The following is a 119,610-nucleotide window of genomic DNA, read 5'->3' on the forward strand; positions in this document are numbered from 1 at the left end:
TGTTGAGCTCATGACCTGCTTGTGGGTCCCTGGTCGACAGCTGGTTGGCCACCGTGTGAACAGAATGCTGGACTAGATGGACCCTCGGTCTGATCCAGCAGGGCTCTTCTGACGTTCTTATGAGGACGACTAGGGCTGTCTCCTGACTAAAGGAAACTGAGTGAATTAATCCTAGAAGCTTTAGCCAATCGATCACAATCTGCGTACTTTTTTGTACTGGGGAAAACACCATTGTTCTAAGGCCGGGGTGGGGAACCTCTTTCCACCCGCGGGCCAAATTCCATGCTGGGCAAGCTCTCGGGGGCCGCATTCCTGTGGTGAGCAGGGCTAAAGGCCTTCAAGAATGGGGTGGGCACCAAATGGTTGGTGGTTGGGGGAAGGTGGTGGGAGCTTCTGGGAAACCTCGAAGGGCCGGATTTGATCTCCGGGCCTGCAATTCTGCACCCCTGACTTAGACCAACACATTGACCCTGTTCACACATAATGCAAAGCCGTGAAGGTTAGGGAATTTCCGCCAACCACGGTGGCTTAGCGTGTCGTGTGGGGGGAGAAAACCATGTTCCTCATGATTAGTGAGCCGCGCCGGCTAACCACCCCCCTGCAACAAGGTTAAGGGGCCCCGGGGTGACTTACTGTGTGTTGTGACTTACCCTCCCCCCCATGCATGTCTGAATAGCTGGACGTCATTTTTGAGGGTCTATTTGACCAGGAACAGCTGCATATACATTTGCAAAGGAGGAATAAAATAAAGCACTGAACAGCCATTTAGATAAAATTGTGGATCGTGGGGCAGAAGGGAGGGCGCGTCTATAGACCTCTGGCAGGAACTGCCAGTCATGCAGGTGGATGTTGCAATACCACAATAGCCCCTCTGCAGAGCTGCTTAATTCCTCATGCTGCGTTCCCAGCCACCGCCAGGTTTCCTGTTATTCTGCCTCAACAAACCATGTCTGTTTGGTTCCTTCTTGACTGGAGTTCTAAGACTTCTCGACACCCGTGTTTGTTTATTCAGTGCCTGAAACTTGCTATCAATTCTCTCCATTGTTCCGCTTAAAAATGCAAATGGTGGGATGCCAATGCAACATGACTAAAGGCCCAAACGTCGTTTCTTTATGGCTGCTTGCCAGATGCGAAGGACTGCAAGCCAAAAAGCCATGTCCGCTGTTCCTGCAGATGTGCAGGTTGTCGTCGCTCGCGCATTTGCGCCAAAGCATCTAAATGTCCACATGGGGAAGTTACAGACGCAGAGGAGGGAGACGGAGGCAGGAGTAATCAGAGGAAGAGTGCGCATTTATTTCAGTTATACATACTCAGATTTGGTTACAGCAGGGTATGGGAACTAAGCAGAGTTGGTGCCAAGGGTCGGCGCGACTGGGCACCTGCCATGGGCCCACACCCCAGCGGGGGCACAGTGACAAGAGCCCCCTGGACTTGCTCCTCCTCTTTGATGGGATGATTTGGTAATGATGCCTCCTATTAGAAAGGCAATTAGCGGAGAAAAAACGAAAAGGCACAGCAGAATGAGTGCTTACCAGTCTCCATGCACGCAGGCTATCTTCGGACAATACCGGAGACCATACCCTTCTTCAGTGAAGACAAAGACAGAAATTTTACTCACAAATATTCTTGCATATGCAATGCAGGTAGAGCATAGAGTTTGTTTAGCCATTGTGTGCTCCCTTACACTGGCAGGAGGAGAGAGCAAACACACATGCTCTCAGCAAAAGGAAGAAACCACAGGAAACCACACTGTAGACTGTAGAGATCCTAAGGCTAGCTGTGGTCAAAATTCCCATCAGCTAATTTCAACGCTGCCCCCTTCCAGAAACTCGCAGGCAAGGTCGCAATATTCCCAGTGCTCTTCACCCTTGCAGCCTGCTAGCTCTGGCCAGACAGTGGAGGTGGTGGGAAGGAGGAGTAGCAGATGCTGCGGCCACCTTGCTCCCTGGCTCTCTGCCTGTTAGTCAAGCAAGTGGCAGCTGTGAGGAGGAGGAGGAGGAGAGCAGCTTGGGACCATGGTGGTGAGGAGGCGGACTCCGTGAGGGAGGAGGGGCCCATTGGGGGTGTCTTGCCCAAGGGCCCCCCAAAACCTGGTGCTGGAACCAAGGGGGCATGGCAAAAACCTTCATGGGAAAGGTATATCCCATGAGCCAGGAAGTGAATTCCTACTGAATGGGATGAATAATATCGAATGTGGGTTTTTTGTAGGGCTGTGCATGGACCCCCGATCTGACTCGGAGGCTGCTTCGGGGCTTCTGAGGCGGGTCCGATTTGGCTTGGGCTGATTCGGCAGCCCCCGACTCGCTTTGGCCTATGAAACCAAAACAGGATTCAGACATCCGAATCCCGCTTCGCCTCCTCCAACACGCTGCCCAGCCCCCAGCGCCTTAGCTGGGCCCTTGTTCCGTGGTGGGGCCCGCCACCACCGGGGGAGCCGCCGAAGGAGCCGCCGGTGCTGGGGTCATCAGGGGAGCCACCGCCACCGCCAGCTCCTAGGCCCTCTGGAATGCGCGCCGGCCGCCGTCTTGTTGTTCTGGAGGGGGGAGCCATTTTTGAAAAGGCTACTGCCTGTATTTCCAGAAATAAGGGAGCAGACTTGGAGAGCTCCCTAAGGAGCAGCACCTTGGAGAGCTGCTTTAGAGTTCTGACTGGTTCTGGCTGAAGCCCAGAGTGGATTCGCTGCCCCGCTGACATCAGAGCCACCAGCTTCCACTGGTGGGGGGACCATGACCAGTTAAGAACATATCAAGAGAACCCCTCCTGGCTCAGTCTGAGGGGACTCAAGTCCAGCCTCCTGGGTTGGCAGTGGCCAGCCAAATATTTCTCAGAAGGAGGGCAGGAAGCGATCCCGCATTCTCTGTCAGGGGCTCCTTTGAGGCAAGACTTCTTTGGCGCTGTCCCCCTGCCTTAGTCACAGAATTTTACCCAGGGTCCAGACATCGTCGTAGATAGGCTTGGGTGAATCTGCTGGTTTCACTTCCTCTTCCATTCAAATGTTTTAAACCTCAAGTTCTTTCTCTCCTGAAAATGAAGAACTTTAGGATTTTAGTACATTCTTATAAAAAAAAAATGAAATGAAATTCTCACCCAGCTGCACTGGCCAAGTTCAGTCAATACAGCGACTCCCAGCACGGAAAGGACCATGAGGTACCTGCCTGCCATATTGCTATTAAAGATGAGGAGCTGGTCAGAAAAAAAGAGGTGGCAACCCTAATTCAGTGTTAGCACAGTTGAATACACAGGGATACAGACCCAGACTTTGAAGAGCTCAGCATTCAAAGCTCTGGGCCTGGATGGACAAATCTGTCCCTTTCAGTTTCTCCCGCATTTGATTTTTTTAAAAATTCAAAGTTTGTTTTGTCCCCAATACAGGGAACATTGCGAATTTGGGTAAATTCTTAACAAAATAGAACTGAAACAAAATTTGCGGCCATCCCTACTCGTAGCCTATGTTTTCCCACCGCTTCTTCGCTAGGAGCCCCCCATCTGGAAACACAAACCTGGGGTTTCTATTCAGCTGCCATGACCAATCCTGTTGAATTTCTGCCTGTTGTGCCAGTTTTAGCTTTACTAGGAAGTGTGTGTGTGTATCTATCTGGCAATCCTGTTTGAGAAGGAAGGAAATGAGACACAAGCAGTTACTGCTTGCCTCAGTGCATAAAATGCTCTGGCCAGTCCAGAATTAGACACCAAATTGCACAAGCAATCCTGTGATTTACTATAATATTTTGCAACTCCCATTGTAAGATCTGACCAGACATTAATGTGTACGATCATTATTGTGTTTCTCCAGAATGTGTCTCCAGAAGAGAAGCACTGATCAAATCAATATTCATCTGAATTTTTTAACTGAATTTTCCAAGTAACAACAAACAGCAACAAATCCAAATACTCCACATGTGAGTCAATTTCTTTACAGTCTTTCTGATCATGCAGGCTCTTTATCTGGTACAAGCAAGATTATCTGAAAAAGTTATCTCTCATCACCCTAATAGATCACGTCATAGAATTCCGTGTGTCTTAGGAGGTTGTCGTATATTCTTCTCAATATTCATGAATTCAATAAATGGATATCAGATTCTATTAAAACTGTCGATTTCTACTTGGCCTCTTTATACCTGAAGATGTTTGGTAAGTTTCTCCATTAGTGCAAGGTCCCAAATTTTCTGTTTCCATATGATAAGAGAAAGTTCATTTGGTGATTTCCTATTAGCAGCTATGACCAGAGTAGTAAAGAACTGGCAGAAGAACTCTCAGAATCGCTGTCTATTCTCTTTGAGAAATCACAGAGGACAGGGGAAGTGCCAGATGACTGGAGGAGGGCTAATGTTGCCCCTATCTTCAAAAAGGGTCAAAAGGAGGAACCTGGGAACTACAGACCAGTCAGTCTGACATCAATCCCAGGGAAAATTCTGGAGCAGATCATAAAGCAATCCATCTGGAAGCACCTTGACAACAATGCCGTGATTACTCGAAGCCAACATGGATTTGTCAAGAACAAGTCCCGCCAGACGAATCTGATCTCATTTTTTGATCAAGTCACCTCCCTTGTAGACCGTGGGAATGCTGTGGACATAATGTACCTCGATTTCAGCAAAGCTTTCGACAAAGTGCCCCATGATCTCCTGATGAGCAAACTAGCTCAAAGTGGGCTAGATGAAACAACGATCCGGTGGATCCACAGTTGGCTACAGAATCGGACTCAAAGAGTGCTTATCAATGGGACCTTCTCAAGCTGGGGAGAGGTAATGAGTGGGGTACCGCAGGGCTCAGTCCTGGGCCCAGTGCTCTTCAACATTTTTATGAATGACTTGGAGGAGGAGGTGCAGGGAATGCTGATCAAATAAATGTGCAGATGACACAAAATTGGGCGGGATAGCTAATACTTTGGAAGACAGAAGCAAAATTCAAAGTGATCTGGATAGACTGGAGCACTGGGCAGAAAACAACAGAATGACATTTAATAGGGATAAATGCCAAGTTCTGCACCTAGGAAAAAGAAACCAAATGCACAGTGACAAGATGGGGGATACGTGGCTCAGCAACACGAGAAGCAAGAAGGATCTTGGAATTGTTGTCGATCACAAGCTGAATATGAGCCAACAATGTGATCAGTGACCTGTAGCTGCCCTGATCGGACAGTAGCAGAATGAAAATAGTGAACTTAAAAGGGGTTTGCAGAGTTGACAAAACTTGGAGCCAGAAGGAACTGGAGGGGGGGGGTGTTGCACAGGGGAGGGGTCTGGAAGAGGAGACGAGGTGAACGTCTTGGGGTTCCAGTAAATACTCCCTGAAATAACCTTGGTTCCGGTACTGTAGTGGTGCCAGAGTTCTCAGGGATGCAGCATCAGCACTTTCTTATTAGCACCTGCCACCCCGCCCAGCCTCAGGCTTCCGGTCCCTCTGAGCTTAGCTGCAATGCTCACGGTTGCTGGGTGAAGCGAATTTTCCCAGCGGCACTATACTGTTCCCTGTTGTAATGCAAAGTATTTAGGGGTGTCTTGCTTCGAAATGGGGAATTAAGACCCGCTAGCTTTACAAAAGACTGGCTCCTAGCACATGAAAACTCCTAGAACTGGTTTGACAATATGGATCAACACAGCTATCTGGATTTTTGGTCTCTCCTTGGGAGTGCAGCTATTTATTAGTGATATTTCTTAGTAATACTGATACACCTCTTAATATAATACAGTCCTGAAGTGCTTACGGGCACTGCCATGATGAGCGCCTGCATTTCCAAATTGACCGCTAGATTGCTGCTTCGTTCCATATTGTATGGAAGCATCTGCTTTCCCCACCTATGGGACGTGTGTATCACGTATCTTCAGTAAGGCGTACAAAGTTAAAATGACGTCAAGGGGAAGTGAAGCAAACACAGCCCAACGCCATAAGCAATTAGGTGTCGTTACCACACAGGCTTCAAAAAGCTCCATATTTCCCTGGCCAGTAACTTCCAGGACCGGCCTACTGTGCTATTCCATTGTCAAAGCTGTGCCCAGGACTGACCAGCAGTGGACTGGGTCTCTTTTCCACCGACCCATCAGAGGACCAGTCCTCCCTGCTTTATTATGGTGCCTGTTAGGTTGCTATTGAGTCATCATTCTTCGGTAACTATCTCCTGTTATTTTTGTAGATGTGTGGGGAAATGTGTCTCCTCTTTTCCCTTTTGTGGCCTGGATTTCTGTTCCTGAGTACACGGTCTGAGTAATTGGGTTTAACACTTACACCACGGGTGGGCAACTTGTGGCCCTACAAATGTGCTTGGACTGCAACTTCCATCATCAAACACTATTGATGGGAATTGTGGTCCAACAACATCTGGGGCGGGGCATAAATTGCCCATCCTGTGATGTGAGGGTTAACCCAATTACTCACACCGTGTACCCAGGAACACTCTTGTTTTATACCAGGGGTATAGAACCTCAGGCCCTGGGGCCAATTCCCTCCCTCCCCAGTTCCTCAGATGGCCACACCCCTTCTGCTGGCTCCACCCATTACCCCAGCTCCTGGACATTTGCTAACTTCCGGCTTTTGCACAGCCCCCCCCCCTTCTAAAACGCTGAAATGCCTCTTAGTTAGTGGCGGTGAGAGCTTGAAGCTACACTGTGCTGATACGATTGGTGGTTTGGGACACACCCCTTTTGCCTTTGGCCCCACCCACTTTGCCTTTGGCCCCACCCACCACTAGAACGCAGCCTCCAAGAGTTTCTCTGAAATGGAATTCTGCCCTTGTGCTGAAAGTGGCTCTTCCCCCCTGGCTTTCACTCACCGGTGGCAGTGCCCACCCTCGAACACCCTGGCACCTGGCTGAGGGGCGGAGCCACCTGAGTTCAGGGAGGAGCCCAGCACAAGACTGGGGGTGGAGCCAGTAGGCAGAAGCCAATTGTTTGGGGCGGAACCTAGCATAATGTCTGACTAGCTGTAGTCCAAGGGTAGCTTTCCAGATGTTGGTGGACTACAACTCCCGTCATCCCTGACCATTGGCCTGCTGCATGAGGCTGATGGGACCTGAAGCCCAGCAACATCTGGAGGGCTACAGGTTCCCCACCCCTGCTAAAAACCTAAGCAGCCTTGGGCCTTGCTATTATGGCAAATGGCCTGAAGGGAAGAGGGGAAAAGGCATCCGTGTTTTTTTTTTTCCTGGGCATTTGGCCATCCTAGCTGGGTCCTCTTGTTGGACCTCCTAGCTACAACCGAAGCGTTGGCTGGGGCAGGTGGCCTGGTCCTGACCTCCTGTAGTTCTAGCGTTCTTCCTCGTCTCGGAACATCAGGTTAGGAATTTCGGCACCAAACAGAGTCTCCTGCCAATGCAAAAAAAACAACCAGACAGAACCATGGCTTCTACACTCTAATTTGGACTGTCTTTTTGACAAGGTGGCCAAGAAATCAGGAACCAGCTACTCTCCTATAACAAAAGAAAAACACACCAGCAGGAGGGCCATCCTTTCACATTTAATTTGATTTAGATTTTTAACCTGTCTCTCTCCAGGGGTGCAGATCCCAAGGCCTTCCTGTCCTATCCCAAGGCCGCCTGGGGCCAAATCCAGGCCACCAACTGGGGTCTTAAACTGGCCCTCCAGATTGGGAGCTGTAGCCAGGTGGGCACAAAGTGAGGGAAGGCTGTTGGAAACCCTGGATTTTAGTATTTATTTATTTCATAGATTTATCTACTGCTGAACCTATTTTAAAGAATAATTCCAAGCAGTTTACAAGAACATTAAATACATTACAGCGTGTTGTGATATACTTTAAAATGCATAAGAATTGCTCAAATATTTATATAAAACGTTAAAACCAGTAGAGCACCATAATGACAAGTGAACACCCATAATGGGCAGCAGACTCACTCAGGGAAGGCCTGGGTAAAGAAATGGGTCTTTGAGAGGCAGTGTGGTGTAGTGGCGAGAGGGTTGGACTGGGAGCCAGGAGATCCGGGTTCTAGTCCTCACTCGGCCATGGAAGCTCACTGGGTGACTTTGGGCCAGTCACAGACTCTCAGCCCAACCTACCTCAAAGAGTTGTTGTTGTGAGGTTAAAATGGAAAGGAGGACGATTAGGTTCGCTGCCTTGAATTCCTTAAGGAGAAAAAAAGGCAGGATATAAATGTAATTAAATAAATAAACACAGTTGGCGCCTCCGGAATACTTTAAGCATGGGTTTCATTGACAATGTGCTCAGATCTCTTAATCTCCTCCTCCCGTTCCCACACAGCTAGTCCCCTCTCCCTCTTTCAGCTGTCCCCCCCCGCAATGCAATTGCTGATCCATTCGCCCTTCAACTCCCCCCTCGCCTAACCTCTCCCACTCCAAGTGAGTCCCCTCCCTTTCAAGCACAAACCCCAAATATGGTTCATTATAGCACCTTTCTCAACAACCTGAGATCAGGTCCTGGAAGAATGTCTGGTACTGGAAACACTCCAAGATCAGAACGTACCTCTTAAATAAAGGAATGAACAATTTTGGAAAAAGGCCTTGCCTGCAACCAGACTCTTCCTTTGCTTGCATTGGGGAGGAAAGGAAAAGGCAGAGAAAGTGGGTTTTGGCTGAGAAGATTTCGAGAAAAAGCCCGTCTGCAGAGCGTGACCTTGGGTGAAGAGATTGCTCTTGGCTGCTACAGACCCCTTCTCACTTCTGAGCTGGTTTTGCAGTTGCAGACCTCACTGTTTCCTCATGAAACTGGGCTCGTGAGCTTGCCGTGCATAAAATATTTCTTCCCCTAGGTGTGCAGACGGAAGGGATGTACACAGTTTCTTAAATCTGTTCCATCTGCGTTTCATGGATTGGCAGGCATCTTTCATCCCGTCGTCTACTCATTGATAGAATTGGATGTTTTACCAGAATTTCATTCTACTTGCACTAATTCTCATTAGCGATAATTCGCATTTGTGCAAGTGCACATTAGTGCTAATGCAAATTAGCGCAACTTCCCCCCCCCCGACTGAAAAACTGGTCTTGCAAGTCCGTATTTGCAAGTCCGCAAACAGCACCCCCATTAGGCCCCTGCCCGGTCCCATTGCCCCCTTTCCACCCGACAAGCACTTACTTGTTTCCACTGGCGATGGGGGCAGCAGCAGAATGGCATCTTTAAACAGAGCCAAGCTCACCTTTGGTTTTAGCCCATCAGCACCAGGCAAGGCTCCTGTGCCTCCATCTTTAACCTCCCCAAACACAAAGTGTGATATGACACTGAGGGCAGAGGCAGAGGGCGGGCAGGTTGCCAGAAACAGCAGTGAGGCGGGCGGGCACTCTGTTGCCCTCCCAGTCCACCGCCTGAGACAAGAGGCCCTCTGTGCCCCATGGGAGGGTCAGCCCTGTCACAAGCGAGGATGACATATACATCTGCAGAAAGACCCTGATGTGGGCCTCAGTTGTACATTGACAGAGGAAGCATGCCTCCCACCAGGGTTTGTTGGTTGGTTGGTTGATTTCTTTATTTAATTTACAGCATTTTAACCCCACGCTTCCGCCAAAGAGGCTCCCAGATTCAAAGAGCCCCTGCTCCTCAGGCTTAATTCATATTAAGTTTAAAACAGTCCTTGTTCTCCAGCTGACAATTTAAACAACACGACACAAAAGGAAAGGGAACTGGGAGGGAGGAGGAAAAAGTGAGCAAAACTCGGGCACCAGTTCTCAGTTTCAAAGTTCTTCTAGGTATTCTTTCTGGCAACGAGGGTGAAGCAAGCTCCCTGCAGCTGCTACTTCTCTGGCTGCTGGATGAGGTCAGGGTCTGCAGTTCCGGGGAACAGTCAGGTGGAGCCGTGTGGTTTATCTGGCAAGTAAGGGATTGCCAGCTGGCCAGCAAAGCAACAGCCTGGCCTGCTTCGATGCCTTTAACGGCAGCTTGATCAGCAAAAATTGGCAGGTGGAGTGTCTCGCAGATCAGTGATATTGCCTGCTCGTGTCTGCAGATCACGCAGCTGTTAAAGGCATGGCTGCAGAGGCCAGTGGAAAAGTTGGCAACCCCAGCCCCCAGCCCCTGTTAGCACAAATGGCTCTTATCAGAAAAAGAGCCGGACTAGCCAGAGCCTTTGTGGGAGCAGCCCCCAGTACATTGTCAGGCCAGGGGTTTTGTTCCTGAAAAGATGTCGGAGGCAGCTTCTGGGACGGCCACAGAAAACGCGGGGTTGCCAACTTTTCTTTCCCTGCCAAGGCTACCACTGTGCCTTTAACAAAAGTGGTGCAGGCCAAACATTAGCAGGTAAAGCCTTTCCTGCCATGGAGTCAAAGTAATGGGAATAGCTTCACCTGTGGAACTTCTGCCTGTCACACAGCTGTTAATGGCACAGAAGTCCTGCTCCACAGATGGGGTGGAGGACATCCCAAAAGCAAGATTTTGGGTGCTGGCAGTTGTTAACATGAGAGGTGCTGGGGGGGACTCAAGTCTGCCTGGAATTCATATCCTGGAAGCCCTGATCCTTCTCCCTGTAGGTGTGGGGTCAGCGGTAGCGGAAATGTCCTTGACATAGGCTGAGAGTCATGCTTCGCCTTTGATCGCTTTGCGTTTCCCAGGGCTGAGCTTTTGGCTTTGAAAGAAGGTTCTGGGGCTAAGCACAAACCTTCGGAGGGCTTGCAAGTGTCAGCCAAGCACATGCTTCCCCCAGGGGAATCTCTTGTTATCTCTGATCTGTGACCAGACATAACAAAGGGAGTCCTCAGCATGCTGCTCATCCTCCACTGGCAAGGGAAGCGGCACGCAGGAGAATCCCCTTGTTATCTCCGATCACAAATGGGAGATAACAAGGCGGAATTCCTCTCTCTATCACCGTCCCAATTGCCCAGCCAGGGGGCACAGGGGCCGTGGAAGGTGCCCAACCTTCAGCTGGCCGGAATGGGAACCTTCATGAACTAGATGATGCCCCTGGGTCAGAGGTGCCCCACCCCTGTTCCATGGGGCTCAGATGACCCACACCCATTTAAAGAGCTCATGTGGGGGAATCACGGGCCACATGGGCTAGCCTAGCCCCGCTCCCACTGCTATGCTTAGACGCCACTCCACACATCCCTTCTGCGCATTGGGAACACATTGGGAGGGGCTATATGTGCATGGAGCACTCCCAGACGAAAGGGGGAGCCCTCTCCTAATCAGGGTCCCCCATTTGGAGGAACGCCACATATGCCCATCGGTCCACACATAGACCCCTTCCCATGCTGGGCTGAACAACCCATGGAGGGATGCATGCACTGGTGGCACAGCGGTGGTAGCCTTTACGGGCCACAGTCCCTCTCAGCGTCTCTGGGTGTGTGTTTTTAACCCCATTTATTTGTGCCATTTTGGTCGCTCCTAATAAAGGTGTTGCCCAGCTGTGCACAGTTTGGCTTCCTTTGCTTTTTATATTTCTGGGCTGAACTGTGGCAACAAATGCCTTGACAGTCAGAGCCAAATGCAAGTTGGGGACAGGCCGTAGCTCAGTGGCAGAGCGCTTGCTTGGCATGCGAAAGGTCGCAGGCTCAATCCCCCGCGTCTCCAGGAAGGGCTAGATAAGAATCCTGCCCGAAACTTTGGAGAGCCACTGCCGGTCGGTATCAACAATACTGGGCTTTCTTCATGCGGAGCTTTAATCCTGCGATTGAGAGGGCTCCTTCACGGATGTTTGCGGGCTCTTGACACCGTGATTGTCCAGGGCGTCTCCTGCACAAAATGCCCTCTGTTCCGTTTTTAAATAGATCGCAGAGAAGGAGCTATCAAATTACCCCGTTGTGTTCCGCTTCAGTTTCCTCCGTGGAAAGAGGAAACGCGGCAAGAAGAGGAGTGGGATCAATGAAAGATAACGGAAGACTCAAATACGGGGAGAAGGAGGGAGGAAAGGAAGCAGGTGAAAAAGGGAGTCGTGATCCTGCATGTAAAATGGAAGCAGAAAGCCCCATTTTAAATGCAGGATTTCAGGCTGGTGTAGAGATGCCCCCCGGCCTACATAGACTAATGACTCACTATAAAGCAATTTCCTATGTTCCTGTGTTTGAGGCTGGTGATGCCAGGCACACATTGTGGAAGAAGCACAGGGCATCAGCAAGGCCTCCCCACCAGCATGGCAGAATTTTGGCGCTTTGACTCACTCTGTCCCAACTGACAGTTTAAAAGCTGCCTCGTGTGTGTGTGTGTGGGGGGGGGGGTGCTTAGCAACAACACGTTTTAATGGGAACTGAGTTCTTACGCATTTTGTGGGTATTGTTGATGATGAAGAATGCCCTGGCCCCTTTCCTTGAGCATACCTTTCGTTTCTCAAAAACAGAGGGAGTGGACTTCAAGCCACTGTGCCCTGGGAATTGGATGGCCTGTTCTACATTCCCAGAAATGGGAGGAGAGGGTGCCAACTGGCCAGGAGGAAGAAACAACAACCTCAAACCGGCCTGTCCTGCTTAGGTTTTGTGCTTTAAAGGGCAGCTCCATGTGCCAAAAGGAGCCACTGAAGCTTTTTATGGCATGCAAATAAAAACATAATGATCCTCTAATGACTGCAGGTCAAATAGTTGATCCAATTGCATCTAAAGGGGGTGATTCTGAAGCTGGCAGCCCTAATGGGAGGGACTGAATTTGCTTGCTTCCTGGCACATATGTCATGTGCTCTGGACATGCCCAGAGACACCCTCATCTTTTATTATTCTTTGGCAGGTCTCTCAGGCAGGCAAGAGGCTGAGAATTGTCTCAGGCTAAGCCCTAGTGAATTTCACAGAAGTTTTCTGACGGATCAAAAATGCTCAGTGTACAATTTGGAATTTGGAGTTGAAAAGCTGGAATATTTCAGTGCTGTTGGGTTTTAACACTACCCAGCTGTTGGGACTGGTGGAACTGTGCAATCCACAGAATTTGCTCTCAAGCCCCATCAACTCATCCTCTCCAGCATTAATAAGATTGCCACCTTGTTCCCAGAAAGGCTCCCTGTTCCCTGAAAGGGCCCACACAGATGGGATTAGGAAGAAGAGCTTGCAAAGCTGAATATGAGCCAACAACGTGATGTGGCTGCAAAAAAGGCAAATGCTATTTTGGGCTGTGTTAATAGAACTATAGCTTCCAAATCCCGGGAAGTACTAGTTCCCCTCTACTCAGCACTGGTTAGGCCTCATCTGGAGTACTGTGTCCAGTTCTGGGCACCACACTTGAAGAAGGATGCAGACAAACTGGAGAGGGTTCAGAGGAGGGCAACAAAGATGATCAGGGGACTGGAAACAAAGCCCTATGAAGAGAGACTGAGAGAACTGGGCATGTTTAGCCTTGAGAAGAGAAGACTGAGGGGAGACATGATGGCGCTCTTCAAGCCCTTGAAAGGTTGTCCCAGAGAGGAAGGCCAGGATCTCTTCTCCATCATCCCAGAGTGCAGGACACGGAATCATGGGCTCAAGTGACAGGAAGCCAGATTCCGGCTGAACATCAGGAGAAACTTCCTGACTGTTGGAGCAATACGACAATGGAACCCTTGACCTAGGGAGGCGGTGGGCTCTCCCGCACTGGAAGCACTCAAGACGAGGCTGGACAGCCATCTGCCAGGGATGCTCTGACTTGGATTCCTGCACTGAGCAGGGGGTTGGACTCAGTGGTCTTATAGGCCCCTTCCAACCCTACTATCCTATGACTCTATGATGTCAAGGGTTGACACCTCTCTAGCGCTTAATCTCTAGGAAAAGCTGCTGGGGCTTGAGTCTGTCTCTGTGATCTAGGAGCCCCCTTGATGTGTGGAGACTATTCTATTCCGACTGTGCTGAGAGAAATGAACTTTATGCCTTCTCAGCTCCCATCGGTCCTTTCTCCACCAGATCTAGAGTCACAGAGGCCTGTAGCAAGTCTCCACATATCAAGGGGGCGCCTAGACCATAAAGACGGACTCAAGGCCCAGCAGCTTTTCCTAGAGATTAAGCGCTAGAGAGATGTCAGCCCGTGATGTCTGTGGCAAGCTCTTCTTGATGCCGTCAGTGTGGGCCCTTTCAGGGAAAAGGGGGCCTTTCCCGCAAAACAGCCGACAATGTTATTCATCCCGGAGGCTGCGCAACGTGTTGCCCTGCGTGGCTCCTAGCAGTGAACCTGGCAACGGTCCCGGGTGCCAGCATCCCAGAGGCGTCTGCTGCAGCTGAGAACAGGCTTTGGAGAGAGAGATGCTGCCACCAGCAGCTGGGAAGGAGGAGCATTGCGGCAATGTGCTTGCTTTCAGGCTGGGCGAGGATGTGTCCAGCACTCCACCAGCCAGAAGGGCCCAGAAGCAGTGGCAAAGGGCAAGAATCCGCAAGCTCCCGCCCGCCGCAAATCAGGGGGCTGGACTCGATGGCCTTGTGGGCCCCTTCCAGCCCTACTATTCTATGAAATGCCCACCCAGAGAGAGAGAGAGAGTGGCGGCTGATGCGGGCATCAGGGAGGCAGGCGCAAACTCCATTTGACGCCTGCAGTCACAAGGCTGCTGTGATTTAAGTGGGAGTTTAAAATGCAAAACTGCACATGCTCAAGAGTGGTTTTGTTATTCTTCGTTGTTCTTCTTCTAACCTGTCAGGAACGTAGAAGCGGTTGGAAAGCACGGGACGGGGGACGGGGGACGGGGTTCGCGGGGCGTCCTGGCACCGAGCGAAGCCTGCCCAGCTGCGCCTTGAGAAATTGAGCAACGCCGAGCAGCTGTCCCTTTAAGAAGAAGCCCCGCCCTCTTTTTACCGGGTTTAAAGAGAAAGGGGAAAAATCGCCGTTCTCGCTCGCCCGGCAGTTTCGCTTGTCTCGAAGCTGCGGCCGGGGTCGCGGAGGCGATGGGGGCGCTTTGCTGGAAATGGGAATGATCACCGAGGACTAGAAGGCTGCGCCGCTCTTTTGCGCTTCGGAGCTGCGTACGCGGAATAAAGAGAGCTCCCCCTCTCCCGCAGCCGCCCGTTTGCAGGTCCGGAGGACGCCCAAGGTAAATGGATCTTCCCCGCCTCCCTCTTCCAAACTTGCAACTCGAGGGACGCTGTGTGCTCCCTGTCCAAAGTTTAGAAGGCCGCTTGGAAATGAGAGCGTGTCATTGGCCGCTGGCGAGGTGTTGGTCGCTATGTGACGGGATGGACTCGTGTGCATGTAAATACACACACTCGCACACGCCACCAGCATGGATAAATATGAATGGGTGTGTGTGTGTGTGTGTGTGTGTGTGTATGTATAAGTTATATTAGGTTCATAGTCCGTCTTCGTCTCTCTCTCTGTGTATGTGTATATAATGGCGTAATAAAAGGGATTGCCTCTTTGACGGCTTGCTTTGAACGAGGGCTCAGTGCCTTTGAGCATGTTCAGAGTGCCTTTCACCCTCCACAGGGTAACTGCAGCCAGGCTTCACGTTCTGGGATCGTGGGAAAGGGCTTTGAGCGACCGAATACTACGGTTGGCATCCTCACCTCCCTTCATTTCCTATAGACGTTCCGAGAGCTCCCATTGCTTTCAATGGGTATTCTTGTCCTTGGTTTTAATGTATCCCTCTGCACGGTGGTGGTGGCTGTAGGCGTTTTCCAACTGTGTTGAGGACTATTGCCTGTGTGGAAACTGACACGATAAAACGCTTCACTCATTTGCAGTGTTTGAGACAGTGTATAGCAGTCTGTATATCTGTATTTTAGAAGGGTTTTTTTTTTTTTTTTTTAGCGTTGGAAGGGCTTTTCCTAGATATCGCGCCTTCCAGCAGGGTCGAGTCTGCTGCGGCAAAACCAGCAAGGACACATGGTGCCTTTGTTCAAGACTAACCGATTGATCCTTTTGTTAGAGAATGTTTGACTTCACAAGCGAAAAGGTAGGCTCTTGTGACACCTTAAAGGCTAACAGATTTTTTTATGGCATAACGTGCTTTCATGCACGACAGCCCGCTTCCTCAGACTGATGAAGTGCGCTGTAGTCCCTGAAAGCTTATGCCGCAATACATTTGTTAGCCTTTAAGGGCCCACAAGACTTCTTGTTTTTGCTTCCGCGGGCTAACAGGGTGGCAAACTGTGGCCATTTGTGTATAGTATGGCATGACATTCTTTTCCAGGGTGAATTCAGGAGGGACAGCTCTGAGGATCCAAGTTTAGGTTATCTCAGCAGCCCTTAAAACCAGTCTCTGGTGAAGAGGCTGAGCTGTGAATCACAAAGTCTCCAGTTCAAATTTTGCCTCTTCCATGAAATTATTTAGTGCAATGTGGAGACAGTATTATTACGCTACCTTACAAGGTGGTTGATGAGCACTTTCTTCCAATTTAGTGGCTGGCTACCCTTTATGTGGAAACTTACACACGAAAACATTTCACTAATTTACAGATTGAAAAACTGTTGTTCGTGTTATGTGCCTTTGGTCACTGAGGACAATCTATTTCATGACAGCATAGGCCTTAATTCTGTGCAGGGCAAAACCCAGCAGCCCGCTCCTAATAATAGTTTTGAAGTTCTGGAATGTGTACTATAATAGGTCCTCTGAGTATGTGCAGAGTGCCATTCCCTCAGTATACAGATGATCCAAAACCCACCCCCTCACATCTGAAAATAGGAAGAGGTGATTCCAAGGCAGAGACCAAATATGTGCCCTAGCAGCTCTCGTCATTAACATCTGACTAGTTTCTTATTTACCAGCTGCATAACAGGCAGGAATTCAACAGGCAAAACTCTCCCTTCTGAATTTCTTCCTGACATGCTGCCAGGGGGAAATGGTGCCAGTATTACTGTTGAGTGATGTCTAAATCTGAGCAAAGAACAAAAGGAGTTATATGGCATTTCAAAAGGCTAATAAATCTGTTCAGCTTTATGATTTAAAGCTGATTTAAGATTTAAAACCCCTCTTTTAGGGGTTTTGCTGGGATAGACTAGTAAGACTACCTCTATGGAATACAGAGATGGCGGCATGGATCTTTCCCTGTGACAGAGGAATCTGCACTTCTGTTATGTATGTATACATTAATTTATATATCTCTGGGGGGTTTCCTCCCCTGCCCCAGAGGTATGCTGTGGGTGCATGCAGATACATAGAAGGAAAGGTAAACTTCTGAGCCTGGCAGGGCATGGGAATCACTTGAACTGCAGCTCCCTGGACCTTGGCTCCAGGACCTGTTAGCCAGGCCAGGCCTCAGTCCTAGAATTTGAGAAGTAATAGAATGCACAAGTTGGATCTGCAACAGAATGCTGCAGTGTGGAGTGTTCCTGACAGCCATGCCCTTTTAAAGGATATTCCATTCTTTCTAAAGATTGGGGGGGGGGGTATTTCTGCAACCTTTGGGGTCCCCCTGCTGCCTGGAGCCTGCTAATACTGCCCTCTGTGTGTGTGGACAGTGCTGTTTTGGCTACATAAGGATTCTCGCTCCAAGAACTGAGTTTGCAAATGAATTCCTTGAGCATGTACAGAGGGTACATTCTAGGGAACCCACAGACCTGAGATTAGGGGGGAAAGTTTTCAGGTGCAGTGGGTGTACTCCTTGCACCTCTCTTTTGACACTCTTGCAGGCTGCCCTGTCTCAATGGAGCTCAGGGGAGTATACCTGGGATTTACTCCATTTTATCTTCACAACAACCCTGTGAAGGATATATGGAGTTGAGAGAGAACGTGTCTTCCCTGCCTAAGGCCACATAGCCATCTTCATGGTCGAGCCGGGGTTTGAACCTCCTAGGCTCACACGCTGCCTGCTGATACGACACTGTCTCTCTTAATTTTGGAACTAAGTGATTACTTTTAGAAATTAACCACTGGCATATTTGGGTAGAATTCTGCTGCTCCTGGGCCTTCTCTGCTTCTAATCTGATTTCCTTGGCCTCCAAATTCTCACCCTAACGCTCCTCATCTGAATATCCGGTTTGCTTCATTCTACTGCTCAGTATGTGTTATGAATGTCTGTTTGTGTGAGCAGAATGCCAGGACGGTGAGAGCAAACGGAAGCCATGGGATGCATTTTCCAAGCCAAAAATGTATTAAAGTGTAACATGAGGGGAAATGAGCATTGGCCAGCAACTAACCAAATATTTGGGTTGTTTTTTCTTGTTTTTAAAACCAGCAATGGGGTGGGGGGTGAAGTCACAGTAGCGATCAAAACATATACCATTTTTATGTGACATTTATGCCTCCAGGCGTAATCCTTTCTTCCTGGCTGTTATCGCAAATACTCAGAATTGTAAATTTGTGTGCTTTGCTGTTTTATATCATTCGAAAAGTAGACTGAGGAAGAAAGCTCAAATAAATTAAAAAAAATAACATCAGCCTTTTGAATTAAAAAAAAAAAGTTGGTTATTAAGCGACCTTTCAAAAACCAATAATCTGGTTTAAAAGTGACATGGGAGTACAACAGATGCAAAAATGAAGTCTGCACTCAAAATCTTTTAAAACTGAATGCAGGACTCTCTGTCAAACACTGCTTAAATACAAATGTTGTCCTGAGAGCTGTTCGCTGCAAGATGTACATAAACCAGAGGCGAAGAATATCCGACTCTTTTTTAGATCGGCCATTATAAATAGGACAACATAGATTGTGTATATTTTAATATCCATGTAAAATACATTAAAATGATATTTTATAAATGTGTGCCAGACTCTTGTCAACTGAACAGCATGGACATCGACTTTCCATGTCATAGAGAAACATCGTTGTGACCAACCCTTGCTTCTGGTAAATTCGAGTCAATCTCGACATGATGCAGGACATCCATGAGTTAGAAACACGAGTGGATCAGGGCCACAATTAAGCGGGAAGGGTTAACACCCCCCATGCTGTTCCCCAATTTAAATCACTGCCCCGAAGCTACGACTAGCTGTGAAGGGCAAGGAGATGGGTACAATGTGGGTGCCTGCATTCTTTTTCATTTCTGCACCTAATTTACACATGGTGTCATAAAACAGGGCAGATGTTTTTCTTCCTCTCTTATAATAGTAGAACTCCCCATAAAATGAATCTGCAGCATTGGAGGCTGGTGGCCCTGATGTCAGAGGGGCTGTGAATCTGCTCTGGGTTTCAGTTGGAACCAGTCAGAACTCTAAAGGAGCTCTCCGAGGTGCTTGCACGACTGACTGGTTCTGACTGAAACCTGGAGCAGATTCAACGCCCCACTGACATCGGAGCCACCAGCCTCCACTGATCAGCAGTAGGTTTCAGATCAGTCAACATAATGTGCTTATTTATTTATTTACAGTATTTTTACCCCTCTCTTCAGCCAAAAAAGGGTCCCAGAGCAATTTACACAGACTAATAATGAGACACCCCCTGCCCTCAGGTGCACAATCTAAAAGACGCGACGCAAAAGGAAAAGACACTGGGAGGGACGAGGGCGTGGGCAAGCAAAACTCAGCCACCAGCTTCAAAGTTTTTATGGGTGCTCTTTCTGGCAGGGAAGAGCAAAGCAAGCTCCCTGCAGCTGTTCCCCCTCTGGCTGAGGAAGGCCTACAGGGCGCAAATCTGCATATGCTCATTTCTATCTTATATATGCACATTTAGAAAGAACTGCTAGGATTTACGTCAGTTTCACAGCAGGCAAAGCCGGCCAGTTAATTTCCCATCCAGATCATGTATTTTACATTCTTCAGTTAATTTGCACCTGGCCCAAACAGAGAATGCTTCCCCCCCCTTTAAGCTTAATTGCTATGCAGGGGAAGATTGGGGGGGGTCTTGCAAGATATGGGGAGGGGGGAGTTAACCCTTCCCTCCCCAGCTGCAATCCCCCTCAGGAATGGCCCCCTGCACAGCAATTAAGCTGAGGAAAATAACCCTCTTCTTAGCCCTCAGGATCTGGGGCCCTGGGAAATAATTGAGGACTGGGGCCCCGTCAGTCCTGCCCAGGCAACGCCCCAGTTTATATTTATTTTAATGTATGGAATTTGCTGCCGAAGGATGTGTCAGTGACAGCAGTTACCTTGGATGGTTTTCAAGGGCGATTGGACAGATTCTTGCAGGAGGAGGCATCCAAGTGGTTACTGGCCATGATAGTTCAGTGCAGCCTTCTCAGCCCGGAACCCTCCAGCTGTCTTAGACTACAGTTCCCATCATCTCCAGCCCATGGGGCAACAGCAGGAGAGGGCTGTTTCCTTCACCCCCTGCATGTGGGCTTCTCAGAGGCATCTATCTGTCCACTGTTGGAAGCAGGATAGTGGGGGGAGGACTCTTGGTTTGATCCAGGGGAGGAAAAGGGCGAGGCGGGGAATTCATCACCTTGGCAGCTCATTGCTCAGGAGTGATGAATGATTCTTGGCCACACCTACTGCAAACAGGCTCTTTTAAGGGTCACATCCCTATCAGCATCTCTAAGCAAACAGTAGTGGTTAAACTTCACCAGCTGGTGAGACCTGTGTTCAAAAGTACCTCCCTTGAGGCTCTATAAAAGGGGGTGAGGCCTTCCACTTCTCCCGAACTGCAGAGGAATGACCTCATTCCCATAAGGAGTGTTTCTATGGCACTCAAATGGAGTCTTGTGTCCAGCGTGCGAAAGTGCAGAGCACAAAAGACAGTTTCAAGGTTAATGGGTTTTAAAACGGTGTGCGACCGTTTCGCTGGTTACAGATCTGCGTAACAACAAATAAGGTGCTGTTTTGGAGGCACTTGCCATGTCTGTGCAACTCAGTATCTGCCGATCTAGATTGCAAAAGGGCCTCTGCGTTCTATACATCTTTTCTATAAACTTTCTATAAACATTTCATAAGGATTCATTCGCAGAGCCATGCCTGCTCAGGGTCCTGTCGTTCTGTGCAGACACCTGTGTGTTGCATTGCAGATTTACTTCCACTTCTTTCTTTTATGACAAAGTAGTCTTGTTTTCTATGGAAGAAAAGCATATAAGGAAATTAATACTAATAAGTAGTGGGCTCTCCTGCACTGGAGGCATTCAAGACGAGGCTGGACAGCCATCTGTCAGGGATGCTCTGACTTGGATTCCTGCATTGAACACGGGGTTGGACTCGATGGTCTTGTAGGCCCCTTACAACCCTACTATTCTATGATTCTATAATACGATCGTAGCAGTCAGGCACCCCTCCACTGTGCCTGGCTACATCTCCGGCTAAGAGCCCTCCTCTATCCCCCCCACCAACTGTCAGTGCTGAGGATGTCAAAGGAAGCAGCAGCCCTTCCACCCTCTCTATGGCCTGCTGAACTTTGCAAGGAAGAATCTAGTGCCTAAGTTTTGCTTTTCTTCCTCCTCCCTCCCAGTCCCCTTCCCTTTTGTGTCGTGTCTTTTAGACTGTAAGCTTGCAGGCAGATACTTTCTTATTTCTTATCTTTGTAAGCTGCCTTGGAAGCCTTTTTGGCTAAAGGGCGGGATAAAGATGCCATAAATGAATAACAAATAAATGATAATTACCTTCTTCCCTTCCTGCAATGAATAGAAGCGGACTCATTATGGGGCAAGGCATCATTAATTCCCCAGCTGCACTCAAAAGGAAGGAAAACTCAGGGTGGAAACTGGAAGCTGGAAGCTTTTAATTAGTATTGCAAGGGATATTTGCTGAACAGGACTTACTTGTGAGTAAACATGATAGAAGCACCCTGGCCATGGGGAAGGGCATTGCTAGATAATACAGCACTATTTTAGATGCTACATGGGACCATTGCATTAATTCTGCTTCCAGCTAACTGTAGTAAAGCCTGAATAGTGTCAAAGGGTTCAGGAATGGAAGCAAACGTGGGGTGCAACCCTAAACACACTTTAAAGTTTCACTGCCTGCTCATCTGAGGGCAACTTTTGCCAGCAACAGGCGACTAACAGGAGTAATTTTAATGTGGTGGGGTGGGGAGATATTATTGTCATGATTCACTATGTGAGAACCATTCCTTCTTGCTTCCAGTAAAAGTGCTTGTTTTTGTCCTTTTCCCCCCCAATCCAGGACTGTTGTCCTGAGTCAGCATGGAGGATTTAGAAGACCTGCAAATACCGTCTACACAGATTTCTCCACCTGTCACTTGACATTCACCCCGGGAAACTGGCATCCTTCTGCTCTCAGTATGTATGTCCCTGTGTTTCTTGGCGCATTTCTTTATTTAATTTATGTCCTGCCTTTCCTCCAAGGAACTCAGGCACTATACATTGTCCTTCCTCCCATTCTGTCCTTCCTCCCATTTTATCCTCACGACAACCCTGTGAGGTGGGCTAAGCTGCAAGCCTACCAAGGTCACTGGTCCAAGGTCACCGAGCGAGCTTCACGGCCGAGTAGGGATTTGAACTTTGCGCTCCCAAGTCCTCATCCGAAACTCTAACCATTGCACCCCGCTGGCTCTAAATCTGGGGAGAGGGATTGCCCAGAGATGCCAATAGTTCTCTCAAACAGCAGGTGAGGATATTTAGCCTTTGTCTGAGCCATGGCACTTCAGAAATGACAGCATGCCCCTCCGTGCCAAAAGTACTCTTTTTATTATTCTTAATTGAATTTGATTTGACTGAATTAATTCTCTGCAAGGAGAAGTGGATGGTCAAGAGAGGAAGCTAGGTGAGAACCCTTCCGTCTGACATGCTGGGCGTCTTTGTACAGGGATCGTGTGAGCAGCTGCTTGTAGTCTGAGGTTGTTCACAGTCCAGATATACCTCCTGTTTGTGAGAATCGGGCCCAAGTGACTACTGTTCTGGCGAACAATGAAGTGAGCCTCTGTTCTAAGGGCCAAACTAGAAGCCGAGATGTGTGGGGTGTTGTTGTTGTTGTATTTTTGCTCCGCCCCCTTTGCCTGTGGCCCCGCCCACCACTGGAATGCTGCCCCCAAGATCTCCAGCTTTGAGGGGGCCATTGGCAAAGCCCCCTGCAGTGCTGCCCCCTCCACTAGGGGGCAGCACTGGTCTGATTGAGACCAGTGAGAGCACACTGAGAGCCAGTGTGGTGTAATGGTTAGAGCATTGGACTGGGACTCGGGAGATCTGGGTTCTAGTCCCCACTCGGCCATGGAAGCTCACTGGGTGACTTTGGGCCAGTCACAGACTCTCAGCCCAACCCACCTCACAGGGTTGTTGTTGTGAGGATAAAATGGAGAGGAGGAGGATAATGTAAGCCACCTTGGGTTCCTTGCAAAAGGAAAATTGCAAGAGGGGTATAAATGCAATAAATGCATGCATGCATGCGGTCCATAAGCTGCCATTTTGATTTCTCACAGTACCCCTGGCATAGCAGCGGCGACAGAGGGCTTCCTTTTGTAGTTCAAACCACTGCTCTTCTTCAGGCTTCCTTCCTTCAGCAAAGCCTTTCTGTACCCGCATGATGGAACCCCTATGCACTGTAAACTATTCCCGGGGAACGCCCTTGGGTGTACAGTCGGGGCCAAACCAAACACACGTTTGGTTTCCATTTGTCTGTCCCATTCATGTTCTGAAAAGGTGTCCTCCTTTGGGTTGTTTTTACATGGGAAAAGGTTCTGCAGGTGAGGGGAGTGAAACCTTTCGGCCGCCTCCCCCGTTTTACCACGCTCCTGACCGTTTTCGCCAGCCACCCTCTCACTTTTGGTATTGGGGCTGGACTGGTAGAAAAGTGCTTAATGTGACGGAGCAGGAGGAGATAAGGTGGGGAAAGGGTTCGCTCCCCTCACTCGTGCATCTCTTCTGACGTTAAAAGCAGATTCCCCAACCAGACACTGGCCGGCCTCTACCATAAGGCAGAGTGAGGCAGTTGCCTCAGGTGACAGACGCTGGGAGGCGGCAGCAAGGTGTTGGAGCGGTGACCTTTGCGCCATGCCCAGCGCCCCCTAAGCTAGCCCGCTGCCTTCAGGTGCAGTGGGGAACGCCGGCCCATCCCCAGCATTGAAGAGGGCTTTGGCTATTGGGCAGTATAGAAATGAAATGATAAATAAATGCTCTTCAAGTCCTTGAAAGGTTGTCACAGAGAAGAAGGCCAGGATCTCTTCTCGATCATCCCAGAGTGCAGGACACAGAATCATGGGCTCCAGTTACAGGAAGCCAGATTCCGGCTGAACGTCAGGAGAAACCTCTGGACTGTTAGAGCAATACAACAGTGGAACCAATTCCCTGGGGAGGTGGTGGGCTCTCCCACACTGGAGGCACTCAAGAATTTGAAGCCCACTGCAGTACAGGATTGTTTGGTTTTAAATCTGACTCATGAATAGCCAGACAGCCACTAGTAGACCGAAACAAATATTTCATGTACTGCGATCAAACAAACTGGAGCTCGACATTACATAGCATTATGTAGGAGTGCTGCTTGCTCCATTCAGTTAAGGATTGATCAATTTTGCTTGTTAGCCACAAGAATTTTCATAATTTATTTCTCCCCCCTCCCCCTGAAAAATGATTGTGCTGGCTATATAGAAGAGGGGAACTTTCCTGGGCAACTTACTGTCTTGGTTTTTGTCTTCCTTCCCTGCTAAGGTTGACAGTAAAGATGTGAAGTGGAATGGATCTGCCCCCACTTGCCGCCCCATGGCTAGTTGTGTGTTCGGTGTTCCTGAGTCTAGCCGAACAGTCTGAGGTGTCACTTTGTCAGATCTCCTTCAACAAGAAAGCCATTTGTCGAGGTCAGAACCTGGTTCGAGTCCCTCTGGATCTCCCCAGCACTCTGGAGTTATTGGACCTCTCTTACAACAAGATCGAACAGATCACCCCAGGAGATTTCTCAGCCTTGACCCAGCTGAAAGGCCTAGATCTGGGTTACAATAGAATCTTTTCTATTGCGAGTGATTCCTTCGCCTCAAACATCCTTTTGGAACAACTAAGTCTCTTCAACAATTCGCTGAGGGAGATCCCTTCGCAGGCATTGAAACCACTGAAAAACCTGAAGCTGTTATCAATCTCTAACAACCTTTATCCCCGCTCAGTGTTGGATGGAGTGTTCAGCACTTTGACGAATCTTGAAGACCTCTCCTTGGGGGGCCCCGTCATCTACACAGTGGGCAGCCAGGACTTCCTTCCTCTGGAAAAGATCCCACTGAAGAAGTTTTCCCTGAAAACGGCCTCCAGTTTGATGGAGTATCAAAAAGGGGCCTTCTCTAAACTCAACACTACAGCCTTCTGGTGTGACATCGCACTAGACAAAACTGCAGAGGCCTTGCTGCTTATGCTTCAGGACTTGTCGGGGAAGCCAATGCAGTATCTCCGTTTCCGTAACCTCTTTGAGTTCATGTACTACACCGATACCATGGACCTCTTCTCTGGCTTGGCTGAAGTAGAGACAAAAGAGCTAGTCTTCTACAGGGGAAAGTTCAACGAGAACTTGTTGCGCCTGGTCCTGCTGAATGTTGAGAAGTCCCGTATTCAGGACCTCTCCTTCATAGCCATTGATTTTGCACGGTCCCCCCAGTGGAAGCCCCCGGAAGCTGGCATTGCCAACCTGACCCTCCGCAACTTGGTGCTGAAGGACATTAGCAATCCAGACATCCTGCGTTTTGACTGGACCTTCACATGGTTCGCCGGTGTGACTTACCTCTCCATCCTCAATGTGAACTTTAACTTTGTGCCCTGTGATGCCTGGGGCGAGATGAGGAACGTGGTGGCTCTGAACATTTCCAACAACCGCCTGATCGATAGCTACATCTTCAACGAGGGCTGCCTATACCAGGACATCATGCCCAAACTGGAACAGCTCAACCTTAGCTATAATGCGTTAACCCTCCTGAGAACAGTGTCCAGGTTGACTTCCAACTGGCCCCAACTCTCTCAGTTAGATGTGAGCCACAACCAAATTGGGCGATTGAATGAATGGCCATGTACTTGGAGTCCCAGTCTTGTTTGGTTGGCCTTGGCTAACAATGCAGTTACTATGGAGATCTTCAAGTGCCTTCCCACCACATTGCACTTCCTGGACTTGTCCTACTCTCAGCTGGAACGGCTTGATATGAAGTACTTTGAGGTTGCTGTTGACCTCCGAGAATTGCTGCTGAGTGGGAACAAGATCAAGTTCATTCCTACAGAGTGGAGTTGCCCAAACCTGAGGGTCTTGAAAGTGGACAGCAACTCCTTTGGAGTCATCAGCAAAGGTTCCTTTGTCAACATGCCGCATCTTGCCCAGCTGAAAGCAGGGAACAACCCTTACCACTGTGTCTGTGACCTCTATAGCTTCCTTCAAGAGACCATGAGGAATGGCAAGTTGATGCTGCTGGACTGGCCCAGTGGGTGGACATGTTACCACCCAGAACCTCTGCTGGACACGTCTGTGGCTGCTTATGCTCCCAGGGTGACAGAGTGTGACATCACGGTGGTGGTGGCCATTGCGGTCACCATCACAGCCACAGTGGTGATAGTCTGTGTGGTTTTGTGTTGGAGGTTTGACGTTCCTTGGTATCTCAGAGCTACCTTCCATATTGTTCGGTCCAAATACCGGGCTAGCCGCTCCCAGCCGGCACGGCAGTTTGCTTATCATGCCTTCATCTCCTATAGCTCTGCTGATGCCGAGTGGGTGAGGCGAGAACTCCTCCAGAGGCTGGAGGCTTCGAGCCCACCGTACCGCGTGTGCATTCATGAGCGTGACTTCACGCCAGGACGGTGGATCATCGACAACATAATCGAGAACATGGAGAACAGCTGCAAGGTCATCTTTGTCCTCTCGCGCAGTTTTGTCGACAGCGATTGGTGCAATTATGAGCTCTACTTTGCCCACCAGCGGGCGGTGGGCCTGGATTTTGAAGACGTGGTGCTGGTGGTGAAGGAAGCCATTGACCTGCAGGCATTGCCCAACAAGTTTTGCAAGTTGCGGAAGATGTTAAGTACGAAGACGTATTTGGAGTGGCCTTCAGAACCTGGTCGGCAAGCCTTCTTCTGGGTCCAGTTGACCTCTGTTCTGGGAAAGGCCGAGACGGTCAATACAGACCCAAAGAACGCTTCACCTAACACAGATCGCATGTTGGATGGAGTGCCTGACGATCATTTTCAGATGGACAATCTAGACGGAGAAAACACCGTTGTGGAGACCCCGGACAGTTAGGCAAGGTTTGATCTAAGCTCAGCAACGCATTCAGTATTCATTGCCTGTTCCAGAAACTTTCAAGTTGGATCAGTAATGTGCCTGTGTGGTACAGGATGCCATTTTGGAGGAGGACAGATGAAACACAGGAGTTTACCTTAGACCAGGTCATCCAGTCCAGTACTATCTGCTCCAGGGGTACAGAACCACTTTCAGCTCAGGGCTCAAATTCCATTTCAGAGAAGCTCTTGTGGCCCGCCTTCCAGTGGTGGGTGGGGGCAAAGGGGGTGGAGCCTAAATACAACCCCTCCTCCTGGATATTTTAGCTTCAAGCTCTTACTGCTAGCCATGAAGCATTAGGAGAGACATTTCAGCCTTGTAGAAGGGGGGGGGGGAATGCAAAGCCAAGAGACAACCAAATGAACAGTGGGTGGAGGGATGTGGGTGGGGCCAGGAGAAGGGGGCGTGGCCTTATGGAGGGCCAGATTTGGCCTGAGGTTCTGCACCATGGTCAACTCTGACTGGCAACACCTGTGCAGGGTCTCAGGCAAAGGTCTCTCTCCTCCTGATACCCTTTTTTAAACTGGAGATGCTGCCAGTGTTTTGGAGCTCAGACCTCACCTCTTCCTTGTATTTAGGTTCTTGGGCAAGTTACTTTTCTTTTAGTCTCATCAGTTTCGCTTCTGGGAAACGCGTCTTTTGTGACCAGCCACGCCAACCCCGGCAGCCGGTTTTGTGAATGAGCGCTTCCCCCGGGGGGCCATTTTGTGAAAGCGCCCACACCATCCTCTCAAAATTCCAAATGTGCCCACTGACCAAAAAGGTTGGAGACTCTTGCTTTGGAGAATCCGCTGCAGGACATGAGTGCAAGATGTCTTTCCCAGCAGCTGCTGGACAGAAGCATACTGTTCCAAATGGAACGTACAGCAACTGGAAATGTACAGCATATTGCTGACTTGTAAAGTAAAAACTGTATGAAGTAAGAGTTCCTTTATCCTGTTGTCTCTGCATTGAATGCTTTGGGGAGTTGAGAGGGGGGTGTATATTGCGGAGGGGGGGGGAGGGGGGAGGTCCAGCCAGCTTGCAGGGCGCAGAGAGGTGGTCTCTGCAAGTGGCAGGTTTGGGAGGTTGTTATTAAAAGGCTTCCATTGCCAGGGGACCACAAGTTGTACTCCTTCACACACCCACACACCCACAACTCCAAAGGGTCTTGGGTCCTTCCTGGTATATGCAGAGGGGAGTATGCGGGGTGTGCACGCCGTGTGTGTCTGTAGTTCCCACCCTGCGGCCCTCCTATCCATTGATAGAACTAGGGACCTGAACTGGAACCTGAAACATAGCAGGTAGAAGGTACTGCTGTTAACCAAACAAAAGCAGAACGTAACACCCCACCATCTGAACCTTGTCCTTCATTGGGTTTTCCAAGCGATGAAGATCTTAAACAAAAAGACGTATTTGCCCCAAATCTCAATCTCTCTCTCTCCCCCCACACACACACACCACTGTATAATGTATGTTATACTAGGAAGGAAGGCCTTGTTCAGACCATGTTAGCTGGGCGCGATCTGAGTAAGGATTAAATTGGGGGGACACTTTGGAAAGCCAGCTTTTATGTTCTGCAGTGCTTAGAGGCAGAAGTGTCCCTGGGGTGAGATCCAGGCCTCTAAGCAGCCATGCATCTTCAAGTCTGAAACGCTGGTGCCAGCTCCAGGTTTTGGAGGGCCCTTGGGCAAGACACCCTCAATATGCCCCTAAGTGAGTCCACCTTTCACCGCCATGGTCCCCGCTGCTCTCGCTACTCCTCTTCCTCCTCATGGCTGCTACGTGCTTGCTTGGCAGGCAGACAGCCAGGGAGCAAGGAGGCCGCGGCATCCCCTGCCCCTCTTCCTCACCACCGCCGCGGTCTGGGCCAGAGCAAGAGGCGGGGGAACAAGCAGGTCGCAGCGGGGAACAGGAGCAGCAAGTCCAGCGGGCTCTTGTCAGTGGGCCCCTGCTGGGGTGTGGGCCCTTGGCGGGTGCCCAGTCATGCCTACCCATGCCTACTCTTGACGCTGGCCCTGTGCAGAAACTGGAAATGCTGAATATCTTGGCATTCTGCATGTCAGGAAGATATTCTATTAGAGAGATGGAGTCGGGGGCAGGAGGGGAGGGGGAGAATGCAAGTCTAGTAGCAGCAAGTGCCCAGGAGATGGCAGCGCTGGATAACATGGAAGATTTAACCAAGTCCAATCAAAGCTATGGTTTTCCCAGTAGCAACGCATGGCTGTGAGAGCTGGACTATAAGGAAGGCTGAGTGCCGAAGAATCGATGCTTTCGAACTGTGGTGCTGGAGAAGACTCTTACGAGTCCCCTGGACTGCACGGAGGTCCAATCAGTCCATCCTAAAGGAAATCAACCCTGAGTGCTCATTGGAAGGACAGATACTGAAGCTGAAGCTCAAATATTTTGGCCACCTAATGCAAAGAGAAAACTCCCTGGAAAAGACCCTGATGCTGGGAAAGACTGAAGGCAAAAGGAGAAGGGGACAGCAGAGGATGAGATGGCTAGATAGCATCACCGATGCAATGAACATGAACTTGAGCACGCTCCAGGAGAGAGCGCAGGACAGGAAGGCCCGGCGTGCTATGGTCCGTGGGGTCACGAAGAGTCGGACACGACTGAACGACTGAACAACAACAACAGCAACTTTGAAAGAATCCAAAAGTTAATTTTACCTGGAGGGAAGAGGCAGAGAGATGCAGATTTGATTTCTCTGTGAAGGATGGGCACCTTTTTCAGCCCTGAGGGCCACATATGGAGCTGGGTTGCGGGGTGTACACACACACACACACACACACACACACACACGATGCGTTTCCAGGGAGAGCGGGAGGCTAAAGTATCCCCCTTGTCCCACACTGCGATCTTGGCTGCATCGGAGTGCTGCAGAGGGCATGCAAGGATGACTGTCGCTGTGGTGTCTTTTTCCCCAGTTCAATTGGGCTCTGCACAGCCAGCCAAACAGCTGTCTGGGTAGTCAGAAGCACCACTGGGCTAATGAAGAGGGCATGCGGCAAGAGTGATCCCCACACACCCTTGTGTTCGCTTTGCTGCCTTGGCCTGGGATGGCAGCACCACGGGCCCCTGTGGCTCAGTCCTCCCCTGGGGGCCACCCCTGTGCTCAATATGATTTACCCTAGAAGATACACATCTGTATTCCAACTGCAGATACATGCATACCCCAGGGGAATTTGGATCACACCCTTGGTTTAGTTCCTTTCTTCAAAATGCAGCCGCTCTGGAACTCAGGAAGTGATCATCGGACCATTAGCTACATTATAATAGGAGAATACACTATGGCATTCCTCTAACAAATACTTTAATCTGTAAGAAACTGAAAATAAGCAAGATCAATAACCAACATGTCTTTCCATAATTGGGACAGAGACAAGATCACTGGCTGCAAAATGTCATCCTCCAGCGTGGTCCAGCAAGCCAGTGCGGTGTACTGGTTAGAGTGCTGGCAGACACAGGAGACCTGGGTTCCATTCCCCACTCTTCCATGAACTTCACTGGGTTACGGACTCTCAGCCTGACCTACCTCACAGGGTTGCTGTGAGGATAAAGTGGAGAGGAGGAGGACCATGTAAGACACCTCGAGCTCCTTGCAAGAAGAAAAAGGCGGGATATAAATGTAATAATAAATAACGAATCTGTCAATTTCAGTTGGACAGGGTTACCAACGATGTGAAAGCCTTTGCATACGCACACTTTTCCCTTTTCAGACACCCACACTCAATGTGCAGCTGGGGGCGGAGCGAGTGGTGGGCGGAGCATGCTGATACCTCCCTCTTGTTTCTCACTGGCCCTGAGTTGGCTCCAGTCCTGTCGGCACGCAGTATCTGAGTTTGATCTTAGAAGGAACAATGACTCCATCACCCTCCTCTCTGCCACACCCAGAAGTTTTACTTCCACAAAACATGCCAAAAATACAATCCAGGGGCCTGCCGCACCCATATCCACCCACTGATCTTCTCCCTTTTGCTTGTGCTGCACCTCACGTCATGGCTATTTTCATCGTTTGGGAGGCAGAAACCCAGGGTGTTCTGCCCACCCTTAGCTGTAGCTGCCCTGCAAGTAGTGAAGTGTCAGCCACCCCATCATGCCTTGGTTCTTACAGGTGTGTACACGGCCTTTATTGTTCTTAATCTCTGTCATTTTATATCTCCCCCCACCCTGCAAATGAGACACTGAGCAGGCCTTCCACAGTGCTGCAACACCATGCTCAACCTGTTGGAGTTCTGCTGGTCAGGCAGCTTTGAAAAGCACAGATCCTTTGTGTGTGTGTGTGTGTGTGTGTGTGTGTGTGTGTGTGTGAGAGAGAGAGAGAGAGAGAGAGAGAGAGTGCATGCATGCATGCATGCATGCATGCATATATAACTCTAATTTTCTGAACTCCAATACCAGTAAATGCTCAGAAGATGGCAGTGATGCATAACATAGAAGTTCGGTCCACTCCAAGACTCCAAGGCAGCAACTGGAAAACATCAAAACCTCACTTTAGTGTTCACATTTGGGGACACAGGGATGGGTTGGAGGGTATGTATTTGATTTCTGTAAAATAATCTGAGCTACACACGCAACTCCGCCCTGGGGAATTGGAACCTCTTCTTCAGACTTTAAGGAAACAGGATCCACAGCCTGCCCTCAAACGTTTAGTCAAATAGGTTTTGCAAAATGCAGCCATGTCTAGAGAGGAGCAAAGACCCTGATGCTGGGAAAGACTGAAGGCAAATGGAGAAGGGGACGGCAGAGGATGAGATGGCATCACCGATGCAATGAATATGGACTTGAGCACGCTCCGGGAGAGAGCGCAGGACAGGAAGGCCTGGCGTGCTAGGGTCCATGGGGTCACGAAGAGTCGGACACGACTCAACGACTGAACAACAGCAACTAGAGAGGAGCAGGGAAAAGGAATCAGAGCACTAAAGGAGAATTGTTCGTTAGTGTCTCTAAAAAAAAAAATGGTGGTCCCGTACCTGTCAGTAGAGCAGTGAAACGGGGCCATTGCAGACAGGGTTGGGGAGTTTCTACACATTTGAGGGAACTCCCCAGTTTATGCATAAAATATTAGTCTGTAAACTGAAAAAATAAAAGAACCAACAGCTGAACAAGGACGGAGCATGGTAGTCGCCCTTCATGGAAAGTCACAAAGCAGTTGAGATACTGCTGAAGGGTGTGTGTCTGGGGAAAACAGGGAAATTATCCTGAATAAACGTGTTGGTCTTTAAAGTACCACAAGGCTCTTTCTTCTTTTTAAATCAATACACATTGCCATTTAAAATGGAGAGAGCAGCATAAGGTAATTAAGTTAGATAATCTAAAATGACTTCACTGCATTGCTGATGAAGGGGGCAGAGACCCTAACAGCTTAAACTAACCTAGAATAGGTGGTGTAAATGGAGTTTGGGATGTGCATCCCAAACCCACCCAGAAAAAAAAGGACTTTGAATGCCGCTTAGGCTTCCAGTCCTCATTGTCATTGCTGCTGAGGAAAAGACTTTAAAATCCTCTGATCTTAAAAATGCCTGGCCCTTCTAGCCAGGGATGCATGTAATATATGCTTACGTGACCCTAGCAGGCAAGTGTGACATTTGGTATAGGCCTCAGAATTTGGCAGCCTGAGATTTTTAAAATAAAGCAAGTCTCTAGCCCTTTTGGCTATGAAGAGATGGTTGTAATGCTGGAGGCAGCCCCTGATGGAATCTGAAAAGCCAGATGATTCTGAGCAGGATTTGCACGAATTATGCGAAAGAAGCAAATATATTGCATGCTTCCTTGACTGGAAGAGTTTACACAGGCTGCGGAATCCAGCTTTTTGCAGTACATATTTTAAATATTATTTATTATGTATTTATTTTCACCAGAGCCTTGCGTGTGGCTTATTTGGGGCATGTCTGAGTCATCGCCATGGCCTTTGGGGGCTGACTAGTCACTGCCTAGTCACCGCCAGGACTGTTTCCTCAGCAGGCCTCTGTGCCAGCCCCAGCGGCTGCGACCCAGATGGCTCTCGTCCTTCGGACATGTGTCAGGACAGCTCAAGTTCCACCCGGAGGTGCTTGAAAGGTGGCGGCCTTCGACTGACGCCGGCTGAAGGCCCAAACAGCGGCAACATTACATGCACCACTGCAGTCATTGAACTTCTAAATCACAGCTGGGGGGAGGATCAGTAGGGTGTCCATGTCTCCCACTTTACAGAGGACAGTCCTCTATTTGAAGGTGTCCTCTGTTTGATGGACTATATAGTACAAGTCTGGTTTGACATCAAAGGACCGTGAGGGAAAGCAGAGCAGGGCCTTGAAGTTGCCCCATAGCAGTTAGCAGCGCCTGGGCAGCAGACTGAACAGACAGGTACGCAGGTCACCTGGTCACAGTCTGCCCCACTGGGGCGAGATGTATCACATTTCTGTTCAAATTATAAGTGTTTCTAATTTTGCATCTACACATATAAACCAGCAGATGCAAAATTTGCGCAAATCTGTGCCTTCTTTTGTCTTCTTTTTTTGGTGGCATCTAAGCGTTCACCCTAAACGTCGGGCAACGGCATTTGTTCGCCCCTGGTTACTGAGGCCTCTTCCTTCCTGCTCGTACAGGTCCACCTTCTGTTGGTGTTGGAGCATATGGTGGCAGGCAACCTTTTGGGGCCAGGGGCACATTTGACAATTTGTGGAACTCTCCTGGGCACCATCACAAAATGGCTGCCATGGGAGGCGTGGCAAAGGACAAGGAACTTGCCCCAAAGCCTGAGTACAAGGGAGAAGTGAAGTATGTGAAGTAACAAAATTTAAAGTGATCTGGATAGACTGGAGCGCTGGGCAGAAAACAACAGAATGACATTTAATAGGGATAAATGCCAAGTTCTGCACCTAGGAAAAAGAAACCAAATGCACAGTTACAAGATGGGGGATACGTGGCTCAACAGCACTACGAGCGAGAAGGAACTTGGAATTGTTGTCGATCACAAGCTGAAGATGAGCCAACAATGTGATGTGGCTGCAAAAAAGGCCAATGCTCTTTGGGGCTGCATTAATAGAAGCATAGCTTCCAAATCCCGGGAAGTACTAGTTCCCCTCTACTCAGCACTGGTTAGGCCTCATCTGGAGTACTGTGTCCAGTTCTGGGCACAACACTTGAAGAAGGATGCAGACAAACCAGAGAGGGTTCAGAGGAGGGCAACAAAGATGATCAGGGGACTGGAAACAAAGCCCTGTGAGGAGAGACTGAGAGAACTGGGCATGTTTAGCCTTGAGAAGAGAAGACTGAGGGGAGATAGGACAGCGCTCTTCAAGTACTTGAAAGGTTGTCACAGAGAAGAAGGCCAGGATCTCTTCTTGATCATCCCAGAGTGCAGGACACGGAAGAATGGGCTCAAGTTACAGGAAGCCGGATTCCGGCTGAACATCAGGAGAAACGTCCTGACTGTTAGAGCAATACGACAATGGAACCCATTCCCTAGGGCGGTGGTGGGCTCTCCCACACTGGAGGCGTTCAAGACGAGGCTGGACAGCCACCTGTCGGGGATGCTCTGACTTGGATTCCTGCACTGAGAGGAGGTTGGACTTGATGGCCTTGTAGGCCCCTTCCAGCCCTGCTATTCTATGATTCTGTGATATGCAACACGCTAAACAATTTCTTTTAACTCACAGTTTTCTGCACCAACAGGAACCTATTTCGCAGCAATCCCATCATCATGCCCCTGATGCAAGCTTTTGAACAACATCAAACATTGGGTGGTTACTTCCTGTGTTATTTTGCTTGTCTCCAGAACTAGAGACTTCCACCTTCTCTTTCTTTTCCTCATTGCCAAACTTTGGGACATGAGCAGCTGCCTTATCAGACCCTTGGTCCATCTAGCCCAAGTGCTGTTGACTCCGACTGGCAGCGGCTCTCCAGGCATTCAGCCAGGATTCTTTCCTACTCCTACTTGGAGATGCCAGGGACTGAACCTGGGACCTTTTGCACGCGAAGGAGGGGCTGTACCACTGAGCTACGGTCCCTCCTTTACTGGGCTTACCAAGCTAGATGGACCGCTCGTTTGACTCAATATACGGATATACGGTATAAGACCCGTCATACCAGGGGCACGGAGCCTCAGGCCTGGGAGCTAGATTCAGCCCCCTGGGTTCCCTAGAAGACCCTGCCCCTCCGGCTGGCCCCACCCGCTTTCCCCCAACTGCCAATTGTTTGGTGATTTCCTGGATTTTGCACATCCCCTCCCTCTAAAAAGCTGAAATGCCTCTCCTAAAGCTTAGGTACTGGCATAAAGTGCTGTAAGCTACACTATGCTGGTGTTTGGGGGTTGTTGGTCCTGCCCCTTTTGCCACTGGCCCCACACGCCAATGGAATGCAGCCCCCGAGAGCTTTTGCAAAGTGGAATTTCGGCCCTCGGGCTGAAAGAGGCTAACAGATTGCCAGCTTACCAAGTAGCAAGGTTTTCTACCATAGTTTTGCTTTGTTTGTATTACAGAAAAACGTGGTATGATTTATTTTTTGCTGCCATGTGTGGTAGCGTTTGGGGGCCTTAGCAAGTGCTAAGGCCTCCCCACGTGTGACCTTTGGGGTCATCAGTACTGAGCCTAAGGCAGCTTTGGATGTTCACATTCCTGGTAAAACGCATGAGCTCAGTACCAGGAGCCGATAAGTACAATGGCATCCAGAGTTGGTGCGTCAGTCCCTCGTGCCTGCTGGATCTGCTGCTGCTGCCCTTGCTACTGCTATCACTCAGCTCGCTGCGTGAGCACATAGTGAGAGGAGCACAGCGGTATAGCGGAACAAGGGCGCATAGGGACGCAGCACCATGACTTTTTGATCAGAGCATCTCTATACCAGCCTAAAATCCCACATTTTACATGGGGATTTCTGCTTCTGTTTTAAATGCAGGATCACGACAGATTCCTTTTACATGCGCTTCCTTCCCCACCTTTCCCCCGCTCCTTTTCCCCCTTATCTGAGTCTTCAATGTGTTTCATTACACAGCCGCTAGGTGGCGCTGTGGTCTAGCTCCTCTTCTTGCCAGTTTTCCTCTTATCACAAGGAAACTCAAGCGCTGTAATTTGATAGCTCATTATTTCCGATCTTTTAAAAAACGGAATAAAGGTCATTTAGTGCGGGAGATGCACTGGAGGTTGACAACGTCATCTATAGGACCCGCAAACTTCCGTGAGTGAGCAATCTCACTAGCAGGACAAAAGCTCTGTGTGAAGAAGCCCTTCATCTGCCACCCCACCCATATCATAATTCCCTCTGAACTTAACTGCAATCGTAGAATCATAGAATGGTAGGGTTGGAAGGGGCCTATAAGATCCCCATAAGAATCTTCACAATAGCCAGGAAAAATGGATTTTCCCAGCAACAATATATCCTTGTGAGCTTACCCTGTTGCAATGCAAAGCATTTTAGGACGGCTTGGTCTGGAATGGGCAGTTAAGACTGATTTGCTTTGCAAAAGACCTGCTAGAAAGAAATGGATTGTTGATATGGATTAACACAGCTGCCTGCATTTTTGGACTCTGTTTGGAATGGATGTGTGTCTGCCCATCACCGCCATTTTTGGACTTTTCTTGGCAGTGTGGCTATGGTGACTGTCCCCGTGAGCACCTGCGCTTCAAAATTAACCACTGCATCACTGGAGGAATGTGGAGAAGGAGCAGTAACTTTGTCACGCCTTATCCTTCGGTGGTGTGGATTGAGCCCAGAAGAAGAAGGAAGTGAAAGGTGTGGGGGGGGGGGCGTACCCAGGGAGGGGAGCCCACTGAAAGCACTTTGCATAAGAGCCCCCCAGAACCTGGAAATGGCACTGACTGCCCCTCATTTGGATGTCAAAGGGTTCCGAAGAAAAATAGGACTCCGTTTTCTCTCCTGCTCTGCAGCAAAGACTGGCTCGGTTTTCAAGTCCTCTCCCTGTTCCATTGTGCTGACAAAAGAGTCCCTAATTCAGGGTTTCAGTTGCACAAGGCTTCAACTCGCTTTCCACGCAAACCTTGTAATTTTTTACCACAAAGGAATTTGCAGCTCTAGGGCAGCAGCAAAGTTTCCCAGCAAAACAAAACAAAAGGCACAAACGTTTTAAAATTGAAAGGATGCTCTCTTTTTTAACGAGTAAACGTTAGTAATTTAGCATGGGAGGATGCAGGCTTTGGAACTGTGCAGAGCGTTTCTGCCTGATGAAGACTTCTGTGTTACTCAGAAGCTTGCATACTCCCGGCCCAAAGGAAAATGGCCCAGTAAACAATGCCCATTGTTAACTGTTCAGGATTTCTGCCTTGCTTTCTAACATGCTGCCCTTATACCTGTGTTTCATATGCGTCACAGAACCCACTAAGTATAAAAAGTGGAAAGAAAGCATATAACTCTGATTCCCTTGCAGAGCCATGAAAGGCTGCTTGTGTGGGTTGGCCAGCTTTGGAGTTCAACAACAGCTCCTTCTGACCTCTCCTTCCGGGGAGAATTGCCTGGAACTTGGATGATGACATCAACTGCCGGGAGTCAAGAAAAGATGTCCAAAGTCCTCCAACACCTCACTAGTTTGTATTGCACCTTTGTGTGGGTTTCAGTTGTACGCTACTTTGGGACATAATCTGGCTGAACAGTGGAAATAATGACTTAATAATATTACTTCAATGCCCGTGAAGCCCCAAGGACGTTGGGGCTGAAGTCAGAAGACTTTGATCTGGAAGGCGTATCCCCTGGTTCTCACCACTGTTTAGGGAAAGGTTGTGGGTATTCAGAGGTGATGGTACTTACACTTATATCCTGCCTTCTTAACTCCAAGGAACTCAAGGTGGCTTACATGACCCTCCTCCTCTCCATTTTATCCTCTTTTATCCTCCTTTTATCCTCATTTATCCTGTGAGGCAGGTGAGGCTGAGAGTCAGTGACTGGCCCAAAGTCACCCAGTGAGCTTCCATGGCTGAGTGGGGACTAGAACCCGGGCCTCCTGAGTCCCAGTACAACGCTCTAACCATTACACCACACTGGCTTTCAATGTGGGGGAAGTTGCACTCTGCATATGTTCAGAGGCGAACTCATCTTTAATATTACATTACATGTTCCAGGGCTGGATCTTGACTCAAAATTAGGCCTAGGAAAACATCAGAGAACTAAGAACATAAGAAGAGGGTCCATCTAGTCCAGCATTCTGTTCACACAGCGGCCAAACAGCTGTTGACCAGGAACCCACAAGCAGGGCATGAGCGCAGCAGCACCCTCCCGCCCATGTTCCCCAGCAACTGGTGCATATAGGCTCACTGCCGCTGGTACTGGAGGTAGCACAGAGCCATCAAGACTAGTGGCCATTGATAGCCTTTTCCTCCAGGAATTTGTCCAACCCCCTTTGAAAGCCACCCAAACTGGTGGCCATCACTACTTCCTGTGGTAGCGAATTCCATAGTTGACTATGCGCTGTGTGAAGAAGTCCTTCCTTTGATCTGGATCTCCCACCCATCAGCTTCATAGGATGACCCCGGGTTCTAGTATTTTGAGAGAGGGAGACAAATGTCTCCCTGTCCACATTCTCCTCACCAGGCATAATTTTGTAAGTGTAACCTCTATCATGTCTCCCCTGACCCTCCTTTTTTCCAAGCGAAACAATCCCAGCTGTTTGAACCTGTTTAGACTTGTTGGTTATTAATAATATTAACAATTCATCAGTTTGTTTATTTATAAAATGGGAAGTGTAATGCAAGCTCAAGTCTGCGAGATATCTGCCTTCTATCCTGGAATCCCAGAACCTGCTGTGATTATTCAGTAGTGAGTGAATGGCACTCTGCGTATGGTCAGAGAGGGTTAAAACTTTAAGATATCAGCTGGTGAATCTTGCTATCTTGTTCCTGAAGTTTTTCAACACCACAGTTCACCCTCGAAATATGAGCAATTTTCTCTACATTTGCTAGTTTATAATTTGGGATGCTTTCCTCTTTGCTATTTTGGCATCTTACAAAAACAATCTGTATCTTTTTTCCTCTTGTTTTTTAACAAGTTGTATCCACGTGACGGAGGAAGGAGGGGGGCGGGAAAGACCAAACTTCTAATTTATTTTTAGCAGCCAATCAGAACTTTTTCCAAGATGAAGGAGGGAAAAAAAACACTTGGTGGTGAATAAGAGACCAGCAGAAGACAGTGTAACCTTTGAGGCTGCTAGCGCTGGAAGCAACGTACAGCTGCTGGCGCCTGTGCCATGTCCGAATGGACTTGCGCCTCTCTCGGGACGTCCCTTGGATGTGGATTCTGACTGGTGTGATGGGTTTACACAGCTCCTGCTGCTGCCTGGGCCACCTCCTGCTGATGTTTCTGCTGCTACCCGGTATGTTTATTTCATACCTAAGTCCATTTTATAAGAGGGAAAGGCTAGACCGTTACTAAAGGATGGCTCTTGAAGAGGGGAGAGAACAAGGCAGAACCCCATCAGGAGGTAAGGGGCAGGCGGGGTTTGTTGGATGGCATTCAGGGCATTGCAGTGGGAGACAAGCAGAGCCAACCCAAAGGAGCTACGATTAGCCAGGGATAGATTGTGCTGTGATAAACTGATTGTCCATCTGTTTCAAGGGAAAATTCCTAGCCCTGGCCTTCGACGTAGCTGCAGTGATGTAGCCTCTCTGCAAATTGGGGCTAACCATTGTTGGAAATAATACTTTACCATTATCGTGAATCTTAGTGTGAATTATCATCATCATCAAGTGTATTACCTATCTGCTAGATCAGCTTTCCCCAAGCTGGTTCCCTCCAGTTGTGTTGGACTATAGCTCCCAGCATCCCCCAGCCAGCCATGCTGGCTGGGGATACTAGGAGTTGTAGTCCAACACATCTGGAGGGAACCAGGTTGGGGAAAGCTGTGCTAGATGGACCTTTGGTCTGAAGCAGCAGGGCTCTTCCCATCTTCGTATGCTGGCCTACCTTACAACAGGGCATCTCTACACCAGCCTAAAATCCTGCATTTAAAACGGGGCTTTCTGCTTCCATTTTAAATGCAGGATCACAACGACTCCCTTTTTCACCTGCTTCCTTTTCCCCCTCCCCTTTCCCCCTCCTTCTCCCCGTATCTGAGTCTTCCATTATCCTTCATTGATCTCGCTTCTCTTTTCACGGAGGAAACTGAAGCGGAACACAAGGGGGTAATTTGATAGCTCATTATCTGGGATCTATTTTAAAACGGAACAGAGGGCGTTTATTGCAGGAGACGCCTTGAATGATCACGGCGTCATGTAAAGAACCCGGAAACTTCCGTGAAGGAGCAATCTCAATCGCAGGATAAAAGCTCAGTGTAAGGATTATAGCAAGATAATACAAGACAGTACTTTCAATATTTGGAAGAGGCTTAAAGTTTTAATAACCCTTGGGTTTCTTTGTTTTGTTTTAGCCCTTATTATTAACTCCTGTTCTCATAAAGTGTTATTGTTGATGTTTATTAATTTACATTTTTTTTATAAAAGCTTGTTGTATGAGTAAGGGGTTGGAAGTCATTCTTTTAAATATTGCTGATTTTGTCTCTTTGCTGCCTTGAGTTCCTTCGTGGGGAAGTAGGTGGGATATAAGATATAAAAATAAATAAAGAGAGCTTCAGCTATTGGGCGGTATAGCAGTGAAATAAATAAACAAACAAACAAACAAATAAATAAATAAAGTGCAAGGCACTTGAAAGCATATGATGTGGTGACCTTGCTGAAGCTAAGCAAGCCTGGGTCTAGTCTCATTTGCTGGAGGGGAGACTGGAGGGCCCTATACGTATGTTCCTTTGAGTTCCACCATGGAAGAAGCCTGTGTGATGCAAATGCAATAAGCAAAGTACATAAGAACATCTGGAGAGCCCTGCTGGATCAGACCAAGGGTCCATCTAGTCCAGCATTCTGTTCACACAGTGGCCGGCCAGCTGTCGACCAGGAACCCACAAGCAGGGCACGAGTGCAACAGCGCCCTCCCGCCCCTGTTCCCCAGCAACTGGGGTACATAGGCTCACTGCCGCTGGTACTGGAGGTAGCACAGAGCCATCAAAACTGGGAGCCCTAATAGCCTTCTCCTCCGGGAATTTGTCCAACCCTCTTTTAAAGCCATCCAGATCGGTGGCCATCACTACATCCTGCGGTAGCGAATGCCATAGTTTGACTGTGTGCTGTGTGAAGAAATCCTTCCCTTTATCTGTCCTGACTCTCCCACCCATCAGCTTCACAGGATGACCCCGGGTTCTAGCATTTTGAGAGAGGGAGAAAAATGTCTCCCTCTCCACATTCTCCCCACCAGGCATCATTTTGTAGATCTCAATCATGTCTCCCCTTTTTTCAAAGCTAAACAATCCCAGCTGTTGTAACCTTCCTTTGATCTGTCCTGATGTTTTGTTAGAGACTAGCAAACGGAACCGGCTTCGCACGGGTGCGAATAGCCCATACACTGATACCGTGAAGGCTGCAGGCAAACTTGCACAGCTGTTAGAGGTGGACGCATTGTGCCCTCCCTGCCTGAGAAAAGCCATGCCTGCTGACACTCCCAGGCATTGCCCCTGCCAAGTGCATCCCTGTAGCCCCTCAGCGGAGGGGGTTGCCCTCTCCATTCCCCTGAGGGGGGCTGCCCCACAGTAGTGGGAGGGGACGGGCCTACAGCTGTGTCCTTCGGCCTACTAATCATCCCTAACCAGCACATAGCTTTGTAGTCCATACAGTTTGAAACAAGGGAAGTCTCCCCTAGTTACTGAAGATTTTGCTGCAGGCTTCAAGCACGTGGACACATTGGACACACTAATTAATGCATTTTAAAAACAAAATAACACCCAGGCACACACCCCTAGGATCCCCTTAATATGTATGCCATGTTCCAGTTGCCTAGTTTTCACAGTCTTAGAGCTATGGCAGTGACGGACAGACAGGCATCCTCTTTTCTTATTATAAATTGAGTTCCTGAGATCCTTGGGCTAGGAACACAGTGGTGCAGGTTTGTATCCGGTTTAAATTTGCCGTGCTGTGTATCATTCCCCCTCTTCCAGCCCTTAAGTTCTGTCTTGAGCCAAATCCTGACCTGCCTTAAGAATATAGCTTTGCCGTTACATCAAGAGCGTCCAAGCTAAGAGTTCTACATCCACCATCTCGTTCTTACTACAATACTGCAGCATCAGTCTGTGGCATGGGAGGTCTGCAAATGGAGGTGCCGGTGCTGGGAGACAGTCACGACAGAGGCAAGATCTGTCATTATCATGACATGGGCGGGACTGTCACTCAGTGGCAGAGCACATGCTTGGTACGCAGAAGGTCCCGGGTTCAATCCCCAGCATCTCCAGGTAGGGCTAGGAAAATTCGTTCCTGGAGAGCTGCTGCTGCCAGTCAGCATCGACAACACTGGGCGAGATGGGCCAAGGGTCTGTCTTGGTATAAGGCGGCTTCCTCTGTTCCTCGCATCCAAACCAGGAACAGGTGGCCATCTTGGTCATGACTCATGAACATCTCGTTCATGGCTCAGTCTCAGGCCTCCACAAACCAGTTCCTCTCCTGGTGTCTCATCATCTGGATTTTTCCAGCTTCTCCACATCTCTCTCTTTCTCCACACACACACACACACACACACACACACCTCTTTTTAAACGTAACGTGGCATGTTACCGTTCCAAAGTGCAGCATAAAAAGTCACCAATTTAATCTGGAATTTACTCACCCGAATAGAAAAAAACCTGGAGAGAGATTAACCATGAACAGAGATCGGCCAGATAACATGCTGGCCAGCAGTCCGCCAGATGGGAGTCAGATGTACCTGCTTTTCTGTTTCTAAGGGTTGAGGTCCTCTCTCTCTCTGACTGGTTGTAATGAGATCTTCAGCAGTTCCTGTCACTTTCACTTTCATTGTGGGTTTCCTGAACTAGGGGAGGGCAGGAGTCTCTGGGTGATTTGCAGTAGATCCACAAGGATTTCTGACTTCTAGTTCTTTAATAATAGCAGCAACAAAAGGACCCCCTGCCCAAATTAAACTGCTCAAATGAAGATAGTTTGGGGTAACCAGGAGTGGATTTCTGTGGGGAACGACTGGGAGCTTCGTTCAGCTCAGCAAAGGAAATTCCTGGGCTCAGAATTATTTTCATTCAGCTCTTTTGCACCTGGCTGTGTTTGGGGGATCTGGGGTTCTAGTCAAAAACAAAGTAGTTTTTGCAAGACTGGAATGTGCCCGCCCCTGTCCTAAACAATGTTGTTTCCAATTAAGGTAAGCTTTGTAAGAGCTGAGCATGCTAAATGGAAGCAAAATGCCAATGAAAACAGTTCATTTTGCTAAACCTCAGCTGCTTGGATAGCTCAGATCAAACTCCTTGCAGGCACCTTGCATGGTTCGAGGCTATAGCAGCTCCCTGGTGGCTGTGCTAAGCAGGTGTCTGAATTTGGACTTACAGTGCAGAATAATTAATTCTGTAAATACTGAAAGCTAAGCAGAGTCACACAAATTAGTGTGTTGCTTAAAGACTACATTTGCAGCCTTTCGGCATGAGGCATTTACTGTGCGCTCAGTGTAGTTTGCAGGTGCTTTACACGACATCGTTATTCTCCAGGGCCTCTCCCGTTCTTTGCAACCATTTCCGCGGCTTTTTTTGATTGAGGAAAGTCTAGGGGCTTTTCTACATGAGGCTTCTAACCCACCACTTTACCAGGGCTTCTGCTTCCAGATTCTTTATGGGGTTAAGATCAGATCCTTTACACATGTTTTTTTCTGGGGGGTTTCTTTCTCTGCCTTTCTATATGTTCCATTACACAAGCACTAGGTGGCGCTGTGGTATAGTGGATTGGCGCAACTACACTAGGGTTTCATTCCGCCATTTCCAGATAATACGGACATTTCTTGGGCCTTGTGGCTGGGGGGAATTGTTTTATATCTTTCCTCTTTGGGGGCTTACAAACATTGGCAGGCTGGTGACTAATAGTCAGTATTAGCTTTTGTTTATTAAATTGGATGTTATCTAAAATTTTGTCAGTAACTCAAAAGGGTATGTATATTGAAATGTGGATAATATGCAAATTTCTTAAAACCTGATCAACTGGTTAATCGGTTAAAAGGCAGATGATAAAGCAACTGAAAATTCCTAAATTAATTGGTTGACTGTGTGAGAAAAACATCTCAGGGTGTGTGTGTGTGTGGTGTATGTGTTGGTGTGCTTACTTACCATTCATAAGGTACCTTTTGAGAGTCCAAAGTTTATATGTTGGGGCTGTCCGCACATAACTGCAGCAAATCGTGGGTTAATTAAGCCAAGAATTGATATGGTGTGTGCCAGGCATGTTCTTCACCCTTTTTGAATATTCAGCCCCTGATTAGGGGCTGCTATGTGATGTCTGAACCGGGACACTATATATTAATCATGGGTTAAACAACCCACAGTTAACCTAACTAATTGTTGAATATTCAAAATGGCCACGGAATGTGCCCAGTACGCATTAATTAATCCATGAGTTGCCGCCGTTACATGCAAACCAGGGCATTATCTCAGTGATCCTTAGGAGCCGCTTCCTAAGGTAGGAAATTACTATTATCTCTGTAATAATACCACCAGTGTGGTGTTGTGGTTAGAGTGTTGGACTGGGGCTGAGGAGACCTGGGTTCAAGTCCCCACTTGGCCATGAAGCCCACTGGGTGACTTTGGGCCAGTCACTGACTCTCAGCCTAACCTCCCTCACAGGGTTGTTGTGAGGATAAAATGGAGAGGAGGAGGGCCGTGTGTGCCCCTTGGGCTCCTTGGAGGAAAAGGAAGGATGTAAATGCCACAAACAAGTAAATACTGTCTTGCACATTGCAGGCCTGGGGGCGGATAATGGCTGAAGCAGAAAGAATAACAATTTGCCTGAGGCCATCTAATGAATTCATGTCAGAGGCAAGATTGCAATGAAGTAAAGCTTCCCGTGCATAGAAGGTGCCCAATTGTGCCTACCCGTGATGTTGGCCCTGCAGCCGCTACAGAACATAGCTCCGGCTGTCCATGTCGAGTTTTGATTCAAGCCTTCCCTGACCTCCATCGCTAAGATCTGTTTTTCCTTTCTCCCTCCTACGCCGTACTCTTTTTCTGTATTGGCCATTGCTCCGTTCAATCTGGCCCGCTCCCAGCTTGCTGTTTGCTTGTCTTGTTGATGGATATTCCAGGCCTTCCCTGGACAGCTAGAAACACCCCATAATCATTTAACAGTCTTGGAGCTTTCAGCACATGGAAGTAACTTTGGCTTTATTTTTTCCCCCGTTTACATTTGGGGCTTAATTTGAGCCCGGTGGGACACCAGAGCTTAGCCCCCAAACCCGTTTACGGTGCCAGCGCCCAACTCTGGAAATTTGTGAAGCAAAACAAGTATGCATTTGATCATGCACAGAGTTCTTCTCTGTCACCAATGAGAGAGTGGTGGAGGTGGTTTCACTGCTTTGTAAACACCCTCGCTTTCTGCTCTGGAGAGGAGAACTCGGGAAAAACCTGATTGTGAAGGATTTAAAGATGGCAGAGCTGAAATGGGAACGATATGGCTGTTTCGGCTGATGCCTGTGCCATCACAATTCCACTACCCCCTCCCAGTTCCCGTATCAGTTTTGCAAGCCTTTATAATCTGCTTTTAACTTATTTTATTTTGTAAGGTGCTCTGACTACATTTTGTAGGAAAGCCTGGTAAAAGTGCTAAAAAACAAAGTAAAATTAAAACTAAAGTATAAAATGTTTGCATTACAGAACAAACCTAAGGCACATAGCAGTGTGAGCTTGCTGTCTGATTACTGTGTAAAGGCCTACACGCTTTGTGGATTCTGGGATTTGGCAAAATAATTTTAATACTCTTTAAGCAACAGGATGACAAGTGGGTCTATCTTTATCAGAGTTAATTCTTAGAAGATGGTTTCTTTTGTCTTTTATTTATTTATATGTGTGTGTGTGTGTGTATAATACACACTATAAACAATATAACATTCATACAAAAAACAATCATCTACATTATCTAACATTCCTGCAAAGTATCATTCTAAAGATGTAGCTGGTATGTTATTAAACAGGTAAAAAAGCAAAATAATTAAACAGATTGTCAAAAAATGTATGTATGTATGTATTTCATTTGTATACCGCCCAATAGTCAAAGCTCTCTGGGTGGTTCACAAAATTAAAACCACAAAAAATACAACAGAAAATACAATATAAAAGGTAATAGATTAAAACTACAGAATAAAAATACAACCAGAGTAAAACTTAGCAGCACATATTTAAAATCTGCAATAGCGGATTTAAGACAGCAGAGCTAAAAAACTGGAATGCTAAAATGCTAAAACTGTTTGGGAAAACAAGGGGAAAATTGATAAACCGCCTGTTGATCAGACTATAACAAGGAAAAACTTTCATATCTGTGAATATCCAACTTGTATCAAGCCCTCATAAAGACAATAAAAGGGTGCCAGGCATTGGAAAAACAGGCAGTCTTTTGTCTACCGTTTCTTAAACGGACATACTCAGTTATTAGTCATCTCTGCAACCTTCCAAACTTTACACAACCATTCTTTCAACGTGACGATAACATTACTCCTCCAGTTTCTGGCAACCAAAGTCCTAACAGCAAACAATAGATTCTGAACGATCTCTTTATGGATGGGATCTCTTTGTTCATCTAGATAACAGAGCAAGACAGTTAGAAGGTCACAGGATATAAAAACATGTATCATTATTGATATTGCACATACAGCCTTTTCCCCAGAATAATTAATTAAAGGGCATTCCCACCAAATATGCATAAAATTAGCTTTGTCATTTCTGCATTGCCACCACCTGTCTTGGCAGTGCCCATAAATACGACTCAATCCATTAGGTGTCTGATAGTATCCATATAGTATTTTATAATGATTAGAAGATGGTTTCCTAATACAAAGATCTCTGGAAAGTCTGAGTGCACATGCAAGCCAATGTCCCAGGGCATGCGGGCACCTCTAAACACCTTTGTATGTTTCATGCTAAGGTTTGTATGGGATTTGTATGTACATGCAACTGAACACCCTTACAAGCTTCCTCTTCCACAGCTGGGAACCCTGTATTATCTGGGTTCCAGATTCAGGGGAGTTTGCAAGCCCGTTTGGCTGACCACACTTAATCTCTTTCAGGCCTTCATGCTCAGCACACAACTGATCTACACTGGGAGCCTTGAGCCTTTTTCAGCCTGAGGGCTGAATTCCATTTCAGATCAGCTTTCAACAGCCACATTCCAGTGGCAAAAGAGGAACCGCCAAAGCCCAGCACATTTTAGCTTAAAGGTCTCGTTGCCAGCCTTGGGAGAGGCATTTCAACCTTTGTTGAACAGCTCATCAACTGTCCATTCTAGGATGGGGAGAAAATTGGCAGTCAGGGGAGGGGGGCATGGCCTTCTGGGAAACCAGGAGGGCTGGATTGGGACCCCAGGTGGGCTGGATGTGGCCCCCAGGCCTGATCTACACCCACTCTCACCCCTGCCGTGCTTACCTTTAATCCTTGCGTGTGCAGGCTGAACACCTGCATCAGGCGTTTGTCTCTCCCCAACGAGAACATACAGATCACCGTTCTGACACCAGCCAGGTATAACTAAGTCCAGTGCCACCTAGTGCCTAAGCATTATCATGACACTATCCACAGGCATGCCCCGTGAAAAGGAAAGGGGGGAGCGGGCAACATGGCAGGTACACGAACTCATTTCTTTTCAGATGGGGATGAAAAGTAGGGGGGGAGGGACTTGTGGACTGGAAGAACTGAAACCGAAAAGAAAGCAAAGCGCAATATACAATTGCGATTATTTCATTTATTTAAAGTAATTTTTTAGCTGCTGCTCAGGGTTACACCGTCACAAAGCGCCATCCCAACTACAGCACGATCAGATACATAACCATCCCTACAGTAACATGCATGCAGAATATTTTGCAAACACGGGTTTGAACTGCCCACCAATCATCCACCCTGGTTCTTAGCTGTTGATATCGAGATTCTTTCAGTATTTCAGGACAACGGCAGAGTGCCTCGGATCTGCCCTCTTTAATTGGCGTTTCCTAAAATACGCTTGCGGGCTAAACTTCCTTCGCCAGCTTTTCTGTGCTTGTGCTGGCAATGGCTCCGTCTGCCACGGGGAAAATAAGCAGCTTTGATTGTTTGTGTGTGACCTCTGAGAAGCAAAAAAGGAACTGAGAGTTTATATTTAGGAACAATCCCACTGCTTCAGAGAGAATCTTTACCAAATGTTTGGGATTTATGAGGAGAAAGAGACGGGGGGGGGGGACCAACACACAAAAATATTAGAGTATTGTTCAGTGATGTTGAAGTCCCCACATGCATACGTACTCACACATGCTACCACGAAAGTGTGTGTGTGTGTATGTGTGTGTGAATAGCATCATTAATTTATGGCGTGCTTTAATTAATTAATTAATTAATTTTAATTCATTTATGCAGGCAGTGTGGTGTTGTGTGGTTAGAGTGTTGGACTGGGAGTCGGGAGACCCAGGTTCTAGTCCCCACTCAGCCATGAAGCTCACTGGGTGACTTTGGGCCAGTCACTGACTCAGCCTAACCTACCTCATTGGGCTGTTGTAAGGATAAAATGGAGAGGAGGACTACGTAAGCCATCTTGGGTTCCATGCAAGACGATGTAAATGTAACAAATAAGTAAAATTAATAAACATGCTGCCACAGTGGGCTTTTCTACATTACATTTTTAACCCTCACCTTTAGCGAAGCTTCTGCTTCTAGATTCTTTGCAGGATTAAGATCGGTCCCTTCACATGTGTGTTTTTTTCCCGGGGTGGTGGTGGTGTCTTTCACTGCCTTTCTATATGTTGCATGATACAACCACTAGGTGGTGCTGTGGTATAGTGGAATTGTGCAATTACATGAGGACTTTATAGCGCGATTCAGGAAAAATACTTTCTGTGTTAGGGAAAAAAACTGCAATGATGGTCGCAAAGCATGGAAGAGGCCCTGGAGGATGATGGCATTGTGTAAAGGGCCCACAAACTACCATGAATTAGCAATCACAAGTGCACAGTAAAAGCCTCATGTCGAAAGGCTCAACACGTGATGATATGGCCAATGGCTTATATGGCAAAAGGATGCTGGCTGGGGGATACTGGGAGTTGTAGTCCAACACATCTGGAGGGCACCAGGTTGGGAAAACTATTATATAAAGTACCCATCGTGGACAGGTTTCTCAGCATCTAGTAACCATAATAGTGAAGAATGGAGCTTCCATGTCAGATGCAGTCTGTATCTGAATTCCAGTTGCTGGGAGCGGCGGCGGGGTGGGGCTATTTCTGGAATTCTTGGATGCATCTGATTGGCCAGTGTGTTGGCAGGCCCAAACCAAGACATTTTGCTGCCTAAGGTGTAGAAGATTCTCAACTTCCTCACCTCCAGTTCCATGTACAGAAGCTGACTGGACTGGCTGTTGGGCTCCTTCACACCAGGCTCTGATCCTCCGATGGAGATTGCTCCTTCTTCACGGAAGTTTGCAGGCTCTTTACATGATGCAGTGATAATTCAAGGCGTCTCCTGCAATAAACGCCCTCTGTTCTGTTCCTGTTGACTCTTCAATACTGGCAATGGAACAACATCCTCCACCACACTTGAGGGCAGCTGCCTAGCTTAGGGAACTGAGATGGGTGGTCCAAGAGTATCCTGGAGAAGGGGGATGGAGGAAGAGACACATAGATATAAAAAAAGAGAGAGAGAGAACCCTCCCATTGTCTGAATAGGTAATTTTGTAGTTCACACCAAGAAGCTATTTTTAAATGGCTTCAGAGATAGAAGGGAGAAATGCCTAAAGAAATCAATGGAGAAATCCAAGATTTTAATGTATCCATTGAACACCCGTCTCCCCCCCCCCAAAAAAAAACCAGGCCAGTGAAACTTGAGTATGCTCAGTAGGCATGGAATGTTGATAGACTGTTGAGGTGGGTGGGTGGCTAGAAAATTGAGGGAGAGAAGTAAGAATGAACTGGAGGGCTGGAACCTTGAACAAAAGCACTCCATACTGCAACATTTTGTTGCAGGGCAGGGCCCCACTTGTATTATCTAATATTCGTAGCTGTTCCTTTAAAGAAGGGCTATGATCAGAGATGGGGTGTGTGTGTGATGCTAAATAGGCATAGCTAATGGAGGAGAAGAAGAACTTCGCTGGACCAAGATCAATATGCATGCACTATTTTATTTGTCTTGGTAGCATCAGTGATTGCACAGGATGCGGAGGCATAACCTTCAAGCTGTGTGGTGAAGTGGCTTGGAGCAGCCAACCTATCTCAGCCCAGCTTTCAACGTGGGAGGGGGGAATCTGTATGTCCCCCACTTACATCGAAGGTTTTGGCTATTTTCCCCCATTAGTTGAAGTATACTGTGCAGGCACCGGGCTTTGCTTTCCAGCTTGAGTGGATGTCCGTTAGAACGTTGGCACATTCGATATAAGTGAAAAGCCACAATTATTTACATATGAAATATAAATGTCCAGCTACACCCCTCCGTCATTGCTTCGCTCGTTTTCCTCCGGTGTTTGGAATCTGGAGCACAGGCAGACAGAGGCGTTATTGTGCGCGGGGCATGGCTACACCCTTTCCTTACACATCTGCGTGCAAGCCAGGAAACACTTTGCTCCTTTCTGCTGCGCTCTGCCAGATTCAGAGCTGTCGTTGGGAAGGCCGGATGCTTATGATCTCCATTTGGAAAGGTCTCCTCTCAGACACCAATGATGAGTCTGAAGTTCCCACTGTTTCTGAAAAATGAAATCCCGGCTGCTCCTGGCAGAGACGCTGGGACTATTTTCATCTTTCTTTAGCACCAGCAGAGCGCTAGGCGCTGTACTCATTTCCACAGGGAGAGCGCTTCATACAATTTTTATTAAGCACTTCCAAAATCCAATTATATAGATTAGATAAAACAAGGATGGGGAACCTCCTGCCCGGGTGCCAAATCTGGCCCTCCTAAAGTCCGAATCGGGCTTCAATACGGGCAGTGCTTAAGGGCGCAATTCTATCCGGATAGGTGGTAGCCTCCAAACTCGGAAGCGACTGCCTATCCAAGGCAGGGCAGGGGCAGCGCAGAGGGGATCTTCTACGTGCTTCAGCCGCCCTGCATTTGCAACTAGACAGCCAAAAATTGGAACCCTTTATAGTTGGGGTCTCCAATGTGATGTCCATGACATGGACGCTTTTCTTGGTGCCTGCCAAGCCCTCCAGATTTTTATTCTGTTTTAAAGATTTGTATCATCATCGTCATCATTAACTGGGAGGCTGGCATGCTGCAAAACGAAGCATCCGGCCTTTCTGGTGAATAACTTTAGGTCCAGAGACATTCTTAAAACATTAAAATAGTGGGTGGCTGTTTTGGTGTGGTACGCGTGTACGTATTTATGATTCTCTGAGCATCACCATTTACCTTCTGTGAAACTGGCATTTTGTTGTGCTTTATATTTATTTATGTATTCATTTATGTATTTATTGCATTTATATCCTGCCTTATTTCCTCCAAGGAACTCGTACATAATCCTCCTCCTCTCCGTGTTATCCTCACAACAACAACCCTGTGGGGTAGGTTGGGCTGAGAGTCTGTGACTGGCCCAAAGTCACCCAGTGAGCTTCCGTGGTCGAGTGAGGACTAGAACCCGGATCTCCCGACTCCCAGTCCAACACTCTTGCCACTGGACGACACTGGCTCTTTGTAGGGGCAAATATGTGATTTTGCAGAGGCTATCTCTGCCTCGTACGCAGTTTCTCAGCCAGGTTACTTATCTCTGAGACTCATCAGTTTGCTTTCTGTGAAATGGATCTTGGAGCAAAAAACGGTGGGTTCAAAAGTTTGGTTTTGTATTTCGGAGCTCCAACCCCCCCCCCCCCGCCTTATACTTGGGTTTCTGGGCAAGATCCTTTTCTTTCAGTCTCATCAGTTTGCCTTCAGAGAAATGAGCGTTTTGTGACCGTCCACGCCCTCCATGGCAGCCATTTTCTGAGAGTGCCTACGACACTGTCAAAATTCCAGATGTGTCCACCAACCCACAAAGTTTGGGAGCCCCTGCTTTACACGAACATGTTTTCCTGGATTGGATCAAAAGGGTCCATCAAAAGCCCAGCAACCTACTTCCAACAGTGAGCGCCAGGTGCCTCTGGAAAGGTCACAAGCACAGAGCATTGAGACAGAAACCTCCCCCTGCTATTTGTTATTCAGGGTTTGGCTGGCTGTGAGCCACTGAGCTTCCAGGGTTAATCCCCACAACAGACTACAGGTAGGAGATTACGTTTAAATGCCCCTTTGGGTTGGAATAGAAGAAACATTCCGGCCAGATCAGGCCCAGAGTCTGAGTACTGCAGCATTTTCCTTCCCACCCTGGACAACCAGAAGGCTTCAGGGAGTAATCTTGAATAGGGCAATCTTCCCCGACCTGATGCCCTCCAGACGTGTTGGACTACAACTCCCATAATCCTCCAACTAGTATAGCACCAGCCCCTCCCCTGCCACTGCCCCCCAGTCAGTTTTTTGTTTTGTTTTTAGCTATTGGTCATTATCAGACTCCAAGACTAAGAGAGTTGTGATGCAGGCACCTAAGCAACTAAAACCAATCCGTAAAAATAAGGCTTCAAAAGATAAAACCGGGCAGTAAAATGAGGCTTCGTTCAACATCTGTAATTACAGGACGTTACATCCCCACTTGTAATGTAACTTCAGTTACATTTGTAACACTTGTAACTTCAGTTTTGTAAAGGCGAAACTGAAGTCCTCTGGCCACATCATGAGAAGACAGGACACCCTGGAGAAGATGCTGATGCTAGGGAAAGGGGAAGGCAAGAGGAAGAGGGGCCGGCCAAGGGCAAGATGGACGGATGATATTCTGGAGGTGACGGGCTCGACCTTGGGGGAGCTGGGGGTGGCGATGGCCGACAGGAAGCTCCGACGTGGGCTGGTCCATGAAGTCACGAAGGGTTGGAAGCGACTGACCGAATGGACAACAACAAACATCCCCACTTAATAAAATCCAGTGGTGATTTGGCTAACGCCCTTAAAAATGTGGCAGCTTTACTGGTTATCCTGCAGTGATTATTTAAAGGGGGAAAAACTGCCTTAAGACCAATTAGCACTTTTCTTTAAAATTCAAGATACACTACTCCCCCTGGCCCGCCTCCCCTCAGAAATCAAGCCATTGCCTTTACTAACATCAGATGTATGTAGGGGATGGTTTGGGTTTACAGTGGTGCACCGATGTAGTTTTAGAATCTGGGCTTAATGGTGTTCTGGAGGGTCCATTTTGATGGCCGTGTGTAATCCTTCAGTTGTGAAGTGCACATCTCTCTTTGCCCCCTCCCACCATTCCATGCTTAACAGCTGCTTGTACATTTCTGATAAGCTAGAACAACACCACTGTTTGTGAGCTCTGTTTTTTTCCCCTCAAAAAAACAGCCACCTCTGAGCATGTACAGTTTTGCATTTGGGACTCACATTATAGTACCATCATGCCTACAGGAATAAAATGGCCTTTGCTTCTGCTGCTCTCATCACTTGCTGCTCTCTAGGTTGGCTTGGGGGTGCTCTGGGCTTTGGCCCAAAGTCTAGCCTTAGCTCCCCTTCATGGATCACTGCCTTGTTGTGGCGAAGGGGCTTGCGTAACTCAGTGAAGCCATAAGCTATGCCGTGCAGGGCCACCCAAGACGGACAGGTCATGGCAGAGAGTTCTGACAAAATGTGGTCCACTGGAGAAGGAAATGGCAACCCACTCCAGTATTCTTGCCAAGAAAACCCCATGGAACGTATCACAAGGCTAAAAGAGATGACGCCGGAAGATGAGCCCCTCAGGTCGGAAGGTGTCCAATATGCTACTGGGGAAGAGCAGAGGGTATTTCCAAGTAGCGCCAGAAAGAGTGAAGCGGCTGGGCCAAACCCGAAAGGACACTCAGCTGTGGATGTGTCTGGCGGTGAAAAGAAAATCCGATGCTGTAAAGAACAATATTGTTTAGGAACCTGGAATGTCAGATCAATGAATCAAGGTAAGCTGGAGGTGGTCAAACATGAGATGGCAAGATTGAACATCGACATCTTGGGAATCAGCGAACTAAAATGGACAGGCATGGGCGAATTTAATTCAGGTGACCATCATATCTACTATTGTGGGCAAGAATCCCTTAGAAGAAATGGAGTAGCACTCATAGTCAACAAAAGGGTGGGAAAAGCAGTACTGGGGTACAATCTGAAAAATGATAGAATGATCTCAGTACGAATCCAAGGCAAACCATTCAACATCACAGTAATTCAAGTCTATGCCCCAACCACTGATGCCGAAGAAGCTGAGGTTGATCGGTTCTATGAAGACCTACAACACCTTCTAGAACTAACACCAAAAAAAGATGTCCTCTTCATCATAGGGGATTGGAATGCTAAAGTAGGAAGTCAAGAAATCACCGGGATAACAGGCAGGCATGGCCTTGGTGTACAAAATGAAGCAGGACAAAAGCTAATAGAGTTTTGCCAAGAGAACATGCTGATCATAGCAAACACTCTTTTCCAACAGCACAAGAGGCGACTCTACACATGGACGTCACCAGATGGTCAATATCGAAATCAGATTGATTATGTCCTTTGCAGCCAAAGATGGAGAAGCTCCATACAGTCAGTAAAAACAAGACCTGGAGCTGACTGTGGCTCAGATCATGAGCTGCTTCTTGCAAAATTTCGGCTTAAATTGAAGAACGTCGGGAAAACCACTAAACCGTTCAGGTATGACCTAAATCATATCCCTGATGAATATACAGTGGAGGTGAGGAATAGATTTCAGGGATTAGACCTGATAGACAGAGTGCCTGAGGAACTATGGACGGAGGTCCGTAACATTGTTCAGGAGGCAGCAACTCAATCCATCCCAAAGAAAAAGAAATGCAAGAAAGCCAAGTGGCTGTCTGATGAGGCTTTACAAGTAGCTCACGAAAGAAGGGAAGCGAAAAGCAAGGGAGAAAGGGGAAGATATACCCAACTGAATGCAGAGTTCCAGAGAATAGCAAGGAGAGACAAGAAGGCCTTCTTCAATGAACAGTGCAAAGAAATCGAGGAAAACAATAGAATGGGAAAGAGTAGAGATCTCTTCAAGAAAATTGGAGATCTCAAGGGAATGTTTTGTGCAAAGACGGGCATGATAAAGGACAAAGAAGGCAGGGACCTAACAGAAGCAGATGAGATTAAGAAGAGGTGGCAAGAATACACAGAAGAACTATACAGGAAAGATTTGAATGTCCCTGATAGCCATGAGAGTGCGGTCACTGAACTTGAGCCGGACATCCTCGAGAGTGAAGTCAAGTGGGCCTTAGGAAGCATTAGTAACAACAAAGCTAGCGGAGATGACAGTATTCCAGCCGAGCTATTTAAAATCCTAAAAGATGATGCTGTTAAAGTGCTTCATTCAATATGCCAACAAATCTGGAACACTCAACAGTGGCCACAAGACTGGAAAAGGTCAGTTTACATTCCAATTCCAAAGAAGGGCAACGCCAAAGAGTGTTCAAACTACCGCACAATTGCGCTCATTTCACATGCCAGCAAGGTGATGCTCAAAATCCTACAAGCTAGGCTTCAGCAGTATGCGAACCGAGAACTACCGGAAGTACAAGCTGGGTTTAGAAGAGGCAGAGGAACAAGAGATCAAATCGCCAACATTTGCTGCATCATGGAGAAAGCAAGAGAATTCCAGAAAAACGTCTATTTCTGCTTCATTGACTATGCTAAAGCCTTTGATTGTGTGGATCACAACAAACTGTGGCAAATTCTTAAAGTGATGGGAGTACCAGACCACCTTACCTGTCTCCTGAGAAACCTGTACGAGGGTCAAGAAGCAACAGTAAGAACCAGAGATGGAACAACCGATTGGTTCAAAATTGGGAAAGGAGTACGACAAGGCTGCATATTGTTGCCCTGCTTATTTAACTTATATGCAGAGTACATCATGAGAAATGCCGGGTTGGATGAATCAGAGGTCGGAATTAAGATTGCTGGGAGAATTATCAATAACCTCCGATATGCAGACGATACCACCCTAATGGCAGAAAGCGAAGAGGATCTCAAGAGCCTCTTGTTGAGGGTGAAAGAGGAGAGTGCAAAAGCTGGTTTGAAACTCAACATTAAAAAAACTAAGATCATGGCATCTGGCCCTATCACTTCCTGGCATATAGAAGGGGAAGAAATGGAAGCAGTGACAGATTTTACTTTCTTGGGCTCCAAGATCACCGCAGACGGTGACTGTAGCCATGAAATTAAAAGACGCTTGCTCCTTGGGAGGAAAGCTATGGCCAACCTAGACAGCATAGTAAGAAGCAGAGACATCACCTTGCCGAGAAAGGTCCGTCTAATCAAAGCTATGGTTTTCCCAGTAGTAATGTATGGCTGTGAGAGCTGGACTATAAGGAAGTCTGAGCGCCGAAGAATTGATGCTTTCAAACTGTGGTGCTGGAGAAGACTCTTACGAGTCCCCTGGACTGCAAGGAGGTCAAATCAGTCCATCCTAAAGGAAATCAACCCTGACTGCTTATTGGAAGGACAGATAATGAAGCTGAAGCTGAAATATTTTGGCCACCTAATGCGAAGAGAAAACTCCCTGGAAAAGACCCTGATGCTGGGAAAGACTGAAGGCAAAAGGAGAAGGGGACGGCAGAGGATGAGATGGCTAGATAGCATCACGGATGCAATGAATATGAACTTGAGCACGCTCCGGGAGAGAGCGCAGGACAGGAAGGCCTGGCGTGCTATGGTCCATGGGGTCACGAAGAGTCGGACACGACTGAACGACTGAACAACAACAACAACTAGCCTTAGCTTCACCATTGTACTTTTACTTAATAGCAAGGGCAAAAGCGAGGCACTTTGCACGTGACCAGGAACACTGTCCTGTGTATCCTTCATATGTTTCAGAGCTACACCCTGACCTTGGAAATAGATTCCGAGGCTCAGCTTCAGCCTTCTCGTGAGAACTACCTGCAGGTGGAGGAATTTCAACAGGGAAGGCTTTTTGAGCCCACCAGATGGGTAAACAAAGTTTTTGTGGAGCCAAGATGAACTCTCCATCCAAACTTCAAAAGCCAGTCCATGCTAGCTCCTGGCTTGCCTTTCCCTCCGGAGTACATTAGCTGAGCGGATGGACGTGGGATTTCTGGTAACTTGAAGCAGATTGAATCGGTCAGGAATGTAGGATTGGATTGAAATTTGGTGTCAGTGGGAGCTCTGTGACGGCAGAGGGAGGGAGGCTGTTTTAGCAGCTGCAAGCATCACGTTGTTCTTCTTGACCAAAGAGGCCTCCCCCAACACACACAGACCCAGCGACATGGCCTTGAACTCAAGACAGCTGCAAGGCAGAAAGAGTCCAGCGGGAAGTCTGTGTGTGAAATGGTGATCCAGAGACCCTGTTCCACATGTAGAAACAAGTTTCTGTCCACTCAGCAGCTTGTGATGGTTTGTTTATTGATTGTTTATACTGAGTACATCACATGCCAAAGAGAAATACAGGCACACGCGTGCGCGTACACAGACAGGTCTCTGCCTGAGGAGCTTACAGTTCCAACGTCAATAACGAGAGAGGCGAAGATAACCACGCCGCACATGCCATTTTAAGACTGTGACTCTGCAGGCTGCATGACTTCAGGGTCAAGTCTGCAGTCAGGGGGAAGCAACACGGAGTTCAAGGGAGCTGGCTCCCGGGTGACTATGCACACAATGGTAGCCGTCCCCCATGAACTTAATGGTGCAATTTCATTAGTGACTCCTTTGTCGGTTTTTGGATGTCTTGTGTTTTATTATGGAGTTTTTAACCAGAACGTTAACTTATTCTTCTTCCAGTCTAAATCATAGGAAAATGATAGATAGATAGATAGATAGATAGATAGATAGATAGATATTATTATTAGTATTTTATTTATTTATTTATTTATATCCCGCCTTTTCCCCAATACTGGGACTAAAGGCAGCTTTACAACATTAAAACTTATACAGTTAAAACCTATAAATAGAAATAGAAATACAAGTGTACAAAAGTTAAAAATATAATTAAATCATCAATATCAAAATTGTAAAAATATCAAAACATTAAAAGACAACAAGAAAAATAGATAGATAGATGATAGATAGATAGATAGATAGATAGATAGATAGATAGATAGATAGGGCACATGTCTTCAGGTCTATCATGATGAGCTCCTACACTTCAGTATTTACCACTACATCACTGATCATCATCAAAAACAGCTCTCCCTTTCTCTCTCTCTCTCTTTCTCTGCAGGGTTCGGCTCTCCATTTAATATTGATGTGAAAAGACCTCAGATCTTCCGCGGCCCACAGGAAGCACAGTTTGGATATAAAGTCCTGCAGTACACAGCCCAAGGTCAGAAATGGTAAGTCGGTACCAGTAAATGTGACCAGTGACAACAACTCATTTGTGGGGGATGAAACAGATCTGATCTTTTCCCTATGGTTTGATTTGATCTTTTCTCTTTGGAGGCAAGAGCTTGAAATCACTGCATCTGACTCTCAAAGAAATTTGTTCAGTTGTCCAGAAAATTGCAGGAATATTTCTCCTTCAAAGCCTGCAGCACTCGATTTCCTGCTGTACGGATGCACGTACATTGGAACTGGAGTCAAAGAACATTCACGCCACCATGAGCCTCTTTTTAATGGATGTCTGCGTGGCCCCTAAATGTGGGGACCTGGTATCAGAAGACTAAAGTACACAGTTGTAGGATTCTTTTTCCCAAAAGGGTTGAATGTATGTGTGGGGGTCAGTGGGTGGGTGGGGAGAGGGGGATGTAGGAAAAGCACCATAGGGAGGGGCTGTAGCTTAGGAGTAGAGCCCCTGCATTGCATGCAGAAATTTCCAGGTTTGATCCCCAGCATCTCCAGGTAGGGCTAAAAAAGAATCTGGCCTGAAACCCTGGAGAGCCGCTGCTGCCAGTCAGTGTTGACAATACTGGGCTAGATGGACCCGGGGACTGACTCAGTCTGAGGCAGCTTCCTGTGTTCCTGTGAGACGCTGGAATCATGAGCACAGGAATATTGGAGGGGGGGTGCTTTCCCCCTCAAATCATTTTCCCCACTCAAAATCACCCCCTTCCCAAATTGGGGGTGCTTGAGGAATAGCTCCTTTAGAGTTCTGACTGGTTCTTCTTCGAGTGGTCATCTATGCATTTCACACATGGGCTCTGTGCCCGTGCAGAGCCTTGATTCTGGAAACCTGCATAGCTGAGGATCGTTTTGGCAGGAACCCTCCCCCACTGTTCTACTGCGCATGTCCTGACGGGTTCCCGCCTGTCACCTCCGTTCCTTGAGACCGGTCAACTGGGCCTCGTAACCAAGAAGATAAACCTCAAACTTCACTACCAACATCAACAGCGACATCGATACCGAAGCCGGGACGGTGGGTGGGTTGTGTGAATGCACAGATGCCCGGTCGAAGAACTACAGGCAAGCAACCTGCCTTTCTGACTGAAACCCGGAGCAGATTCGCCACCCCACTGACATCGGAAGCCCACCCCAGCCGAGGGCTGTTTCCACGAGCGATTTGCTCTGAGCTGGCTGCGTGTTGAGGTCGTTAGGGACAGATAACGTCGTGGCCATCCAGCAGCCGCCCCAGAGCTTGTGAGGGAGAACCCAGATGTCCTGAGACTGCTTAAAGTGTGATTCTTTTCCTCAAGTTGGGTTCTCCCCGGTTTAGTAGTTCTGTGCCCGCATTGACCCCGGGTATGCTAGCCCTGCCCAGGCCTTTCACTGTGACCCAGGGGTGTTTCCTGCCTCCTGTCCCTGTAATTCCCAGCACAACCAACTAGTGTCTACTCAGAAGTAAAACCCATTGTCCTCTGCCAAATGCGCGCATAGGAAGGAAGTACTTAGAATCCTAGAATAGTAGGGTTGGAAGGGGCTTACAAGACCACTGAGTCCAACCCCCTGCTCAGTGCGGGACTCTAAGTCAAAGCATCCCCGACAGGTGGCTGTCCAGCCTCGTCTTGATGCCTCCAGTGTGGGAGAGCCCGCCACCTCCCTAGGGAACGGGTTCCAGCCCCCCACCCCCCCGGTTACAGGGATCAAGCGCAGCAATGCTTTAGGAAGCTTGGGACTCCTCGTGAGGCTTGTCTGCCAAATGTGCACATAAGAATTAAGTACTTCCCCTCTCCAAGCCTGGGGGAGGAGGGGAGCTCTCTCATTGGTAGAGCAGCCCCTGCCATTCACATGACACATACTTCACACACACACACACACACACCCGCCCCGGAAATATATTGTATGTAGCGACTTAAAATGGGGCGATGCACACCCTCGTGGAGCCCTGCCCGGACCAAAACCGGCTCCTAGAAAAATGCAGGTAAGCTACTCCTCCCTTCTCCTTCCGTTGTCATGGAAACACCGCCTTGGTGCTGTCCAGATGTGCTAGATCACAACTCCCATTATCCCCATCCAGCACCCAGTCCAGCATATCTGGCGGGCACAAGGTTGGGGGCAGCTGCTGCTCCTCCTGCCCCCCCCCCCGAATTCCCTGGTTGCTCTTCCGGGGTGCAGGGGCAGGGGAAACACTGGGAAAGAATTCAAATATCCCAAGTCCCAATGTAGCCGCGCAAAGTAGCGCCCTGGCCCAGGTCCGGCGCGGCTTGCTTCCTTTTCCTTTCTCCTTTCTTAAGGGGCCGCCTGGCTTCAGTCCCGCCTGTTTGGATCAGCAAAGGACTTCTGAGCGGTCTCTTTGATTTCCCCAGTGGAACGTCAGTGGATTTTATTTTAAAAAATTAAAAGCACAGAAGGGAACTCTTGGCAGCACGTGTGTGGCTGACTGCTGCTTGAGAATAATTCACAGATGGAGGCAAACGTCTGTGTGCCAGATATCCAAATATTACGTTGGGAACCTGGGGTAGTCCAGGAACTGGATCCAAAGTTCATTTGGATACAGGAAACGCAGTCCCAGTAGGTGCTGGTGGGTGTTTGGAGCAAAGGTTTGGGCCGCTCTCCCATGGTGGCACACAGCCACCTGGAACACGTTGTGGGAAATGGCTTCACCACATGTCTGGCCACCTTGGGTTTACACAAGGCTAGTGGGCAGCGGGGGGAAATGGGATGCGTAATGGGATTATGAACAGGAATGGGATTAAGAACATAAAAACAGCCCCGCTGTCCAGCACTCTGTTCGCACAGTGGCCAACCAGATGCCCACGGGAAACCCACAAGCAGGACAGGAGTGCAACAGCACCCTCCCGCCCATCATCCCAGGCAACTGGTGCGCATAGGCAGACTGCCTCTGATACTGGAGGTAGCACAGAGCCATCAGGACTAGCAGCCATTGTCAGGGACTCCTGGGCTCTTGGTCTGAAACTGGGACCTCGTGTAGTTTCAGCGACCTGCCCTTGGGGTTTCCGGCTGAGCAGAATGCCCGTGTGCCTTTAACAAGCACTCAAGTTGCCAAAATCAGCAGGTAAAGCGTTTGATCGCTTGGAGGTAACACTCACGTGCTGATACCTATCTCTCAAGCTGCCGTTGAAAGCACAATGGCAGCGTCCAGTTGAAAGGCTGCAGGAGTTCAAAGGTCAGCAGTACAGGACCAGTCCGAAAGACACCTCAGGGAAGGCGGACAGATGTTCCAGCAGCTAGCAAATTCCAGCTGAAAACGTACATCGCCAGAGCTTCCAGCGCTCCATCCAAGGCTCAGCTACAGGTCACCAGCCCTTTGGCAGGACTTTCACTCATGAGTAGGACCTTTGCCCCAGGTAGGATTTTACTCATGAGGAGCCTGGTTGTTTCGGGCTCTGAAGCGCATGCTTCGCCTCTGAGCAGCCTCTGCCTGCATCTGCTGGCGCTGGTGCTGTTTCAGGCTGGGCGGTTGATCCACCCCTCCTCTGACACCGTGGGTGAGGCGCCTTCCTCGGGGCCCCCGCCCTCAGGGCCCGCCACTGTTGAAGGGCCCTGTGTAGCTTCCCCACAGATGCCAGCATCAGGGGGTCCCATGTGGTCCTCAGGCACTCCAGTCTCAGGCTCTTCACCTGAAGACCTGTCTTGACCTGGGTCTAGGTCAGGCATGACAAGAACAGAATACTTCCCCCAAATACCATTCCTCCTGTCTCATAAGATATTTTCATCGAGTTATCCGAACAAAGGAGGAATCTGGGCACTAATGAGGAATCCAGGCGTGTTTCAGATGAAAAGCAGGTCTCAGTAGGGGTGGGGAGAGACGGCGTCATTTGTGGGTGGATTAAAAAAAACTGACATGGGAACCAGATCGTGCTGTTCAGAGGTTTTGTCCGCCTTCTGTTTTTACTCCTAATGGATTGTCAAAAAGCAAAGATGGGACCTGTCTCTACTAGAAACTTAAACTAGTTTAAGGATCACCTCATTCTTCCATGGAACTCTGGGAAATGTAGTTCTGGGATGCGGAGGCTTCACATCTCTATGAAACCATTCTCAGCACTTTACAGTTTCCATGGTTGGGCGGGGCAGGATAGTTTCTTTATTTTAATTTATTTATTTTAAATATGTATGTACTGCTGCCCATTTTAAAAATCCCAAAGCAACAAATTAATTTACATCGAACTCTAAAACAATAGATCAGAATAAAAGCACAACGATATTAAGACAAGCTAATGGTTGGGGAAAGCCCTGGTAAGTAAGTACGTTTTTAATAATTGTTGAAAGCACATGATTGTTGGTGCCTGATGTACTGCAGAAGGGAGGTAATTCCAGGGGTGGGGGCCACCACAGACAAGGCTGCTTGCCATGTTTCTGCCAGATGTGGCATAGACAGCATGATCATACTGCCTAATGGGTTTATATAGCAGGAGCCGATCTTTCAGGTAACCTGGTCCTAAGTTATTTAGAGCTGTAAAAGATAATAATAATAATACCTCAGACCTTGCTCAGTAGCAAACTGGCAGCCAGTTTAGATAGTTAAAAGGAACAAACCCAATATACATTTTTAGCATAGATAAATTCTATGATGTAGACTAACTTTGATAGGTATGTACAGAAATAACGTTGTCTGTAAAGAAGGCTTAGGGGTATTGTTCTGCCCCGGAGGGGCCCCAACGTAGTTCACATTCGAAGGAATGACGGTGCAGGTGCTGTTGAGGAACTGGCTTCAGCATGAGGGAAAAGGGTGGCAATGTGTCAGAGACGCATTGCCTCCACACCCTAAGCCAAGAACTGGGTTACCCAGAGCCAGTTCTTGGTTTGGGGATGGTGCCACAGCCAGTAACCTGTCGGGCACAGCTCCTTGTTCTTTCTCCAGTGACAGTGCCAACTCCAGGTTTTGGAGGGCCCTGGGGCAAGGCCCCCTCCTCTCTCAGTGAGTCCCCCTTCTCACCACCATCGTCCCCAGCTGCTCTTGCCTCACAATTTCTTTCTCATCACTAATACCCCTTGCTTGTAGGCCGGGGCATCTGCCGCTCCTCCTCCTCACCACCACTGTTGCCTGGGCCGGAGCGAGAGGCAGGGGAACAAGCAGGTTGCAGTGGGGAACAGGAGGAGCAAGTCCAGGGGACTCTTGTCAGTGGGCCCCTGCTGGGCTGTGGGGCCTTGGCAGGTGCCCAACCATGCCGACCCTTGGCGCTGGCCTTGCAGTGGTGTTCAGAAGCATTGTGGAGAGAAGAGAAAGAGATGATAATTGGAAGGAGAACAACAGAGCGGGAAGGGGGGAAAGGGAAAGGGAGGCGGAAAGGAGGGTAGGAGATTTGAGTGGAAGGGGTTCTCCCTTTTCCCCTCGCCCTCCCCTCTTCTTCATAAACATCTACAATTATTCAGTTTTTAGCCAACATTGCACTTCATCAGTTGTGAATGAAGTGCAATGTTACATCAAAAAATCAAAATGTTACATCAAAAAATTACATCAGGCACCAACAATCATGTCCTTTCAACATTGCACTTCATTAGTACAGCCATTTTTAAATTGCAAACTACTCCTTGAAATGTTTTGGTCTTTCCCTTCACGACAGCCCTGAGCACTCTGCTTCCCATTTTATAGACAGAAAGCTGAAGTTGAGGGAGATAGCAGCTTGTTCAATAGGGTTATCATGTCTCTCCGCCACCCGCCACCTTCTTCCCCTTTCTGGTGGAGTTCCTAAGCCTGAGTTAAAAGAACTACAGGAGGGGCACACATTAAACAGTTGGAGCCTTTCCTGCCCTGGAGATGCAGTGACTGGGGACCCTATGTTGTTTTCTGCCTTTTCTATCACTATTAAAAGCACAGGAGCTATGCCAGAAAAAAAGTTAGCTCTCATCACTGTTAACCAAGGCCACATGTTGAGTGGAGAGTGAAGACTTGAACCCAGGGCTTTTAATTCCAAGTTCGGCTTCCTCCGTACGGGATCAGACTTTCTCTGTAAAATTATATTAGAGTACTCTGGAAAATACTATAAATAAACTGGTGTAGTTTAATCTTACTAGGACTTTATAACGCACGTGCTTCTCTCAATAGGATGCTGGTGGGAGCCCCGTGGGACGGGACAGCAGATGACCGAAAAGGCGACGTTTACAAGTGCATTGTGGGAGAGAGAAACAATTCAACATGCGCCAAAGTCAACATTGGTGGGTAATGAAGGCCATGTTCTAGAACTTGCAGATTCAGAACCCGGGGTATCTCTGAAGACCGGTTGCTGAGGGGAGGGTGTGTTGCCCTCATGTCCAAACAGCTGGCCTGAGCCATTTTCCCAACTAATTTGGGTCCATGCTCAGCTCTAGAGCCTATTTTGTAAAACGGAAGCTCAATTATGTAAATAATAGAAAAAGTGCTCCTAAGCATGTGCAAAGCATTGTTCTCATATGGATGCAGACACATAATCTTCTTCGTGCAGTTCAGACTGTGTGACTTCAGCTCTGGCACATTGCTTTTTCACAAATTAAAGGTGCAATCCTATGCATATTTGGACAGAAAAAGGTCCGACAACTACAGCATGGCTGGCTGGGGAATGCTGGGAGTTGTGGGACTTTTTTCTGTTTAAACATGCATAGGATTCGTCCTTAAGCCTCTGATGCTTTGCACTGGAGTTTCCTGATGCACAAATTGCCATATCCAACAAAGGTCTATGTCTACAGTGTTTTGCTGCCTCTGTTGTGGCTAGATCTTTCGTGGAGCTTTGCCTGTGGCATTTTTGCTTGTCAGGCTCTTGTTAAAGGTGCAGGAGCCATGCCAAGGGAAAAGCTCTCATTGCTACATTGCTTGGTCCCTTTCTCTGCATGTGGCATACCAACAGCCTGGATTGCAGGGGCTGACCGGGGTGCATGAGTGTGTGAATTTGTGTGTGTTTGCTGCAGTGGGGCTGGCCTCTCCCTACCAAGTGGAGGGCAGGGAGAGCATTGCTCAGATTATGCGGAAATCTTAGACCTTTTTGAGTTGGAAGATGTATTTGAGGTCATCTAGTCCACCCCCTACTCAGTGCAGGATCTACAGTGCAGAATGCAACACAGCAGCCAAGTCAGAAGGCTGACCAGCCCAGCTTAAATACCTCCAGTGGAGGAAAGTCCACCACCTCCTATTCCACTGTTGGACAGCCCTTACCATGCTGGCTGGGGGATGCTGGGAAATGTAGTCCAACACCTCTGGAGGACACTAGAGTGGAGAAGGCTACAAAAGCTTGTTGGACTTATGCGGTTCTGGGACTATTATATTCCTTAAGAATTCATGTATTCCCCTGCAACTTGCAGGAACAGAATTCCTGGATATGGGATGGGGACGGGAGGCACGTTTCAGCATACAGGTGCGCATAACAAAGCAGCACTGAAGAGGGTTTAAGTTTCAGGGCAGGCCCATCCCTAGCCATGCACTGCCAAGGCTCACATTTTTGTGTTTTTCTCTTCTGCCATCACCACCTCCTCCTCCTCCTCCTTACCCTTCCTCTTTTCTTCTCCCCCCCCTCCACTGTGAACTAAAATTAGGTGACATGGCTCTACGGAACAACTCCAAGCAAATAAAAAATATGCATTTTGGAATGACGCTTGTGGCCAACAAAGATGACGGGTTTGTGGTGAGCAATTTTTGTGGTATATTTAAATTAACACACACACAACGCACGCGCGCACGCACACACACACACACACACACACACATCTATAAAAAGCTAACCGTGCTGCAGCTATTTCAATGGAAGCCAAGTAAACCTTAAGGCATAACTGTACCAACCCACTTGCCATGTTTCACATCCTGGAACTGACGCTCAGCTCTATGAAGTCTTGCTGTGCAAGCTGGAGAAAGGGAGACAGGCTTTTATACGGCCCGCCAGCTGAAGAGGAAATAGAGATGGTCTGCCTGCCTGCCTGTCTAAGGCAGGTAGATTCACAGACATCTGGGACATCATTGTATATGACATTGTATCTCAGTCAAGGCTGGTCCTATTGCGTCTGTGCAATGCTTCACAGTTCTGAATTCATGCTGGGCAGAGGGCTCTTCAAACTGGCTGTGCAAAAAGGTTGTGTCATTCTTAGCAAAGAAAACTCTGGCCCTGGCCCAGAAATGCCTAGAATAGTTCATTTACTATGAAAGAAAGAAGTGTACACATCCTCGAAACAGGATGCAAGATGTATATTGAAAAGACACATCGAGGGGGGGGGAATGGTTTTAATGCTAGTGTTGCCATTCCACTGTGTCTCCGTCCCCCACCCAAGCATGGCTTCTGTGTCTTTAGAAACTGTGCAGCAGGACTAAAATCAACAGGCAAGGCTTTCCATAGCATGGAAGTCAGGGGCCACAATTCAGGTTTCAGTAGCAGTATGGAGGAGATTCACCAAAAAGGTGCTCTGGAATGTGCTTCAATTGTTACTCTTTTTTTAGAAAAATGCAGTGCATTTTAAGAGTACTTGTTGCCGTTTCTCTTTTAATATCTCATCATAGTTATAGTCAATTTTATCAACAGAGGAAAAACAGCCAGCCCTTTTCATTACTATTAAGCAAAGGGATTCCTTGTGTGGGGGCGCTGAGGTGGAAAACAGGAGTGGGCAACCCTGCGGAGCAATCACACGGCGTGTCAAATGTGTCACAGAGGTAGAAACCGCTCCACAGGCTTCCTATCCTAAGTGGTGCTCCGTTGGAAAGGCAGAGAGAGGGAAAGCTCTGCCCGTTAGATTTCTGCCAGCCATGCAGCTGGCAAAGACTCAAGAGGAGACGTGCCGGGAAACAAAGGTGGTGGCCCTCTTTAATGGAAGTCTGCCTGCCATGGTTACAGCTGCAGACTCCGAGAGCGACTCTTGGAAGACCCTGAAGGCTGGGGACGGTGGCACTCGGAAGAGCCTCCTTCCTTCCCCAAACAGCTGGGCAGAGAGACGGTGACCTATTTAGGCCAGCTTGACTGGGCGTTCCCTGCAAGCCAAGGCCGTTCGCTGCTGCCTGGCATTTTTGTGGCAAGCCCATGTTTACTCAGGAAACCCACGTGAGCATCTGCATGCAAATGGCCTGTGGGTAGCGAGGCCAAGAGGGAAACTGCCCTGGCTGGGGCATCCTGTCAAAGCAGTCAATGCACATTTGGGGAAGCTGCCGTGACTGTCTGACAGGCACGACGAGGGCTCTGCAAATGTGACCGACACATATATGTTCAAAGTTCTGCACTGGGGGGAATGGAATTCTAAAGCCTGTATGAATTGCATGTGCTCCAGCTGTTCCTCTTTGTCGGGAGAGACGTTATTTTCTGTCCCCTGTCCCTGATAAAGGGGACAGAAAATGGGCCCACCAGGGGCAGGGGCAGGTTGCCTCTGATTGCTGTTGCCCTCAGGTCCCGCATGTGGGTTTCCAAGGGGCATCCGGCTTGCTGCCGTGGGAAACAGGATGCTGGACGAGGTGGTCTGACCCAGCAGGACTCTTCTTAGCTAGGACAGTTAGAAATCGAACCTCTAGGCACAGAGGCAGTCTCCTTCTGAACCAGCCTCGGGGAGTCCGTTGGTGCCGATGAAGGTGTGTGTGGGGGGTTCTTCAGCCCCCACACCGTGTGTGCGTGTGTGTGAATTTAAAGAAACAAAGTGGCTGGATGGGAAGGTTTAAATAAGGTCTTCACATAACTGCAGTTACAAGGGAGAGCTCCCACCAGGTATTTTTCCAGCGTGGACAGGCTGGTTTTCATGTTTGTTTCTCTCCTTTCGGCAGGCGTGTGCCCCTCTGTGGTCCCAGGAATGTGGCACGTCCATGTTTAGCACCGGGATTTGCACCAGCGTAGATGAGAACTTCCGGCCGACGGAAAACATCGCCCCGACGGCTCAGAGTAGGCTTGGTCTCCTGCAGCGTGTCCGATTTCCAAAATGACGAGCCTGGGGGTGCCTCTGCTGGAAGCCCTCCTCTCTGCTCCCAAGAGCATTGGAGGTCGTTGTACTGACCCAGTATAGAAGGAAGCGGCGCTCTGCACCTATTCAGAGGGACTCTTGCTTTCCGAGGTTTCAGGGGCTGAGACACACGTTTAAAAAGGCTGAGCTCTGCCGAGGCCTGACTCACACGAAGTCCCCTTCTGTTTCCAGGGGCGGTTCTGGGATCAGGGGGCCTCTCAGCAGGGTGTCTGTAGGTGGGCTTCCCTGCTAGAGACTGCCTGTGGCGGCTGCTGAGAGGCAGGTGGGGGCGGTGCTGCCATTCCTTCTCCTCCAAAGGTTGGCGATGGGCCCTGCTGGGACCTCATCAGATGCCCAGCAATGCTGACCGCCCTTATACCAGTCATGTCTGCTTCGTAGTTGTTGCAATTCAGGGCCTGGCCTGAGGTGCTGGCCTTTCAGCCTCCTCCTTCTCTGAGGGAACTTCTAAACCCTCAGGGCCAGAATAAGGAGGGCAGGCTGATTCCTGCTTGGCATGGTGGGAGCTTTTGCTCTCCCCCTGCTCCTGTGTGCCCACCAGGCCCCACCCTTCAAATGGCAGGCTCTGCCCCCTAACCCTCCAGGGGCCACCCTCTGCCTCTACCAGCCCCATCCCACCGGCCTCACCCCTTGATCCATGACAGCCTTCCCCAACCCAGTGCTCTCCAGACTACAACTCCCATCATCTCGAGCCAGCATGGCCAATGGCCAACACATGGGAGGGCACCAGGTTGGGCAAGCCCGATCTGATCCTTGGCTCTGCACTCTCTCTCTGCACTCAGGTATTGCATCTGTAGCTGCTGTGCACAAGACCTTGGTGGAGGGACCTTGGCAGCCCCTGCTTTTATTTATGTATTTATTTACAATATTTATATACCGCTCCAGATCAAAGATTTCCAAGTGGTGAACAACAAGATAAAATAATAAAATGCCATAATTAAAACAATTAAAACAACCAGATTCTGAACTTAATAAACTGCGGCTGGTCACTCAAGGAAGGCTTCCCAAAATAACAATGTCTTCAGGAGGTGCCAAAAGCAACACAACCCTGGCACCTGCCTGACCTCCAAAGGCAGGGAGTTTCACAGGAAGGGGGCCACCACACTGAAGGCTCTTTTCCGGGTGGGCTCCAGCCGGGCTGTGGGTCCATGAGGAACCACCAGAAACATGCCCTCTGATGACCTCAGTGAAAGGGAAGGTTGGTAAAGAAGGCGGCGCTCTCTCAGGTATCCTAGTCCCAAGTTGTTTAGGGCTTTATACATGAGTACGAATACCTTAAACCTGGCCTGGTAGTGAAAAGGCAGCCAGTGCAGTTCCCTCCACGAAGGAGTTGAATGCTGAAAAGGGGCAGCTCCCGACAACAGCCGAGCTACTGCATTCTGCACCAGCTCCAGCTTCCGGACCAGCCTCAAGGGCAGCCCCACACAGAGTGCATTGCAGTAATCCAGTCTTCACATGCAGAAGGTTCCAGGTTCCGCAACATCTCCAGTGAACAGGATTTGGGGTAGCAGGTGAATAAGAACAACCTTTCTCTGCCTGAGATCCTGGGGAGTTGCTGCCTGTCAGAGCAGACCATCCGTCCGGGGTCTACAACGTGGTGCCCATGGGCACCAATGTGCCTGCAAACTCTCTCTCTTGGCCCCTGCCTGGCTCCTTGCCCCTCCTGACTTTTATTTTATTTTATTATATATATATATATATATATATATATATGTGTGTGTGTGTGTGTGTGTGTGTGTGTGTGTGTATATATATATATATATATAAAAATAAATGAACTGGGCAGCTGGCATGCTGCAAAGCAAAGTGCTGCCCTCCAGCACCATCCTGATTTGGGTTCAAAAGAGTGGTTTGGTGCTTTGGGGTTCAGACCCCCTAGCTCTGCCTCCTATATCAGTTCTTGAGCGAGTGGCTTCTCTTTCAGTCTCACCATTTGCCTTCTAGGAGAGTGTTTTGTGACTGGCCATTTTAAGAATGGTGAAACACCCCCCCCATGGCAGCCATTTTGTGTGTGGGCCCTTGACACACTTAAAATTCCAAATGTGCTCACCATCCCCAAAAGGCTGGCAACCCCTGCCATACTTAGCTAGAAGGGCAAATGGCCTGGCTTGGTTTGTTAGGCAGCTTTCTGTGTTCGAGGCATGTGTTTTAGCAAACTGAGAAGCGGCCAGGACTGTGAGCATTTAGGTCCCCAAAGCGTTAAGCTTAGACGGAGTCCTCCTTCAACCTACAGGACCTTGCCTCATGACGGCCCAGGACTTAACGCAATTATTCCACATGAGGTCTGACTAACGCTCTGGAAAGCAATACTAGGACTTCAGGGACATATCATGTGCCACTGAGTTTATTCCATATTTGCACTGAGGTAGCAGGCCTGTGCCTGTGCTTCAGACTGCAAGGGGAGGTTCGCAGAAGGGTGCCAGTTTTGTGTCTTCTTACTGCATTTTTCAGTAGCAATAGTGCTTTATCAGGACGGTCTAAGGGCATCTCTACACCAGCCTAAAATCCTGCATTTAAAATGGGCCTTTCTGCTTCCGTTTTACATGCAGGATCACAACGGCTCCCTTTTTCACGCGCTTCCTTTCCCCTCTCCCCTTTCCCCCTCCTTCTCCCCGCATCTGAGTCTTCCACTGTTCCATTGATCTCTTCTTGCCGCTTTCCCTCTTTTCACGGAGGGAACTCAAGCGGAACACAACAGGGTAATTTGATGGCTCATGATCCGCGAACTATTTAAAAACGGAACAAAGGGCATTTAGTGCAGGAGGCGCCCTGGATGATCACGGCGTCATGTAAAGCGCCCTCAAACTTCCATGAAGGAGCGGTCTCCATTGCAGGATAAAAGCGCCGTGTGAAGGTACCCCTAGAAGGTCTGCATTGATAGCCAGCTGTTTTCCAGGCACAATTCAGGGATGCTCTGACTTGGATTCCTGCATAGAAACTTGCATAGGATTGCGCCCTTAATGTTTTTACTGTTATAATGTTCTTGTTTTATTGTTTAAAATTGTTGCACACAACTCTGGTGGCTTTTTAGTAGATAAGGTGGTATATTGATGATGATAATAATATAATAGGGCTCCACCTGCCAGACCTAGGTCTTTAGAGGAAGACATATTTGCCGCTAGCTGTCCCCTCCCCACAGAACATCTCCCTTTGCTTTTGCCTAACTTTCTGCTTTTTCAACTTTATGCAGGATGTTCAACCTACATGGACATCGTAATTGTTCTGGATGGCTCCAACAGCATTTATCCTTGGTATGAGGTGCAGAACTTTCTTAGCAACATCCTCAGCAAATTTTTCATCGATCCAGAGCAGATCCAAGTGAGTTTGATTTTAAAATCAATCAGTCTGTCAGCATTTTACATAGCAAAATCACTGTGGAAAAGCCTGTGTTGTTGAGATCCTGCATTTAAAACAGAAGCAGAAAGCCCCGTTTTAAATGCGGGATTTCAGGCTGGTGTAGAGAATGCTGCACTAGGTGGGCTCTTGGGGCATCTATACACCAGCCTAAAATGCTGCATTTAAAACGGGGCTTTCTGCTTCTGTTTTAAATGCAGGATCACGACGACTCCCTTTGTCACCCACTTCCTTTCCCCCTCCTTCTCCTCGTATCTGAGTCTTCCATTATCATTCACTGATCTCACTCCTCCTCTTGCCGCTTTTCCTCTTTTCACGGAGGGAACTCAAGCAGAACACAAGGGGGTAATTTGATAGCTCATGATCTGCGATCTGTTTAAAAATGGAACAGACGGCATTTAGTGCAGGAGATGCCCTGGAGGGTCACGGCCTCATGTAAAAAGCCTGCAAACTTCCACGAAGGAGCGATCTCAATCGCAGGATAAAAGCTCTGCGCGAAGAAAGCCTGGGTCTGATCCAGTAGGGCTCTTCTGATGGTCTTATGTTCTTAGCAGACAAGAGGGTGCAAAAGATCCATTTACGCTGAGCATGTGTTACATTCCAAGAGGCAGGTAAATAATTTAAGGCAACGTGTAGGAGAATGCTAGGAGTTGTTGTCCGAAACGTCTGGTGGGCACCAGGTTGGGGAGGGCTGGGTGTACAGAGTGGTTGATTTCAAATGGGGGTAAAGGCTGAGAGCCACCCAGGAGATTGCCGCAAGAGCTTGCAGGGCTCCTTCACCACATCCCCTGGACACGTTGGCCGAGAAAATGCTGAGGGACTGTCTCGCTGGAACATTGCCCTGACTCACAGGATGCCTCCAGAGGGCCGGCTCCTAACACCACCGGTCAGCCAACATGGAGCAGCTGTTTTGGCTTTTCCTCTGTAATGGATTTTTTGGGTGGAAAGAAAAAAGATGGAAGAAGCACTGGGAAAAGACAGGAGGGTTGCAAGTGGAAGACGTCGTCGTCAAGAGCCCTGTAACCGCATCATAAAAACTACCATGATAAACAAGAATTGTTGTGTCAGGGCTGTGGAGAGGGAGCTGGGCCTGAGCCGTTGTTGTTGTTGTCGTCGTCATCATTAGTACTATTGGTTAAGACGCTGAATTGCAGACCGGAAGGTCGGCAGGTCAGCAGTTCGAGACCCGAGTGCCGCGTGACGGAGTGAGCTCCCGTCTTCAGTCCCAGCTCCTGCCAACCTAGCAGTTCGAAAGCAAGACATTGCAAGTAGATAAATAGGTACCGCCTCGGCGGGAAAGGTAACAGCGTTCCGTGCACCTCGGTGTTCAGTCATGCCGGCCACATGACCACGGAAGCGTCTTCGGACAGCGCTGGCTCTTCGGCTTAGAAACGGGGATGAGCACCGCACCCTAGAGTCGGACATGACTGGCTGGGGACACCTTTACCTTTACCTTTTTAGCATTATTATACTTGTTAGTATAGCATTATTAATATCATGGTGTATTAGTATAGTTGGCGTTACCACATCTAACCATTACTAGGCACTGCACAAAGATTAAGCAGACAACAACGTCATTGCTCACAGGCTTGATGCGAAAGGAAAAAGGGACAGGGAGAGAAGAATTCTCTTAACTCAGGCACTAATTCTTCATAGTTAGATAGGTGTTACAGTGACCATGTGGAACAGCCACTGAAGGGGACCGTTCTGGGAGAAGGTTGCTACAAAGCAGATCTTGCTTTTGACCCCAGCCCCTCCTTTCCCGGCCTATTAATGAGTGCAGGAGTATGGCTGGGCTGTTTCCCCAGCTCCTTTGCCTGTCCCAGGGCAGAGGCGCAAGACATTTAAAATCCCTCCCTGTCAAAAACAGGGAGCTTGAAGAAAACAAGGAGAGGTGTGGGTGGGTTGGGGGGGCAAATCCGGTTTTCTGTAGCCTCATTGTGAGTGGTGGAGGGACTCTCGGCTGAGTCAGCATGTGTGAATGTGAGATCCTTCTCCGAGGCTAAAAAAGCGTTGGCAGGAAGCGGAGAGGGTGGCATTTTCCCAAATGAAATACACCTTTCACTATTGCTCCTATTGCTCGTTAAGCCTCTGGTGGCAGGAAGCCCCCTCCTCACCCACGTAGAGCCCTCCAGTAGTGCATACTCAAGATAAAATAATTCAGAATAATGTCATGCTTCACATTTAAATAGCAGCACAGTGCACGGGAGCAAAGGCCTTCACAGATAATGTTCTTTTCTTTTCTTTTTCTTCCCCCTTCTTCTTTTTTATGATTTGCTTTGTTTTGTTGAAATTTACAATAAAAAATCAATTAAAAAGACAATACTAAACTAGATGGACTCATGACTCGATGGCCTTGCAGGCCCCTTCCAACCCTACTATTCTATGATTCTATGATTCTATGACCTGACTCCATCTAAGACTCCATCTTCCCATGTCTCAGTTTGCATACTTTTCTCCGTGTAGGTTGGAGTCTTGCAGTACAGCGAGGTGGCAGTCCATGAATGGACTCTCAAGGACTACCAAACAGCAGAACAAGTCATCGAAGCAGCCAAAAACATTAGCCGACAGGAGGGGCTAGAAACACGGACTGCTTCTGCAATCCACAAAGCCTGGTAGGTGTGTCTTGAGGGTGGGGGGTGGGGAACAGAAGGGCAGTAGTCCGGCTCATGCACGAACACATCGTGGGGTTATCTGGGTCTGAGATGGTGGACAAGCAGATGGACATCTGTCCATCCATCTGGAGTTGGCCAAGGATATTTTGATGCCTAAGGTGGGAAATCCAATGGGAAGTCCCTTTAAAAAATTCCTGTTAAAATTCCCTTGTTTTTTTAACTTCCCTTAAAAATTCCCTTAAAAATTCCCTTTAATTTTTTTAAAAGATTACTTTTATTGAGTTTTACATAACACTTATAATATTAGCAATGACTCTATAGAGAATATCACAATTTTGCAACTAGCAAAAGAGAAAGATTATGCAAGAAATTTAAGTACAGTTAAGAGGAATCACAGGAGGTTCAATATATGAATAACTTTATATTTATCCACAAAAGTTCACCAGGGATTTAGGGTTGCTTTGTTTTGTTTTAGAATTTTAAAATATTTTTATTATATATCTAGAAAACAAAAAGAAGGAAAAAAACAAAACAAACCCCAAAGAAAATGTAAGAACGAAGCCCCCCTGAGAACAGTCCCCTAACAACTGGTGCACAATGGATTGTTACTTAGTAATACAGTTAATAATAATAATAATAATAATAATAATAATAATAATATTAACAACAACAACAACAACAATAATTGTGCTGTATACTTTTGTTTAGTTGTTACAATGTCCAGATGCTCAGGTCAGAAGGTGGGCGGGTAGCTGTAATGATCTAAGGGTACAATCTGGGGGGTGCTGGGAGTTCTAGGGCTTTTCTCTGCCTAAACATGCATAGGACTGCACCCTAAATATATCTTTCCCTATCTCTCTTGAGGACCTTGTTTATTAATATAATCAATACATGTATACCAAATTGTATGGAAGGTGTCTGATTCTTTTTGTTGCCTTCGTACCCTTCCCTGTTTATCCAGTGGGAAATCCTAATCATTATTAATGAACTGGGAGAGGTGCAGTATGCTAAGATGTTCTCCTGAGCAAGCCCCATTGGAATGAATGGAAACTGTACCAGCACATTATTGTGCTCTCGCACTGCTCCCCCATTCATTTCAATGGGACTTGCACTGGGGAACATCCTGGCAGCTTGTCCTCTGTGAACCAGATCTCTTGCCGGCCCTGCCATCACCCAAGCTCTTGCCGCACAGCCAGGCCGCCTCTGCTGGAGAAGCAGGCAAACATCTTGCCAAGTGGTCTCCTCTGCTCCCCGTTTCCGATTTCTCTCTTCAGCACAGAGGCCTTCAGTCCAGAAAGAGGTGGGAGAGTGGGAGCCACCAAGCTCATGATCGTGGTGACCGACGGGGAGTCCCACGATGGCGAAGAACTCTCCGACGCCCTGGAAGAGTGTGAGGAACGGAATGTGACGCGCTACGCCATTGCAGTGAGTGCGCTGGCCCCTGGAGTCCTCTGCATGTTGCGGTTTGTGCGTGTGCATGCATGTGTGTTCATGAGAGAGAGCTGGGTTCATACAACACGCTAACCCACATTCAGTGGTTGGGTGCGGGTTGTTGTTGTACAGTGGGTTATCGTGTTGTCTGAAGGCAGTGAGTTTTCCGCAGGGTGGCTTGTTAACCATGCAGTGTGGCTTATTTTTCTCGAACATGCCACCTTGAGAACCCATTGTTTGTTGTTAGGTTGTTCAGGATGGTTAACAAGCCACCCTGCGGAAAATGCGCTGTGTTCAGACATCATGATAATCTATGGTTCAACAACAACCCACACTCAACCACGGAGCGTGAATTAGCGTGTTGTGTGAATGCAGCCTGTGTGCGCACGGGTAAACACGGATGTAATATAAAAAAGAAAATTCAAAGATAGTTCTTCAGCCACGATTTGAGCTCAGCTACCTTCCACTTTTACGATTTCCATAACGGATGATCAAGGCTTTATTACAGATAGCGGAATCTGATTAATTTGTGTGTGAAGGCGTTTAAAATTTATTATCTATACTAAAGGTGCAATCCTATGCATGTTTAGACAGAAAGAAGTTCTATAACTCCCAGAATTCCCCAGCCAGCAATTTATTGTTAGCAACATTGTAAACTTTTTAAAGTTGAAAGGCAGTATTAAAAACACTTAAATCAATTAAATTAAATAATTTTGTTGTTGTTCAGTCGTTAAGTTGTGTCCGACTCTTCGTGACCCCATGGACCATAGCACGCCAGGCCTTCCTGTCCTCCGCTCTCTCCCGGAGTGTGCTCAAGTCCATATCCATTGCATCGGTGATGCTATCTAACCATCTCATCCACTGCCGTCCCCTTCTCCTTTTGCCTTCAGTCTTTCCCAGCATCAGGGTCTTTTCCAGAGAGTTTTCTCTTCGCATTAGGTGGCCAAAATATTTCAGCTTCAGCTTCAGTATCTGTCCTTCCAATGAGCAGTCAGGGCTGATTTCCTTTAGGATGGACTGATTTGACCTCCTTGCAGTCCAGGGGACTCGTAAGAGTCTTCTCCAGCACCACAGTTCGAAAGCATCAATTCTTCGGCGCTCAGCCTTCCTTATAGTCCAGCTCTCACAGCCATACGTTGCTACTGGGAAAACCATAGCTTTGATTATGCGGACCTTTGTCGGCAAGGTGATGTCTCTGCTTCTTACTATGCTGTCTAGGTTGGCCATAGCTTTCCTCCCAAGGAGCAAGCGTCTTTTAATTTCATGGCTACAGTCACCGTCTGCAGTGATCTTGGAGCCCAAGAAAATAAAGTCTGTCACTGCTTCCATTTCTTCCCCTTCTATATGCCAGGAAGTGATGGGGCCAGATGCCATGATCTTCATTTTTTTAATGTTGAGTTTCAAAGCAGCTTTTGCACTCTCCTCTTTCACCCTCAACAAGAGGCTCTTTAGCTCCTCTTCGCTTTCTGCCGCTAGGGTGGTATCGTCTGCATATCTGAGGTTGTTGATAATTCTCCCGGCAATCTTAATTCCGACCTGTGATTCATACAACCTGGCGTTTCTCATGATGTACTCTGCATATAAGTTAAATAAGCAGGGCGACAATATACAGCCTTGTCGTACTCCTTTCCCAATTTAAATAAAATAATAAATATGTGTTAATTCAATTATGCCTTGTGGTGCAAAAGTTGACATTCAATTGCCTTATAGCAGATGTTCATCAACAACTTCGTTAAAAGGTATTCCTCAAAGCTGATTGGTAAAAGCAAAGATCTCACAATATCCCAAATTGCAGCAGGGCAGATTATTTTCTCAGTCTTTTTCTGCATTTCAGCCTTGTTCAGAATTGAGATACGAATTGCGTACTTTTCAATTTTGGAGGGTAAATAACACAAAGCTGGTTTGCAATTCATGTGATCTGTGTGTGTTGCTTGAGCCAGTTCCTGTTGGTAGAAGATTCCAGTGAAAGAGAGGTCTGCACCTTCCTTCCTTCCTTCCTTCCTTCCTTCCTTCCTTCCTTTCTGTATAAGGTTCCCAGTGGTAGGAAATTCTAGCTGGAGAAATATCTATCTAGAAGACATTATAACGTACAAAGAGATTTTGTGGTAATGTTGAGGCCTCTGTAGTGATTGGTTGAGCTGCTGTAGTGTCACAGAAGGGCCAGGCAGGCAGCCGTGTGGCTGGCTGCCGTTGGCTGAGCTTCAGGAATTCTGGGGAGGCTAGGGCAGGCAGAAGGGTCTAGGTAAGGAGTGGGAGAAAGAAGCAGGGCTCTAGGAATATACTCTGGAAACCTCAGACTATGGGGAAGCTCAGGCCCAGGGTGCCAATCCAACTAGCCAGAGGCCCCAGTCCTGTTCCCCAGGCACCATGCCCCCTTTCCCTGGCCCCACTGACTGTTTCGTGCTTTCCCAGCTTTTGTGCAGTCCCCCCTGCCCCCCAATCTGAAAGGTTGAGATGCCTCTCTGAATGCTTAGTTACTGGCAGTAAAAGCTTTAAGTTGCTATAAGCTGTTATTTGTGAAGGTGTTTTGTTTTGGTTTTTTTTAATTTTGGGCCACCACCACCCACCACCACCCTCGAGAGTTTCCCCACAATTGGATTTGGCTTTTGGGCTGGAAGAGGCTCCTCACTCCTGGAGCAGGATATAACAGGGCTTGAGAAACAGGAGGTCCCAGGAATGGAGAAGTGGAAGAGGGAGCAGTCTAGGTAAGTGGGGAAAGGAGTCAGTGAAAGAGAGGACCCTCAGGGTGGAGAATAACCCGGGGAAAGAACAGGTACAGAAAAGAGGAAGACATGCCCTGGAGCCATAGTGGTGGGAGAGGCTGAAACTGATGTATTGATCTGAGATACGTGGCCAGGCCTATGGCCTGAGACCCCCTCTATTTTCCCCTTGCTGTTCCTCCACCACTACCTGTATTTATCCACACATGCATCATAAAGTTCTGAGGCAGGTTGCGAAGGGTCGCAACGAGCGCTCCCCAAATCTTGTACGGCTTTTCTTCCCTCAGGTGTTGGGGCACTACATTCGACGGCAGAAAGATCCCAACTCTTTCATCAATGAAATTAAATACATCGCCAGCGACCCTGACGAGAAGTATTTCTTCAACGTGACTGACGAGGCAGCCCTGAACGATATTGTGGATGCTTTGGGGGACAGGATATTTAGCCTCGAAGGTACTGGAAGGGTGGGACTGTTCATGCCGGGGTGGGGAGGAGGGAGGGTACCGCAAGAGCAGAGCCACTGTGATTTATGAAGGTCAAACAAAACTGGGAGTATGAGAAGGACTTGGCAGCTGTCTAATGGCTCCCATTACAATTTCCTGGCTGTCCTACATTTATGTACGTATGTATTTACAGTATTTTTGCCCCGCTCCTCAGCCAAAAATTAATGCAGCTTTTGGGCTGCATTAATAGAAGCATCGCTTCCAAATCCCGGGAAGTACTAGTTCCCCTCTACTCAGCACTGGTCAGGCCTCATCTGGAGTACTGTGTCCAGTTCTGGGCACCACACTTTAAGAAGGATGCAGACAAGCTGGAGAGGGTTCAGAGCAGGGCAGCGAAGGTGATCAGGGGACTGGAAACAAAGCCCTGTGAGGAGAGACTGAGAGAACTGGGCCTGTTTAGCCTTGAGAGGAGAAGACTGAGGGGAGACATGATGGCGCTCTTCAAGTCCTTGAAAGGTTGTCCCAGAGAGGAAGGCCAGGATCTCTTCTCGATCATCCCAGAGTGCAGGACACAGAATAATGGGCTCAAGCTACAGGAAGCCAGATTCCGGCTGAACATCAGGAAAAACGTCCTGACTGTTAGAGCAATACGACAGTGGAACCGAGTACCTGGGGAGGTGGTGGGCTCTCCCACACTGGAGGTGCTCAAGACGAGGCTGGACAGCCATCTGTCAGGGATGCTCTGACTCTGATTCCTGCATTGAGCAGGGGGTTGGACTCGATGGCCTTGTAGGCCCCTTCCAACCCTACTATTCTATGATTCTATGAAAAAGGCTCCCCGAGCGGTTTGCCCAGATTAATACTGAGACAGTCCCTGCCCTCAGTCTTACAATCTAAAAGACACGACACGAAAAGGATTGGGAGGGAGGAGGAAAAAAGCCAAAGAGAGGCACTAGAAAAACTTCATAAACACCAAACCATGTCTAGATATGTGTGGGGCACATGGCCAGGGCTGGTAGGGGGGCTTGGCACAGTGCCCTCGAGTTGGCCTCTCCTATGCCAGTAGCCCTGCTGCCCCCCCCACACACACACACACTCCCAGCAGTGTGGGATCTCCTCCAACTGAGCACTCGTTGGCTATCATTTTAATTTCCCACAATGCCCTCGAGCAACACCACATTGGGGGCTTTGGCGAGAATTAAGATGGCCGCCACTTGGTGCCAAATGCTGGGGGGGATTATGGGGGGCGGGCAGAGCAGGTGTCACCAGGCCCTGCCAGGGTACTGGGCCCCCAGCAAATGTCTGAAGACCCCGTGTGGTGATTCTGGATGTGGCAGGGCAGGCGTGGCGAGTGCTTCGTGGCTGCTTTTCTACAGAATATACCTGACGTGATGTCCAAAGATTAACAGGTTGCTACTTCCCTTCTCCCCATTCCTGCCAGGGACCCGCGAGTATAGCTCTTTTGAGCTGGAAATGTCACAGATCGGCTTCTCCACACACCTTCTCGAGGTAAGAAGATGGCTTGGGAGGAAAAGGCTGTCTGGCCTCTTGGTCTGGGCATGTGCCCATCAGGGAAGGTGGCTTGAAGGCTGGGCGAAGGGCAAAGGCAGATGGGTTCTATCTGCCTTTGCAGCCTTCCCCAAACTCGTGCTCACCAGATGTGTTGGACCATTTTTTATTTTATTGATTTACATTATTTGTATACCGCTCCATATCTAAAAGAGCCTTGTGTGGCGCAGAATGGTGGGCGGCTGTATAGCTACCGAAGCTCTCCCCACGACCTGAGTTCGATCCCAGCGGAAGCTGGGTCTTGGGTAGCCGGCTCAGGTCGACTCAGCCCTCCATCCTTCCGGGTCGGTAAAATGAGGACCCAGCTTGCTGGGGGAAAGGTAGTCACGCCTGGGGAAAGCCATGGCAAACCACCCCGCTACAGTCTGCCATGAAAACGCCAGCGCAAGCGGCGCCCCTCTAGGAGTCAGCAATGACCCGGTGCTTGCACAGGAGGAACCTGCCTGCCTGCCATATCTAAAACAGATTTCGGGGTGGCGAACATAAAAGGTAAAATAGTAAAAGGATAAAAAGATTAGAACACCATATTAAAATTATGCGTTTTAGAAACAGAATACCAATAAAACCGTGGCTGGTCAGTTAAGGAATGCCTCCTGGAACAGTGCTGGACTACAACTCCCATCATCCCCAGACTGCATGCACCAGCTTGGGGAAGGCTCCTCTAGTGAAGCCAAGCAATGGATCGCTGGGTGGGGCTGTGCAGAGGGAGGGGCAGGACTCTACAGCCGGGAGCTTGCTGAGGTCTCCGTTGTTCCGATTGACTTAGAAGGGGACAAAGCAAATGACCTAAAATCTGGGACGGAGCCCAAACCCCGGAGTCCCCGCGGACGGGGGCTCCCCCGTACCCTCAGTGGAGCTCCTGAGTGCATCCTGTTACTTGCTCCCATATAAGTGTTTTAATTCATTTTTAAGATATGTTTTAGCCCATCTCTCAGTCTCAAGTCTACTGAGGCAGCTTAGCAACATTTTTGAAACACTCGGCGTATTGAAGGGATAGCTTGGCCACAGTGGTACAGGCACATGTAACCTCAAGGCTGGACTACTGCAATGCGCTCTCTGTGGGGCTGCCCTGGAGGCCGGTCCAGCAGCTGCAGCTAGTGCAGAATGCTGCAGCTCGGCTGTTGTCGGGAGCTGCCCCTTTCAGCGTGCAACTCCTTTGCTGAGGGAACTGCATGGGCTGCCGCTTCGCTACCGGGCCAGGTTTAATTTTCTGTTACTGGTTTATAAGTAAACGACTTGCGGAAGAGGATATTTGAGAGATCCCCCTCTCCCTTACCAGCCTGCCCTGACACTGAGGTCGTCGGATGATGCGCTCCGGTGGTTTTGCATGGACCTGTGCTCTGCTTGGAGTCCACTCGGAGTAGAGCCTTCAGCATACTGGCTTTCTCCCTGTGGAACTCTCTGCCTGTTGATGTCAGACCGGTGCCAGCTTTGCTTTGTTTGGGGCATCAGCCAAAAACCATCTGACAGAACAGCAAGGATTCCTTACTTCGCGTGCTGCTTGCCTTCCTTGCTAGCCATGGTGCCTTGGCCAGGACCAAATGTTGCCAGGGGACCTGGCCCAAGCCCCTGATGCCCGGGACATCACCGTGTCTCCCAGAAGTCAGTTGGCCCGTGGAGACCTGGCTGGAGGGGCAGTTGGCCCCCTCCCTGAAACTACTTCCCCCACCCAAGGCTTGGGCAAGTCATGAACCCTCAAACTAACCTACCTGACAGGATTCTTGTGAAGATAAAATGGGGGGCGGGGGGAGGTGACTATGTATGCCACCTTGAGCTTACTGGCAGAATGATGGGATATAACTGCAAGGAGTGAATGTATAAAGGCAGCTCAGGTCCCATCCTTCCAAGAACAGTTGCAGTGATGAGAACATGTATCTGTGGAAGTATCCGTTTGTCACTTCGTGGTGAGACTTCCCTGTAAAAACGAGTAAGTCGTTGAATAAATGCCACCTTTCGTTTTTAAGTGTTACGTTAGCAGGGGAAGCTTTTGAGCGTTCCTTTGCGTTGCGGACGGCTGTCGTTGCTTGTTTCCTGGCAGGATGGAATCCTCTTTGGCATGGTGGGGGCCTACGACTGGGACGGGGCTGTGCTGAAGGAGAGCAGGATGGGCCGGATCATCCCGCCGCGGGAAGCCTTTGAGAGGGAGTTCCCCCTGAAGCTGAAAAACCACGCTGCCTATCTGGGTAAGGCAGGCAGGCAGGAACGCAGCTCTGTCTTGCGCAGCGCCTTCCCCAAACTGGTGCCCATTGAGTGACTGCCATCATGCTCAGCCAGCAGGGCCAACAGCCTCCCGTTGGGGAGTATGCAGGGTGGCCGAAGGACCTGGCACGCTGCTCCCCCGCCCCCAATTGGGAGGCCGAGCGGCGCACTCAGGTCAGATCCCCACTGTTATCTCCAGTCAAAGTTAATAGCGGGGATTCCTCTCCCTGCTGGTCCTAAAGGGCAGGGACATGGGGGAGGGGCCTCTCCTGAGGCCCCATGGGCCAGATGGGCCCGCCAAATTGACCTGTGGGCCAGAGGTTCCCCATTCCTGATAGAATGGATGGGCTATCATCAGTTCATATATAGTCATGGAAAATCATGGTCTTACATTGACCACAGGTGTCTTGCAAAACCTGTTGTTCATTTATTAATATTATTTGCATATTAATTTTGTTTACCGGGTTAAGCACTTCCATAGTTCTTAGCATCGTTGGTTTTTCTTTTTCCTTACTCCAACCTTGTGAGGTAGGTCAATATTTGTTCCCATTTTACAGAAAGGAGAACTGAGGCTGAGGGTTGAAGTGACTTGCCCAAGACTAACCAGTGAGTCCAGGACATGGCAGGCTTGCGTTCTTTCTCCTCTTTATTCTCTCTTTCCCTTTTTCTTTCCCAGGCTACACAGTCTCCTCAATCAAACTCAGGAACGGGAGGGGGCTGTATGTGGCGGGTGCCCCCCGCTTCGGGCACAAGGGGAAAGTGATTCTCTTTGAGATGAACAGCGGCGGCAGCGTAACCATCTCCCAGGCCCTGACTGGGGACCAGGTGAGAGACGAGGCGGCGGTGACAACCGTGGCTCATTTCTGGAGTTCCAGGCCGTTTTTAAGAGCGATATCCAAGCTTCTGGAAACACTGTTCCCCACTGCCAAATACGTAGAGAGTGGAAAAGCAGCCTTCACGAGCCTAGGGGCACTCTCTCTTTTATGGACTATCGCCTGTTGGTTGGGGAGTGGAGATTTAAATTAGGAAATGGGCAAGTGGGGGGAAAGGCTAACCTCTCCCCTCACTGCCGCAATCCTGATCCGATTCAGACCCCCTGACAGTTATTCGTTTTTTTCTCAAAGTACAGAGAAGGTCCTAACTATGGATCTCTGGTGTCACATCTTGTCTATCCCTTAGATTCATGAGTATTTCAGGGCCTAACTAGATGTTACAGGAGAACTGTGGCTGCATTTCCCAATAGTTTTGTTCTGACTTTAGTGCAGCCTGGAGGGGAGAGGGGCGGCCGCCCCTCTTATCTGAGCAATGGTGCTCGGGGGGGGGGGGGCAATATCCTGCAGGTGCTGATTTGCTAATTGAAATTGTCAACCCCAACCCCGCTCTTATCTCTGCAGTAGCAAATGCAGCTACCAATCACGGATTTCCTGTCTGGTGTAGTTTCGCTCCCAACTTTTGTGTGCCCATCATCTTAGGTGCAAGGGATGCATTTGAAAATAGGGACAGGAAAATAGGAATCTCTGTATTTCCAGCCGGTGTCACTTTTCGCCTAAGCCCCCGACCCCGTCCCGTTCTGTTGTTTCCACATCAGTCTGCAAATTAATCCTCTGAAATTATGCATTTAAATATGTAGTAAAAGTATGCATTTGTGTGTTTAAATGTGTACTTGTTTTCTCAAGATGCATATTTAAATGTGTACTTGTTTTCTCAAGATGCATATTTAAATGTGTACTTGTTTTCTCAAGATGCATATTTAAATGTGTACTTGTTTTCTCAAGATGCATATTTAAATGTGTACTTGTTTTCTCAAGATGCATATTTAAATGCCTGTTTTAGATGTTTAAACTGCCAAGAACTACACCACAATGTTCGGAGCAGTGCTAAATCTGGCAGCTGGCTAAGTTCTGATTTGCACTTTAGCCCAAGCTGTGCGGGTTGGGTTATTTCCTACCAGAATTCACAAAGCTTGAACGCCGCAAGCCATCTGTATTTGAGAACAGGCAACCGTATCGTTAACCTTGTGTGGATCCACGTTTTCTCCTCCTTCTGGAAAATTGTCTTTTGTACCGCAACTGCCTCTCTCTGAGTTTGCATCCAGATGTCAGGGGGGGTCCTTTTTGTGCCAGCATGCCCCTGCCAGCCACGCTGGCTGAGGGGTGCTGGGAGTTGTAAGACTTTTGTGAACCGCCCAGAGAGCTTCGGCTATTGGGCGGTATAGAAATGAAGTAAATAAATAAAAATAAATAAATAAATAAATATTTTTCTGTCTAAACTTGCATAGGACTGCAGCCTTAAGAAACATATGCGAAATAAGGACCTTCGTGTGAGTTGTGTCCAGCACGGAGGGACTTGTGCAGTTTGGACACAGGTTGTGTCTCCTTTTGCAGATTGGTTCCTACTTTGGCAGTGAAGTGTGCCCCGTTGATGTGAACGGGGATGGGATCACAGACGTCCTGCTGGTGGCTGCTCCCATGTACCTGGGCCCTCAGAACAAAGAGACAGGCCGCGTTTACATCTACAGAGTGGGCCAGGTGAGTGCATTTGAGCAGGCAATCCCCCCCCCCACTGCTCCTAAAAAAAGGGGAAGAGGGGTTACAAGAAGAGGGGAAGGGGTATTATTTTACCGTGGCCGATTCTTGATGTGACTTCTGTTACTGCCTTTGTTGTTATTGCTGGTTTTATTGTTGGCTTTTATTGTTGTTTTTATGTTTTTAGCGCTTCTAATATTGTTACTGTTTTTACGTATTTTATTGCGGTGAGCAAAAATGGTTCCATATAGTTGAGCCACCTGTTTACTGCAGCAGGCAGCCAGGTGCTCTGATGGAAAGCCTTTTAGCTCTTTTAGCTGTTTTAAATTTGTTACTGTATTTTAAGCATTGCTGCTAGGTTTTTTGCTGGTTGTACTTTGATACTGTGGTTTTAATGCTTTTATATTTCATATTGATTTTATGCTGGGGTTTTAATTTTTGTGAACCGCCTAGAGAACTTCAGTGATTGGGTGGTATAGAAATGTAATAAATAAATAAATAAATAAATAAAGGAAGGCCAGAGAAGCACTGGGTATTCTGAAGGAGACTTCCTCTAGAATATCCGTCTAAAAATAATTGCTTTGCTGGATTGGATGAAATGCCCATCTTGCTCAACCTGGTAGTCCAAAACATCTGCAACTCCCAGCATGCCCAACCATTGAGCATGTTGGCTGGGGCTGATGGGAGTTGAAGTCCAAAACATCTGCAGGATACCAGGCTGGAGAAGGTTGGGATAGACCTGTCAGGGTGGACACTGAGCCCATAGAATCCCAGAGTAGTTCTGATTCTGAGGAAGAGCAGCCGCTCCTGGGAGAGGAGCGCGCTCATCCTTCCCAGGGCCAACAGCTGACAGAGATTCCTCCCACCGGCATTCCTAGCATAGATAGCGGTCCTGGGAGTGAGAGAGTGCAGGAAGCAGACTTGCTGGACGCGCGACGCCGACACAGGGAGCAGCGCCAAATGGAGGGCGCGGAAAGGAGGCGTAGTGCCCGGTTGGCACGCAAACAACGGTTGTGCCCAGAGGATCCAAGGGAAAAGGGGAGGGACTCTCCCTAGCCCATAAGTTCAGGGTCTGCCAGTGATTCTCCTTCCAACGGGGACCAACTGTTCCCACTTAGGGCATAGGTACTCTGCTGCTCATATCTAGTTGCTAACAGTAGAGTTGTTAAGTTGTAAAAGAGGAATAAAGCTTTGAAAAGAATCCCTTTGTCTGTGTCTGGACTTGGCTACTGGATTAGACTGAGAGAGGCCTCCAAGGAGCCCTTGACAAGACCATTCCTTCTCCCTGAATTTGTGTAATTGCTTTTTTAAAAAAAGACATCTTCGCTAGTGGCTGCTGCCACGTCTTGTGGTAGCGAATTCCATGAGCCAAGTATGTGCTGTGTGCAGAACTACTTACCTTCTGGCTGTTCTGAATCCGCTGGATAACTCAAGAATGAGAGGGAACAAATCCCATATCTCTGGCAGAAATAGAGCAGAAATTAATGAACCCTCTTTCCATAACAGACCGAGTCCTGTGAGGAATGGTTGAAAGAGCTGGGTATGTTGACACTGGAGAAGAGAAGATAAAGGGGAGACATCACGGTGGTCTTTAAATACCCGAAAGGCTGTTATGCAGAAGATGGAGCAGTCTTGCTCTCTGTTGGTCATGAGGTCAAGACTAGAACCAACAGGGGGAAATTGCAGGGAAACAGATTTCAGCTAAATGTTAGGAGGAAATTCCTAACAGTGAGAGCTGTTCAGCAGTGGAGCAGACTGGTGGGTTCTCCTTGGAGATACTTAAGCAAAGGCTGGATGGTCAGGGATGCTGCAGCTGAGCCTGCATTGAGCAGGGGGTTGGACTAGATGATCTCTGAGGCCCCTTCCAACTCTATGATTCCATGGTCATATCTGAGAAACAGAGGGTTTCTTCCTGATCTTGGTGGACACGCACAACGGAGGCATAAGAGGCCCCGCTGTCTCTACCATGTCATTTATGCACATTAAACAATTCTCTCTCCCCCCCCCGCCACTCTCTTTTGAAGTCGCTCCTCTCTTTCAATGGGACCCTCCACGCTGACCCCAAACCCCAAGATGCTCGTTTTGGCTACTCCCTCCTGGCTGTCCCTGACCTGAATCACGACAGCTTCAATGATGTGGTGGTGGGCGCGCCGTTGGAGGATAGCCACCAGGGGGCTGTCTACGTGTACCATGGGTACCGCACCTCCGTGCTGCCGCGCTTCAAACAGGTGAGCGAGCGGCGCGCGCGCTTGGCTCCGGGCTGGCGCCACGGGTCGGCATGGTCTGGCGCCTGCCGAGGGCCCACACCCCAGCAGGGGCCCCCTGGCAAGAACCCCTGGAGTTGCTCTCCTCCTCTCCTTTGCCGCCTGCTGGTCCCCCCGCCTCTCGCTCTGGCCCAGACGACGGTGGTGGTGAGAAGGCGCAGCAGCAGATGCCGCGGCCTCCCTGCTCCCCGGCCCTCTGCCTGTCCAGCCAGCCAGTGGTGCCAATGATGCGGAAGACCTTGAGGAACAAGAGCGGCTGGTGATGATGGCGGTGGAAAGGACCACCGACTCAGTGAGGGGGGGCCCGTGCAGGGGGTCTCACCCAAGGGCCCTCACGTAGCCAAGCAATGGCATAACTATGGTTTTCATGTTAGACATCACCTGAAACCCATGTTAGCAGAAAGCATCGTTCGCAAACCTGCTTCAAGCCATGATTTCCAATTCCGCTTTTCCTGCCGAAGCGTAAACCACAGCTTGTTGATTCCAGGCAGACCGTGGTTAAGCTTCAGGAACCCTGGTTTTATGTGAAATCAGAACCGAACCAAAATCTGATTCTATTTAGCGTAGCCAAACTTTGCATTCGTGTTAAGGTCTGTATGGAGACCATTTTACTTTGAGAAATTGCAGGTCGTCTCCTCTTTCTTCTCCTCCCCAGGTTTGTTCATTTAATCCCTTGAAATTGTTGGCACAGAATAAATAAGTGGTTATAATAGAGCAAGCTGACCAATGTAAAACATTTTGGCTAAAGAACAATGTAATATAAAAAGAATGGATGAATGAATGAATGATTACAGTCATCGATCAATTAGAATTTTGATACAAAAAAAAAAGGCACCAAGCCAAAAACAGATACATAAAACATTTGGGTTTTTAAAAGGGAGCCAACATATTTTTTTTTCCTAATTTGCACTGAAGTTAAAAAAAAAGCAGTCCTCTCACTGATATAGGATGAATCATATGAGCCAACCTTGTGATGTGACTGCAAAAAAGGCAAATGCTATTTGGGGCTGCATTAATAGAAGTATAGCTTCCAAATCACATGAAATACTAGTTCCCTTCTACTCAGTTAGGCCTCATCTGGAGTACTGTGTCCAGTTCTGGGCACCGCACTTTAAGAAGGATGCAGAAAAACTGGGGAGGGTTCAGAGGAGGGCAAGGAAGATGATCAGGGGACTGGAAACAAAGCCCTGTGAGGAGAGACTGAAAGAACTGGGCATGTTTAGCCTTGAGAAGAGAAGACTGAGGGGAGACATGATGGTGCTCTTCAAGTCCTTGAAAGGTTGTCACAGAGAGGAAGGCCAGGATCTCTTCTCAATCATCCCCGAGTGCAGGATATGGAATAATGGGCTCCAGTGGCAGGAAGCCAGATTCCGACTGATCATCAGGAAAAAACTTCCCAGCTCTTAGGGCAGTACAACAATGGAACCACTGACCTAGGGAGATGGTGGGCTCTCTCACACTGGAGGCATTCAAGATGAGGCTGGACAGCTGTCTGTCAGGAATGCTCTCCCTTAGATTCCAGCATTGAGCAGGGGGTTGGACTTGATGGTCTTACAGGCCCCTTCCAACCCTACTATTCCATGATTCTATGATCATCCTTTAATTAGAACAATGTCAAATGTTTAGAAGATCATCCCAGAACAGTTCTTAGTAGAAGAAGGATCAGCCTTTCTCTGCAGTCTCTATACAAATTACAATACAGAACTACATGATCAACAGACTCTTATTATTCCAGTTCCCCCCAAACGGAGACGTTTGTTAACTGGGGTCTTACTATATTGTCGGCTTAACAGGGCAGCACGTTGAAATGAGCAAACGTAAATGCCCCCCTGTATTTGGAGACAGTCAGGGTATGCTGATGCAAAGCTCTAACTATTCTTTTTTTAAAGGATTACTTAATAATAAGAGGCAACAGGATTTATCAGCTGGCATTCTCAAATACTGGGGACCTAAATCTACTATTCTGCATATAGCCCGGAGATGTGCTTTCTTTAAGCCGTAATTGCCAAGAAGCTCAACAGAAAAGCTAGGGGAAGCCCAGCTTTGTGAGTGAAATGACTGATACGCGTATCATCGAATGAAATCCTGGCTCGGTTCCCCCCAGCTTCAGGTCTTACATATATCTTTCAAAGGCCACGTGAATATTTGTGTGGCTTTTCCAGGCCTTGACCCTGGAGAGGGAAAGGGCCAGTTGGACTGCTTGCGGTGAAGATGCAGAATGGAAGGTGCAGAGCAGTCCCCCTGCTATAGCCAGCTAACCGGCCTTTCCAGGTGTCTCTTGAGCCTTTGGTCTGTTCTTTCTGACAGCGAATTGAATCGTCGGGGTTCCGCCGGGGCTTTAGCTACTTCGGTCGCAGCTTGGACGGGCAGATTGATTTGGATGGCGACGGGCTGGTGGACCTTGCCGTCGGAGCTCAGGGCGCTGCGGTGGTCCTGAGGTGAGAGGGGCGGACCGGTGGGTTATTGAAAGGGGAGAGAAGAACTCTATGCAGATGGTGGGAGAAGAAGTGCGTCGTCGTGCTGCGCGCTGCCCTGAATATCGGAATTGGTTGGAAGGTGGGACGTATGTTCTCTCCATGCTTTTGTAGCCCACCTTCTCCCCACGGAACTCACAACAGTGCACGGTACATTTAATCCCTATTTAATCCCCACAACAACCCTGAGAGGTAGGTTGGCTGAGACACAGCGAGCAGTGGCCCAAGGTCACCCGGTAAGCTTCGTGGCCGAGTGGGGATTTGAACCTGGGTCTCCCCAGCTGTAGTACAACGTCCTAATCGCCTTGCCTTGGATGCAGCATCCAAGCGTTGCTGCGCTCCACAGTTCCCAGCTCCACTTCTCTGGCTGTCGCTTGCAGGGAAATGTGCCCTTTTTCGTAGGACGTTCCCAGGGAGGAGACACAGGGCTGCTGCTGCTGTTGGTGACAGCGAGGCCTTTCACATAACGTCTAGTTCTGGCCTTGGTGGATGTTATATTCCAGGGCAGGGGTGCAGAGACTCAGGCCTGGGGTCTGGATCTGGCCGTGCAGGGGGCAGGATCCAGCCCTTCAAGGTTCCCCCAGAACCCCTACCCCTGGTCCCATCCTGTTTCTGCCGAACATCTATTGTTTGGTGGCTTTCCAGCATTTGTGCAGTGTTTTTCCCCATTCTGAAGGGTCAAAATGTCTATCTCAAGAATTACATTACTGCTTTACGCTAAAATATGCTGGTGATTTGGGCATTTTGGCCCCTTTGCCATCAGCCTCCTTCCCACCTGCCTGTGGCCCCACCTACCAGTGGAATGCAGCCCCCGAGAGCGTCCCCAAATTGGAATTTGGCCCTCAGGCTGAAAGAGGCTTTGCCCCCCTGTTCTGTGGGTATTGGTGTTGGGGCTTTATTAAAAAACAACGTTATATAATCCTCTGAATAACACACAGCCAGAGCAAAGAATTCTGTGTGACTCCAAAGCTTGCATCTAGAATTTCAGATGGTCCCTGGTCCAAATAAAGGTGGCAGCTCCCAGCATAAATAATTTTAAAAGAGTCCGTTGAAAAACATAAAATTAAGAGAGATAAAAAGCCCACTCTCCACAGGGGAAGAATAAATGCAACAGCCGCGATAGTTTAATGACCAAGAGTTGAACGCCACCCCTAAAGTTCTTCTGAAGAGCCATGATTTAGCCATATGACTGTCAGTGGCCAAAGGCTGAGCCAGGAGGGTCTTCTTAGGGCGGGCGTTCTGTAGGTGAGATGCACTGACCGAAAAAGCCCTCTCGTGTGCTTGCTTGCCAAGCCTCCGATGGCAGAAGGACCAAGATGTTGAACCTCTGAAGGCCTCTGCTGTTGAACAAAGAGCGTGGGTAGATTCTCTCCCACACTGGAGTCCTTCAAGAAGAGGCTGGACAGCCACCTGTCGGGGATGCTCTGACTTGGATTCCTGCATTGAGCAGGGGGTTGGACTCGATGGCCTTGTAGGCCCCTTCCAACCCTACGATTCTATGATGCTATGAGTCTATGATCAATCTAAGGACATGAACATCTGTAAAATTCCTCGAGGTTTCCCTATTTCCACCTCAAAGCTCGTCCCGACTCCTGTCCGTATCAGGTTGCGAGTTTCTTTTAGTCCATGCAAAATTTAATACGGTTCTCAATGCACATTTTCCTAAATGTATACATCAATTGTGTGCATTTTCCAAAAATACACACCTTTTCATCTGTACTTTTCAAATGTACGCATTTTTAACGTACTTTTCTTTTGTCCATGGAGTGCATCACAAGCTTGGAAATGTACAGACATCAGCCACAATTTCCATTCAGGTCTGTGTTCGAGTGTGGAAGAGGCAAACTGCGTAAAATTCTGGTCTGAACTGAACTGAACTGAATTTCTCAAACATTTCTGCCTCACACATCTTCTGTCATTAGGGACAGTGTGGTATGTCTGACTGTCAGACTAGCATAGAGGAGACCCGAGTTCAGATCTCTGCTCAGCCATGAAGCTCACTGGGGGATGTTGGGCCAGCCACCACCTTTCAGCCTATCCCACCTCACAGGGTTGTTGTGAGGACAAAATGGTGCTTGAGAGGGAAAACCATGTCTGCCGGCCATCCACTTCTTGGAGGAAAGAATGGATATAAAAGAAATAGACAAAATACACTTTCCAGAGGGTAGCCGTGTTGTAGCAAAAACAACAAAGAGTCTTGTGGCACCTTAAAGACTGACACATTTATTCCGGCATAAGCTTTCATGGGCTGTAATCCACTTCCTGAGATGCATGAAGTGTAAACCTCAGATTGGCACATCTATATGCACATGCTGGGGCGGTTGAGGGGGGGGGATGGGCAGGGGGAGAGATGTAAACTGTGTTGCCAGAGGGAATTGAAGTGCGCAAAAATGCAGACAGTGATAATTACCTTAACAGCTGCCATTCACAAAACATTGTTGGACGATAACACAGACATCATTGCAACAGTGAGCCAATTAACATATGTAATGTGATTTAAAAACCCCCCTCTATCCTTATTCAAGCCACAGGAAATGGAGTTGGATCTCTAGATGGATTTCTTCAAGAATGGCCATTCCACAAAACCTTGTGCCAGAATAAATGTTAGTCTTTAAGGGGCACCATCACATGAGGCTTTTATTGTGCACTCGTGGTGGGTCACTCACGGACGTTAGCGGGTCCTTTTCACGATGTCGTCAACCTCCAGGGCACATCCAGAGGAATTTCCTGGTGGTTCCACGTTTAAAAGATCCGGAGGTAATGAGGTATTAAAAATATATTGGATTGTTGCACTATTAAAACAGCCATTTGATGGCGCTGGTTCACTGAGTTCTATGGAACCATGAACATTGAAAACGTCCCCTCTCAGCAGTCACGTGGTTGCCGCCTGGGAGCCCGCCGTAAATGCGGAAAGGCTCCGCAGCGGCAGGACCGCGGGTTTTTCCTTTAATGTAGAGGTGCTCAAGGTGCCAGAAGATCCTTTGTTGTTAGAGACAAAATGGTAGATTTCACTGAGGAGCGGTGGGATTGTTGCTCTCATCCTTCCTTCTCACATCTCCTTCGGCCCTAAGGCTGTTCCCAGGGAAGACCAGCCTGCGGGGAAGAGGAGAATTACTTTTTCCATTTATAAGTTGTCTTTCTCTCAGAAGCCTACTCCCCAGAATTCGTTCGGCCTCAACAAATGTGATGCCCGGAATCCTTCTGCCTCGAGAGCCCTTGTGTCCAGTTCGCCATTTGCCTCATGTTGCAACACTGGAGTAGCGTTGTTTTTAAATTGTTATGTTCCTTGTCGCCGAGGGGGGCAGGTCAAGGAGGATAGTGCAGGTCAACGCTTCGGTCTCCGCCAACCCTCCATCCATCAACGTGATCCAGAAGAACTGCCAAAGGAACGGGAAAGAGTCTCTCTGCGTCACAGCCAACGTCTGCTTCGGCGTGTCTTCCCGCTCTCTGGGCCCGAGGGACAGTCACTTCAGTGAGTACCGCCAGGCCTGCTTCCCGATTTTTGAGGGTCTCGGGGCAAGACGTCCCCTCCTCCCTCCTCTCATCACTGTCGCCACCAGCTGCTCGTGTTGCTCGTCTTTCTCATCATGGCTCCCGCTTGCTTGCTTGGCGGGCAGAGAGGCAGCGAGCAAGGAGGCCGCGGCATCTGCCGCTCCTCCTCACCACCATCTCCGTTGCCTGGGTCAGGGCGAGAGGCAGGCGAACAAGCCAGTTGCGATGGGGAAGAGGAGGAGCACGTCTAGGGGGCAGTTGTCAGTGGGCCCCTGCTGGGGCGCGGGACCTTGGCAGGTGCCCGACCAGGCCTACCCGCAACGCTGGCCCTGAGCCTTGCCGTTGGCTGCCTGCCAGACACATGACCTAAACCAACTTCACTCCCTGCTCGGCCTTAGGTATAAAATACAACGTCTCCCTGGACGACAGGAAGTTTGGCAGCAGGGCGGTGTTCGACGGCAACTCCCAAAAGCTGCTGCAGAAGAGGATTCGGGCCACCGTGGCCCGGACGGCCTGCTCGACGGCCCGCTTCCACGTCATTGTGAGTTCCGTGCACATCGGCTCTGGCGATTTGAGTGACAGAGCTTTGCAGGCGTGGCCGGCTTCCTCAAGCTCCTGGCTCGTCGTCGGAAAAGGGCAACGCGAAGCCAACGCAACGTGTGTGTCTGTGACCATGTTTCCACAGAATTCTCCCTTGGGAGAGGAACCCGCGGAAGTGGCCTTAAACGGAGTCCCTCCAGCCCAGTGAAGTCGACACTGACTGGCAGCAGCTCCCCAGGGGCTCAGGGGCGGGTCTTCCTGTGCCAGCCCTATCTGGTGAATCCTCGCTCAGGGAAAGCCCGGGTGCAGTGTAGCTGCCCCGGCTGAGGCGGCAGCACCCCGGCCGAGGTGCTGCTCGCTCCCCTGGCCCCCATATTGGGATGGCGAGCGAGGTGCTAAGGGGAATCCCTACTGTTATTTCTGGTGGTACCGCTTGCTCTCCCAGTTGGAATTGGGAGCAGCGCACAGGGGAATCGCCACTGTTTTCTCTTGTCAGTGATCAGTGCAGATTCCTCTCCCGGGGGGCAGGGTTTGGGGGAGGAAGCAAGGCCAGGGGGTGAGCCTCCCCAGGCCGGATGGGTAGCCTCCGTGGGCCAGGTTAGGCCTGCAAGCCAGAGGTTCCACATCCCTGGTGTACACTGGCTGGCAGCAGGTCTGTTGGGCCTCAGACAGGGGTCTTCCTTCCCCAGCTCTACCTGGAGATGCTCCTGGAACTTTAAGAGCTGCGTCAAAGGGAGCATCATGCATTTCATGGGGCACCTGTTGAATGTTCTCACTTCTATATTCTGCTCTATATTCCAGTCCCTGACCCTGTTTTTGCCCTGTTCAAATCTTGTCAGCGTGGTATTTTTATCTCCTCTGTTGTCCTAGGAGCTCAGGGCGGTGTACATAGGCTGTTCCTCCCATGTTGTCCTCACATGGGAACGTCACATCAGAGCTCCTTTCTAGAGACGATCCCCCATTCATCTCTCCCATGCAGGACACCTCAGATTACCTGAGGCCCGTTGCGGTCATGGTGAAGTTTGCCCTGAATGATGCAGAGCCTGGGCCTGTACTGGACGAGAAGTCGCCCACCGCTGTTAAGAAACTGGTGAGCACACACGCGGCGGCCGCCTACGCACCTTTCCCAACTATTTATGCCAGCTACGGCCGTTCCACACATCACACAGCAGCACCCCTTGGCATGTGGCTCCTGGCGCCGCTAGGTAATTTTAGGACCTGGACCTAATTATCTTACGCAGGGCCCTTTGCTGTGGCCACGTGTGTCGCTCAGTTGCGAAGCACACAGCTAATGTTTCTCTCATCCCCCTCCAAATGCCATTCCATGCTTTAAAACTGCTTCTGCAACAGCAACAAAACTGCTCACCAACCCTGATTGAAAACATAACGCTCTGCGCATGTGCGGTTTTGCATTTTAAACGCTCTGCGCATGCGCGGTTTTGCATTTTAAACGCACTTAAAGCATTTGCACCATCGTGACTACAGGAGTAAAATGGAGTTTGCTTCTGTGCCCTCAGCAGATGCCACTCTCAAGGTAGTCATTTGGGGGCCTGGATTCTGGCCCCAAGATCCAGTCCTGGCTGCCCCACTGCACTCAAGAAGCTGCCGCAGTCCTGACCCTCTGCCACCTATATGACAGAAGCATGTCTGTCCCATTTTCAGTGCTCCCCCTATGACCTGGACCCCACTGAGCAACTCCTGAAGGATCTCTTGCATCCTTAAGAGTCCCACCTTCCTACCTTTTGCCTTCCCCTTCTCAATAATGTTGGGTTTAGGCTGTAGACGTGAAGGTGATTGACACTCTAGACACAGGGTTTAACCACAACGGTTTACTGGTAGATTAAAGCAAGCAAATCACAACTAAAGGTATTTATAGAAAAAGCTAAATGGTACAAAAGGCATTAAGAGGAAATTGAGGTTGCAAAAACTCAAGTTCTTCTACCCTAGCTTCACTTAGACTTCTCCAGGCTGCTTCTTCCTGCTCTCTTTTTATGTTCTGCGCGTTCTCTCTCTCTGTCTCTCTTTATCCCCTCCTTCCCCAAAACCAAAAGAACTGTTTCAGACCTGGAGAAATGAAACCTAACTCAGGAAAATGAAACTTAACCGGGGAAATGAAACTACTCCTCTCAGGGTTACTCCCTTCCACAACAACGCCCGCCACCCCGCCCCACCCAGTCCTCTAGGCCTGACCTTTTTACCAGGCCTCTGTAGGCCTCAGACCTTCACACCCACTTCACGGGTTGCATTTGCAGGTGCAGCATGTATGTCTCTTGCTGTGCTTGGTTTTTATACCGTTCTGAGTGAGCGTATGGTGTTGTTGGCCAAGAACGGTTCCTGGCTTTTGGTTTATGATGACTGCGTGGCTGTTTTATTTTGCATGGCTGGGCACTCGGGCGGAAAAGTGAGCATGAAATATTTCATCACAATGATCAAAAAGAAGACAGGCGTCTCTTTGCTTTGCTTTGAATTTATAAACTTTGCTCATGGACTCCAACATGACTTGCAGGACCTGTGCTGCTGCATCAAAGCAGAAAGACTTTGTAAGAACTCAGCTGCTTTGCAAATTAAGATTAGTTTTGCGACATCTGAGCAACTAGATTGCTCTGATCAGTTCAAGGGTTGTGAGAAGATCTTGTAGGAAATGCCTACCTCAGGTTTATTTATTTAGAATATTTTTCATTTGCCCTTCCACTCAGTGAGCACTTGAGGTGATAGCACAATAACATTTGCAAACAGAAGACTTGAAGGGAAGAGACCAAATCTCTTCTTTTGGATAGCCTAAAGCTGACAGGGTGTATCTTTAAAAGACTCTGGGGTCATTTTCATTTCATGTAATTTCTTATGTTTCTATACCACCCCATAGCCGAAGTTGTCTGGGCAATTCACAACAATTAAAAACCATTAAAATACATTATATAAAATATAAAATATAAAACGATTCACGTAATGACATAGAACAAATAACACACGATGACATATATCATCAACCAGCCCCAACCTCTTCCCCCTGTAGATAAAGCTGGGTGTGCTCCGTACTTCTTTTCTTTTTTGAAGCAATCCAAATTGTGTGTCAAAAAAGCTGAATTCTGCAACATGGATAAAATATTCAAATTGGACAAATTTGCAATAATTTCTCTGGTTTTTCATAGCCACCTTCAGTGCCGTTTGGGGCGGGGGAAGCAGGATAAAATTTAATAAATAAATATGTTTGCTAAGCAGTTTTCACTGTTTTACACAACTTATACTGTTTTTGATAATTATGAGGAGGGGCAAAGAGTTGGGTAAGGCATTGAAGCCCCATCCCTAACTTCAGGTCCTGTCATTAAGCTATTCCTCAGCTGTCAGCAGATATTATCCACACATATTCTTCCAGCGGAAGAACCAAGAACTTGCTTGTTTAAAAAAACCCCAAATTTTACACCCAATTCCAGTTCCTGCAGGGGGTGGGGTTACATCCCATGGAATCATCCGGCTGATTGCTTGCTTTCTAGATCCCCTTCTTCAAGGACTGTGGTGAGGATGATGCGTGCATAACAGACCTGGTGTTGCAAGCTCGGATGGATATCACCGGAACCAGGTAGGAATCTGTTTCAAAATCCTTCGACTGTGGGGCAAATTAATGCTGTGCCGGAAATTTGCTCCAAATTTTTTTCCGACCACACTCGTTCAATTTGGTAGAAAAGAAATTGCTGTCAGAAAAGAGTTCAAAGTCGAAGAACATTTCGGAGACATTTTTGTGGGTGGGATACGGGGCTCTTGCACTTACCTTAGTTACGAGATGGCCAAGGGATGTGTGTGAGTGTCGTATCTTTCATTGTACAATCATCTCTCCGGCACTTGGACTGCAAGTTCCCATGCTACAGTTAAAGCCCGGGGCAAGTCGTCATGAGGTAACTCCTCCCATGGGGCTTTTTCAGATGAGGAAGCCCAAGCTTCCAGGAAGGCGGCAGTCAGAGTGGTGGAGAGATGTGTAATAGAAAGAAAAACACACGACATTCTCAGCCACTTTGCAACGTTAAAGTAAGCTCAAAAACACCACCAGAAGAAATTATAAAAAACATTCTGAAGCGCTCTGAGAATGAGGCAGAAAAATGGAAGCCTCTTTTGCAGGAGAAGAACATGTTCAGACAATTGGAGGACAGATTTCTGCACAACACTAGGAGCGGTCCAGACACCTAGGTCAAGAACTGTTGCCTGAGGAGTTGAGAAGTCAGGATGTCTGTGCCAGATGGCTCAGAAACCCTAGTCAACACTTCTTGGAAGTGCATAGAGATGTACACAATTTGAATTGTGTGTCTGCTGTGGAAGGATGCTCACCTTTGGTCAGACATACAACCTTCTCTCAGATCGACCTCTGTTTGGAGCAGAAGCCTACTGTACACAGCACTGATTGGCTAGAGACGGGTATCATCACTAACCCATCTCTCCTCTCCTACCACACAAAGATTAAGGGAGACATAACGGTGGTCTTCAAATATCTGAAAGGTTGTGATACAGAAGAAGGAGCAGGGTTGTACTCTGGTGCTCCTGAGAGCAGGAGTAGAACCAATGGGCGGAAATTGCAGGGAAGCAGATTTTGGCTAAACATTAGGAGAATTTTTCTAACAGCGAGAGCTGTTCAGCATTGGAACGGACGGCCCCAGGAGGTGGTGGGATCTCCTTTGCTGGGGGTATTTAAGCAGAGACTGGAGAGCCACCTGTCAGGGATGCTTTAGCTGCCTCGTGCAGTGCAGAGCCTGCATCGAGCAGGGGGTTAGACTAGATGATCTCCAAGATCCCTATGATTCGATAATAATAATGCATAGAGGTTGTGCAGTTAGTTGGGAAGTATCGAAGCACTTGTGCCATGAGCCAAGGCTGGGATCTCACCGGGAAGGGGAACTACTTTGTTTCCAAGCCAGGCAACCTTGTCTCTCCTCGGTCCAGGCAGAAGCCTCATGTGATCCGGAAAGGGAAGCGCAAAGTCATGGTGGATGTGCTCCTGGAGAACAGGAATGAGAATGCCTACAACGCCAGCCTCGGGCTCTGGTTTTCCAGGAACCTCCACTTCTCCAGCCTGGTGCTCAAGGTACGGCCGGCAGTTTTGCTGTGTTGAGAGGTGAGGGCTGGAGGGAGAATGAATTTATGATGGGTACTGATGGGAGCATGTCTGCTGGACAGAGAACATGCTGCGCTCAGCAGAACCAACTGACTGTCACCGATCCGAGGATTAAATGTCGTGTTTCCACCAGCTATAAGCTAAATCCTGTGATCCTGTACGAATCATGCAAAGTTGCATATCTTTGTGTATTTTATTCTGTCTGTTCTCATCATGGGGAGAGGAAATGAGTCCTGCGCTGGGACCTCCCCCCACCCCCCGAAATTGTGACCTATGAGAATTCCAGCCTGTCTTTTGCCACCACAAGGGTCTTTCCGTCATCACATGGTGCCTTGTTTTTTAATGAAAGCTGAGATTCTGTGACCAATACCAAATCTGCAGTGTTTTCTATACTTGTGCAGGATCCCAGAATAGACACTGCCCCACTTTCCACCTCCCCACCCACCCCAAACAGGGCTCTTAAGTTTAAACAGCTGTGTGTGGTAGGCAGAAATTCAGTGGGTACAGGGTTTTTTGGTGAAGCAATAAAAGATGCTTTATCCGTTTGCAAGCACAGCCAAGAAAAGCGAAAGGCGGGCACTCTGGTTAAGGCTTTGGGCCCTGATCTCAACACCTGCTGTTGTTTATATAACCATAACATAACATTGAAGCACAATATATAGCATACAACTTGGGTTATTATTTATATATAACAACTTGCCTTTAACATGTGAGATCCTAGCATCCTTCCGAATCCTAGTACTGCAGATTTTCTCTGCTACCATAAGCATTAGGTTAAATCCTAACTATCCTTTATGACTCTTCCTTGAATGTTACCTAGAAGCCGGCAGCAAACATCCAGTCATAGGTAATGCCTAGGATCCCCATCCACTAATTCTTCCCCATAGGTGTGCATTTAAGTTCCATTTAGGCCACAACCTTTCCAACAATGACCCCATCCAAGCTCTGCTGTGTTCTTTGTTCTCCATGAGGTGGAATGGCATCTCCTTTCACAATCACAAACGTGGACGATTTGCAGAGATTCGCACCACGTCAGGGCAGCAATTCCTCAGATCTTTCCATTCTTCCACAGGGGGAGAACCCTGTGAAAGTAGAGTGTGCCACCCCATCTGCTCAAACCCGTGCCTGCAGTGTGGGCTACCCTGTCTTCAGGTCCTTGGCGAAGGTAAGAGACCTTCTTGCAGTGGGGTCGGTTGAAAGACTTTCTAGCTGAACATTGGTGCCAATGGAGTCCCCCCTCCCCGGCTTTTTTTAGCTCCCATGCTTGGGGGAAGAGGGGATCAAAGAAAGCAAGTAAGCAGTTGGGTAGGAAGGTTTAAACCTCCCCTATCCACATCCAGTGGTTCCAGCTGAGATGCTTTCATTGCAAAGCACACGCTTGCATGAAAGTAAATAAAAGAGCAAGTCAGCTGCATGCTATGCATTTAATGTAGCATGTAGTTTAGCCCTATTGGGATTTTTAGTTTAGAAAAAAAGAGAGCTAAAGGAGGATGCCTGGTGTGGAGAAAGGGGACAGGGAGACGTTTTTCTCCCTCTCTCATAATACTAGAGCCCAGCGGGGTCATCCTGTGAAGCTGAATGGTGGGAGATTCAGGACAGAGAAAAGGAAGGATGTCTTCACACAGTGCAGAGTCAAACTATGGCATTCGCTGCCACAGGATGTAGTGATGGCCACCAATTTGGATGGCTTTAAAAGGGGGTTGGACAAAGTCCTGGAGGAGAAGGCTATCAGTGGCTACTAGGCTTGAGGTCTATGTGCTACCTCCAGTATCAGAGGCAATGAGCCTATGTGCACCAGTTGCTGGGGAACATGGGCGGGAGGGTGCTGTTGCGCTCATGCCCTGCTTGTGTTTCCCGTGGGCAGCTGGCTGGCCACTGTGTGAACAGAATGCTGGACTGGATGGACCCTTGGTCTGATCCAGCAGGGCTCTTCTTAGGGCCTGATGACGTGGTTGAGATCCCTGAAATTATGCTGTGAGGAAAGCAGATACGGAGGCCTGGAACTTGGGGTCACCCAGTGAAGTTGGTGGGTTCAGGACAGGCGTGCAACCACGTCAGGAGCTTGTAGAATTCACTGCCACAGGATGTGGCAATCCACGGCCACTCTCCTGCGACACTTTAAAATGACAATCAGCCAATCCGTGAGGGATCCATCTGCCACGGCAATTAGCTCTGCAACCTCCTGTCCAGAGGCACCATACCAGATACTCAGGGCAAACAAGAGGGGAAGAAGACCCTGCACAGGGTGGCTGCTGTAAGAAAGAGGGTGCTGGATGGGATGGGTCTTGGTGGGCAAAGCAGTCCTTATGTAAGATTTGGGAGAAATGTAACTGCCCCCCCTGCCAGCCTTCACCCCCCCAGCCCCAAGATCTACATTTCTGCCTCTGTGTCGGTGTCTCTACATGAGCGATTTATTGCACACCCGTGATTGGCCACGTAAGGAAGTTTGTGGGTCCTTTACACGACGTTGTCCACCTCCAATACGTCTCCCGTACCTTTTCCCATTAATCCCACTTTCAAAAAGATTGGAGATAAGCTAGATTTTTTTTTAAAAAACGCGGGATATTGGCAGTGTGAAATGCCAGCATAGCACTATGAACTTTCTGAGGAAGGGCTTTCCTCGATTCAAACCACATGTCTGCCGTGTAAATGCCTGAGCACATGTCTCGATTGGAGGGAGATGAAGGTAAAATGCCTCCCTGCAACGAAGGGGACAGATCTGATCCCCCACCCCACCAAGCTCAGAATCAACGTCCTCTGTTGATTCAGAGCACCCCGTTACGTTCAGTAGGGCTTGCTTCCAAGTTAGTGTGCCTAGGGTTGCAGACATACAGCACGCTCTTCTGTCTTCTCAGAAGTCCCATTGACTTCAGTGGGTCTTACTCCCAAGTAAGTGTGCCTAGGGCTGTGGGGAAACAGTACGACACAAGTGAAGCGACAAAAACAAGACTCCCCCCAACTCCTTTGCACACATGCCAGGGAGGGAGGCGCTCCCTCGATTCAAACCACGTGTCTGCTGTGTAAAGGACCCTAATCCCGCAAAGAAACCAAAAGCAGAAAGGCCTGGTAAGGATGTGGGGGAGTTTGTGGGTTTTTTGCTAATGTAGAGACTCCGTTCTCCTTCAGGATCCAGTCCTCAGTGTCCTGCTGCTTGGACTTCTGCACGGTCCCTCCCACACCCCCTCTTGGGATATATTAAGGCATCGTCATCTACGTCCGATGTCATCTATGTCCAACTCTTTTCTTTTTAGCCTTGCTGAGCGCCATTTTGGGTGGAAAGGTGGGATATAAATTTAATAAACAAATCTATGCGACCTTTCTTTTCTTTTTTCTTTACCAGGTGGCCTTTGTCCTTGAGTTTGAATTCAGCTGCTCCTCCCTTCTGAACAGAGCCCAGGTGAAGCTCACAGCCAGCAGGTGAGAACTGGAGCGAGTGGGTGGGGGGCATTTGGAGCAAGCTGAGGTGGCCTTGGCCGGCCGCTACATCCTGCACCTCTTTCCAGGGGCTACAAGCCTCTCCGTTGTTTCTGCTGTAACACAGCAAACCCCCTCTGGACGTTAGTTTATTGTCAGTTTACTCACGTGTAGGAGAAAGACGGGCTGTGGTAGAGGAAATGAATTCACCAAAGAGCAGGCAGTGAGAAGATATCCCAGGACGAGCTCCGTGAAGCCCTCATTCCATGCCCAAACTCCGGCTAGGAACTTCAGAGCCTTGGTCCATCTAGCACAGTCCTATCTGCTCTGACCGGCAGAGGCTCCAGCAGAGAAGGGCCTGTTCCTGTCACCTGCTCCCTGCTCCTTGCAGCTGGAGATGCCGTGTGGACTGACCCTGGGATGTTCCGCTCTGTCACTGAGCTGTGACCCTTCTCAGGACCTATTTGTCATTCACGGTACAGTCATTAGACAAGTCTCTGGGTGTATATGCCTTTAAAAGATAGGCGTTTGATAGGATTGGGAACCAGGGCACGCTCTCATGTGTTCAGGGAGGGTAGTGGTACAGCCCCTGCTTTGCGTGCTGAAGGTTCCAGGTTTGGTCCCTGGCATCTCCAGGTAGGGCTAGGAAAGAAAACTTGGAGAGTTGGTGCCAACAGTACTGGGCTAGATGGACCGGGGGTGGTCTGACTCAGGATAAGGCAGCTTCCTATGTTCCTATGTTCTGTCTCTTCACCCCTCCACCATTGAACCGCACTCTCCCTTTTCCCAATTAGTTTGGTTTCATTTTAATGCCGGGGGGGTGGGGAGGAATGGCGGCTTATCTCCTCCACTGAACTATTACAAACATTTATTGATTAAGGGAGATGACCTTGGTGGAGTTTTTGCCCAGAGCCCACTTCTTTTCCTTCAAGGAGTCTGGGGCCCCTAATATAAAATAGGTCAAAGACCCTTCTCATGTGCTTTGCCTGCTTATTCGTACATCCATCCAGGGGACTTGGAGAGAAATCCGACACCTTTCCATGGGGGGAGCCATTGTTCTGCACCATGCTTCCTCAGCCCTTTCTCCCGCCCAGGAACCTTGCACAGCTGTGTCACCTACCCAGAGAGCACGTCCTTGGTGGTGCAAAAAATAAAAATAAAATAAAATGATGCTGGGACAGGAGGCATGTGATGTCAACGCACAGATGTGACTCATTTACTCCTGCTCCTGTCCCGGTACCTTTGCCTCTTCCATTCCCGGCCTCCCTCACTTCTCTCTGTTCTGTGAAACGTAAGAGTGAAAGGTCCTTGGGGGCAGAGATCTGTCTCTCCCTCTGCCCGCCCCTGTTTGTGATCTAAAGCACCTTGGACGCTGATGGTACTCTATAAATCAGGGGTGGGAAACTACGGGAGGTCCAGGGGGCTGCACTGGGGGTGGAAAAAAATAAAAATATAAAATAATCACTGGCTTGCTGCCAGAATTCTGTAGTCCTCAGTGGCACTTCAAGGTGTTGAATTTAGCTTATTTGCAAACTTTTAACACTCCGTAGCCGCTGCAGAGCGCTAAAAGGGACTAAGGCCAACAGGGTGGGGAAAAAATTCCAGCTGATTTTTGCTTCAAGCTCTTCCTGCCAGGAAAGAAGCCTTCCGAGAGGCATTTCAGCCTCTTATGATGGGGAAAAACCTGCACAAAAGCTGCAAAAGCATCAAACAATTGGTGTGTGGGGGAGAGGGGGTGGGGCCAGCAGAGGGGGCGGGGCCACCTGGGGAACCCCAGCAGGACGGACTGGGACCCCACGAGTGCCAGATTTGGCGCCCAGGCCTGAGATTCCCAACTCTGGCACCATTGGATCCAACCCATGGAATCTTGATTTCAGTGTGCATTGGCTTGGGGCCATAAACATACTTTTTACAAGTAAAAATGCCACCACTGGAGGTGCAATAGATCAGTAAATCCTCTCTTCCACACCATCGAAGCAGCATCCCATCTCTTCCCTCTCCTGCAGCGATAGCCACGAATTGAACGAGACGCTGACCGACAACACAGTGCAGCCGCTGGCCTATGTCCGTTATGAACCTGACCTTTTCTTGACCAGGTGAGGCCCAAGGTGCAGAGGGTGTTGCTCAGCACCTTGCTGGCTGGCCCAGGTAGCTGGCAGGAGGAGTTGGCTTCTCTGGGGGGGAAATCAAGCCCCCCCCCGAACCAAGGATGCAGAAATGGGGGTCCGCGTCAGGGGAAGAGGATACGGAAGAAGGGAGGGGGTGTCACCGCAAGGGGTGAATCGAATACGATCACTTTGCTAATTCGGTCTGATTGTTATTGGAATGGATGCGGGAGCTCAGACAGAAATGGCACTGCAGTTGCCTGTTGGCAGGATGAGGCAGTGGCCATTAAAGGGCAACAAATGGTCATTATAATTTCATTACTGGGAGTAGTGGGAGAGGATTGCGTTTGGTTTGTCTTCATCCGTTGACAAAATGCCTTGGAGCTTCTCCACAGCAGGTTTTTTATCCCGCAACTTACTGGGGCTTCTGCTTTCAGATTCTTTGTGGGGGTAAAATTGGCTCCTTACACAGGCTGACCCGTGCTTTTTTCCCCAGGGACTTACTTTTTCTGCACATTCTACTTGTTTCATTATACAGCCACTAGATGGTGCTGTGGTATAGTGGAACTACACAGTTACACACAGCCATTAAAGCAGATTAACATTTACTACTGCATTATCCCCAATCTTTTAAAAACATTTATTACTGCATCATCCCCAATCTTTAAAAAACTGGGATAAAAGTCAGAAAGCACGGGAGATGCCCTGAATAAAAGCCTCATGTAGAAATGCCCTTGGTCTCTCTCTCCCTCTCTCTCTCTTGCTCTCTGTTGAGCAAGCAAATGGTCTTTTTTGCAAGGGTTGCTGGAGGAATTGGAAAACATGGCCTGCCCAGTAGAAACCCTAGACCTGACTTGGCTTATCTTCTGTCATTTCTCCCCCCTCAGTGAGTCTACACTGAATCGCTATGAAGTGCATCCTTTTGGGCCATTTCCAGACGGTATGAGTCCTGAGTTCAGAACTACCATCAAGGTAATTGGGGGTGGGGGCAGGGAGGAGAGGCAGTCATGCAGGAAAGGACTACCATCTTTCTTTAGGGCATGGCTGCTATGCCTTTAACAGCTGCAGAACACCACCCTTTAATATTAAGAAGACAGGAGGCCTAGTTCTCACAGGGATGGCAATCCTACATCTGTACTGCTTCAGATGGCGGGTGGGGCTCACAGGATTGAATGCTTCTCCATACCAAAAACATTTTCTAAATCCCCATAGATAGAAAACTAACTTTTTCTGAAAACCTAGGCTGGCACCCTGACATGCTAACCTTCTATTTGGAGGGATTGATTTATTTTTTATAGGGAGGAGAATTCCATCACGTAAGCTCCCTCCTACAGTCTGATATAGATACAGGATTACTGTGTCATTGAGAATACTAAGGGCACATTCCTATGCCTGTTTAGACAGAAAAAGGCCTACAACTCACAGCATTCCCCAGGCAGCCATACTGGCTGGGGAATGCTGGGAGCTGTAGGAATTTTTCCGCCTAAACATGCAGAGATTTAGACCCTACGCCCAATAATTGGAGTGATACAACTGTTACAGCAAAGGGCAGAACAGGGGTTGAGAACTTGTGGGCTTCCAGATGTTTTGGCCCACAACTCCCACCATCCCTCACCATTGGCTATTCTGGCTGATGGGAGTTGTAGGCCAAACATCTGGAGGGTCACAAGCTGGCTGCTCCTGCACTAGAAGAATTCATCTAAGAAAGTTATGCATAATGACAGTATTCCATCTTATCCCTTTGCAATATTTATTTATTCATTTGAACGTCTTTAGAGCGCTCTCCCACAAGCTCAAGTGGTTTATACTAAAAGGAAGAAAGAAAGGGAAAATTCTAATATTTGATAGGTTGTCGTTATGCTTATTACTCGAAGTGGGGCAGTCAGCTTTTTTTTTTTACACCCATCGTTCTCTCCCTCGTCCTGTTTTGGCCTTCTGCTTTAACAGTTGCATAACAGGCGGAGAGAGTCTTCAACACAATGGGCCTCTTATTACTGTGAATATCTTCGCATCGATTTTTACCAGGCAGCAGCTGATCTCCAGGCTGACGCAGGGCCATTCCATCAGCTCTGCTGAAAGACCCGCTCCATCTGACTCCTCCTCTCCCTGAACTGTTTCCAGCAGGTCCTTATAAGAACCACTATTTAACTTGGCTCATTAACTTGGAGAATTGTTGCCTGTGTTTGTCTTTCCTCTTCATCCCTTTTTCCTTTTGTACCATGGCTTTTTAGACTGTAAACCTGTAGCTGGATTGTCTCGTTTTTATTGAAGCTCTCTGGGAGCCGTTTTGGCTGAAGGGCGGCACAACAATGCTGCAAATACATGAACAAGGCAAATTATTCTTACAGGCTTGAAGATTTTAGTGTATATCTCCCGCAAAATCAGATTTCCACCAAATGGTGCTTTGGTGTGATTTTTCATTTGTCCTTTCCAGGTTTCTGCTCCATTTATTGACACAGGCCCTTGTTCTTTTAGGTGCAAAACCTCGGCTGCTTCACCGTGGGGAATCTCTCTCTCCTCATGGATCTTCCTGCCACAGCCTATCAGAACAGTGAATTTCTCACAGTCACACGCATCATTACAGACAATGTGAGTGGCTCAGCCTTCATCCACACCTGTTTTGACCATGCCCCCCCCCCCCCGCCCCTAGGATGAGCCGTAGTTCCCAGATTCCGGTCTTTCATTTAAAAAATGAAAGTCTGAGATGCAAGGCAAAATGTGCAGGCTCTATTCTGCCCATGCGTTCTGTGCGAAACGAGCGTGTTCCTGCCTTTCAGGGTAAGTTAGGTTGAGAGTCAGTGAGTGGTCCAGTCACTTGGACTGGGAAGTCCCAGGTTCAGCATTCTAAACATTACACTGCACATGCTCTCTGAAATTCCAAATGGGACCCCCCGCCCGCACACACATACTAATTACCACTGAGCTCAACCCACCAGAAACGTATCCGGCGCAAGCCAGTGAAATGGGCAGCATACCTCATGGGGACAGATTGAGTCCAGGGGCACCGGTTGCTTGACCCCAATTCGATCTGCTCCATTTCAAAACTCCGATCTAGTCCTGATGAGCTTGTGGGCAAAGAGCGCTCAGGTCTTCCAAGGTCCTCTTACGCACGTCCTTAGAGCGGAGCTCTCTAAGAAGCTCAGATTTAGCAAAGTTTATCTCAGCTTGCAAATGCCTCCAAGCACTCCCTCTAGCAGCTTAGGTTCAGCAGTATGTTTCTTCCTGTGCAGCTGGCGGATGAGCATTGGTTAGGACACCCTGCCCGAACCTGGCACCCTCCAAGTCTTGGACTACAACTCCCTTCATCCTCGGCCAGCATGGCCAGTGGTTGAGCAAGTCTTAAGAATGAAAGGCATAGAGCAGGCACATAAAACCAAGAGGCCAGATATTATTTATTTATTTATTTATTTATTTATTGCATTTATACCCCGCCTTTTTTCCTCTTGCAAGGAACCCAAGGCGGCTTACATTATCATCCTCCTCTCCATTTTATCCTCACAACAACAACCCTGTGAGGTGGTTGGGCTGAGAATGTGTGACTGGCCCAAAGTCACCCAGTGAGCTTCCATGGACGAGTGGGGACTAGAACCCAGATCTTCCAGCTCCCAGTCCAACACTCTTGCCACTACACCACACTGGCTCTCAGATAGGAATATGGGGACAGAAAGAAATCAGCTCCTCTACAAAGTGGAAACTTTTGCAGGCCCTCGTGTCTGCTGATGTCCCGGGTCAGATACTGGAGCCTTATTTTTCCAATTCCAAGGTGACCTGCAGCTTGCAAAATCTGACAGAGACAACGCAAGAGACAGCTGATGGCGTGATCCCTGTTCACCCAGAAGATCTTGGCCACACAGAGAAATTGGTGAGGCAAGCAGGGGGCTCCCCACCCCACCCCACCCCACCCCACCTCTTCTTCTTCTCCGCTCCCCCTGCCCTGTGGCTCAGGGCGCTTCAGGTCTGGCAGTTTTCCCACTGCGAGCGTTTTACCACATATGAAAAGAACTATTTAAAAGATTAAATAACCTTTTATTAGGGGATTAGATGGTGGGGATTAGATGGTGCCAACCGGAAAAGTAACAGTGAAGGTGTGCTGAGTGATGATAGGTTCACCTGCCTTTGTCAAAACCATGCCTCTTGGAGAAGGCAGAAGAGGAGGAATGCTAAGAATCATTCACACCTGCAGCGAGCGCTCATTCTTTAAAAGAAGGAGACAGATTTTCTGTGATCTAAGTAGAAATGGAAGAGCCATGGAGGGGTCCAGGGAGAGGACACCCAGTGTTGCTGTCCTGTACGACAGCATCATCGGGCTTCCCTGCAAAAACTGAATGAAAAAAATGTGGCAATTCCACGGTAAAATGCCTAGGGGGTGGGGAACTGCCACACCTTGTTGCAAAAACTCGGTTCACTCAGTTTTTGCAGGGCAGCCCAGTGACACTGTCCGCAAATCAGTCTTGTCCTGTGTTTTTTCCCCATGGCTGTTCCGTCTTCTCTCAGACCACAGAGGATGCCTCCAGATAGGTTGCTCCTTGAACTCCTGCACAATCACTGATTTCCTGCTGTAAATTACTAGCAGTGTTTCAGTGTAAATCTCAAAAACCCAGGTGGGCGGCTGCGCTTTCTTGGTGTCTACAATACTCCTGTGTTCCATCCGCAATAGCCATGTGGGTGGGAACGGGTCAGTTCACCAGAGCAGCCATTAGTAAAATAATCTCTCTTCCTGTTCACTATCTCCATTTTATTTTGGGGGGAAGAAAGAAAGACTGTACCTGCAAAAAATCACTGGTGAGGGGCAAATGTCCATCACCCTTGGGGCAACAGGGATGAAATATATCCCCTCCCACCCACCCTGATCAAAATCAATAGCAGCAGGAATGAATTTTTCAATAACTGTTTTTACTTTGCATTTTATTGCCTTCTTTTAAGTGCTACTGCATAAATATTTTTTAAAAATCTTTTAAAACCGAGCTGGAAAAAAACCTCAGCACTAATCAAAAGAGCAATATATAAAAACAAACAAACAAACAAACAAACAATGCGGATGATACAATGGCACAGGTAATAATGAAGGTGTACTAAATGGTGATAGGTGTGCTTGTCTGTGCTCACCTAAACCCCACCCCTTTAAACAGACAAAGGAGTTGAGCAAAGTCCATATACAGAGAGTTTGCTACTCTTCCATTCATCTAAAAAACAAAAGTCAGACCTGAGGCATCTCTACACCAGCCTAAAATCCTGCATTTAAAATGGGGGTTTCTGCCTCCGTTTTAAATGGAGGATCACAACGACTCCCTTTGTCACGTGCTTCCTTTCCCCCCACCCCCTTCCCCCTCCTTCTCCCCATATGCGAGTCTTCCATTCTCTTTCATTGATCTCACTCCTCTTCATGCTGCTTTTCCTTTTTTCACGGAGGGAACTCAAGCGGAACACAACAGGGTAATTTGATAGCTCATTATCTGCAATCTATTTAAAAACGGAACAAAGGGCATTTAGTGCAGGAGACGCCCTGGAAGGTCACAGTGTCATGTAAAGAGCCTGCAAACTTCCGTGAAGGAGCAATCTCGATTGCAGGATAAAAGCTCAGTGTGAAGAAAGCCTTTCTGTGGTCTGAGAAAAGATGGAAGAACCACATGGACAACATAGGATGGCAGGTGACTGGATTGTAGCACTGTGAAAAGGGAACAAGCGAAGCATGTCAATTCCACGCTACATCCCTAGAGCAGAAGAAGCCCTTTCTCTGACCCTTTCTGGGAAGGAGTGGAACAGGGGTTACGGCTGTGATCATAGGCTTAAAAGTGGAGGGAGCAATGCTTGCTGTCTTAGAACCCAGCGGGGTGAAAGTGGAAGTCGCCTGGGGCAGGATCGGGGAGAGACTTACAGAAAAGAAGTAGCCAGGTTGGGAGACATACAGACCTAGAACTCCGACCACACCTTGGCTTGGTCTTGGGTGGAATGGGCAGCCAGTTTTACCGGCACGTGGGCAAGAACCAACTTCTGTCTTCCCTGGTAGAACTGCACCAATGCCGGGTGCCAAGTGGTGAAGTGCGAACTGTCACACCTTGAGAGGAGCTCAGAAGTCTCCATCCACCTGCTGCGAGCGGTTCGCAACGAGTTCTTCAGGAGGGTGAGTGCGGTCACTGCCCCGTCTCCCTTGGCGTGGGAAAGGCTGCTGCTTCCCTTCCTCTTGCTGTGTCCATCATTGCAGCGGAGATGTTTATCCCTCAAAACAGAGTGTGACCATCTTGGTCGCTGTCAATAAAAGACAAGGCGAGGAATTAGGGACATGGGAAGCTGCCTTATACTGAGTCAGACCCTGGGTCCATCTAGCCCAGTATTGTCAACACTGACTGGCAGCAGTGGCTCTCCAGGGTTTCCGGCAGGAATTTTTTCTGCCCTACCTGGAGATGCCAGGGGTCGAACCTGCAACTTCTGCATACAAAGCAGGGGCTTTACCACTGAGCTACACCCCTTCCTATTGAGGGGAGGGGCAGATTGAATGATGCAAGGAGTGGGGGCTGAGTTTAGGGGGCTGAAGGCCAGGGAAAAGATGAGTTTTCCATTCCCCCCACAAGACCTCTTTGGGTCCCCACCCCCAAATTGGAAAAAGTTTGCATTATTAAATGTTTTATACTGAACAATGTTGGATTATATTTTCTTTTAGAAGTATGAATAAAACGTTTAAGACAAGGTGTTCAGATATTGCTTCCGGGCCTTTACTCCCCCAAAATGATTTCTAAAAGCCATGGAATAGAAGGAGTTTGATGTAAGAGCAAAGATGTAAATTTCTGGAAATCTTTAAACCACGGAGGTAATTTTTTGTTAAAAAAAAACTTCTCTGTGAGATTCCCAGCATAGTTATTTCTTCCCTTCCTTATTAAAAGTATTGATCTAATGTATTTTCTACTGACAGACATTTAGAGATGCTCCAAGTCATGCTCTGTTTCCCAACATGTGACTAGAGTCACCATACATGAAGAAAACACATGCATTCTTGACAGTTTAAGTTTTGTTCTATGGAGTCTTGTGTTTCTCGGCTTGTCTGGTGAGATGTTGTCACAGTCAATGAATGTAGGTCTAAAACTCACAGGTGAGAGAAAGACTGTAGATTATCCCAGTGCTGCCACGACATGTGACGGAATAATATATGGGTTATCCCACCTGTGTTTCTTTTTTAAAAACAGCTTTGAGTCTTGGGCCTATGGAACTCACGGCCACAGTTTTAAATGAAGTTCCCAGTTAGAACCCACCATTAGGAAATGCTGCCTCAACTATAAAATCTTTAACTGCTGCCACCAAAATAAGCCCTCTGTATCTAAAAGAAACTGGGTAGCCTGTTTCCTGTAGCATAGGCATGGGATTGATGTGACCACTAGAGGCAAACTTTTGAAATGAACAAAAATGAAGATTTATTTATTTATTTATTATTAAATTTATTGATCGCCCATCTGGCTGGTCACCCAGCCACTCTGGGCGATGTACAACATACCATAAAACAATTTAAAACAATAAAATTCTACCATAATTTTTTTTTTAAATACCCTAACCCACCCCAAATGCCTGCCTGAACAACCACGTTTTTAATGCACGACGGAAGCTCATTAAAGAGGGGGCATGACGGAGTTCCCTAGGGAGGGAGTTCCACAGAGTGGGGGCCACCACAGAAAAGGCCCTCTCCCTCGTCCCCACCAGTCTAGCTGTCCTGGCTGATGGGACAGAGAGAAGGCCATCCGAGGCTGATCTTGTTAAGCGGCCTGTCTGGTGCTGCTGGAGGCGCTCCTTAAGATAGGCTGGGCCAGAACCATATAGGGTTTTAAAGGTCAAAACCAACACCTTGAATTTGGCCCGGAAAACAACTGGTAACCAGTGCAACTCCTTCAGCACTGGAGTGATGTGATCTCGCCGGCGGCTGCCTTTAATCAGGCGAGCCGCCGTGTTCTGTACCAGCGGCAGCTTCCGAACCGTCTTCAAGGGTAACCCCACGTAGAGCGCATTACAGTAGTCTAAACGAGAGGAGACCAGGGCATGTGCTACCGATGGGAGCAGATGGTCGGGAAGGAAAATGAAGATGTTTTGTAAAACAAAAATGAAGACGTTTTGTAAGGGATTTGCAAAAGGGAATAAAATGTCATCTTTAAATAATAGGTTGAGATTGCTTAAAGGTTCTTAAACTAAATATGCTTGGTTACCATTCCTAGGTAAGAGAGCTTTCCCCAGCTAAATAAGCTCTCAATAGCTTTTCCTTCAGACCAGATTTCCCTAAACTCCACCCAACCAATTCCTTGCAAACAGGAACAAATACTATATACCTGTCCTTCCTCTGCCTCTAGCTCTTCCTGCTTCCTCTGGCATTTAGGATGATTCAGATGTTTCAGGGACTACTTGCTGCAGTTCCCTCTGCTCAGACATAAAATAGGAAGCTAAAATGTATTGGTTTTCTCATAAAACTATCATATTCAGTACATTAAATTTAGAAGTATTGTATATTCAGACAATAATTACAAATTTGCCGAGTTTACTTTTAAATACTTTTTACTTTTTATGACGATTTTTGAGCAAACAAATTACACTGAATACATTTTATGTTCTGGAGGGAGCCTATGGCCCCTAGACAGTTTCTGAGGGGCCATAGGATACTGGGGATTCCCCCCTCCGAGGCTGGAGACAGTGCTTCAACCTCAGAAAGGGGAGTTCGATATTTGGCTCCCCCACGCCCTTGCATCCAGCCCGGAAAGAACCGCTCCAGCTGGCCTCTGAGGTCAGGAAAGTGACCCCAGAGAGCAGGAAAAGGGGGCGCTTCACTGGCCGGAGAGGGGAGGAGAAGCCAGGGTTTGAGCTCTCCCTTCCCCTCTGAAGCACTGTCGACAGACGCTCGTCTAGTGAAAAGTGTAGGGCTGGAGGACAGAGGCACAGGTCTCCTCCGCTCCCCCTCCTGCCCCATATTGGATGGTTGGAAGCCTCTTGAGTTCAGAGGCTTCCAGTCATCGAGGGTGCAGTCGATAGGATTGTGCCCTAAATAACAATGTGACTTTAGATCTATAAAGAGCACTAGAAAACTAAGTACTGCATATTTTTCCATTTCCCCCTCAGATTTCTGTTTTTCCATGAAACACCAAGGATTTTTTTCCCCATAGCTTCAAAATTTCCAGATATTTTATATCTCTAGCTGAGATCCATTGCCCTTGGTGATGGTGGAGTCAGGCTGCACGGGCGGGGAAAACATTTCACAATAATTAACATTTCATTCAATTTAACTTAAACTTACATTCTTCCAGTTGTAATTTTGCACAACTCTAATGAATTTCTCAAATGCAGCCTGCTCACTGTCAGTTGCTTTGCATGCATCTGGCCCTTCTGGTCTTTAAGCTGATATCAGTTCATTCGCAAGGTGACTTTTTTCAGAATATAAAATCTTAGTGAGCGATTAAAGAGAACACTGTGTCTGAAAGTGGCCAGAACAGGATTCCTTCTTGGTTTATTCCAGGAAAAGTAGCACCAAGACTGGGTCCAAGCGTCCCCCCCCCCCAACTAGAAGATGACAGCTGTGCATCTGCTAAGTTGATTTTGGGGTTCGTGTGTGTGTGTGACCACATTTGGTCATATCCATCCCTTGCATCCCCCTTTCTCTCTACTTGCTCAGTCATTTGGGATTAAGGACTTGGGTATTAAGCCAAAGGCTTTGCAGAAGCTGTGGGATTTGAGAGAGAGTTGAAATGAGGGTGGAAGAGGAAAGAGGTTTCCCATAGGAATTCTGGGAGAGTTCCAGGCAAAAAGAGCAGCAAGGAGGATGTGCAAAGATGACACCAAGACAAGAGAGGGGAGCAACCGGTGGCAACGGGCAACGTAATCCAGCGGAAGAAAAAGTTGTTATAGGTGGGAAAAGATCAGAGTCTGAGCTTGGTCCATCTAGCCCAGTATTGTCGACACTGGCTGGCAGCAGTGGCCAGTTTTTCCAGCCCTCCCTGGAGATGCTGGGGATTGACACTGGGGCAGGAGGCCCTAGGAACTTACTTCCTAGCTGTTCACAACTTGTCCAGCCTTGCAGGCCTGCCCTGCCGTGCTCCTCTGCTGTCCGGAAACGTGCCTTGGGAGTTTTGAGGTCCCTTCCATCTTTTCTTCTTCTTCTTCTTCTGTCCTTTCTCTCCGTTTCGTGGACAAAGGCCAACTTCAAGACAGTGAAGGTCATAAGCAGGTTTGCGCTGAGCGCTCGTGAAGAGGACGGACTCCTTCTCCTGCCAAAGGCCGCTCATCGGTGGGAGGTAAGAGGGCCCGAACATGACAGGAATGGCTGTCTTTTCACGTCCTGGTGTTTGGGGCTCCGTCTCCTCTGTCTCACAAAGGAAATCCTGCTCCAGATAAAGCTCTGTTCTGCAACCTAAGGGTGCAATCCTATGCGTGCTTAGACAGAAAAAAGTCCTACAGCTCCCAGTAGGACTGGGGAACGCTGGGAGCTGTAGGACTTTTTTCTGTCTAAGCACGCATAGGATTGCACCCTAAGTTATGCAAAGTTCCACAAATGTGTGCGACCTTTCTCTATTTTGCATTTTCTGCTGTTTGCTCTGGTTTTGCTTGACAGAGGGATGGCCAGGAGATATAAACAGCATGGAATGGAAGTCCTGCTCCTAGACACACCAAACTGGATGTGATGTTAATTGCATGAATTTTGCTAGCCTCTCCCCTCCAAATGGATTTCAGACCCTTCCAGACCCTTAGTAAAGAAAAAACAAGCTTAACATCATTTCTGGTTCAGTCCTTAAGTCACCCTGTCTGGTTTCTGCAATTTCACTATCTATTGCCCATGAACTTCTAAATATATCTTTACAACCATAAGAGCTAGAAACCTGTATTTTTAAATGAAAGCTAAACTCTTTAGGAGGCCGAGCTCTGCACCAAATGCCGCATTCTGTGGGTTCATGGTCCACCCCCTGGCTAGCAAAGTTAGCATCACAGAAAAGAGGCTGCTAGCTGCAAATTTACTTCATTCAGATTTCAAAATCTGCTTTGTGTCCTTTTGTTCTCTTACATAAGGGACTGTTCAGTTTGGCAGGCATAACTGCAAGTCATGACAGGCTAGACACTTTCAAGTATATATTCACAATAATGAGGGCTAGAAATTTGGTTAGAAAACAAGAACTTTGGAGAGAGTTATTGACATAATCATATCCCATACCTTCAGCAGAAATGGGGGAGACCATTCCAAAGGCAAGGAGCAACCACTGAAAAGGCTCCCTCTCCAGTTGCCACTGCAGAGGGTGGGAGGCCTGGCGAAAGGCCTCAGGTGACGATCTCAGTGGACGGGTGGACTGCTGTGGGAGAAAAGGGTCCGACCAGCAGAGGCTGGTGGCTCCAATGTCAGTGGGGTGCTGAATCGGCTCCGGGTTTCAGTCAGAACTGGTTCCACACCTTGGAGAGCTCCTTTAGAGTTTTGACTGGTTCTGACCGAAACCCAGAGGAGATTCACTGCCTCACTGGCATTGGAGCCACCCGCCTCCAGATGTATTGGACTACAACTTCCATCAATCCCAGCCAGAATGGGGGGAGCACCAGGTTGGGGATGGCTATTGTAGTCAACCCAGCTTTAAAACCCTGCTCAGTTAAACAGCCCTCATGGGGTGGCCTTAAATGAATCCCTCCAAGTCTGGTTTAATACTGGCCTGCCGTATAAGGGTGTTGTAAGGATGGCATGGTTTCACCTTTGCGAAGCACTTTGAACCCTCTGAAAGTTCGTTCCCCTTTGGAGCCAGCGGTGGGATTCTTCCCCTCTCAGTGGCACCCTTCTCACTACTGTTGCAGACCATCTTGGAGATCATCCAGTCAAAAGTGGTCCCTGTTTCGCTCTGGATCCTGATTGGCAGCATCATTGGGGGACTCCTGCTGCTAGCTCTGATCATCATCTTTTTGTGGAAGGTAAGAGCCTTGTGCCGGGGACAGGCTTGAATAGCTCAAGCGGCCACTTAGCCAGGGGTGGGGAACCTCAGGCACAAAGGCCAAATATGGACCTCCAGGGTTCCTGAGATGGCCACGGCCTCTTCCCCTTCCCCCCCATCGTTTGGGCGGGGGGAGGTGTTCCTGGCTTTTGCACATTTTTCCCCCAATCTAAAAGGCTGGAATGCCTCTATGAAAGCCAGGTTCTTGGCACGTAAGAACTTTAAGCTACAATATGCTGGCATTTACCTTTGCCTGTGTTCACCACTAGAATGAGGGGCCCGAGAGCGTCTCCAAAACTGAATCTGGCCCTCCGGCTGAAAGAGGTTCTCCCCTTCTAGATGGCGGTTCCTAAAGCGCGACACCTGCAGAAAAGTCACAAGGGGCAGATTTCCAGGGACTGTCACATTTCAGACACAGGCATGGGTGGGGAGAGGCATCACGTGTTCCCCCGTGTCAAAGGAGCTAGTAGGCCAATGAGAGGGTTTTAACTTGGCCACCTCTCTGGCACACTTGAGCTCCGTGAGAAGTGGGATTTTGACGCAAGGGAACACGCAGCCCCGCGCCCACGGTCTAAAATGGTACAGGCCTAGGAATTCTGGACGACTTGATTTTTCTTTAAGTGCGGATCAGCACAAAGATCAAGTTCATGCCGGCTAATCAGTTAGCCACTACAACGTTTAACAAGTCCTTACTTCCCTTGAACTTGGATTCTGAAACTTCAGAACCTGAACGGATGTTTAAGCATCGGGTGCTCTGAGGCTGTAAAGCATTACTTTCTCCTATTAATCTGTATACTGTCTCTTGCTCTCCTCTTCCATCTTGCCCTAGCTTGGATTTTTCACACACAAAAAGCCTGGGGAAGAAGAGAAAGAGGAGCAGTAAGATATGGGGGCTTTGAGAAGGACTCTTCACTCATTAGATGTGAGCACCAACGGGAGGAAATCCGGAAGGGGAGCTGGTACACTCCTCCTACGACTCCTTGCAAATCTGTGGAGGTCCCAAAGACAGTCTCCTGAGAACTTCCATCATCTTCGTTTCCTTTTGGAAAGCTAGAAAACGCAACCTTCCCCCTGCTGGAGCCACAATCCAGTACTCACACCCTGTGGGTACCAGATCTGATCTTCAGCTCTTGATGGGTGAACCTCTGACTCTGCCCGCAAGGTTCAGGGGTTGTAGAAAAAGACGCGGAGCAGAGGCACCCTACAGCCATTTGCAACCCCTCAAGAAAACAGGCAAACAAGGATGTATGTTTCGAACAGGGTTCCTCCCCCAGACTTGGTACTTCTAAGCAATAGAAGTAGCTTCTCTTCAAGTCCTACGGAGCACTTCTGCTCCAGACACCTTCTTCTCCGGAGAAGGAGCAGTGGCTTCAATCATTTGCAATGCAGCAGTTTTAAGCCTTGCTACCGAACAGAAAGCTGCTTGTTGTATAGGACCAAGACCACCACTCTGCATCGCTCTGGACTTCCTATGACCAAACTTAGTGCTGCCTCCTCATGGAGGAGCCTGATGCAGAGACGGGGAGCTGCTCTAACTCCACAGCTCTATGCGGCGATGTGGGCAGCCTCGGTTGCTCCCCATGCAGACGTGTTCCGTTTGAAACACACAAGTGCTGAACGAACCATGGTGGGGCCCTTTGAACACCAGCACGCTGGGTCAGGGCAATGGAAACTTCACTGTATGCAGCCAAAGGTTGTGGGTGGCTTTGTTTCTGTCCCACAAATTGGCACGCAGCGTCCGCTTGGTCACAATGAGCCTACAATGCCCGGAGCAAGGATTGTAACAAAAATGGGGTGGGGGGGGATTAATAAAGTTGACATACGTGATGCTCTCCCAACTGCTCTCCTTTGCAACTAGTTTCTATAGGAAAATAAGGATTTGCTTGTCTTCAGGGTACTCTACAAATAGCACCTGGCAGAGCTCGTCCTGTGTGTACTTGGGAGAAAATGGGATTCATATAAAGTGATCGATGTACAAAGAGCGGTATAGATTAACAGATGCAAAAGAAAAGGTATTTGACCCAAGGGGCTTACAACATAAATTAGGAGTGGGGAACTTGTTGGACTCCAGCTCCCATTAGCCCTGGCCAGGACGATGGGCATTGCAGTCCAACACCTCGATAGCCACAGGCTCCCCCACCCCTGATCTGAATTTTTACAATGGCTGGGAGGAGTGGGAAAGAGACATGAACAGGTAGGAATGGGAGAGACCAAAGGAAGAGGCAATAAACAGAAAAAAAATCCCCTTCACAGAAGATCCACAGTGTCTGTATTGTCAAAATAGGGAGCTAGCGGTCTGCAAGGGTGAGTGGCGGCTGTTTCTGAATGTAACATTAAGTTGCATGAGTTGAGCAAACTGCAGAATTAATTCTGCTTGGCAGTTAGGGGGAAGGACACAGCAGCAATGTACCGTACCCCTTGCCTTGCGCATGATAACCTCAGCTTTTAATTTTTAAAAAGTTTCTAGCCATTAGCTAAGGCCACAAATAAGAGAGGCCTGGAAATGGGTGTCTGGTGTGAAATCTCAAGGGTTTGGACCAGGGGCAGGAGCCACTGAAGCCCCTTGCATATAGAAAACCCTGCAAACAAGCCCCTCCCGTCTCTTGGGTTTGGGGATTTTATCAGGCAATGCCTGCACTCATTCATGCCTTCGTTTGCAATGTTATTAAGGGCTAGAAACTTGCTTTAAAAAAAAATTAAAAGGAAGCCGAGATTCTCAGGAAGAATTGTATGCCTCATACAAAGTTCTGATTTTCTGTGCCGTGATTGCAGGATCCGCTCAGCACTGTAAAGACCCTGGCTCGGTGATTCACGTCTGTGTCAGTTACTCTGAGAATTGATCCCAAGGTAGCTGATTAAGACCGACTGGCAGGACTCAAAGTAGTAAGCAAGTTCCCAGAAGGCTTCTTCATGCTGCATGTTAAGCCAGGAAAGAGCATTGTTCCTGGGACTGGTAAAACACACTTCCCCACGCCCCTGTCTGTCCTTCGCAAGATGGTGCGCAGGAAGCGTTATGCAGACCATGAGGTTAGACCAGCGGAAGGCAACTTGGGGGCTGTGGGCACATTTGGCGATTTGATAAACTGTCCTGGGCACCACCACAAAATGGCTGCCATGGGAGGCATGGCAAAGGAAAAGGAACCTGCCCCAAAGGCTGAGTACAGGGCAGAGGTGGGTCTGAGCCCCAACACACGAAACAACTCCTTTGAGCTCACGGTTTTCAGCACCGACAGAAGCCTGTTTCACAGCAATTCCAGCTGCCGGTAAGAAAATGGGTTAAAAACAGTGTGGGAGGGCTAGGGCACTTTGGCGGGTGCCAAGAAAGGTCCGGGGCACATACCCCAGGGTTAGACTGTGCCAAGGCAAAAGAGACCTCAGGTGGCACCAAAGTTCCAGGGGATTCAAAAGGCGCCTCACTCCTCTGTGAGCTTTCAGTTGGT

The 119,610-nt window shown here is 48.4% G+C and overlaps 2 protein-coding genes and 1 long non-coding RNA gene across 4 annotated transcripts; 2 read left to right on the top strand and 1 right to left on the bottom strand.

The window, feature by feature from the left end:
• Positions 1 to 14,174: 14,174 nt before the first annotated feature.
• Positions 14,175 to 27,745, top strand: LOC146334207 (toll-like receptor 2). Of its 2 annotated transcripts, none has more exons than XM_084824671.1 (3): positions 14,175 to 14,863; positions 21,755 to 21,870; positions 24,232 to 27,745. In XM_084824671.1, the coding sequence occupies exon 3, from the start codon at positions 24,257 to 24,259 to the stop codon at positions 26,777 to 26,779; it is 2,523 nt and encodes an 840-aa protein (XP_084680797.1). In that variant the 5' UTR covers positions 14,175 to 14,863; positions 21,755 to 21,870; positions 24,232 to 24,256; the 3' UTR covers positions 26,780 to 27,745. The 2 variants fall into 2 exon arrangements, with proteins under 2 accessions (XP_084680797.1, XP_084680798.1); XM_084824672.1 differs by having other exon boundaries at positions 14,636 to 14,863; positions 21,755 to 21,874.
• Positions 27,746 to 30,101: 2,356 nt separating this feature from the next.
• Positions 30,102 to 42,599, bottom strand: LOC146334208 (uncharacterized). The gene is made up of 3 exons (XR_014786351.1): positions 42,428 to 42,599; positions 31,202 to 31,274; positions 30,102 to 30,401 (listed from the first exon to the last, which is right to left on the bottom strand). It is a non-coding gene; the product is annotated as an uncharacterized LOC146334208 (long non-coding RNA).
• Positions 38,882 to 118,006, top strand: ITGA10 (integrin subunit alpha 10). Its single transcript, XM_084824659.1, has 30 exons — positions 38,882 to 39,098; positions 58,006 to 58,117; positions 64,165 to 64,274; positions 65,622 to 65,710; positions 67,816 to 67,930; positions 71,197 to 71,324; positions 73,827 to 73,975; positions 75,250 to 75,400; positions 78,414 to 78,579; positions 80,011 to 80,078; positions 82,177 to 82,321; positions 83,014 to 83,162; positions 84,722 to 84,865; positions 86,887 to 87,090; positions 89,434 to 89,564; positions 92,906 to 93,072; positions 93,491 to 93,633; positions 94,612 to 94,722; positions 97,124 to 97,209; positions 98,559 to 98,700; positions 99,803 to 99,895; positions 102,071 to 102,147; positions 104,151 to 104,240; positions 105,137 to 105,221; positions 106,725 to 106,838; positions 108,013 to 108,111; positions 110,257 to 110,370; positions 114,404 to 114,502; positions 116,037 to 116,150; positions 117,000 to 118,006. The coding sequence occupies exons 1-30, from the start codon at positions 38,981 to 38,983 to the stop codon at positions 117,051 to 117,053; spliced, it is 3,567 nt and encodes a 1,188-aa protein (XP_084680785.1). The 5' UTR covers positions 38,882 to 38,980; the 3' UTR covers positions 117,054 to 118,006.
• The last annotated feature ends 1,604 nt before the right edge of the window (positions 118,007 to 119,610 follow it).

Source organism: Heloderma suspectum, chromosome 17 (assembly GCF_057233095.1).
Source record: "Heloderma suspectum isolate Gila_16-S chromosome 17, 16-S_ref, whole genome shotgun sequence".
Lineage (NCBI taxonomy): Eukaryota > Metazoa > Chordata > Lepidosauria > Squamata > Helodermatidae > Heloderma > Heloderma suspectum.

Coding starts and splice junctions, on each gene's coding strand:
- LOC146334207 (XM_084824671.1), top strand. CDS start 24,257: ATGGATCTGCCCCCACTTGCCGCCCCATGGCTAGTTGTGTGTTCGGTG.
- ITGA10 (XM_084824659.1), top strand. CDS start 38,981: ATGGACTTGCGCCTCTCTCGGGACGTCCCTTGGATGTGGATTCTGACT. Junction 75,401..78,413: donor TGACGCGCTACGCCATTGCA/GTGAGTGCGCTG, acceptor TTCTTCCCTCAG/GTGTTGGGGCACTACATTCG. Junction 104,241..105,136: donor CCTGACCTTTTCTTGACCAG/GTGAGGCCCAAG, acceptor CTCCCCCCTCAG/TGAGTCTACACTGAATCGCT.